Here is a 109827-nt window from a genome sequence, read left to right on the forward strand (position 1 = left end):
TGAGGTGGTATCTCAGTGTGGTTTTGATTTGTATTTCCCTGATGAGGAGGGATGCTGAGCATTGTTTCATGTGTCTGTTGGCCATCTGGATGTCCTCTTTGGAGAAGTGTCTGTTCATATCTGAAAGGAAAATCTTTTCAACAAATAGTGCTAGAATGATTGGACATTCACGTGCAAAAGAAAGAAAGAAAGAAAGAAAGAAAGAAAGAAAGAAAGAAAGAAAGAAAGAAACTTGGCCTACGCTTTGCACTATTTGCAAATACTAGTTAAAAATGAACCATAGGTAAAATCCCAAATGAAAAAACTCCTAGAGAAAACATAGGAGAAAATCTGTGACCGTAGGTTAGGCAAAGTTTTCTTAGATCCAACACCAAAAGCACAGTCCATAAAATAAAAAATTGATAAATTGAACTTCATCAAAACTGAGAACTTCTGTTCATCAAAAGATACTGTTAAGAAAACGAAAAGCAGAGGCACCTGGGTGGCTCAGTTGGCTAAGCGTCTGGCTTCGGCTCAGGTCATGATCTTGTGGTTNCTCATCAAAAGATACTGTTAAGAAAATGAAAAGCAGAGGCGCCTGGGTGGCTCAGTTGGCTAAGCGTCTGGCTTCGGCTCAGGTCATGATCTTGTGGTTTGTGGGTTTGAGCCCTGCGTCGGGCTCTGTGCTGATAGCTAACTCAGAGCCTAGAGCCTGTTTCAGATTCTGTGTCTCCCTCTCTTTCTGTCCCTCTCCTGCTCACGCTGTCTCTCTCTCTCTCAAAAATAAATAAAACATAAAAAATTAAAAAAAAAAGAAAATGAAAAGCAAGCTACAGATTGGGAAAAAATTTTCAAGATACATATTTGATAAAAGACTTAAATCCAGAATATATACGCAATATGGGTTTCCGCCACTATCTGATAGAAACTTTCCTAAGCTGAAATAGTATAAAATGAAGAAACTACTGTATGGAAAAAGATTTGAGTCTTCCCTAACCAAAAAATAAGCTCTCTTAGGCTTTTCTGATACCTTAGGACACATCTTGCTGGCAGAAGCACAAAATAAATCGAGATAAAGCACAGAGGCTTACAGACACAGTTCGAAGCTACGGCAGCTTGGTCCTGAGCATAGATCCCAGGGAAGGAGCTTGGTGGCACCACTCTCGCTGCTCAGGTGCCCCGCCTCTCTGATGGCTCCCTACCAAACAGATGCTGAACATTATTTTTGCTTTCATTGCCATTTTTTTGGTAAAACTGAATATCATCTTCAGATTTCATTCAGTTAGTGAAAACAGGCACTAATGTAGGTCTTTTTATAAAAGTGAAGCGTAAGGTGAATTTTCGAGAAGCTGGGGATATCTGTAATAAGACAACAATCCAGTTATAACGCAGGAAAATATTTGAATGGGTGCTTCACCAAAGAAGACCTATGCATGACAGATAAGAATATAAAAAGATGCTCAACATCATTGGTCACCACGGAAAGGCAAATTAAAACTACAATGAAATCACACTACACATCCTATTAGAAGGGCTAAAAGCAAACATGAAACTTTCAAGTGCTGATGAGAATACTGGGTAACTGGGACTCACCTACACTGCTGGTGGGAACATAAATGGTACAATCACTCTGGAAAACAGTTTGGCAGTTTCTTATAAGATTAAACATACACTTCTCTTATAACCCAGCAATCCCACTCTTAGTATGAGAAATGTGTACATAAAAATCTCTACACCGAGGTGTCTGGATGGTTCAATCAGTTAAGCATCTATCTCTTGATTGCATGATCTCATGGTTTGTGAGATAGAGCCCCATGTTGGGCTCTGCGCTCAGAGCCTGGAGCCTGCTTCCGATTCTGCGTCTCCCTTTCTTTCTGTCCCTACCCTATTCATGGTCTGTCTCTCTCTCTCAAAAATGAATGAACATTTAAAAAATAATAAGTAAATAAAATGTAAAAGCAACTGTTTAAAAAATATGTACACAAATATTTATAACTAAAATGTAACTGCTAACAAGTGGACATAATCCACACATTCTTCAAGCAGTGAATGGACAGATAAACCACATAAGCCGTACAATGGAATACTACTTGGCAATAAAAAGGAATGAGCTATTGGCACATTCAACAACATGGATGAATACACCAAGTGAAAGAAAGAAAACTTAAAATGCTCATATCAAAGGATTCCACTTATTTCGAAAAGACAAAACCACAGAGAAAGAACACAAATCAGAGGTTGTCCGCAGCTGAAGATGGGGGGAAGGGTTCACTACAAAGGGAACGTCTGAGGTGATGGAAATATTTTATATCTTGATATGATGGTGGTTACCTAATCATTTGCATTTGGCAAAAAATCACAGAATTGTGTATCCAAAATGGTGAATTTTACAGTATGAAAATTATGTTTCAATTTTTAAAAAAATATTTTTATTTATTTCTAGGAGAGAGAGAGAGACAACATGAGCAGGGGAGGGTCAGAGAGAGAGGGAGACACAGACTCTGAAATAGGCTCCAGGCTCTGAGCTGGCAGTCAGCACAGAGCCCGACGTGGGGCTCGAACCCACGAACCGCGAGATCATGACCTAAGCGAAAGTCGAAAGTCGAAAGTCGGACGCTTAACCGACTAAGCCACCCAGGTGCCCCTCAATTTTTTTTTAATGTTAATTTTGAGGGAGGGAGAGGGAGAGCGTCAGCAGGGGAAGGGCAGAGAGAGAGGGAGACAGAGGATCCAAAGCAGGCTCTGTGCTAACAGCAGAGAGCCCAATCAGGGTCTGGAACCCACCACTGTAGGATGATGACCTGAGCCGAAGTTGGACACTCAGCCAATTGAGTCACCCAGGCGTCCCTGTTTCAACTTTTTAAAATGCAGAGTGGGATTCAAATTTCTTCCTCCCTTGTTTTGCCTTCCCTGTCACTGGCCAACATTCTGTCCTCGAAGCTCTTATTCTCCCAAGGGGAAAGTGTCTCAATTCAGCCACCCTGAATGCGGCTTGCTTTCTGGGAACAAAAGGCCAGCCCACAAAGAATGGTCTCCGGGGGCCCATGTGTCTGTCTCTCTTCTCCCCCACCCTGTCTGGCTAAGCCTGTTCACCAAAGTCTTTCTAACCCCAGTTTCCCCTTCTTCCCTCTGCTCACCCTGACCATCTGGAGTCCTAAATCTTTACAGCCTAGGTGCTGTGTGGGCGAAAGAGTCTTCTTGGAAAGAGGGAGGCTCCTCACACTCAAGTCTCCATAGCTCTAGCCCATAAAACAGCTGTGTGTCCTGGAAACTTCTAGCCACGGAGGGATTCCACCCAGCATCCATCTCACCTCATCCCTGAGAAGGACGCCCCCATCTTTGCTGAAGGCTCTTTTGGACGGCTAGCATCTTGGTCAGAGCTGAGGTCACACCACACACAGAGCCACCTGGGCCCTCTTGAGGGAGTCATGAAAAGAAGCCTTGGGTCACAGAAAACACGAGGCAGAGTCTGGTAGATGCATGGGTTGAGCTTCACGAACAACCAGGGCAAACACATCATGGTGAGTGTGACGAGTCAGGGGAGGGGTGTGTGAACACTTGTGAGAGACCACCCCAGTAAGGTGTGCACCCCCTAATCCTACACAGAGTCATGAATGTAGATGTTTCTGAGAAATCCTGGGCGTACCATGGGGACCCCATGATGTCCACATAGAGTATAAACTCACTGCTTCAGGCAGTAAACACTACAACGTCGCTGGGTGTGAGCAAATGGACTATGAGCACACCAGGGTAAGCTTGGTGAACAGCATGGGGACAGAGAGGAAATCCCACAGTCAGTGGTGAAAACAGTGGGGCATGAACATATTGTGGTAAGCCTGGTGAACCCGAGACACACTGCTTGTGAACATAAGGTTGTGACTGGTGAATACTATGGGGACAGTGAAATGATCCTGTTTGGAGCTGGCGGAGCATTCTGTGGTGACTTGCAGTAAGCACATTATGCCAGGTGAAGTCCTCTACTGGACGTGTTCTGGGGTATCTGCTGGGCCCACAGCCCATTCTGAGGGAATCTGCTCCCATCTAAAACCTGCACAAAGTAAAACAAGGTGCTGACAGGTCTCTTTCTTTCTCTTTCTTTCTTTCTTTCTTTCTTTCTTTCTTTCTTTCTTTCTTTCTTTCTTTCTTTCTTAAGTTTATTTATTTTTGAGAGAAAGAGAGAGCAGGGGAGGGGCAGAGAGTGGGAAAGACAGAATCCCAAACAGGCTCCACACCATCAGTCAGGAGCCCGATGCGAGGCTCGAACTCTCAAACTGCGAGATCATGACCTGAGCCAAGATCAAGCGTTGGATGCTTAACTGAGTGAGCGACCCAGGTTTCTTTCCTTTTCTTCCATCTTCTAAGCTGGAGTTATTATGGTTGTTCAGTTTTGCTCAGCTCTTCTGGGGTGTGTTGCTGTGATTACCAGGTGGGGAGGAGTCGTACATGGGTAGGTTTGCAACAAAACAAATGGAGGGTAAACTCTCTAGGTTGATAGCTGTGAAAATGGTGTCTTGACATCAAGACTCAACTCCTGGGGCACATGGGTGGCTCAGTCAGTTAAACGACCAACTTCAGCTCAGGTCATGATCTCGAGGTTAGTGAGTTCAAGCCCCGCATCAGGCTCTGTGCTGGGGTTCTGTGCTGGAGCTCTGTGCTGACAGCTCGGAGCTTGGAGCCTGGAGCCTAGAACCTGGAGCCTGGAGCCCTGCTTCAGATTCTGTCTCCCTCTCTCCCTACCCCTCCCCTGCTTGTGCTCTGTCTTTCTCTGTCTCGCAAAAATGAATAAAAACATTTCAAAAAATTTAAAAAAAGTTTCAACTCCTGATATCAAAGTTAGTAGTTAGACATTTTAGGTCAATTTCTCCTAAGATAGGGGTGCTTGTGTTCATGGTTGTGTTTTTAGTAGGTACATGTCATGTTTTTCTTCCCAGCATCCATTCTTCCTACTTCCAATGATAGCACCACAATTTTCCACTGGGAAAAATCAGTCCATGTGATTCCAGTGGGGCTGATATACCCCTAGCTCCAGAAGTGGGCTTATCAGAGCTTTCCATCCCATGGTTATAAGGATTAGGTCAGGAACGGGTCAAGGAGAGCCTTTCCCAGAGCTTCTGCTAGAACAATTCAGGAAAAGACACTTTCTTTCCACGGAGATTTGAGAGGTGCTAATAGGGTGCCTGAAGCTTCTGGAAGATATGACATGGAAACAGCTTCTATTCTAGTTACTACTGTTGTGTAACAAACTACCCCAAATTTTAGGGCTTAAATGACAATTAAGGGTGAGAGACATTAAATATGTGGTCTCTCACTCTTTTTAAAAAATGTTTATTTATTTTGAGAAAGAGAAAGAGAGTGCACATGCGCTGGGTAGGGGCAGAGAGAGAGAGAGAGAGAGAGAGAGAACCCCAAGCAGGCTCCAAGCTGTCAGTGAGAAGCCCCAGTGCAGGCTTGATCTTATGAACCTGAGCCAAAACCAAGAGTTGGGCGCTCAATGGACTGAGCCACCCAGGCACCCCGTGGTCTCTCATTCTTAACGATGACCTATAGGTCAGATTTCATGTGGGACTTGAGTGGGTAATTCTGCTTTTTGTGACATCAGTTGAGGAAACTCAGTGATACTCACCTGATAGATGAGCTGGTCTGGTCTGTCCAAGATAGCTATACTCACATGTTTAGTGTCCTGATAGAACCCTGACTAGGACACCACACCAGGTCTCTTTAAGACAGTGGTATCAGGATAGTTAGACTTCTTACATGGCAGCTGACTTTCCCCAGAGTGAAAGTCCCAAGAGATCCAAGTGGAAGCTGCATGACCTTTTGTGACTGGCCTTCGAAGTCCACTTCATTTGGGGTACCTGGGTGGCTCAGTTGGTTGAGTGTCTGACTTCAGCTCAGGTCATGACCTCAAAGTTCATGAGTTCAAGTCCTACATCGGGTTTGCTGCTGTCAGTGCAGAGCCCATTTTGGATCCTCTGTTCCTCTCTTTTCTCTGCCCCTCCCTCACTCACACTCTCTCTGTCTTAAAAATAAATAAACACTTAAAAAAAAAAAAAGAAGTCGACTTCATTCTTGGTTGCAAGCAAGTCATAGACCAGCTTAGATTCAAGGGAAGGGAAATAAGATTTTATCTCTCTCTCTCTCTCTTTTAAGTTTAGTTATTTATTTTGAGAGAGAGAGAGCACGTGTGCAAGTGGGGAAGGGGCAGAGAGCAAGGGAGAGAGAGAAGCCCAAACAGGCCCTAAGCTGACAGCACAGGGTTCCATCCCAACAACTATGAGATCATGACCGGAGCTGAAATCAAGAGTCAGACTCTTAACCACTCAGGCGCCCCATGATTCTATCTCTTGATGGTAGAATAGCACAGTCACATTGTACAAGAACATGTGCAATGAAAGCTGTTGTAGCCATCTTTGGAAAGTACAGACTGCCATACCTCCTTGAGAATAAATCCATCTCAGAGGAAGGTGTTAGGATATAAAAAGAGAACAGCCCTGATGTTGTCTGAGTACCTGGATCCAATTTGCCCCAAAACGTCAGTTATGAGAGCCATCAGATTCATTTTCTGCTAAACCAACCTGAGTTGTGCTTTCGTCTCTTGCAATATAAAGAGCTTTTACTCTTAGTGTACCAGTTATCTATTGGAGTGTAACAGACCGCCCCAAAACTCAGTGGTTTATTAAAAATAATTTGTTATTTCTCATGATTCTGTGGGTTGGCTGGACCATTTCTCTGCTGGTCTTATTTGGGTTCACTCATGCAACTGCTGGGATGGAAAGTTCAAGATGGCCTCATTCACATATCTAGCTATTGGCTAGGGGCCTTAGTTCTCCTCCATGTGCTCTCTCATCCTCCCATTGGATAGACTGACTTCATTACAGGGTGATCTTAGGACACTGTTCCAAGGGAATGAAGGTAGCAAGGTCTCTTGAGGTCTAAACTCCAGAATTTGTACAGCATCACCTTTGTCATACTCCTTTGCGCAGAACAAGTGACAAAGCCAGTCCAGGTCAAGTGAATGAATAGAATCCACCTCATAATGGGGGAATTACAGAGAATTTGTTGCCATAGTGTGATAGATAGCTGGATTTTGTTAGATGGGAACACCTTTAGAATTAGTGTATGTATAGGAAGCAGGGTGTGTGTGCCAGGCAGGCAGAGTTAGACTATTCTAGGCATGTTCTCATTGAGGAGCACATTGTTGGAATGTGATTTCCATGGTGGCCCCTCTGAGCTGAGGGCCCCTCACTGGTTTCCAGGGGCAACTTTGAGTTAAGACCTACTGTGTCTGAGTGACCTCACCTCTCAGAGCCTCAGTTTTTCCTTTGTAAAATGGGTGTGATCATCACAGATCTACTGTGAGGTTGAGGATGATGACAATGAATGTCCTTCATAAATTACAGTGCTAACCACCAGTAACTGAATGTTATCCTGAGAAGAATAATCAAGGTGGGCCTGGGTGGTCATAGATGGCAGGAGGGAGGAGATTGAGATGGGACTTTGAAAGAGGGGGACGTTCACACTGGTGGGGAGGAAGGGCTGGATTTCAAGATGGGAAGCTGAGGAATAAAAGCATAAAGGCACAGAGGTAGAACAGTGACAGACTGAACACAGTACAGAGAGGAGAACAATGAGGTCAGAGAGTGAGCTCTCCCATTGCCCTGGACTCTGGGTTTCTGGGCTCCCAAGTACTGGGTCAGCAGCCCCAGGTGGTCACTCAGAGCTGAAGTCTCCTGGTCCCCAGGAATCAGCAGCAGCCTGTCCCTACCCAGGCCTGCACAGCCTCCTCAGGCCACAGGTGGGCGATAATAGGAGCATGGGAGAGGAGGTCAGAGAGAGGCAATGTTAGAGGCAGACAACCTTCTGGAGCCACTAGGATCACATCAGACACCCCTCCCCCTCAAGTGTTCCCAAGCTCCTTTCCCCTCAGCAGGGTGGGGACTGACTTAGGTCACAGGTGGCCTGGCTACACTGGGCTCCAAGCCTTGATCCCCTGGACAGGGGTGGGAGTGGTTGATGGGTTTCCAATGTGCTCCAGGCAGGGGCTTAAAGCTGCTGCAGACTAGCCTGGCCTCCAGAAGCCCCAGATGGCTACTTGTGGCTGGGGCTGACCTATCCAGGCCAGACCTTGACAGTCCAGACCTGTGGCCCCCTCCCAAGCCCTGCCTATCCTAGGGTCCTGACTGAGAACAGCCTCTTCTTCCTCAAAGGAATCCTGGGAAGGGCGGTAGGTGGAGGGAACTCACATTCCCTCTGGTCTAGCCCTGCACAGCTCACAGCTCAGTCCCACTTGGGACAGGAAAGGATCCTTTATGGGGGGTGGGTAGGAGGTGGCAAGGCAGGGAGGGAGGAGATGGGCTGAAGGAACACAAATGGCAGCGTTGTAATTGGAACTCAGAAACTCTAGCTCAGGGTCCCTCAGCCCTGTGCCAACCATGGCAACACCCACTGGCCATTTGGGGCTAGGGAAGAGGGGGTCCCAGTGTGGGCTCTGGGCCAAGCGAGAAGACACAACAGGATTCGTGGCCTAAAGGGCTCTTCTTTGCCAAACCCTCACCCCATGGAGTACCCTGCCTCCCACTACAGAAAAAGAAGAGAGGGGGGCAGTTGGGAGGCTGGGGAAGTCCCTTTCACACAGTCTTGGGTCCACAGAGTGGAAGCCTGATTATCCTGCCTTTGACCTCTGGTCCTCTGGTTTACTTCTCCCCACTTTCCTCTCCTCTATGCCTTACCCTCTTTATCCAGCCTCAGTGGTCAGTTTGCTTCTCTGGCCTCCCTCCTGATCTCTGGCCAGATTTCTTTCAGCTGTCATGCCTTCCTTTCTCTCCGCCCTACAGTGTTTATTGTCAACATCTTATCAAACTTTGCCAGCACTGCTGGGGGCATCAGAGCTTGCTCTGTCCAAATTTTTGTTGCACAGGTGGAGACACTGAGGCCTAGGGTCACCTGATCATTGCTTGTCCAAGGTCACACATCGGAATCAGCAACAAGCCAGTACTAAGGCTTTTGACTCCTAAGTTCCTATTTTTCTCCTGTCCTGTGATCTGGCTATTGTGGTTCAGTCTTTGTCTGTCCTCAGTCTAGTAGAGCTCTTATGGGCTTCACTCAGTTCAGACTTTGCCTTCAAAGTCACGCCTGAAGCTGCTTCATGGTTTGGTTCTGATAACAAATTGGACAAGACTGGGGCTGGCTACAGAATCTATAAGCCAATAGCTAGGGGCTAGGAGTGACAACAGACTCCAGGAAACAAAGCAAACCAGATCTGGGCCTTATGTCAGCTTTGGGGCCATTGCTGCTCAACATCCTTCCTCTATACACACCCTTTCCCCCAACAGTCTATGTCCAGGGTGATGATCAGAGAAGCAAAGTTCTTAAACCCCTGCTTATACACACGCGCTCGCACACACACACACACACACAAAGAGAAAGACACAGACACATACAAGCACACATACACTGCTCTCTGGATGAGGGTCTGACTGCTTACAGTGGGATTATTACCACGTAAGGCTCATTCCTCTGATTGCAGGGACATGTCTACTCCCTTATGGCCTCCCAGTGCCCAACCTAAAGCCTCTCATGAATAGGAACTTGAAGAGGGTGTATGGGAAGAGTGAGCTGACGCTGGTGTTGGAGGCCACTGAGGTCAATCCTCCATCTCTAGGCCCTGGAATGAGGCAGCCCAGGCCAGATGAGCCTGGCACACAAGGCGAGTCCTAGCAGGTCTTGCTGTGGTTCCTAGTACACCCCTGCCCATCTTCTGCCTCCAGCTGGGACTCTGATGTGGTCCATGAACCAGTAGCATCAATTATCACCTGGGAATTGTTAGAAATACAGGCTCAGGCCTTACCTCAGATGTACTGAATCAGAAACGGTATGGGAGGGGGCGCCTGGGTGGTTCAGTCGGTTGGGCGTCCAACTTCGGCTCAGGTCATGATCTTGCGGTTCGTGGGTTGGAGCCCCGCGTCGGACTCTGTGCTGACAGCTAGCTCAGAGCCTGGAGCCTGCTTCGGTTTCTATGTCTCCCTCTCTCTCTGACCCTCTCCTGCTCACACTCTCTCTCTCTCTCTCTCAGAAATAAATAAAACATTAAAAAAACAAAAAAAAGAAACTCAGTATGGGGGCTGGGGAGGGCAGCAATCAGCCCTCCAGGGAATTCTAATACATGCTAAAGCTGTAGACAGGCTGCCGGTAACAATAGGCAGATTACTGCTGGCAGGGAGGCTGCTGAAGTCCAGAAGCACAGGCAGCTGCTTACGCCACCTATGGGTAAGGCTGTTTGTATGCTGGAGCGCCCCATAACTGAAGGCAGACACATACGTGAGCGTCTGGCAAGGTCTCAGAGAGTCTACGTGCAGTGGTTCTGGGGTCCAGTGGACATAGACAGGCACCCAGGTGGAAGTAGGTAGGGGCAGGGAAGAACTGATCTCACCAGGTGACATCCTGTGAGATAGGGATAATTCCTTTGTCCCTTTCCCTTCAGGGGACCAGAGAAGCTGAGTAGTCACCCAACTCAGACCAGAAGCCCCCAGTGGAGAGGGCAGGTGATCTGTGTGCCTAAGAGAGTTTGGAGTATGTGCTAACAGCAGCAAAGTTCTTTCTCCGCACCGGCGGGCCAGGGCCAGGGGAATGTGGGGGATCAGCAAGCAAAGCTTAGGCAAGAGCACACCACCCTGAGCCGTGAAATGCTGCCCAAATGTAGAATAGCCCTTGACCCCTTCCCAGGGCTGCTCCCAGTGCCCACCTTACCTCCTCTTGCGTCTCTCTTCTCTGGCCTGCGGAGCCCCCGGCAGCTGTCCACCTGGCCCGCCCCCCCAGGCCCTGCGGCATCTCCCCCTAAGGGTCTGCAAGTGAAAATCCGGCCTCTGGGAGCTCCCTGGGGGATATGGGGAGGGGATGGGGAGGCTGAGCTTCCCCGTGCTCAGATCTGGTTTCGCTGCGCTTCCCCTGGCGCACTGCCACAGCCTGAGCCACCAGCTGTGCTATATAAGGCCTGGCGGCTGGACGCTGGAGAGACGAAGACTTGAACCCCCAGCTGAGGAGTCCTGCTCAGGACCTGGTAAGCTCCACTCCCATTTTCCTCACCCCATGCTTGCACTCCCCAGCCCCACTCGGCTCTTCCCGCCCTCCCCTGACCACCCTGCATCTCCCCGAGAGAAGATCCCCTAGTTTCTGCCTTGAAGTTCTCTCTTTTCTCCCATTGGTCCAGAGTCGTCCCCCTCCTTCACCTGAGGTCAGGGGCTCTCCAATGATCCCAGTCAGGGTCTGGGTCCCTGCTTTTTTCTTGTGGCCAGCCAGTCTGCTTTGTCCGAGAGTTCTGAGGAGCGTGGGATGAGGAGCCTAACTAACACAGCATATGCTGAGGAAACTTCTGAGGGCTGCCAGATGGGAAATGGTTTTTCCACAAGGTGCCTCAGGCCACCTTGGCCTCCCAGACAGTCCTAGAGCAGTCTTCGACTGAATGCTGAGCAGCACTCAGCTCCCTGCTCGGAGCCCAGGAGCCTGGGGTAAGACACACAATGGGGACCTTGGGGACCCCCATACCTCTGTTTCCTTGGCGGGGAAACAGGTGGGAGAGGGGGTTAGCAGGCTTAGAGCTAGAGGATCTGTAGTGTGGGATTGGTTTGTTCTTCTCCTGGGACAGCCAAGGGCTTTTGGATCTTTTGTTCTGGAAAGGAGGAATCTCCCCTTTCTCTGTCACACCCTGGACTTTGGTCATTAAAGGGAGCCACTTCTGAATCTCCAGGAACTGGTCAGATTCTGGGTTGGCCAGAGCTCTAGGGAGAGATAAAAATGAGTAGGAGGGAGCCTGGGCCACACCCCATGGATATTTGCCCTTCTTGTGGTGCCTGCTTTCCTCTCCCCGCTCCTATAGCTCCTAACCCGTCCTTAGCAGTTATTGGGGAGCCCTGGCTTCTCACAGTGTGCCCCTCTGCTCTCCTTCATTGAGCTCCTGACTGTGTAACTCTCAGCCAGGCCCCAACAAACAGGCCAGAAATGTGTTCCAGCTGCAGCCCGTGCACATCTGGGAATGTGTTCACGGAGGTTGTGTGTCTGAAGCATCTGTGCCCTTCAGCTTGCCTGTCCTGTGAGGGGTCACTGTAGTCAGGGCTGGGCTGCACAGTCTTAATATAGCCTCTTTGTGCAAGGGTGTGAGCCCCACCAAAGGATAGCAAAACATGCCCCCAAGCCCAGGTCTTGGAATTGAAGAATAAGTCACCCAGAGGCTGCTGGGAGTGAACCCGAGGCCCCTCATCATTGGCAAGGCACCTCCTCACCCCTGCTCTCTCTCATGCCCTATCTTGATATGGGGTCCTGGATCCTAGTCCCAGGATCTGAATCCAAGCTGCCCAGATTCATAACTTGGGCAAGTGTTACCTCCCACAAGACTTTTCTTTTTCTTTTTTTCTTTTTTCTTTTCTTAATGTTTTATTTATTTCTAGGAGAGAGAGAGAGAGCATGAGCAGGGGAGGGTCAGAGAGAGAGGGAGTCACAGACTGAAACAGGCTCCAGGCTCTGAGCTGGCAGTCAGCGCAGAGCCCGACGCGGGGCTCGAACCCACGAACCGCGAGATCATGACCTGAGCGAAAGTCGGACGCTTAACCGACTAAGCCACCCAGGCGCCCCCCACAAGACTTTTCTGTCTACCCTTCCACCCTTGATAGGTTAAGAGATAGTTCTGCTCAAACCGTAAGAGATGACACAGAAATGTGGAGCCTGATAAACATTTTTTTTCTTCGCAGTTCACTGGATCTTAGAAACTTCCCAGGGGACTGCGTTCCAAGGAGGACCTCACTCTGAAGCACCCTCACCCATCTCCTCACCCATGTTTCCCAGAGGGCCTGAAGGAAAGATGGTGGGGACCAAGGCCTGGGTGTTCTTCTTCCTGGTCCTAGAAGTTACCTCCGTGTTGGGTATGGGCTAAGTATCTGCTCTCTCCCAAGCATCTACCTACCATAGTGAAGTCATATCTGGTCTGGGACCCAACTGTTAATTTTCCAGAAGCCTCAGCAAGGGCCTTAAGACCTCAGGCTGGCTTATAGACTTATTAACAATTTATACACTGCTTGTTTTCCCAAAGAATTTGAGATAATTCTCAATATCAAAACTCACAGAACAGAATCTTTTAAATGAGGAGAGGGATTAGCTGTCACTCAAAGGAAGGGAAAAAGATAAGAGGGGTATCACCACTGAGTGCTAGATTTAGCTCTGAGGTTCCTGGCAGTCAAAGCAAAAGGGAATCACAAGGGATCACTGGGGTCTCAGAAGCAGGTTTGGGGGTTGGTCTGGTTTTTGTTTCATAAAAATTCTTCTGGCCTGAAGCTCAATTTCATTTAGACTTTGCAGGTAAATTTCAGACACCAGAACCCCTTCTGGTCTCCTTTTCCTCTGACCCTGCCCTCTGGTGACCCTTCTTCTTCTTCTTTTTTTTAATGTTTATTTATTTTTGAGAGGGAGACACAGAATCCGAAGCAGCCTCCAGGCTCTGAGCTGTCAGCACAGAGCCCACACGGGCCTCGAACTCATTAGAACTCATTAACCATGAGGTCATAAGCTTGGCTCAAGTTGGAGGCTTAACCCACTGAGCCACCCAGGCGCTCCGACACTGAGTTATTAAAGGGGCAGGTAGAGGCAATTTGTCTGGTGCATATAAGCATCAGGGCTCCCAGCACTGCCCTGTGTGTTCTCTCCCATCTCCCCTTCCTCTTCTGATTTCTAACCACATATTCAAGTAAGGCAAAAAAGCTCAAAGCCTTCTTGTAAGGCTGTACACACCGTGGCCTTTGTGAATACCTGTGCAGAAACAAGGGCTGCCTCGCTCTTGCTGAACCTTGTGTGTGCCCACCTCCCACCTTGCTCTTTCCCCCCTGATGGCTGCTGTTTGTGAAGATGATTAACATTTAGCCATCCTAGGGGAAATCAGATTAGTTTGATTAAAAGTGCTCCTATCACCTCAATTAAGCAGCATAGAGAATTCTGATTTGGCTCCTTCCATGAGAAGTTAATTGCCTTTTAAAGCTGGTGCTGCCCTCTGTTCTCCTCCTTCCCCTTCCGGAGACCCCACTCCAGCCTCAGATGGGGGGGAATTGGAAGTTGCTTGTGGCCTGAGAACCCTCAACCCATCATTAGGAGTTGCTAACATTTATTGGGCAAACACTGTGCTAAGCATTGTTCTAAGTGGATTTTATGAATGGGCTTATTTAATCTCCCACAATCCTCTGAGGCAAGAACTATTATTATCCTCATTTTATGATGAGGCAACAGGGGTCATATGAGTTAGGGATCTGGCTCAAGATCAAGCAGGAAGTGACAGAGCCTCTGGAGCTCTCAACCTCGGTACGGTTCAGAGATGTTTACGTGTATTACCTCATGAAATTCTCATGCCAGCTGGACCACCTCCCTCTGACGTGGGAACTAATATCTCCATTTTACAGATGAGGAAAGTAAGGCCCCATTCTGCGAAGAAGGACAGGCCCAGATCGTAACGTAGGAGCCCTGGCCCACTGGCTGCTCAACAGCATCCGATGATCCATTTCTAGAACAAGAGCAAAAAGACAGCTACCATTTGCTGAGTATGCACTACGTGCCAGGTCCCTTTGTATTCATTACCACCCTGAATATGCATCAGAGGTCTATGATATAGCAGCTGTTAATGCAGCCCTGTGTTATGGAAAACACCATTAGAAGAATAAAGCTTTCATGAGGTTGCGTAGCCAGTTCGTGGCAGGGTGGAGATTTGAACCCATGTTCAGTGCTCATGCTCCATTCACTGCATCACCTGCTTCTCTGCATCGGGAGAGGCTGGTCGCAGGGCCCTATTGGGCCTTTGTAACTAACAGTCCTGGCCTCTTCTCCTCCTTGCCCTCAGGGAGGCAGATGATGCTCACTCAGTCGGTGAGAAGAGTCAAGCCTGGGAAGAGGACCTCCAGCCTCTTTGCCAAGCCTGGTGACTCCCTGGAAAGTGAGTTGTGGCTGGAGCAGGGAGGGTCAAGAGAGGGGGTCTTTACTGAGTTTGCTGGGAAAATCTTTGAAGCCAGGGCACAAAGTCATGGTTTCCATGGAAACCCACTTTTATAAGTCATTTGGCCTACATCTATCTCTGTCCAGGCAGAGAGACCTAGCATATAGGAGGATAGCTTAGAATGTGAAGCTGCCTGACATATTCAGGAATGCTATAGAGCTTGCTGGGGCCACAGCACAAGCTGGGAGGGAGATGGAGGTGGGGGTGGGAGCAGAGATGAGGATGGAGAGATAGCCAGGGCCAGCTGACCAGCACCCTGAATGCCTGGCTAAGGGATTTAAGGCTAGGGAGTGGTGTGGTCCAAGCCACCTGGAGAAAGCTCACCCTGACTATAGTGTTGGGAAGGGGTGGGGGTGAGGGGGGACTTGGAGGTAGAAAGACCAGGCAGGGAGTTAATAACATGGTACAGCTAGGCTGCTGAGAGTGTTAATGGAGTAGCAGGTGCAGAAGGTTAAAGGACTGGAGAGATAGATAAGACAGGACCTGAGACGCATTGGGGGTGGGTGAGAGGTATTAGGAATGATTTCCAGGAGTTAAGCAGGAAAGTCGGATGGAACTCACCTGGGCCTCTGGGGCCTGGCTCTTCCCTGGCCTGCCTCTGTCTCTCTTAGGTCCTGGTGAGTGGACAACGTGGTTCAACATTGACCACCCAGGCGGGCAGGGTGACTATGAACGGCTGGATGCCATTCGCTTCTACTATGGGGACCGCGTGTGTGCTCGGCCCCTGCGGCTGGAGGCTCGGACCACAAACTGGACGCCTGCAGGCAGCACGGGCCAGGTGGTCCATGGCAGTCCCAGTGAGGGCTTTTGGTGCCTCAACAGGGAGCAGAGGCCCAGCCAGAATTGCTCCAATTATACCGTGCGCTTTCTCTGCCCCCCAGGTGAGTGAGCCTGGACAGTCCCCTATCCACGACCTCCCAGCGGTCTAGGCACAGGGAGAGGCCAGGATTGCCATCTGGCCATGGGAACTCTGGACATCACACACACGCACAGGCTTCACCTCCCTCAGAGTAACACAGTAGTGTCAAGAGGGCCATAATCTTCCCCTGAGTGTTCTGCGCTAATGGGTACTTTCCACTCAGCCCACTTAAAGTGTGTGTGGCAAGGTGGTGAAGACCACAGGCTCTGGAGTGGGGTTTCTTGGGTTAGAATCTTGGGTCTTCCATCTGAACTGTGTTCCTTAGGCAAATTTTCTGAAGCTCTCTGAGCCTCAGGTTTCTTACCAATAGAACAAGGGTAATATTAGTAATTATTAGTAAATCTTGATGTGAGTTTTTATGAGGACTATATAAGATAATGAATGTAGGGGATTTAACCCATGTGAACATTCACTGCTAGTTTCTATTATAACTCCTATGTGCCAGACACTGGGCTAGTTATCTACTAGTTACAACTGACCTGTGAGGAATCTCCATTTTGGCAAGTTATCGCAGGTTCAGAGAGGTTAGGTAACTTCTCATAATTACACAGCTAATAGATGGAAAGCTGGGATTTGAACTCATATCTGTGTTTGCAGAGTCCAAAGTTAATGCTCTATATCCTCCCTCTCCAAACAGGATAATACAGAGCCCGCCACAAGGCTGCCCACTGCTCAGATGGCCACCCTCCCTTCCTGAAGCTCTGCCAGCACACACAGCCTGACCCTGCAGGCCCAAGTGGCAATGGTGGTCATCCAGAGTGGAAGCTTAGGCTAGGCAAGGTCTCCTGGGCAAGTTCTGAGGTCCCCATTCCTGTACACAAGGCCTCAGAGCAGAAGTGACGAGGGAGCTTGATATCTGAGTCACTGAGGTCCCAGGCCCTGGCTTCTAGGGACTTCATAGGAAGCGCTTCCACAGGACCATGTGGCTGTTTCCACACTGGTGGAGAGGGAAAATGGTGCTATCCCTGTACATCCTAGGACTGCATACTCAAGTCCCAGTGCTTGGCCAACAAGTCCCTCTCAGAGCCACACCTAGTCCATAAGGTACCTTTGTGCAAATTAGAGACACAATTTTCTCAAGACTCTTGACTTCCATCTGTTGGGAAAGTCATTGCAGTAAATATAAATATCAATGACATGTATGATGCAAACAGAGACCCTGTCTCTCTGAGAAAACACAGTCTCAGGGTCAGATTTCCTAACAGAGTGCCTTGGGAGGTAAGCCAGACCGTCTGCTGATTCTGCTTTGCAGGGTCCCTGCGCAGAGACACAGAGCGCATCTGGAGTCCATGGTCTCCCTGGACCAAGTGTTCTGCTGCTTGTGGTCACACTGGAGTCCAGACCCGAACACGCACCTGCCTGGCGGAGACAGTGTCACTGTGCAATGAGGCCTCTGAGGAGGGCCGGCTCTGCATGGAGCAGGCCTGTACAGGTACTGCTTTGCTCCTGGGACTAGAAAGACATACTACTGGGGCTGAAGTACCCTAGAAGGATAGGTCAGAGGGTCAGACTGAGACATTCATCCATTCATTCATTCAAGTATTAAATGAGTATCTATAATGTACTCTGCTGGTAGATGCAGAGGATAATGTGGGAGCACAGCACAGGGTCAATAATAGCTTGGGACAATCAAGGACAGCTTCCTAGAGGAGGTGTCCTTGCCAAGTCTTGAAGGATGAGTAGGAATTAGTCACACAGGCTGATCTGGAAAGGTAACAAAGACCTAAGGAGGAGGGGAAGCGTATGTGATTCCATAGGCTGATATGTGTCTGATGGAGGGCCAGAGTCTATATAAGTCCTCCTCATGTGGACGCTTCTTTTACAGCCTGTGATATGACCTGCCTCATGGGCCAGGTGAATGCTGACTGCGACGCTTGCATGTGCCAAGACTTTGTGCTACATGGGACTGTCTCCCTGCCTGGGGGTGCCCCAGCCTCAGGGGCCACTGTCTACCTGCTGACCAAGACACCTAAGCCACTGACCAAGACAGACAGCAGTGGGAGGTTCCGAGTCCCTGGCGTATGCCCTGATGGCAAAAGCATTCTGAAGATCACAAAGGCCAAGTTTGCCCCTATCACGCTCACAATGCCCAAGACTAGCCTAAAGGCAGCCACTGTCAATGTGGAGTTCATGAGGGCAGGTACTGTTCTCGGGAAGGGCTGGATGAGAAAGCTGGACTTTTAAATAAAGGGATCATAGTGCTAAGAGCTGGCTTCCCAGCTTACAGAGTAAAATTCCAAATCCTTACCATGACCTACAAGGCTCTACATCATCTGACTCCCCCATTATTTCTCTGCTCTCTTCTTCCATTACTCTCCCTTACACCCCCACCGAGTTACTCTACTCCAGCCAGAATAGCCTCCTAGCTGTTCCTCAAATATGCAGGCACACTCCTGCCTCAGGGCCTTTGCACTTGCTATATACTCTGCTTGGAGAATTATTCCAACAGTTGTTGACATGGCTTGCTCCCTCAAATGTATAAGTTCTTCCCTGGCCACCTTATCTAAAATAGTCAATTATAATACAATGTGAGATTTGGAAGTTACGTAGAGAGAAAGAGACTAGAGGAATCCAGACATGGTGCAGAATGGCCAGAAAATTCTGCTGGAGGCAGCAGAATGGGAGTATTGCGCTATTCAAAGCAGCCAGCTCTGTCCCAAAAGCAGTGCCTGGGAAGCTCGGTTCACACAAGGTCCCCTTGGTCCTCTACTGCCCCACCTAAATGCTACTTGAAAGGTCACAGAAGCTGGTCCTAGGCCAGAGGGGTGGACTCCATTCTGGGCCAGTTCCCTTAGAGAGGAACTGGGGGGTGGGAATAGGGGTAAAATCATACAATTTTAACACATGACAAAGAACTTGAGGGAGCGAGTCTGTAGATGGTTGGCCACAAAGAAAAAAACCAAATCACCATTTCTTGTCTTCTGTCCCAGAGACACCATACATCGTTATGAACCCCGAGACGAAAGCACGGAGAGCTGGGCAGAGCGTGTCCTTATGCTGTAAGGCCGCTGGGAAGCCCAGTCCAGACAAGTATTTCTGGTGAGTGTTCTGCCAGTTACTTTGCCCAAGTTTTTGCTTGGAAACCGGATCTTTTTTGCATTGGGCCTGGACTTATTCATTGCAATAATAACCAACAGAATAAAGTTATTAGTAAGGCCATGGAACAGAGCTCATAAGTTGGCATTTGCAAGTGGGAGTCAGCAGGGTTGAGGCCTCCCGGACAACCAGCAAGCCCTGTCATCACCCTCTTGGAGCTGGGATCCCCACAGAGCAGCTCTGGCCTCAGGGTCCTCCTTGCATATCCTTGGGACGCGGAACAGGGTTCTCAAGCCCTGCCCTGCTTTCCCTGACCAAAGCACACAAGGTCAGAGTCCTCAATGGCTGTGAAGCCCTTAGCCTTCACAGACACTTTATAGCCATTGTCTTGTCTGATGCTCCTAACAGTTGTATGAAGTTAGCTAGGAATCACTGCCCCCATTTTACAGCCCCAGGAGGCTGAAGCTCTGAGAGATGAGATGAATTGTCCCAGGATCCAAAGCCAGTTGGATGAGATGAATTGTCCCAGGATCCAAAGCTCTTGGACGAGCTGAGTCAGAGGTGGTATTGGCATCTACAGGGCCCCATCCATCATCTGTCTCCCTGGCTGCTTGCTCCTAGTACTCTCCCCAGGGGTACCTGCCCTCCCACCGTCCCCTCAGCCTCTGCCTCTCTGTTCCTTGCAGGTACCACAATGACACGCTGCTGGACCCCTCCCTCTACAAGCATGAGAGCAAGCTGGTGCTGAGGAACCTGCAGCAAGCCCAGGCTGGCGAGTACTTTTGCAAGGCCCAGAGTGATGCTGGGGCTATGAAGTCCCAGGTTGCCCAGCTGACCGTCATAGGTAAGCTTGTCAGCATCCTCCTGTCTGGCATGGGGTGGGGGAGCACCCCAGTGGGCATAGCTGGGCAGTAAAAGCTTGTGCCTTTCTGCGTTGTGCACAGTGCTCTGCCCTCTAGGACACAAAGTTGTTACAGGCCTGAATCCTACCTTCATAGAGCTGCCAGTCCAAGAAGGGTGAAGAAATATAAATAAGAGACAAATTAGTACAAAGATGGAAAAATGCACTGAAACAGGAGATAAGGGGCCATGGATTCTATAGATGAGACCCAGAGATCTTCCAGTGTGAGTGATCACGGATGACTGCTTGAGAAGCCAGCTTTATGTGAGCTAAGGTTTACAGGAGAGGGTGACCTGACTAGAGCGGGCTTTAAGAAGTGATCTGGAAGGGGAGAGACTCCAGGCCAAGACCAATCGAGAACCCGTACTTGCAAAGTGGGTTTAGGCAAATCTTAATAATTTGCCTAAACAAGATTAAACAAAAGGCAGAAGAGAGAAAGTTATTGAAAGGATTCTGGAATATTTCACAGACTCCAAGAAAATTGAACAACGGACCTCAGGCAGACAGGACACGGGGCTTTTGGACCTCTGGAGAGGAAATGTGGAGCCCCGTCTGCAGTGGTCCCCAATCCGTAATATCAATGCTCCTACTTATTACAATTATTTTTATTATTTATTTATTTATTTAATTTATTTTTTAAAAAATATTTTTATTTATTTCTAGGAGAGAGAAAGAGAGACAGCGTGAGCAGGGGAGGGTCAGAGAGAGAGGGAGATACAGACTCTGAAATAGGCTCCAGGCTCTGAGCTAGCTGTGAGCACAGAGCCCGATGCGGGGCTTGAACCCACGAACCGCGAGATCATGACCTAAGCGAAAGTCGGACACTTAACCGACTAAGCCACCCAGGCGCCCCATTACAATTATTTTTAACACTGCATTACCATTCTGAAGTTAAATTGATATATAACAGCTACACGTAATTTCCAAATATATATGTACATGGGCCTAACTATAACATAAGGGAGAAACAAAACAACTTTAATACCAAACAGTATGCATTTTCACTGTATACATGTTTTGGTATAAGGACATGAGAAGGCTAACCAAGTCAGACACTTGCACTTCAATCCAGTCACCATGAATGTGACAGCTACAAATCCTGATGGATCCAGAGGTATCATTTTGGTGGTTCACATTCCTTGGCTAATGTCACTGCAGGCACATGGCTCTTCTGAACCAAGGAAAAGTTCTTGGTATTGTTCCAAGCTGAACAAGGTAGAATCTTAGCTTGATTTACATGGTAGTTACAGTCTTGAAAAATTCAACATATGGTTAAAGCCACATACAAAATTGTAGGCTCTGATAATTTTAAACAGGTTTTCTGCCTACATGAATATCTTCTGGGATATGTGAACATCATGCAGGATGCAGAAAAATTCTTTTTTTAATTTTAATTTTATTATTTTATTTTTATTTATTTATTTTTAAATACAGTTTATTGTCAAGAAAAATTCTTTTTTTAAAAATGTTTTTATTTATTTTTGAGAGAGAGAGAGTGAGTGAGCACACACGTGGGGGAGGAGCAGAGAGAGAGGAGGAGACACAGAATCTGAAGCAGGCTCCAGGCTCTGAGCTGTCATCAGAGAGTCCAACACAGGGCTCGAACTCATGAACCACGAGATCATGACCCAAGTCGAAGTCAGAGGCTTAACTGACTGAGCCACCCAGGTGCCCGTAGGATGCAGAAAAATTCTTAATGCAGACAAGTGCCAGACATTACAGGACAAAAGGCAAAAATGTGGTCTCCCCCCACTACTAAATGCCAGTAGCATTCCCAATTTTAATTGTAATTCAAAACACTCTCACAAATTTTCAAGACCCCTCCACTGAGAACCGTGACTCTGATAGTCTCAGCAACCAACTCTGTTTCCCCATATATAAAATGGGATTAATAATACCTATTCTAGGGTACCTGGGTTGCTCAGTCTGTTAAGTGTCCAAATTTGACTCAGGTCCATGAATTTGAGCCCCTTGTTGGGCTCTGCTGACAGCTCAGAGCCTGGAGCCTGCTTTGGATTCTGCGTCTCCCTCTCTCTCTGCCCCTCCTCAGTTCATGCTCTGTCTTTCTCTCTCTCTCTCTCAAAAATAAATAAACATTTAAAAAAATAATAGCTATTCTATTTCCCCCAGAAGAGTTCCGTGAGAATCGGAATCATGGATATGCAAGCCATATGGTTTGAAAACCATAAAGCACGGCAGAGAGGTGAGATAAGGGTACTCTTTGTGCAGGATATGAACTTACTTTTAATATTCATACCATTTCCCTCCATAGCCCCTTATGAGACTCCTTGCAACCCAACCCCTGAGAGCTATCTTATTCGGCTGCCCCATGATTGCTTCCAGAATGCCACCAACTCCTTCTATTATGACGTGGGCCATTGCCCTATCAAGACCTGTGCAGGGCGGCAGGATAATGGGATCAGGTGCCGGGATGCTGTACAGAACTGCTGTGGTATCTCCAAAACAGAGGAGAGGGAGATCCAGTGCAGTGGGTACACGCTGCCCACCAAGGTGGCCATGGAGTGCAGCTGCCAGCGGTGTACAGAGACTCGGAGTATTGTGCGTGGCCGTGTCAGTGCTGCTGACAATGGGGAACCCATGCGCTTTGGCCACGTGTACATGGGGAACAATCGTGTGAGCATGACTGGCTACAAGGGCACTTTTACCCTCCACGTCCCCCAGGACACTGAGAGGCTGGTGCTCACATTTGTGGACAGGTTGCAGAAGTTTGTCAACACCACTAAAGTGCTGCCCTTCAACAAGAAGGGGAGTGCGGTGTTCCATGAGATCAAGATGCTTCGGAAGAAGGAGCCCATCACCTTGGAGGCCATGGACACCAACATTATCCCCTTAGGGGAGCTGGCTGGTGAAGACCCTATGGGAGAGCTGGAAATCCCAGCCAACAGTTTCTACAGGCAGAACGGGGAGCCTTACACAGGAAAAGTAAAGGCCAGTGTGACCTTCCTGGATCCCCGGAATATTTCCACAGCCACAGCTGCCCAGAGTGACCTGAACTTCATCAATGATGAAGGAGACACCTTCCCTCTTCGCACATATGGTATGTTCTCTGTGGACTTCACGGATGAGGCTACCTCAGAGTCACTTAATGTTGGGAAGGTGAAGGTCCACCTTGACTCAACCCAGGTCAAGATGCCAGAGCATGTGCCCACAATGAAACTCTGGTCGCTCAATCCAGATACAGGGTTGTGGGAGGAAGAAGGTGACTTCAAATTTGAAAGCCAAAGGCGGAGCAAAAGGGAAGAGAGAACCTTCCTGGTGGGCAACATGGAGATCCGTGAAAGGAGACTCTTTAATCTGGATGTCCCAGAAAACAGGAGGTGCTTTATCAAGGTTAGGGCCTACCGGAGTGAGAGGTTCCTGCCCAGTGAGCAGATCCAGGGGGTTGTGGTCTCTGTGATCAACCTGGAGCCCAGGACTGGTTTCTCATCCAACCCCAGGGCTTGGGGCCGCTTTGACAGTGTCATCACAGGCCCCAATGGGGCCTGTCTGCCTGCCTTCTGTGATGACCAGTCCCCCGATGCCTATTCCGCCTATGTCTTGGCAAGCCTGGCTGGGGAAGAACTGGAAGCAGTGCAATCTTCTCCTAAATTCAATCCAAACGCTATTGGTGTCCCTCAGCCCTATCTCAATAAGCTCAAGTACCGTCGGACAGATCATGAGGACCCACGGGTTAAGAAGACAGCTTTTCAGATCAGTATGGCCAAGCCAAGGCCCAACTCAGCTGAGGAGAGCAATGGGCCCATCTATGCCTTTGAGAACCTCCAAGCCTGTGAGGAAGCACCACCCAGTGCAGCCCACTTCCGGTTCTACCAGATTGAGGGAGACCAGTATGACTACAACACTGTCCCCTTCAATGAGGATGACCCTATGAGCTGGACTGAAGACTACCTGGCATGGTGGCCCAAGCCAATGGAGTTCAGGGCCTGCTACATCAAGGTGAAGATAGTGGGGCCAGTGGAGGTGAATGTGCGCTCCCGCAACATGGGGGGCACCCACCGGCAGACGGTGGGAAAGTTGTACGGAATCCGGGATGTGAAGAGCACACGGGACAGGGACCAACCCAATGTCTCATCTGCCTGTTTGGAGTTCAAGTGCAGTGGCATGCTCTACGACCAGGACCGTGTGGACCGTACACTGGTGAAGGTCATACCCCAGGGCAGCTGCCATCGAGCCAGTGTAAACTCCATGCTTCATGAGTACCTGGTCAACCACCTACCACTAGCAGTCAACAATGACACCAGTGAGTACACAATGCTGGCGCCCCTGGATCCACTGGGCCACAACTATGGCATCTATACCGTCACTGATCAGGACCCTCGCACTGCCAAGGAGATTGCACTTGGCCGGTGCTTTGATGGCACATCTGACGGCTCCTCCAGAGTCATGAAGAGCAATGTGGGAGTGGCCCTCACCTTTAACTGTGCAGAGAAGCAGGTGGGCCGCCAGAGTGCCTTCCAGTACCTCCAAAGCACCCCTGTCCGCCCCCCTGCCACAAGCACTGTTAGAGAAAGAGTGCCCTCAAGGAGACAGCAGCGGGCAAGTAGGGGTGGCCAGCGCTGGCGTGAAGGGGCCACCTCTCTGGGATTCCTTGGGGTTGCTCAGTAGCCTATGAGCAACTCAGTCTTGTGGTACTTTTCTTCCCCCACCCCATGGAACAGCCATGTGAGACTGATGCATAAACTGTCACTTGGTTAATTTAAGCACATCTGTTCTGGTGCAGTTGGCTTGTTTCGGTTTCTTCATGCCTTTATTAACTGTCTTTATTCCATGATCCTGATTTGCACAGAGCCCCCAAGATGGCAAAATAAAGTCCTTTTGTCCTGTTCTTTAAAAGAAACACAAGAAAATGACCAGTGGTAAAGTCTGTGGCTATCAATGAAAATGTACTTCCTTTTCTTTTTGCAGGGTGTTGCTCACCTCTACAATAATGATAATCTGATATTATAGACCAACTAACCAATATAAGGCATATCTCTTAGCCTTGGTCTAGAGGATGTAAGCAAGGCCTCCATCACAGTTCATACCTATAAATGATGGTGAAATAAAGGAATAAACTACAGTATTTTTACTTGAAATATAAATAACTTATTTATTTCTTTGCTGAATTTGGAACTCTAGTGCACATTCAATGTTAAGGTATTCAATACAGGGTAATCATAGTTCCTTTACCAAGACTAGAAAGAACATCTCATATCAACAACTGCGCTACGTTGCTAATTATATTAGTGCATTTCCCTTTACATTTACTTTTGTTCTTGCTAGAAGCCCAGTGTACCCCAGAGCAAATGTCAATAAATGCACATTGTATACTTGTTTTTCAGGCCCCTGTCCTGTCTCTTAACTATTAAAGTGAGCCAGCTGCTCAGAGGGACAGAGGAGACTCTGGAAAGTGGTCAGAAGGTGCCATGAGGCATAGCCCACTCCCCATCCCCACCCCATTACAGGGTTGAGTAACTAGGCACACACTCCAGCCGTCAAGTTTGTTCTCATGTATCATATTTTCCACTTGCAGAGAGGAACAAAGATTCCTGGAGTTGTGAGTATGTTCTGGGCTCCTGAGCAAAGCTAAAAACATGTTCCATTTTCTTTCTTTCTTTCTTTCCAGTACTAGGGAGCTTATACAATGGCTTGGCCCAGGGTCTGGCAAGCTGGCCAAGTGCTCCTTTAGCAACCCCCCACAGCCTGCTGCCTTCTCCAGCTGTGCTGGCTGATCTCACTCAGAAATGATGTGCTTTTTTTTTTTTTTTTTTTTTTTTTTTAATTCTAAGCTCTTCTAAAGACGCCCAACTTTTCCAGATACCAGATCTCTGTTGTGTATAACAGCCTCTGTCCCTTGAGTAAAACAACTAGTCCAAATGGACAGGGTTTTGTTATTGGAAAAAGTATTTGGTTTAAAATAGCAAACTAGAGGCCAGTGGATGGCACCAGAGTAATCTTGAAGGTATCTAGAGTCAGGGCGGTGGAACGTGGGATTGGGTAAGATGTAGTCTGCTCCTCTCCCAAACCCTCCAGAAACTGTCAGAAAAGAGGCCCAGGGGCCTGGGAGAGGAGAGGACATCATTTAAAATCAAGATAAAAAGCTTTCTTTGATCTCCTGGAATTGCAGCTCCTCTTGGCCACCTCTGGCCTGGCCTGGACTTTACAGTCTTGGATGAGTATCTATCCTGCTCCCAAAAGTGTGCTTCATAATCAATTAGAACTTTCTCTGGCTGAGCACCTCATTCTCATGACCTCAGAAAAAGTGAGTGAATGCAGGGCTGGGGCCTAGTGGCCTTGTGATTACTCCTTGACCCGCTTCCAGACTATACTTCCCAGGGAGTGGCCATCATTGACTATTTGGGAAGCTTGACTGTCCTTGCTGAGGGGTCAGTGGTTAGTTTTCTGCAGAACAGAGGCCTCACTGCTTCAGGAGTGAGTGCATGCTGCTTCGACCTGACCACCCTGTTCCCTTCAAACTCACAAAGAGGGGGCACTAGGAAAAGTGAGCTGATTGACCTCTCACCCCATGCCCTTCCTTCTCTGTTTTCCACTGAGATGCTGAATAAATGGACTCCAACAGGCAATAACTGGTACCTGATGTTTTTCTTCACTCACCAAATATTGAGTGCCTACTCTATGCCAAGGCATGTGTGCAAGCAGAGAGGCCTTTATGTGTATAATATACTACACATAGTGGCACCAGAGTTGGAGGTCTTGTGGTCAGACTTGGTGGTCAGAGGAGGTTTCTTGGAGGGGGTGACATCTAATTTGAATGATGGTTATGAGCTGGTTTGCTGAAGATGTGGCTGTCAGGCTCAAGGGCACAAGTAGAAACAGCTTGTGCAAAACCAGGGGTAGAGGCTGAGAATGGACGGCAGAGAACTCTCCTTCAGACAAGGAAACACTATCAGGGTGAGCTCACGTTACCCAATATCTAAGCATCTTACTTCTAAAGACAGATGTGCTCCATGCTAGCAGTGTGACTTTGGTCCAATTCGTTTCCCCATTTTCCTCATCTATAAATTAGTTGGTTGTATACTTAAAATATGCTATATGTTAGTTATATCTCAAAAAAAGAATGAATGATTTTTTTTAAATGAAGGAGTTGATCTAGATTCGAATCTAAACCATCTCTAAAGTCTTTTCCATGATTTTCAGTGAGGCTGAAAGAACAGTTTCTGGGATGCCTCTGCTTCATCAAACTGCTGATGATTCATCGGGTGTTTCCTTCCCCTGTGGAGACTCTGCACACTGGGTGGACAGAACATTCATTTTAGAAAAGCTCTGGGGTTTCGGTCTCAGCCTGCTGATCAGCCAGTTACCGAGAATGAACTGTATAAGGATGCACACCAGACGGCAGGGAGAAAGGGCACAGGCAGATAGAGGGACTCATCAGCTGCTTCTGTTTCCAAGCATGGACATTTTCCAGGCAGAGTGCTCTCTAGAGTCTGGAGAGCTTTAGCAGCTGAGGTGATAGAGGAAAATATCACCAAGATGTCAGGACAAGAACAGTTTGGAAAGATTGAGAGGACTTGGGCCAAGTTGGAGGAGGTACAGGGACAGGTGAGGGTTTCAGGCAAAAAGACAGCTAGAGCTGAGGAGCAGAGGTGGGGCTGCACACTGAAGGCTTTTGTTACAAGTAATGGGGTGTCATGTCAGCAGACATCAGGAAGGATGGAACAGAGCACTGCAAAGCCATCAGAATCCAGGCCATCACTCTCTCTGGCTTTGATTCTCTTTTATTCTCTCTCAGTGGGTTTTGTTCTCTCTCAATCTCTAACTTAGTCTCGTTCTACATGCTCTTTTTTTCTCACACTTTCTTTCTTTGTTTCTGTCTCTCTGCCTTGGCTTTCCAGGTCCCTCTCTCTAGCCAGTCTATGTCTGTCTTTCCCTCTCACCGTCTCTACTCTACAGGATCCCTTAGTTTCTCTTTGCAGCTCCGGTTTCTCTGCTCTCCAGGTTCATAAGAGAGGTGGTTGACTCCTCAAGTCAAAGAGCCCTACTCTCAGCCCAGATTCCTTGAAGAGAGCAACTCATTGGCCCAGTTTGAGTCATTGCTCCACCTCTGGTCCAATCAACTGTGGCCATAGTGGGGGGTGCGGGGCCTTAAAGGGCAGTCCTATTATACAGTGATGGTTGCTGGGGAGGCGGTGGCAATTCAAGAAAGGAAATCCTGATGAGTTGTGGAGACACCCCCAAAAGTGAATACTTCAAGGGGATAGTGAGCAGATAGTGGGTTTACTGGGAGTTTAGTGTTTCACATTTCCAAACATCAAGGGATTTTAAATCCATTGAATAAGATCTGTGTGGTACCTGTTCTTTGAAATCTGTAGAATCTTTCTCCGTGACCTAGTACTTGGTCAGTTTTTGTAGTTCCTTTGTGCAGCTGGGAGAAAAGAAAGTGTATTCTCTAATCATTGGGTGCAGGGCTCTACAGAGAACCATTAATTCAAACTTGTTAATTGTTCAGTTCAGTCAATGAAGTGTGTGTTGAAATCTTCCACTAGATGGCGCATTTAATTTGTCCTCATAATTAAATTTCAGCTTTATATATTTTGAAGCTCTTTTAATGGATGCATATTAACTATTGAATCTTTGTGCTTTTTTAAAAGCTGAATCTTTTATCATTATGTAGTTATGTTCTTTGTTCCTATCGTGCGTTTTTTGTCTCAAAGCCTGTTTTGTCTAATAGTATAGCTCCCAACTTTCTTTGGGTTAGTAGTTGCTCATATCTTTTTAATCTTCTGTATCCTTTTATTTATTTCTTAGTGATTATTGAGAGAGAGAGAGAGAGACCGAGAGACAGACAGATGCAAGTGGGGGAGGGGCAGAGAGAGAGGGAGACTGAATCTGAAGTGGGTTCCAGGCTTTGAGCTGTCAGCAGAGTCAGATGCCAGGCTGGAACTCATGAGGTGCAAGATCATGAACTGAGCTGAACCGACTGAGCCACCCAGGCGCCCCTCTATCCTTTTAAAGATGTGTTTCTTGTCAGCAACATTATAGCTGGATTTTAGTTTGTTTTAGTAAATCTAAAAATCTGTATATAACTGATGAGTTTAGTAAATACATATGGGGGTTATAGTTATGTTTGGATTTGATTTTACCATCTTACTTGCTGGTTTCTTTCTAAATCACTTTTTCTTTTATTGTCAGCTTTTGGATTGAGTAATATTTTTCTTTTTTCTTTTTTTTTTAATGTTTTATTTATTTCTAGGAGAGAGAGAGAGAGAGAGAGAGACAGCATGAGCAGGGGAGGGTCAGAGAGAGAGGGAGTCACAGACTCTGAAATAAGCTACAGGCTCTGAGCTGGCAGTCAGCACAGAGCCCGACGTGGCTCGAACCCACGAACCGCGAGATCATGACCTAAGCGAAGGTCAGACGCTTAACCGACTAAGCCACCCAGGCTCCCCGAGTAATATTTTTCTTATTCTATTGTTTTCTTTATACTGATTTGGAAGTTTTACATTTTTGCTATTCTTTTAGTACTTTCTCTTGAACTTTTATTATGCATGCTGATTTTAACAAAGTCAAAGTTAGTTGTAATTTCAGTCCTTAAACTATTTTAGTTTTTTTGCTGCTCAAAATAAGCATTTATTATTATGTACAATGTTTATTTAGATTTATTTACCTGATTATCACTTCAGGCCTTGCTTTAAGCCCATTTTTCTTCTTCCTGAAGAATATCTTTTAGAAATAATTTTAGGGAAGGTCTATTGTTGGTAGAACAATCAGGTTTTTAAAATTAAAATATAATTCACATACCATAAAATTCACAGCTCAAGGGATTTTAGTGTATTCACAAAGTTGTTTTGTTTTAATGTTTATTTTGAGAGAGACAGCATGCATGAGTGGGGGAGAGGCAAAGAGAGAGGAAGAGAGAATCCCAAGCAGGTTCTGTGCTATCAGCGCAGAGCCCGACATAGTGCTCAATCTCACAAACCATGAGATCATTAGCTGAGCCGAAACCAAGAGCTGGACACTCAACAGAGCCACCCAAGTGCCCCTACTGCATTTGCAAAGTTGTAAAACCGCCATCACTTTCTAATTCCAGAATGTTTTTATCCCAGAAAGAAACCCCATACCTGTTAGCAACCACCCCCATCCCTTCTCCACTGAGCACCTGGTAAACCACTTTGTGAATTTGCTTATTCTGGACATTTCACATAAATGCAATCATACAGTATATGGTCTTTTATGTCTGGCTTCTTTCACTTTACATATTTTCTTTTTTTTTGTTTTGTTTTGTTTTTAATAGTTTATTGTCACGGTGATTTCCATGTAACACCCAGTGCTCATCCCCACAAGTGCCTTCCTCCATGCCCCTCACCCCCCTTCCTCTCTACCCCACCCCCATCAGCCCTCAGTTTGTTCTCAGCATTCAAGAGTCTCTCATGGTTTGCCTCTCTCCCTCTCCCCCACCATTTCCCCCCTTCTTCTCCCCCATGGTCCTCCGTTAAGTTCCTCCTAATCCACCTATCCGTGCAAACATATGGTATCTGTCCTTCTCTGCCTGACTCATTTCGCTCAGCATAACACCCTCAAGTTTCATCCACGTCACTTAGCATATTTTCAAGGTTCATCCATGTCCCAGCATGGATATTTTGTTACTTTTTAATGGCGGAATAGTATTTCCATTGTATGGACATACCACATTTATCAGTTGATGAACATGACTGTGTCTACATTTTGCCTATTTTAAATAATGCTGGTATGAACATTCATATAGAAATTTTTGTGTAAAAATATCTTTTCAGTTCTCATAGGTATATATCCAGGGGGGAATTGTTAGGTCATGTAGTAACTCTATGTTTAACCTCTGTCAAATTGTTTTCCGTGGCAGCTGCTTCATTTTATATTCTGACTGGCAAGGGCATTCTCATTTCTCCACATCCCTGCTAGCGTTTGGTATTTTCTGCTCTTTTAATTGTTTTACTTTGTTAATTCTTATTTATTTTTGAGAGAGAGAGAGAGAGAGGGAGAGAGAGAGAGAATACAAGCAGGGGAGGGCAGAGACAGGGAGACACAGAATCTGAACCAGGCTCCAGGCTCTGAGCTGTTCACACAGAACCCGATGCGGGCTTGAATGAGATCATGAACTGAGCTGAAGCTGGACACTTACCTGACTGAGCCACCCAGGCACCCCTTGAGTAGAAATCTTTATAAGAAAGCACATAGTCTATCTTTTTAGAAACAGAAATAACACAATGGAATCTTTCCTGATGTATCAGGATGTAATTATGAATACCAACTATTATGGTAGTATAATAAAATGGCAACCAGGGCTGATATGACATATGAGAAATTTGACCAATACCAAATAATTTCAGCCTATATACTCTTTTGAGTTGTTGCTTCCATTTTTCTGTTTCCTCCTTTTTTGTCAGGCTCTTAGAAAACTCTTTGGTTGTGATTAATTCACTTGATTCAAGTGCCTCCCCCCTTTCTAATGTACTCACTTGTGGGATGGGGATCCATAAGACCAAGTCAATATTTAAAATGAGTAAACAGACTCAGAGTGAAATTCTGAAGGCCTAGGTATGAGCAAAGTACATGAACTTTGATATGCCAGCTTTGCAACATCTATTTTGGTGACTCAAAGCTTTTTTTCCTCGTTTCCTCATTAGTGACAAATTTACCAGTTACTAATTTAATGTTTTACACACAGAGCCTAGTAGTTGCCTTTGTATAAATAAATACTGCTTGAAAGTAATAAAGTATTACAATTGTTACTGAAGTAAATATCACTATTATTATCTAATATTATGGTTAAATGCAAGTTAATTGCAAATTGAAAAGGACTTATAAACCAAGGGTCCATTTCCTCTCTCTTTCACCATTCTCTTTCGGTTTTTCCTTGCCCCNGTCTTTCAGTTTTTCATTTGAAATCAAGCAAGATCCCTACAATGTTAAGGTATAACGGAGTAGGGTGAGGCCATCACTAAACCAGCTAAGAAATGCAACTAAAAGTTTTTTTACAGGTGTAAAAGGAAAGCCCTAAATTACAGCATTGCACAGTAAAAAAGATCTTTATTATTTATTAAGTACTTACTGTGTATTACAGGTCAAGAATCACTTATTCCTCACATTTACCCCAGGAGGTCAAGAGCATCCAATTTATAGTTGAAAAAACAGGCTCAGTAACTTGCCCGAAGTCACACAACTGGTAAGTAACCCAGCTGGAATCACCAGCCCTTCTCCCTCTGACAGCTTTGCCCTTTAGAAAACACTAAAACAAGGATTTCTTAGCATGGTCTTCAAGATTTGGTACACCAAAAGTTCTAAGAGATTATTAGCTTTAAGAACATTCCCCACTCTCACCCCTCTCTACCCTATAGATTCAAAGAGGGAAACTTTGGTGAGTTAGTGCCACCTGCTGACCATCTTCCTGAACATCAGGATAAAGGGCTGTCCTCTAATCAAGGGCGAAGGGGACCTTGTGCTATCTGAAGTCACCACCAGCCCCCAGGGGCAGGCCCAGGAGAATGGTGTGCACCTTCCTATAGACCCTTTGGTCTCCCTACAATACCACGCCTGGGCAGCAGCTCTCTGGGGGAAAAATGGTGGCAAGTGGAGGGAACCTAAAAAATAGACTGTAAGAAATAAAGACACAAGTTTCTACCACCACAGTGCAAGTGTACTTTATTCATTTCTGCAAATAAACCTTAGCATCTCATGATTCTAGCAATAAAAATAGATTCCTGTGGGGTGCCTGAGTGGCTCAGTCATTTAAGCGTCCAGCTTCAGTTTAGGTCATGATCTCACCATTCGTGAGTTCAAGCCCCGTGTTGGGGTCTCTGCTGTCAGCATGGAGCCCTCTTTGGATCCTCTGTCCTCACTCTCTCTGCCCTTCCTGCATTCAATTTCTCTCAAAATAAATAAACTTAAAAAAATAAATGTTAGATTCCTGAGCCCCACTACAGACTATTTTATCAAAACCTTTAGGGAAACAGCCTACATATATTTTAACAAATATCCACGTCATTCTTAAGAGAAGGAAGGATGGGGGATCACTGCCTTCATGGAATGGCAGCTTATTATTCCCCGATATGAGATATTTCTGGGTAGGGAGTGGAAATTCTGCAGACCCCTCAAATCTTATCAGATTTTGTAGGAGGATATAGGCAAGTAATGGAAGCATTCATAGAGATTAGGATGTGAATCCTGGTTCTGCTGTGACCTTTGATAAGTGTTCTTAAACCCTCAATGTCTTAATTTTCTTAGCTGCCAAGACCAGAATGCAGATAATAACAATATCTTACTGTGTGGCTATGAAAATCAGACGGGGCGCCTGGGTGGTTCAGTTAAGCGTCTGACTTCAGGGCAGGTCATGATCTCATGGCTCATGAGTTCAAGCCCCGTGTCAGGCTATGTGCTGACAGCTCAGAGCCTGGAGACTGCTTCGCGTTCTTTGTCTGCCTCTCTCTCTCTCTCTCTCTCAAAAATAAATAAGAAAAAATTTTTTTAAAAAAGAAAGAAAGTCAGACGAGAAAGCGGATGGAAAGTAAATTTATAGAGTTCTGCACAGTGTTGTTATTATTATTTTGAGTCTCGGACTACCTACAAGCATAAGCCACATTTTTTGTCCTTATTTTTTTTATTTAAAAATTTTTAAATGTTTTATTTATTTCTGAGAGAGAGAGAGAGAGAGGCAGTGTGAGCAGGGGAGGGTCAGAGAGAGAGGGAGACACAGAATCAAAGCAGACTCCAGGTTCTGAGCTGTCAGCACAGAACCCGACACGGGGCTCGAACCCATGAACCATGAGATCACGACCTTAGCTGAAGTCGGATGCTCAACCGACTGAGCCACCCAGGTGCCACTGTCCTTATTTTTTAAAATATAATTGTTGAGTTTTTGTTACCTGCCTGGTAGGATCAATGTCTGTTAATCTGAAGGATCAGTGTCTGTCTATGTAAAAGAAATATCTTTATTCAGGGGAACCTTGGTGGCTCAGTTGGTTAAGCATCCAACTTTGATTCAGGTCATGATCTCAGAGTTGATGAGTTCAAGCCCCATGTCGGGCCCTCTGCTGACAGCCTGGAGCCTGCTTCAGATTCAGGGAGACAGTGTCTCCCTGTCTCTGTGTCCCTCCCCTGTTCGTGCTCTCTCTCTCTAAAATAAATGAACATTTAAAAAAATTAAAAAGAAATGTCTTTATTCAGAAGATACAATGATTCCCAAAAGAATCATGGCTCTCTGAGAGGCTGTACCAGAATCTCTGGTGGAGAAGGTGAGATATTGATGTTTATCATAAAGATTCTTTGGTTTAAGAAGCAATGACTGAGGAACACAGTTTTAAAATCAGAGATTGGGGGCACCTGGGTGGCTCGGTTGGTTAGGTAACTCTGGATTTTGGTTCAGGTCACAGTTCACAGGATCAAGCCCTGCATCAGGCTTGGGTTCAGTGCTGACAGCGCTTAGCCTGCTTGGGAGTTCCTCTCTCCCCTTCTCTCTCTGCCCCTCCCCCCACACATGCTTGCTCACTCTCTCTCTCTCTCTCTTTCTCAAATAAATAAACTTAAAAATGAAATCAAGAGACTTGGACTCTATTTCTCTCTCTGTTTAGGACTCATTATGTGACATTGGTTGAATACCTGACTTTTCATAGGCCTGTTTCCTCATCTGAAAAATCCAGTGCTAAATTAGATGACTCGTTGACTCTAACCTATAAAAATCTTTTTCAGTTAGGAACTCAGAATGTTCACAGTCCTGGCAGGTAGAATCAAATATAAAAGGGAAAAGAAGAGTTTTATATAAAATGCAGACATACAAAGGTATGTGCTTTCAGCTGTGTAGGTCATAAAAGGTAAATAACCCAGGATAAGGAGTCAGCTTCTTTAGTGAAACTATTTGAGCTGGAAGATTGCATTTTCTTTTTTAAGTATCATTAACCTGTCAGAAAAGAGTTGAAAGTAAATGTGATGTGGAAGTATTCTGTTCCAAAAAGCTGATAAGATGGGACTGTACAAGGATATCACATTCCTGACTGAGGATCCATTTTGTCACATGGAAAATCTCACTCTGTGGTCCCTAATCCAGAATGTGGAGGAATGGCCTGAGAGCAGCCCAAGCAGAGGTTGTCCAGGCAGTGCCAAGTGAGAGAGGCAGTCTTAGCATGCCTCTGGAGCCTCATTGCTCTTTGCCCAGACAGCTATGTCTGCTCCATCTTTTAGCTACCTGGCCACACCTTGGAGCAAGAACACTGTCCCAACGTGTGAATTTCAGGTCAGGGAATGTATGCTTGTAAAATGGAATATGCTCCTTTGTCAAACAGAAAAGTAGTCCCTAAAGAATGATCCTTTACATTTGAACCCTTTCCCAAACAGATGTTATCTTATTTAAACGTGACAACCTTCTGTGCTCCAATACCAAATGGGAAGTTTTGGTATAGCCCCATGGTACAAGTTCCTTAATTTGAACACTGCTGTAAGACTTATGCCATTAAAGAGCCTGGCACAGTTAGTGTCCCAATCCATGCTTGTTGGGTGCTGATCCTTAATAATCCAGGTATGTTCTGTCCCACTGAGCATAGTTTTGGGATGATGCACCAAAACTACCAAATTAACTCATGCTGCCTGTGTGATGAAACTGTCACCAGTCTGATGCCAAAGCCATATGACCCTTGTTCACATTGCTGAGAAAAAGTTAAACTGAGTTGGGTACAGCGCTCTTTGTTTTGCACTTTCTAGGGCAAAGTCTACGTGCTGCTAATCAGGCATCTCCAGGGAATTCCTTCTGGGACACTCATCAGCTGTATTAACCATTGTATAAATTTGCATTTGTATCCATTAACACCTCTTTGTGAACTACATATAATTTGGTCTGATTATACGTAGCATTTTCTAAAGACATCACCCCAGGTTTCTGCCAAGCAAAAGCATTGTTGGAAGATGAGTATTTGGTCAAATACTTACTGATTTTCTACTGTGTATTTAGCCCAAGTATATAATGAAATACCTGCCTTCAAAGAGCTCAAAGTCCAGTTGGGAATACAGGCTAAACACAAAACATCAATCCATAAATAAAATTAAATGCTTCATCATCCTGGGAATAATATAAGGATATATTACATAATAACGTAAGGATATTCCTGTCATCATACCAGTAGCATATGTTTTTGTTTATTTGTTTACTGTCTTATCTTCCCCCCTAGAATGGAAGCTCCATGCGAGAAACATTTTTTTTTTGATTCAGTGCTATTTCCTCAGTGCCTGACATGTAACTGGTGTTCAATAAATATTTGTTGACTGAATGAGAATTCAAATTCCTTGAGAGTCAGAGAAGGGAAAGCCTTCAGGTGAACCTGAACTATGCTTTTATTCAGTTTGCAATCTATAGGTTTTAATTTTCTTTTTTAATTTGAGAGAGAGAGAGCATGAGTAGGTGACAGGGGCAGAGGAAGAGAGAGAATCTTAAGCAGGCACCATGTTCAGCATGGAGCCTAAAGCGGGTCTTGATCCCACAACCCTGGAATCATGACCCGAGCCAAAATCAAGAGTAGGATGCTCAAGTGACCCACTCAGGTGCCCCTTGCAATCTATAGGTTTTATTATTTACTAAAAGTTATTTATTTTAAGAAAGAGCATGTGCAAGTGGAGGAGGGGCAGAGAGAGAGAAAGAGAGAATCCCAAGCAGGCTCTGCAATGCCAGTGTGGAGCCTGATGCAGGGCTTGAGCTCATAAACCGGGAGTTCATGACCTGAGCTGAAAGATGCTTAACCAACTGAGCCACCTGCGTACCGATGGGTTTTAAAACCTATGGGTTTTAGAAATAATTTCTTTTTATAAGAAGAAGGAAATTGCACAGAATTGAAATAGAAGGTTGGGGGGCGCCTGGGTGGCTTAGTTGGTTAAGCGTCCGACTTTCACTTAGGTCATGATCTCGCGGTTAATGGGTTCGAGCCCCGCGTCAGGCTCGGTGCTGACTGCCAGTTCAGAGCCTGGAGCCTGTTTCAGTCTGTGACTCCCTCTCTCTCTGACCCTTCCCTGCTCACGCTCTCTCTCTCCTAGAAATAAATAAAACATTAAAAAAAAAAAAGAAATAAAAGGTGGGGTGGGATGAAAGGAATTTAAATAGGCTGTTAGGGTCCATGTGACCTTGTTAGCTCATTGCTAAAAGAGTTTTGTACTAGAATCAATGGTTTTGGACACTGTTTTAAAGCAGAATAATTCTGGAGGCACTTGAGTGGCTCAGTCAGTTCAGCCTCTGACTTCGGCTCAGGTCATGAGCTCATGGTTGGTGGGTTTGAGCCCCACAATGGGCTCTGTGCTGATAGCTTGGAGCCTGGAGACTCTTTCGGGTTCTGTGTGTGTCTCTCTCTGCCCCTCCCTTGTTCACACTCTGTCTCTCTGTCTCTCAATGAATAAACATTAAAAAAAATTAAAAAAAAGAAAAGCAGAATAATTCTGTTTTCAAACAAAACCCCAATAAATGAAATAGATAAAAGCAGAGCTGCTCTGATTGATGTAAGGGTGGCATGGAGAAGGAGAGAAGAAAGGTCCACCTTCTCAAAAGCTCCTCACCCTCACCACAAAGCTATGGCTTCTGAGGGATTTTAGGAACACAGTTTGAAAACACTGAATTGAGGAAAGTTTAGAGTCTCTCCTCTCTAGAAATTCTGTTAATAGAGGCAGCTAAGGAATACCTAGGCTCCCTTCTGGTCTCTACCACTTTAAGTTTTAAAGGTAGCAGGAGCCAACTCCCTGGAAGATAAAAACACAGAACACATGTGGCCTGGGGCAAGGCCAATGATCCTTTTCATGTCTAGACCCAGGGAACTATATACTACGTTTCTCTGATCCAAGAATGAGGGCTAGGTAACTTGGGTGGCTGGGCTTGTCCCTCTTCTCCCTATCCCCCCCCCCGCCAAGCTCATAACTAAAGGCATCAAAGCGCACCTGGCAATTTCCCTGGGCTTTGGAGTTGATAAAAATCTTACGAAGTAAATAGTCTGGTGCCAACCGAGATAGAAAGAGTCAGATTCATTTGTCACCATCCTCCACCTTGTAGAGCCTGTCGACCTGCTTTTGCTGTCCAGAGAGGAATCAGTCCTGCAGACGCTGGAGTAACAGAAGAGAACTATTTACCAGGGTGTGATCAGCTTAAGCCCTTAAGAGAACCGATGAAGGATCATAAAGCATCCAGCGACTAATAACAGCTGGAAGAGTTATCACTTGGCTTGAAAGAACAAGAGCTGTCATCGAACAGCTCTTGCTCCGGAACTAGGTAAAAATACCTCTACTATGTTGCAGGTGAGGAAACTAAAGGGAAGATAAGGTACATAAGATGTGGAATCCCCAGTGGAAGAAACTTATTCAATTTGAAGCGTCCCGCAGCAGCCAAAGGATTTTATTTATTTTTCTTTAAAAAATTTTTTATTTCATGTTTTATTTATTTCTGAGAGAGAGACAGGGTGAGCAGGAGAGGGTCAGAGAGAGAAGGGAACACAGAATCTGAAGCCGGCTCCAGGCTCTGAGCGAGCTGTCAGCACTGAGCCCGACATGGGGCTTGAACCCACAAACCGTGAGATCATGGCCTGAGCCGAAATCGGACGCTTAACCGACTGAGCCACCCAGGCGCCCCTAGCCAAAGGATTTTAAAGAGTCCTGCGGCCAAATAAGCCACCAACCAGCCTCACTATGACCGTCTTCGGCACCAACCGAAAATAGCCAGGAATTACTGTGACCAGTTGGAACTACAACTCCCGGCATGCATCTCTCCGCGTCTGTGGCACTTTTCTACGGTAGGATAAGGAGCTTCCGGAAGAATTGCATGTCGGGAATTGTAGTTGTCCCAATTGGGGTCGGCCATACGCCGTAGCGTGTTCCTTGGCGCCCAGGTTACCGCCCCCTTTCCCTCTCTGCTCTTCGGTGTATCACGCACGCACACGCAACGCGCGCCCACGCCCCCTCCCTAGGCCTAGGACGCAGGCGCGCGCACGCTCCCCGGGCTCGGTAGGCGGAGGGNGGTTAAGTGTCCACAGAGTAGACGGCAGTCGGGCACGAAGAGCGCGAAGGCCTGGCTGCCAGGCGGTGAGCTGTGCACTGAGCCTAGGAGCCAGCGGGAGGGTCAGGAGCCAAGCCAGCGCGCTCTGTGAATACGAGTCGGGCGGCTGAGACCGGAGGGCAGCAGGGGGCAAAGCCCCAGCCTAGGCCCAGCGGAGATGTCCGGCTGCGGCGCTTGTACTTGCGGCACGGTCGCCGCGCGGCTCATCACCTCCTCGCTCGCCTCCGCGCAGAGAGGTAATGAAGTAGTTCCTCACGTGAACCAATGGCCCAGGAGTGTACCGGCCGGGGGTGGGGATCCCGGGGAGGGCAGGAGGTCTACCCTACCTCAAGGGTGTGAGGGGATGCGCGGCGTTTCTCCTGCCCCCCCTTCCACTTTGGGATGGGGTTCTGCCAACCCTTGGGACAGCTGTTTCTCAAATTTGAAGTAGACCCCTTTTGCTCGCCAGCCCGCGCATTCAGGCCTCTTGAGTTAGGGGCCGGAATGTGGCCAATTAGCAAGGAAGCCTGGAAGAGGCACAAAATACTCCTTTCGTTAAAAAGTGCCCCACACCCTACCCAGGCCTGCCGGGCACTGCCGCCTTCCATGGCTTTAGCTCCTCCGGAACCCGGCCGGGTTCCCTTCCCTGCCTGGCGGGGGCTCCCGGAAGGGCCCAGGGGAGGGGTTGCCACTTTTGAGGCCCCACCCCCACCCCCCCAGGGCGCCGAGCCGGCTGTCCCGGACGCAGGCCGCGCGAGACCCACGGTGTCACTGTCATTGTGCGGCCGCTTCCACCGGGACATAAGCGGGGCTCGCGGCCCGCAGGGAAGCTGCCGGGGTGGAGAAATTCCCGCAGAAGTTGTTTTTGAAGTACTCAGATGTCTCGGTTAGTCGTTTGCCGGTTTTCCCAACTTGACGGTCCGAGATAGTTTTAAGGATGGCGCTTGTTTACCTTTAGTTTATCAGGAGCTGTGGGTGTCATCCCAGCCAAGAGATTCCGGAACAGAAACCATTTTCCTCTTCCCCAACTCATGAATATCAAGACTACAGGCTAGATCCTGTTATTTTATTTTGGCTTGTCAACTAACTAAATTTTAAAAAGCCCTCTTTTCCTGTATTTTAAGTTAATTATAAAAGCTCCTACCGTATACTTTAAGGTACGTCTTTCGACAGTTTATTTCAGAAGGAGGGATGAAATGAAATAATGTGGGCAGAAGCATTTGTAAAGCGATACATAAATGTAAAGGAGTGAATTTAGTCCCAAGGCCTTGTTAAACCTAAACTAGTAGATGTCCATACTCCAGGAATTTGAGTAGGAAACACGTGAAAGTGACATTGAAATTCACCTATTTGACATCTTTTTTTGAGGGCCTAATGTGTGCTGGGCCCTGTTTTGGTGCTGGAGATAGAGTGGTGAACAACTCCTCATCTGCAAGTTTAAATCTCCTGGAGCAGACAAAGAATAGTATCATTTGTAGGAGTTGGGTAAAGGGTGTGTGTTCTCTGGGCAGAGAAGGCTTCTTTGACCAAGTTCTTCATCAGTTCCAATCAGTTGTCCGGTAAAACTATGAATCATGAGAGGTGTGTGGTAATTTTTTTTTCTTTTCAGAACAACCACTGTTTTAAAATTTTAAAGAATCATTAGGTGAATCAACACAAATTAATGTCTCATTTTAGATATTATCTCTTTGTTAATGCAAGTTTGCCATAAGTTTTCAGAAGTGATCAAACCATTATTTTCACTGTACAGGAGTAAATTAAGCTTAAAATATGGGACGTAAACTCATGTCATTATAGAAGATAATATTTTTACATAACAGTGAAACAGCATGATTTTCACATCGATTTAAGACTCTCTTAAAGCTTTGTTACACAAAATGCTTATTTTCCGTAGTAGAAACTCTAAGGTTATACACTAGTCTTCAATATAGAAATATTTTCTTTAAGGACTTAAAAAACTCCTGGAAGGTTATTTTTATTTAGGGTTTTTGAAAAGAAGGAAAGGGGCAAAAGAGAAAAATCAGAATTGAACTTTAGCTAGCTTATTATTCTTATAAATTTAAGAGTTTCAAAAATATAGGTAAACAAAAAAAATAATCAAAATAGTCTCAAGAAATTATACAATGAAGTAAGAATAAAAAGATTTCAGAGCTCTCTTGGAGTATTGTCCCATTCTCTATTTCTATTTGTCATGTTAGACTTTAAAAGTTTTAAATGGATGGCACCTGAGTGGCTCAGTCCCTTAAGCGTCCAGCTCTTGATTTCGGTTCAGATCATGATTGTGAGTGAGATGGAACCCTGAGTCGGGTTCTTTGCTGAAGCCCTAACAGCTTGGAGCCTGCTTGGGATTCTCTCTTTCCCTCTCTCTCTCTCTGCCCCTTCCCTGCTTGCTCATGTGCACTCTCTCTCAAAAATAAACATTTCTTAAAATATAAATTATTTATTTTTTCTTTTTTTAAATGCAGAATGTATATATTTTTTTAATGTTTATTTATTTTGAGAAAGAGAGCACAAGCACACGCAAGGGAGGGGTACAGAGGGAGGGAGACAGGATCCTAAGTGGGCTCTACGCTGGCTGCAGAGGGCCTGATGCGGGGCTTGAACTCAGGAACCATGAGAGATTGACCTGAGCCAAAGTCAGACACTTAACTGACTGAACCACCTAGGCCCCCATAAATAAAAATTTTAAATCGTAGTTTGAAAAATTACTTGGTTAATTGTCATACTAGATCCTGGATCTGTTTTCCTGTTGGCTATATGTATCCTATATAATGTGTTTCTTCACACTATTCTCTTTGAGTGAAACTTGTAGTAAAGGAGAAATTTTAAATTTTATTTCTACTCAAATTGCTGGAATTTTCAATTTTTATCTATTTTTGTACATTTGTGTAAATATGTGTATATTTTTAAATGTGCTTTGCATACAGAATAATTAGCATTCTAAATATGTGCATTCAGGAACGCTTGATTCCATTACCAAACTCTGAATGACAGTACTCGGTCTGAATTTGGCTGTGAGAATTGTGGAATCACCTGTAACTCCCTTGATTTTTGGCTACTTTCAGTCTGTGTCCAGTGAAAGGGTGTCATCTTATGAGGGTGTAAATGTGAAGATACTCAAAAATGTTAGCGTCTATAATTTTCATGATAGTTGTGTGATGTGCCTACCTTAACAGCTTTGGCTAGATTTTAAGTCTCTGTCTTTTGTTATTTAAATACAATACAAATTAAATAAGGCAAAGTGAATAAATGATAGAGAATCTTAATTTCTGGAATTGCAAACTATTTCTTGATAAACATTTCTCTTTTCTTGGCATATTCCTCTTCAGACCAGCAGACTAGCCTTAGTGAAAACCCATTCAACATTTTTAAACTTGAGGAAAACTATTATGGGAGTGATGATATTTTTCTTTATTAAGAAGTATTCAGAATTCAGGAAACAATAACTTGGGCATGAAATGAATTTTTAGGACTAAAAAAAGCAATAAATATCTACCTAGTTGCTGGCATTGTTTGTTTTTGTTGAATTTTTTTTCAATTTTTGTTAGTGGTTAAGCAAGCATTTAACTTGATTTGACATTTCATCAATTGTTATACACTTAAATGTTGTCACTTCAGAGAGATAAAGTTTTTCATTAGTTCTGTTTCTAAAATTTAAAGATTAGTGTATGTTTTAAATTGAATCACATATATTTTCAGAGAAAGCTTGGTTTAAGATTGACTATAGGAAAAATGAATAAACGTTAAACATTTTTTTTAAAAGCTGTGGATTAAAGATTGAATATAGGAAGTCAAATATTTAGAAGTTGAATAAATTATTCTGCTAGTTCTTAGTAGCCCTAAAATCAATGTACTTTATTTTTTTTAAAAAAACTTCTCTAAAACTCAAAGTTTTATCTGTATGACAAAAGTTTTGTAAATGGATTAGCTTTTAACCGTCTTCTCTTATTGCTGCCAAGTATTCTTTCGAAATAAACTTTTCAGAAATACTTCCCTTTTTGGCTTTTATAGGGCTTCTTCACCTGACATTCACAGGCCTCCAGAGTGTCCAGAGATAGAATTCAGAAGTTCTGTAATTTTATTTTCACTAATCACTAACTGAAATAAAGCATTTCCTTCAATTATGAATGTAGGCAACAACCCACAGTAATATTAGCAATATCTGTGAATTTGTCACCAATCAGAATCACAAATATTTTTGTATCACATTACAGTTGTTCATATATTAAAATATCATTTATAGGGCGCCTGGGTGGCTTAGTCGGTTAAGCGTCCGACTTTCACTTAGGTCATGATCTCGCGGTTCGTGGGTTCGAGCCCCGCGTCGGGCTCTGTGCTGACTGCCAGCTCAGAGCCTGGAGCCTGTTTCAGAGTCTCTGACTCCCTGTCTCTCTGACCCTCCCCTGCTCATGCTGTCTCTCTCTCTCACTCTCCTAGAAATCAATAAAACATTAAAAAATTTAAAAAATAATAAAATAAAATAAAAAATAAAATATCATTTATACTTTTTACTACTTTGAAATGGTAGTTGTTTAAAAAGCTGTTAAGTCTTATTTAATTTTGTTAGTAAAAAAGCATATTTAATTTTATTTTAAAATTTATTATTTTTTCCACTATCAGTGTACTCTTTAATCCCCAACACCTATTTCACCCATCCCCTCACCCACCTCCCCTCTGGTAACCATCAGTTTGTTCTCCATAGTTAAGAATCTGTTTCTTTGTTTTTCTCTTTCTCTCTTTTTCCTTTGCTCATTTGTTTTGTTTCTTAAATTCCACGTATGAGTGAAATCATTTGGTGTTTTCTGACTGACTTATTTTGCTTAGGTTAANAAATTTTATTTTTTTATGGCTGAATAGTTTATATATGTATATATATTTTATATTTATATACAGATATCACCTCTTTATCCATTCATCTATCAATAAACCTTTGGGCTGCTTCCATAGTTTGGCTATTGTAAATAATACTGCAGTAAACATAGGGGTGTATCCTTTTGAATTAGTGATTTTGTATTATTTGGGCAAATACCCCATAATACTGGGTACTGGATCATAGGGTAGTTCTATTTTTAAATTTTTGAGGAAAGTCCATACTGTTTTCCATAGTAGCTGCACCAGCTTGCATTCCAANAGCGTGAGCAGGTGGGGAAAGGGCAAGGAGAGAGAAATCCAAGCAAGCTCTGTGCTGTTAGTGCAGAGCTCAATACAGGGCTCAAGCCCTGAGATCNTTTAAATTTTTGAGGAAAGTCCATACTGTTTTCCATAGTAGCTGCACCAGCTTGCATTCCAACAAACAGTGCAATAGGGTTCCTTTTTCTCCACATCCTTACCAATGCTTATTGTTTCTTATGTTGTTGATTTTAGCTATTCTGACAGGTGTGAGTTGATATCTCATTGTAGTTTTGATTTGCATTTTCCTGATGATGACTGATGTTGAGCATCTTCGCATGTGTCTGTTGGTCATCTGGATGTCTTCTTTGGAGAAATGTCTGTTCATGTCTTCTGTCCATTTTTTAATTGGATTATTTGTTTTTTGGGTGTTGAGTTGTATCAGTTCTTTATATATTTTGGATACTAACTCTTTATTGGTTATATCATTTGCAAATATTGTCTCCCATTCAGTGGGTTGCCTTTGACTGTTTCCTTTGCTGTGCGGAAAGTTTTCATTTGTTTATTTTGTGTTTATTTTGTTTATTTTGTTGTAGACCCAATAGCTTATTTTTGCTTTTGTTTCCCTTGCCTCAGGAGACCTATCTAGTCTGATGTCTGAGAAATTACTGTTTGTGCTGTCTTCAAGGATTTTTATGATTTCAGGTCTCACATTTAGGTCTTTAATCCATTTTGAGTTTATTTTTGTGTGTGGTGAAAGAAAGTGGTCCAGTTTCATTCTTCTCATATGACTGTCCAGTTTTCCCAACACACTTTGAGATGTTGACAGTTGAAGAGACTGTCTTTTTCCTATGTATTCATTCCTGCTTTCTTGAAGATTAACCGACCATATAATTTTGGGTTTATTTCTGGATTTTTCTTTCAGTTTTATTGATCTGTATGTCTCTTTTTATGCCCGTACCATACTGTTTTAATTACTGCAGCTTTGTAATATAACTTGAAGTCTGCAATTGTGATTTCTCCAGTTTTTTTTTTTTTTAAAGATTGCTTTAGGTATTTTAGGTTTTTTGTGGTTCCATACAAATTTTAGGATTGTTTATGTCTAGTTCTGTGAAAAATGCTATTGGTATATTGATAGGGGTTGGATTAAATCTGTAGATTGCTTTGGGTAGTATGGATATTTTAACAATATTTGTCTTCCAGTCCATGAGTATGGACTGTCTTTCCATTTCCTTGCATCATCTTGAATTTCTTTCATCAGCATTTCATAGTTTTCAGAGTACAGGTCTTTCACTTCTTTAGTTAAGTTTATTCCTAGATATTTTATTGTTTATGGTGCAGTTGTAAATGGGGTTGTTTCCTTAATTTCTCTTTCTGGTGTTTCATTTTTTAGTGTATATGGAATGCAACACATTTCTGTACATTGCTTTTGTGTCCTATGACTTTACTGAATTTGTTTATCAGTTCTGGTAGTTTTACGGTGGAGTCTTTAGGGTTTTCTACATACAGTATATGCCATCTACAAATAGAGTTTTACTTCTTTTTTACCAATTTGGATGCCTTTTATTTCTTTATTTTGTCTAATTGCTGTGGCTAGGACTTCCAGTACCGTGTTAAATAAAAGTGATGAGAGAGGACATCCTTGTCTTCCTCCTGACCTTAGAGGAAAGGTTCTGTTTTTCACCAGTTGAGTATGATGTTGGCAAGAAGCATATTTTAAAAATATTTTGACAACTACTTCAATATAGTTGGCTTTCTTTGTTATGTATTTTACTCTATACATTTATAAACATTCTGAGAAGGAGTCCCATCTACCCTTCACCAGACTCCCAAAGGGGTACATGGCATAAAAAGGATTTAAAACTCTTGATTAGGTTGCTATGGCATAAAAAGGATTTAAAACTCTTGATTAGATTGCTACAGTGATTTCTGTGAAGATATTTTAGGATTGGTGAGTGACTAATCATTTAAACTGTTCAGTACAGTGGTTTAAAAAGTGTGGTCCCCAGATCAACATCATCAGTATAACCTGGTATTTTGTTAGAAATGCATTCTTGTGGGGGGGTCACCTGGTGGCTCGGTCAATGAGCTTCCGACTCTTGGTTTTGGCTCAGGTCATGATTCAGGGTCGTGGGATTAAGCCCCGTGTCAGGCTCTTCACTGAGCATGGAGCCTGTTTAAGATTCTCTCTCTCTCTCTCTCTCTCTCTCTCTCTGTCTTTTTCTGTTTCTTTCCCCCTTCCTTCCTTCCTCCCTCTCCCTTTGCCTCTCTCCCCCACCAAAAGAAAATAATTTATCCTGCTTTAAAAAAAAAGAAAAGAAATGCATTTGGGGAGGTCAGTAACCTGGGTGACTCAGTTAAGTCCAGCTTTGGCTTAGTTCATGCTCTCACGGTTTGTGAGTTTGAGCGTGGCATTAAGCTTTCTGCTTAGAGCTCAGAACCTGGACCCTACTTTGGATTCTGTGTCTCCCTCCCTCTCCCTCTCCCACTCCCTCACCCTCTCCCTCACTCTCAAACATTCACTCAAACATTAAAAAAAAAAAGAAAGAAATGCATTCTTGGATCCCACCTGCAACCTTCGGAGTCAGAACCAGGGAATACCCGCTGTGGTCTGTGCTTTGTTTTAACAAGCTCTCCAGGTAATTGTGGGGCATGCTCAAGTTTGAGAACTACTTACTGATTTAGTATTTATGGCATCTTGTTAGGGCTCATAGACTGGAGAAAGTTAAAACTGCATCAGAGCTAGCAATGAAATTCTCAAATTTAGAAGTTTAAATGACATGAACCTGTTTTTCAGATAGTATTTTTTATGGTAATTGTATGATTGTATTGGTTTCATATGTTACTTGGTAAGTTATTTAAGTGAAGGACTTATTTTTCTTTCTATTCAGAATAAGTAGACTTTGAAAGGATCCTGTTTATAATTTTTGTTTCTCTTAAAGTCCTGAAGATAATTTATTTTCAGCTTATTTTCTAATACTATTAGATATGATAAATTGTTAAACATAATTTTTAAAGCTGTAGTTTATTGTAAATGGGAATTAATACACTGTATGTGATACTTTAGGGTTAAGTTTTATTCTTTTAAAAAAATTTTTTTTAACGTTTATTGTTATTGAGACAGAGAGAAACACAGCATGAGTGGGGGAGGGGCAGAGAGAGAGGGAGACACAGAATCCGAAACAGGCTCCAGGCTCTGAGCTGTCAGCACAGAGCCCGATGCAGGGCTTGAACCCACGAACTGTGAGATCATGACCCGAGCCAAAGTCTGGCGCTCAACCGACTGAGCCACCCAGGTGCCCCGGGTTAAGTTTTATTCTAAACATCCAAGTACAAATAGTCTGACATAAAGCTTGCTGTAATTGTAGTTTTCTTTGTGAATATACTGTAATGGTTCAATTAAACAATTATACTTGTTACATAGATTATAATTGTTTTATTGTGCTACCATTCATATTTATGGATGTTTTCAGACACACAAAATAGAACAAGGGACACCCAAATACTCATCACCCAGCTTTAACACCCATTAAGTTTCTGTATTCTTTATTTATTTTGCGAGAGACAGAAACAGTATGAGTGGGAGATGGGCAGAGAGAGGGGGAGACAGAGAATCTCACAAACTGTGGGATCATGACCAAAGAGTTGGACACTTAACTGACTGAGGCCACCCAGGTGCCCCAAGTTTCTGTATTCTTCATCTATCCCTTTCCATGGTTACTTTTCTAGATTTGCTTTTTAGATTGACATATGGAACCATATTATGCTTAACCATATTATGTCCTTTGAAAATCATTAATGTTTGACTTAAAATTCATGAACTACTTTAAATCTCACTCTAATGAGAGTAATGGCTAACATTTACTGCAGAAAAATGGCGGTGTTACGCTTTAGATAAAGTTTGAAATGAGGGGCGCCGGGGTGGCTCAGTCGCTTAAGCATCCGACTTCGGCTCAGGTCATGATCTCACAATTTGTGGTTTCGAGCCCCGAGTCGGGCTCTTTGCTGACAGCTAACTCAGAGGCTGGAGCCTGTTTCAGATTCTGTGTCTCCCTCTCTCTCTGACCCTCCCTTGCTCAGGCTCTCTCTCTCTCTCTCTCTCTCTCAGAAGTAAGAAAAAAAAATTAAAAAAAAAAGAAAGTTTGAAATGTCTTTTGAAAACATCACTTAGGGAGCGCTTGGGTGGCTCAGTTGGTTAAGCATCTGACTTTGGGTCAGGTCATGATCTTGCGGTTTGTGAGTTCGAGCCCCACCTCTGCCTCTCTCTCTCAAAAATAAATAAAACATTAAAAAAATTTTTTAAATGAAAACATCACTTAGAAGAAAAACATCAAATGTATTTTAACATTAATATCCATTAAAATTAAACATTAATTAGCATGATTAGCACTAAACAACATTTTACAGACTATGGATTAGGGACTAGAGTGTTATAAATCTTATTCCTTTTTTAGTGTTTGTGAATTTGTGTAGAGATGAGAAAATTTATATCATTCTGTTAAGTTTGATGGCTTAATTTTAGTTAGAAACTAGTTCTGTGTACACAAATGTTTTAGAAAACTGGGGTTAATGAAATCAGTTATATAAACAATTGCTTTTGAATTGTTGGAAAGATGTAATTTTAAACCAATTTTTGTGTTCGGATACAATACATATATATGTGCATGATCTCTTAAAAGCCCTAACAGGTAGAGAAATAATAATTTAAAGCCTGAGGTGAGAATTTTGCAAGGAACAGAATGAGGGAGATAAAATCAGTTTCTCAAATTTATTTAAGTATTAACTTTATCCCCTTCCCCCTTTTTGTTATCACCTCCTAATGGCTGTGATAAACTGCTGGGAAACTTCCTTCTTAGGTGATTCAGTATGATTCACTAATGTATGTTAACTTATGCAGGGTTCTGAGAAGCCCTATAGTATTCAGTACTGAAATCTGTGGAGTTTTGTTTGATCTAAGACCATATGATTTTCTTGTAGAGAACACTCTTTTAAAGACCAACTTGGGAAATGCTGACTTACATTATGGCTCTTTTGCCATTGACTATAGTTTATTTAGGGGTTTATTTTGTATTTATATGAGTAAAACCAGGGTTCAGCCAACAGTGATCCTTTGATGGACCAAGTCTGGCCACACCCATTTGTTTACATATTGTTTGTTTTCATGTTACAGACTGAGTAGTTGGAACTGAGACTAGATGACCCAGAAAGCTGAAAATATTTACCATACTGGTCTTTACAGAAAAAGTTTGCCACATAAGTCAGGGATTAACCTATACCCTTTTTAATAATTTTAACTTCAAATATGGTAAGGGGCGCCTGCATGGCTCATTCAGTTGAGCATCCAACTTGATTTCAGTTCAGGTCATAATCTCACACTTTGTGAGTTTGAACCCATCCCCATATCCAGCTTTGTGCTGACAGTGTGGAGCCTGCTTGGGATTCTTTCTCTCTGCCCCTCCCCTGTTCACGCACTTTCTCCCTCAAAATAAATAAATAAACATTAAAAATTTTTAAAAAATATGGCAAAAGGTTAAAATGTTTGAAAGCAAGATAGTGGTTACAGTGTTTACTAAATTTTTTTATAGGCAGGGCACCTGGGTGGCTCAGTTGGTTGAGCATCTGACTTCGGCTCAAGTCATGATCTCACAGTTTGTGGGTTCGAGGCCCGCATCGGGTTCGGTGCTGACAGCTAGCTCAGAGCCTGGAGCCTCCTTCAGATTCTGTCTCTCTCTCTCTCTGACCCTCCCCTGCTCATGCTGTCTCTCTCTCTCTCTCAGAAATAAATAAAACATTTTTAAATAAATAAATAAAAATAGGTTTTTTATAGGATTGAAATGGTTCATTAAAACACATGTTTTTATGTCAATTGCTTCTTCTCATTGATAGAAATAATGAAGAATAAGAATATAGGGTGTAAATGGCCTTTTTCCCCTACAAGCGAGGCAGATGTTGAACTGCTCATCTCTCACACTTTCAAAGAGCCACTCTTTGCAGTAACCTCAGTAGTCTTTACTCACTTCGAAAGGACAGGCCCAGAAAGAAACATCCTTACCTGGAATCTGTTGGAAGCCCAGGCCTGACCTATTTTTAAGGGAGCTTTGCCTCTGGTGGTGTCACTGTTTACCGTTTTGTTACTACCACTGTGAAAAACTATAGTTTTTCCCAACCTCTTTTATACTTAGGAATTTTTGTTTTCAGGGGATTTACTGAAGCCATGTTAATGTTTGATGTGTAGACTAATAAATTTCATTATATTTCTAGGTATATCTTGTGGTCGCATTCATATACCTGTTGTAGGAAGGCTTGGGACCTTTGAAACTCAGATTCTACGAAGAGCTCCCTTTAGAACTTTTACAGAAACACCAGCATACTTTGCATCAAAAGATGGGATAAGTAAAGATGGCTCTGGAGATGGAAATAAGGTATCTTATCTTTATTGGAATGTGTATATATAAATATATATATTTGAGTTCCTTCCTTCAAACAATTAAATGTAATAATAGTTTTCTCTATTCCGTTGGTTTATATGTTATCTGTAGGAAATGTGAAATGTATAAAATCAGCTGAAGAATTTTATGTAATTTTATTTTGTGTTTTAGTTTCAACCGTAAAATAATTGTATAAGTATTACAGTTAGCATTAACTAAAATTTCTAACACTTCAAAGTAATAAAGAAGGTTTATTAAATCTGTGCAGTCTGTAGGATTAAATTAGGAATAGTTGTCATTTCACACAAATCTTAACAATTCATGATAGTGTAAATCTCACTTAATTCTGTACCTAAACATTTTGGTTATCTCTACAACTTAATGTTGGGCTACTATATAGCTAGCAAATAGATGCTCAGTGAATTATTACCAATTTTTTTCATTATGTGAATTTCACTAACACTTGAGATAATGTTATACGTAAGACAAAATGCTAGGTACTTTCATATCCACACTTAATTCTAACAATGACTTCTAAAATAGGTAAAATTATCCCCATTTTGGACATAAGAAAAGTTAGATTGAAGAAAGCTATGAGTCACTGCTTGTCATGATAGTAGCTCCTGATTCAGTTTCACTGAAATGTACCTTACCTGTAGTAACTTTTTTTCCTAGTGTTAACACTCAGTAAACATCGAGTCATGGAAAGAAAGCTATTTGTTATACCTGCTGTCTCATACCATGTGAAGAAGGACTACAGATAAATATATGTGTTTACTAGAACTTATTTTATTTTTGTGGTAAATGGATCTTTTGATACCAGTAATAGTAGAGATATAAATAATACTAATAATTCTCTAAAAATTATAAAAATTATAAGATTAATTACAAGCTAACTTGCTTATATTTAAGTTACATATAAAATGGTTGGCTGAACTGACACTCTTTTTTCCCCCTGTACAAACATTAGAAATCAGCAAGTGAGGGAAGCAGTAAAAAATCAGGCTCTGGGAGTTCAGGGAAAGGTGGAAACCAGCTGCGGTGTCCTAAATGTGGTGACTTGTGCACTCATGTAGAGACCTTTGTGTGTAAGTATTACTTCCTCTGTTCTTCTTCTCTACCTTTTCTATGAATCATAAACTGCTTAGAAACATATAAATTATGTAAACCAGAGTTATTTTCTTCCTGAACTTAACATGATTCTCTGTTATGTTCACCAGATACTAAAACTCCCCAGAACTGGTAATACTTTGCAATTACCAGTAAGAAAACTATTTGCTTCTTTATTTTACATATGTATGTTTATTTCAAATTATGATTTTGTTAGTGTTCATCTATGTGACAGTTAAGGTATAGGAGATCCAAGGCATATTTACTCTGTTTTTACTCTATTCTTCAAATACTTGTGAGCATTTCATAGAGCTGGAGAGGTCAGTCATTCACATTTTAAGGTGTTTTTCCCTCGCTGAGTAACCAGAAGAACTAAGCCCTCAATTCTATAAAGTGTGTGATAATTATTAATGATTTAGACACTGAGAAGGAAGAACTCAACAGTCCCACTTTTGCTGTTAGTGTCAGTAACTCTCTCTGAAATAAATACAAAGATGCTGCTACAGATCTTTTGTTTCATGAATCAAATAACTCATTTCCTACATGATTAGAGTTAATGGTAATTCAAGAGTAAATTACATTACACTATCATGTCAGCCTTCCTATATAGTCAAACTGTGAAAAGGTCATTGGTGCGGTTTGGCAGAAGTTTCAATTTCTGATGATTAGCTGGAGAGGATTCTCTATATTCTAACCCAAATACTGAGATCTCAGTTACAGTTTCACCTTTATCATTAATATTAATTGGCCACTGTATGAAAAAGTACTGTATGTAGCATGTTTTTACAATTTTTGGAAAGACTTTTAAAGTCCTTCCATTCAATAGATGGAATGTTTCTATGGTTTTACCTCATAAGAGATCAAAGAGGGGGCGCCTGGGTGGCTCAGTCGGTTAAGCGGCCGACTTCAGCTCAGGTCATGATCTCACGGTTCGTGGGTTTGAGCCCAGTATCGGGCTCTGTGCTGACACCTAGCTCAGAGCCTGGAGCCTATTTCAGAGTCTGTGTCTCCCTCTCTCTCAGACCCTCCCCTGCTCATGCTATCTCTATCTCTCTCTCAAAAATAAATAAAACATTAAAAAAAATAGAGAGAAATCAAAGAGAAGAATCAGTCTAAATGAATACTAATTTGGTTGTGATATAAAATGAAAGTTGTTGGGGCACCTGGGTGGCTCAGTTGGTTAAGCATCCGACTTCGGCTCAAGTTGTGATCTTACGGTTTGTGGGTTCAAACCCCATGTCAGGCTGTGTGCTGACAGCTAGCTCAGAGCCTGGAGCCTATTTCAGAGTCTGTGTCTCCCTCTCTCTCTGACCCTCCCCTGCTCACGCGGTCTCTCTCTCTTTCTCAGAAATAAATAAAACATTAAAAAAAATTAAAATGAAAGTGGTAGAACTAGATGATAAAACTTCTAAATAACATTTGCTGTTAACAAATCTGGTGTGAAGTAATAAAACTCTAAAAGGCCTGAGAATTGCTCAATTCATAATAGCAGTGTCCTATTAACATACGTTTTAATCAAGATTTTTCTTTTTCCAGAGAAAGATTTCAATCTTTGTAGACTTGGAGAATAATTCCTCAGAGTAGAAAAGGAAAGAAACTAATATTTAATAAATGCCAGTATATATAATTTCGTTCTCATAATCTTATTTTTGTGAGGAGAGAGCATAGCCTTATTTTCATAAGTGAAGCTAAGATTTATAACAAGTTGAAGTAACTCATCCATGGTCACAGAGAAGTGAAGATTTACTATTCAGAAGTTCCTATTCCATACATTTTTACCAGCTGGAATTCTCTAGGAATAAACTAGCCCCTGTTGAGATGAAATTTATTTCTTTTACATAGGGTTTTCAAAACTTGCCAGGTTGAGTGCTCGCTTCGGCAGCACATATACTAAAACTTGCCGGGTTGTGTTAATCATTGAGGGTGGTTGGTTGTGGGGTTTTTTTTGTTTTTTTTGTTTTTTGTTTTTTTTTTTTTTGAGAGAGAGAGAGAGAATCCCAAGCAAGCTCTTCGCTTTCAGGATCCAATGTGGGGTTTAATCTCACAAACCTGAGATCATGATTGGAGTCGAAATGAAGAGTCTGATGTTTAGCTTTTTTTTCTTTTTTTCTTTTTTTAAGGTAGGATAACTTCTTTTTCATTTACTTATTTTTCAGAGACAGAGACAGAACACAAGTAGGGGTGGGTCAGAGAGAGAATGACACACAGAATCTGAAGCAGGCCCCAGGCTCAGAGCTGTCAGCACAAAGCCTGACACGGGGCTCAAACCCACAAAATGAGATCATGATCTGAGCTGAAGTTGGATGCTTAACCAACTGTGCCACCCAGGCACCCCGTCGGATGCTTAGCTTAACTGAGCCAGCTGGGCACTGAACCACCCAGGCACCCCGGGTGGTTTTTAAACATACAGATTCTCTCCTTCCCTGGAGATAAGATTCTGTAGATGTTGGGTGGTATCCTAGAATATGTATGTTTAACAATGAGACCAAGTGTGGAAAACAATATTTCTAATGTTGTTTAATCAAGTAGAGTTGAGGTGGTTTCCTTTTGGGAATTCTAACTGGGGAGAGGGATGTGGGAATAGAGAATAGGGAAGAAAAGAGTAAAAGAAGAGCAGATGCTTATAAATAATTTAGTAAGCAAATATCTGTTGAGACTGATACTACCAGGCTCAGAAAATAAACAGAGATGAACATAACACTGTCTTGTCCTCTGGAGCTTTACTGCATAGGAGTGATAGGCCCCTCACACTGAGATGATGCCCTCCTCTCTCGGTTTTGCTCACCCATAGTACATGTCTCTTCAGGATGCATCTCTTTTGGATGCTGAGGATCTTCTGTGTCTACTCGCTGAAAATTGGAGAGTTTTGTTGAATCTTGGGCTATACATTTTGTTTGAAACTGCATTTATTTAGTTATTCGTTCATAAACATCTTTTTATGTGCTTTTTGATCACTTGTAGTTCTTTGGTGAATGGCCTGTTTAGATAATTGTCCACTTTTTTGGTCATTTTTAATTATTTTTAATTACCTGAGGAATGTGTGTGTATATTCTCCTTTATAAAAAAGGTAGAACTTTGTAGGTAAAAGTTATAAGATATATTTCTGTAATATATTTTCACCGAACATATAACTTTTAAAAAGCATAAAAGGTATCAAATTGTTCATGTATTTACAATTTTTTTTTTCACCTCAGCAATTTTTTGAGAGAGGTGTATGCTAATACATACAGGTCTAGTCCTTTCGTTTTAAGGTGTACATTTCAGGGGTTTTGGTATATTCATCAAGTGTTATAGCCATCACCGCTATCTAAATCCAGAACATTTTTGTCACCCCAAAGAGAAGCAACGTCCCCCTTAAGTAGTCACTTTCTACTCCTTTCTCTCCCCTCCCTTGCAACCATAAACCCATTTGCTGTCTTTATGGATTTGTCTATCCCAGGTATTTCATATAAATAGAATTATACAGTATGTGACATTTTATGTCTTCTTTCATCTTCATCTTTCTGATGTTTTCAAGGTTTATCTGTGTTCTATTACCAGTTTTTCATTGCTTTTATGGCTGATAGATAGTATTCCTTGTTTATCCACTCATCATTGAAGGACATTTGAGTTGTTTATGCTTGTTGATTACTATAAATAATGCTACTGTGAACATTTGTGTACCAGTTTTTGTGTGTACATGTTTTTACTTTTCTTGGGTATATGCTTAGAAATAGAATTGCTGAGTGAAATGGTAACTCTGTGTTTAGTTTTTTAAGAAACTACCAAACTTTACCACAGAGGCTGTCCGTTTGACAACCTGACTAGCAATGTATAAGTGTTCTAATTTCTCAACATGTTCTTTAACACTTCTCTGCCTTTTTATTGTAACCACCATAGAGATGTGAAGGGCATCTCATTTTGGTGTCGATTTACATTTCTCTGATAACTAAAGACATTAAGCATTTTTTTCATGGGCTGATTGGCCATTTATGTATCTTCTTGTAGAAAAGACTATTTAAATCCTTTGTCCATTTTTAAATTGGGTTTTCTTTTTTGTTGTTGAGCTATAAAGAGTTCTTTATATATTCTGAATACTAGACCTTTGTCCACATGTGTGATTTGCAAATATATTCTTTCATTCTATGGGTAGTTCTTTTCTTTTAAATACCGAATAGCAGGAGTCTTTTCTTTTAAATACCGAATAGCTTTTATATTTTTAAATATAAAAGCAGGAGGCCTTTTATTATGAAAGGCCAAATAGTAAATATTTTAGGCTTTGTGGGCCCTGTAGTCAGTGTTGCAGCTCTTCTCCTGTACTGTTATGGTGAGACAGCAATCAGAGACCATGTAAACGAATGAGGATCACTGTGTTGCTATAAAACTTTGTATAAAGACACTGAAATTTGAATTTCATATAACTTTTATTGTCATTTTTTCCCAAAGTGTAAGAACTATTAGTTTATGGACCTTTCTGTATATATTCCACCTCACAAGTATATTTATAGTGATTTTTATATTCTTTTACTGTGGCATCATTCTTGTTTGACTTTGTGGAAATAAAATACCATTTTTATAGATAGCATTATGAATGCGTAGAAACTCATCAGAAATTGAAATAAGAATAATATCTTAAGAAATTTTTTATTACAAGGACTAATGTATACTGTTCTTCGATTTTCTTTTCCCTGTTTAATAACTTGTCAAACATGAATAGTCTCCCCACTTTTATTTATGGTAGAACCTTTAGTTGTTTTTATTTTTATGTATATAATACTTTTTGAAGGCTTACTACTTACATGTCTTAATACAGTAGGAATTAAACTTTTCTGTTTGGTTTGGAGATTTAATGTTGGGCCCTGAAACTTGTTTGAAATCACAAAGAACTTTCATTTAAACAAATATAAGAGAGTTTTTACTGAGGTAGTCTATCGGCATGTTGTATAGGCATGTTTACTGGGATTAGTATTCTGTATATAAAAGAATATAGTATACTTGTAGTAATCATTTAAAGGAAAGTAGCTTATTTATCCCCCGATAGTTAGAAAACAAAATTAGATTTTGCCACTTTTCTGTATGAGTAAAAAATAAGCATTACAGTGCTTGTATTTTTTTTCCTGAAATAGCATTTTAATAAGTAAAATTGAACTTGGATATACATTGAATATGTTCCACTGTCAAATTGATACTGTGATATTCAAGTAGAATGTAAATAACTCTTCTATAGTAAGCAAAGAAGAATGCGATTTGTTGGTGTTTAGTCTCTTTCCCTTTGACCTAATTTCTTTAGAGAAATATTTTGTTCTTATGTTCTCAGGCCAGATTTTCCTGTCACACAGCGTGACCTAGATCAGAGGATTCTCTGCCCTTTAATCCTTGCCCTGTTTACCATTAGTAACAATTGTAAGATGAAGCTTCATTTTAAAATAAAGGCATTGACTATCTTTCCCATTGGTGGGGAATGGTGATAATGTATTGGGGCTTGTGTAAATCAAAGGTACTTGGAATAGTTTGGTCTTTTTCTTTAGGTAAGCATTTATAGGTGATTAATACATAGAAAACATGGATGATCTCTTTACTAGTTTAAAATTTGCTGCTAGAGTTTATCCAGATGTATTTTTTTTGATTGGCCTTGTGTTTAAGAATAGACACATAAGCATTACATTGATTGAATGAATAGATTTATTTTTGAAGTGTGGAATTGTCTATTTTTTAAGATTTAGAGTATTTTGTGAAGATTTATGTGTGCTTACCAGTACAGTTTTTCTTGTAATCTATGAATAGGTAGTTATAATATTCCCATAAGAGAGATTCTCATAGTTTTAAATATTCTTCTTTGTAGTTTTTCTAGTTAGATTAACAAAGGTTAACACAAAAATGTTATTACCCAGACCTACCAACATAAAACTAATTCCTGTGTAGCTTTTGTTCAGTATCTGTTGGTAATCTGGGTGAGAGTCTCTTCTGTGCTGCTTTCCAGTGTACCTGGTTACCATTAGTAGGGGTAGAGTTAGAGATGATTAAGAGTATATGTCCATAAAAAAAAAAAAAAAAAAAAAGAGTATATGTCCATATACCTATATCCTATAGCTATGTTTTAAAAGGAGAGAGAAAAAAAAAGAAATCCACTTTGGTTTAACACAGGTTATTCTATAGCTGATGCATTGGAATTGAGACAACTCTTTTAGCCTCACTTTTAATTGTTCTTGTGGTGTTTTCAAAAGTTGTATGATTATAAGTCAATATGAGTGAGAATGTTATTTTGTTAGTTTCTTAGTAGTTTTTAAGTCAAAGAAATAGGAATTAGTGGAGTCCTTAAAGATGAAAATAAGGAAGGCATAAAATAATTTTATATATTTACCAAATCACAGTTTTAAAAATGCTCATAGGTTTAAAAAAACCTAAGGAGGGGCGCCTGGGTGGCTTAGTCGGTTGGGCGTCCGACTTTCGCTTAGGTCATGATCTCGCGGTTCGTGGGTTCGGGCCCCGCGTCGGGCTCTGTGCTGACTGCCAGCTCAGAGCCTGGAGCCTGTTTCAGTCTGTGACTCCCTCTCTCTCTGACCCTCCCCTGCTCACGCTCTCTCTCTCTCTGCTAAAAAAAAAAAAAAAACAAAAAAAAAAACCTAAAGAATATACTTTTTCCCCCTTTTTCTGTGGGATTGAAATTGATTTCTTTTATTTATTTTTTTTTTAATTTTTATTTATGAGAGAGCGCACAAGGGGGTGGGCAAAGAGAGAGAGGGAGACAGAATCCAAAGCAGGCTTCAGGCTCTGAGCTGTCAGCACAGAGCCTGACATGGGGCTTGATCATGAAATTGACCATGACTTGAGCCGAAGTCAGACACTTAGCTTACTGAGCCACCCAAGCACCCTGATTTCTCTCTTTTAACCTCTTGTATATTTGAAATTTTTCCTAAGAAAATGTTAGAAAAATAGAATAATTTACCTGGGCTTTTTTTTCCACAGTTTTTTCATTCAAGTATTTCAATAAAAGAAGTGATTAATATTTTTATAGTGGTTGTTTTTAAAATCAAATTTAATGAATGGGAAGTTGAAGAAAGTCAACCAGTCTTTTCAGATATACTCTGAATGAAGTATATCACAAAATGAAAGAACCTAGTGGAAATGAACAAAATGTGGTTTACTGAACTCATTTGTCCATACCATCTATCTTAGATGTAAACTAATTAGGTTGTTGTGGCTAGTGGAGTGAACTGCAAACCTACTTTTTGTCAAGTACATAGCTTTTATTTATAGTGAGTCTTTAAGGTTAAATGCTACTTGAATTATTTATTTTTCTCTGCTGACCTTTCTTTCCTTTTACAGCATCCACCCGTTTTGTGAAGTGTGAAAAATGTCATCATTTTTTTGTTGTGCTATCTGAAGCAGACTCAAAGAAGAGCATAATTAAAGAACCTGAATCAGCAGCAGAAGCTGTAAAATTGGCATTCCAACAGAAACCACCTCCTCCCCCCAAAAAGGTATAGGTCTTAGTTCAGTCCTATGAGCACTTGGTCTTGAAAACATTCATTGCTCCCCTCTCCCAATTTACATTGGATCTTAGTACTAGTATCTAAACAAGTATTAAGTTCTTAATATAGACTATATCTGGCTAAATTCTTATTGATATTTTGTACTTGAATTTAGGTATGGAGTCCCATTGCTATTTCCCATGTCATGATTACTGCATTCAGTAGCAATGAAATATCGTTGGATGATTGTTAAAATGGTGTTCATACTAAATCTAAAATGATACCCAGGGGCGCCTGGATGGCTCAGTTGATTAAGTGTCCAACTCTAGATCTCAGCTCGAGTCTTGAGCCAGGATCATGAGTTCAAGCTCTGCATTGGGCTTGGCACTGGGCATGAAGCCTACTTAAAAAAATAAAACATAATATCCATAAAATTGAGCAGCAATAGCTTTCTTATTTTTTTTTTTACTTTGGGTCCCTTAATAACACCAGCCTGCAATTTCTTCTCCTCATAAATTAGTCTATTTTATGGTAAAACAGCCTCTGTCTTACAGTGGAAGCAAGTAATTTTTTTAGTCAGTGTGTCAGGGCTGTCCTGTATAGCACTCTGGCTTTTGCGATGTGGGCTTCTTCCAGGAGTCTCAGACAGATTGTGATCTGGCCATATGAAACATGGCAGAGTGTATTACCAGCCCCATTGGGTACTTGGTCTGTTCGTTCTGAGGACAGGGAGCCCTGCCCTGGGGCTTTGTGCCCTCTGTTCTGCATGTCTCAAATGTGTGCACACTTAGATTATTTCTCATCCCCTGATTCAGTGTAGCTTTCTTTTGCTGTGTTACGACACCAGTGCATTTACCTCTATTGTGCTATGGCAGATTTAGTAATTCATGGATATAATTTTTGAGGAATCTAGAAGATTTTTTTTAAGTTTATTTATTTTGAGAGAGAGAAAGAGAGACAGGGAAGAGCAGAGAGCGGGAAAGAGAATCCCAAGCAGGCTCTGTGCTAACAGCGCAGCATGGGGCTTGAACTCTTGAACAGCAAGATCATGACCTGAGCTGAAACCAAGAGTCAGATGCTTAACCGACTGAACCACCCAGGAGGCCCAGAAATCAAGATTTTAAAAAGCCATAATAAAAAGTATATGGTCAACAACTAAAGAATTTATCATGCAAAAATAGTGTAATGGTAAATATAGCTATTAACCTTTATATACTCCACTAGGTTGTCTAGACTTTAGACACAGAGTTAAAGTTCTAGAAAATAGGTAATTTAACTATTTTCAGGAGTTAGTGAATATTAACAGTTAATTTTTTTTAAATTTTCTTTTAAGTTTATTTTTTGAGAGAAAGAGCAAGCAGAGGAAGGGCAAAGGGAGACTGAAGATCTGAAGTGGGCTCCATGCTGACAGCAAAGAGGCTGATGCGGGGCTTGAACTCATGAACATGAGATCATGACCTGAGCAGAAGTTGGACACTTAACCAACTGAGCCAACCAGGCACGCTAACAGTTAATTTCTATTTACTAAAAGCTGAAGGAATTTACTCCAGGTTCCATGCTGTTAGCAATATCCAAGTATCAAACAGAGCTTTAGTTTCTAAGAATAACGTTTTTTAGATTACTGTTTAGATACATGAGTAGCTTTAAAGTTAATGTCTGAGAAAAACCTAAATATTTGTTTGTGAATATTCAAACATATAGATGTGGGTAATGGCTTTGATTATATAATGGCTATTTTTTAAGAGAGTAGTTTTATAATATATTTCTGAAGAATGTTACTCATGTGATTGAGAGAGGTATAGAAAGGGTTTATTTTGGGGCACCTGAGTGGCTCAGCCGGTTAAGCATCTGGCTCTTGATTTTGGCTCAGGTCATGATCTCATGGGTTCATGGGATTGAGCTCCACCTTGGGCTCTGCGCTGATAGTGTGGATCCTGCTTGGGATTCTCTCTCTCCCTCTCTCTCTGCCCCTCCCCTGCTCGCACACACTCTTTCTCTTTCAAAATAAGTAATGATAATAAAAAAGGATTTATTTTTAAGATTTACATTAATGATGATATCTTTAAACCCATGGTGGCATATGTAGGTATTCTAAGTGACTTTAATAATTAACTTTTAAAAATTAGGATTAATGGCATTATTTATAGAACAGAAACCAGCAGAGCATTATATGAATACAGTGGTACTTTGTTAAGCTAAAGAACAAATGAATTGTGTTTTTGTCCACATAGGTTTGGGGCTTCTGAATCGTTGCCTCATAAGTGTCATACCCTTGGCATTTTGTTTTTATTGGGCCTTTGTTCAAATTTAAAACTCTGAGCAAATATGCTCAGTGTGTAACTTCTTAACATGTATGTTATTTTATGATAATTCATAGTAATAAATTATTCATAACCAATCATTTTTCAGATTTATAACTACCTCGACAAGTATGTTGTTGGCCAATCATTTGCTAAGAAGGTGCTTTCGGTTGCTGTGTACAATCATTATAAGAGAATATATAACAATATCCCAGCTACTCTGAGACAGCAAGCAGAGGTTGAGAAGCAGACATCATTGACACCTAGAGGTTAGTGTTTTGATAACTGACCAAAATAGAGATTACATGCTTAGAGGTAATCTTTATTTGCAACCCGTTGCTTTTGTTCTAGAATGCTTTTAGTGTAGTACAGCATTTTTCGAAGTACAGGCCTGTTCCCATTAGTGGATCGTGAAATCATTTTGTTAGGTTGCCAACAGCATTTTTTAAGAAAAGTTAATAGGTGTGAATAGAAAATACCAGAGTACATTAACTTGTAGTTACATATAAAACTGTTGTTTCTGGTTATATGCGCATGGGTTCTGAGTCACAGAGTGAAATGTATTTCTTATCAAGGGTCTCAGTGAAAAATGTTTGAAAAGTCACTGGAGTAGAGACTGAGACATAATCTTTGAATTATAGACTTCACCACAACTGATTCCCTAGGACCAGATCATGTGCCTCGGTCAAAGATGTGTGAAGATAGATGATAACTGTCACACAGCATATCCAGCATTCTTTCCTATTTAGGCCCCAGATGCAGAGTATATGTAAGGTTAAGGGAAAATCTGTATAATTCCTATTAATGATAGATTCTAATATACTGATATACTATATAATCTCGATTTACTGTAGACAATAATGTGTTATATTAATAGGCTGATCTTGTTTTAAAAACTATGAATAGAGTAAAATGCAAATTTTTAAAGTTTTTTTTTGTTTTTAATTGGCCAAGGAGCCCTGATTTCTTACTTAGGCCTATAGTCTACCGTTTTAATTCTTTTAGTCATCATTTTACAATTTGAGAGAGTTCTACTAAATACTTATATTTAAAAAACTATAATATATTTTGATTACTTTTGGTAGCTATTAAATACATAACTTATTGGCTCAGTGACGATAACTTGTTCACTTGTTGAACTTACTGTAAATAAAATAGTTATGTGGTAGTATCAGTTACTTTATTTTTAGAAAGTATAAGTCATAGTAACTAATGGAAGACCTGGAACCTTCATTTTTATAAAGTCATATAGCACTGTCTAGTCATGAAGATTTTTCCGAGGCAAAATGATTTTTCGGGTTCTTTCAGTAGCAAATCAATAGTTAAGCTGTTCTAGGTACAAGGAAAACAAATGGTTATATGGTAATTATGGTATGAGAGGTTTAAACTTTTGTTGAAGATTTTAATTATTACTTCTCTTTTCTTAAGTACCAACTTAGTATTTGACAAATGTGGATGTTAGCAACTGTACAGCCATCATTAATATGTTTGGGTTTTTAATGTTTTTAATATAGACAGGATGTAACATTTAGATTTTTTCATAATGTGAAAAGCTATAAAACATTAATGAACACATTCTTTATATTTGGAAGAAGGAAATAGCCCTCATTTGTTCCTACAGACTAAACAAATATAATTTTCATGTTGTCATCTTATCCTCTTTCTATAGAGTTAGAAATAAGAAGACGGGAGGATGAGTACAGATTTACAAGTAAGTGACGTTTCCTCAGGTCCTCTTCTGTAATCATTCTTCCTTTTGAGATTTACCTCAGTGAAGGATATCAGCAGTAGTAATGGTAGATATGTATTAGCTTGTGTATTGCCAAGAAAGAGAGATTGTATGTTATCTAAACATGTTTATCATACATAATATATATAACTTTGAAACAGTTTCTCATAGCTAATTTGTGTAGTTTAAATATGTTAGGTTACTTCAGATATTTGATTTTTATCTTTTGTGATATTTTTTAAAGCATAATGTAGAGAATAAAAAATATTATATTTTTTCTCTATAAATATATACCTATATGCATATTAACAGGAGTTGTATTTTAAAATCTATAGCTTGCTATTTTATATCTTTTCCCCCCATACAAGTAGAGTTGGCCTGCTTATGTGTGACAGAAATTTGGGAGGAGGCAGATTATCCTCCAGCTTCCCTTTGCCAGAAACCGCACATTATTTTTTGATGTTTCTGCAACTTGGTATATAGCCTTGCAAATTCCGAGTAAGCCGCAACTCAGTGTTTTCAGCCCTGGATTGTCCCTATAAGCATCAGATGGTCTCATGGAGGGTTTGGAAGGACCTGATATTCTAAGGATAGTGGCCATTCTCTTGTTTTGCCCTCTTTTTTTTTTTTTTTTTTTAAAGTGGGTATGTAGTGCTGCGTGGATGGTAAAGGTTCATAAAAAGAGAGGTGCTTGACTGGCTCAGTTGGAAGAGCATGCGATTCTTGGTCTCAGGCCATGAGTTCAAGCCCCATATTGTATGGAGAGATTGCTTAAGTGAATAAGTTTTTTAAAAATTCACATTGCATTTTGTTTCAGTAATTAAAATAACAAAATAAAGTAATGGATAAGCCACTATGAACACATTTTACCTATAAGTTTGTTACTTTTATATTTGCCTTTGAATCAAGGTATATTATGTATCTACTTTTTGAAGTATATTATATATACTGGATAGGCCATAAGAATATAACTAGTTTACCAACTCAAGCATGAGATCTCTTGGGTGTAATAAAATTGTACTATTTCTAGTTATTTTTAAATTGTATGGAAATAACAAGTATATCATGCATGGTAAGATTAAACACAATGTAGTAGAATTAGATTATATATAAGAATGTAAGGTCTAAATAATAAACTTTAAGCCTATGTATAATTTATATTTTCTAAACCCAAAATATAATCAAATATGCTTTCAGCACTATATTCATAAATTTGGACAGATAACTAGTAAAGCTAGTATGAATTAGTAAAGAAAAGTCTATAATGAATATTTTGAAAAAATATGTGTAGTGATTTAATGAAATTTAAATGTTAACAAGTAACACTAAGAACTTAGGTAAAAGAATTTGTAATTATAGTGACTTGGATTATAGTCTTGGAAATAGTACTTGGAAAGTACTATTTTGAAAGCTTACATAGAATTTATTTTCATGTAAAGTTTTCACTTGTCCTGTGTGGGGTTTTAGATTCTAAAGTTAGGGCATTAGACCTAAAACGATACATAATCAAAATATTCTTTAGAGTTTCTTTTGGAAATCACATGTCATATTTACTATCAATAAGACTTTTGGATTTTTTTTTTCCATCATTGGAATATTGTTTTTCTTAAGTAGAGCACCAGATGAAACAGTTGGATTGCACTAAGGACTATGTTATACAAATAACTTAAACACTAGAAAAATAGCAAAACTGATAGCAAATTCTTTTATGACACTTATAAAACTCTGCCAGACACAGTTCTAAGTGTTTTACATATTTTAACTGATTAAATCTTCCTAAAACCTATGAGACAGAAACTATTATTTTCACCCCCATTTTACAGATAAGAAAACCGAAGTGCAGAAATTTTAAGGAATTTGTCCAGGCCACATGGCTGATGAACTCCATGCAACAAACCATACACTAGTCTACTCACTCATTGTAGAGAGCTGCTCATGCATTGAGAGAGATGCAGAAACAGACTAAATGAAAGGAAAGGAGAGTTATTTCAAGTTTACTCTGGAGCATAATTTCATGAAATGGAATGACAAACATCACGTACTGTTTAAATTATTCCTCTCTTTTAAATTTAATTATTGTATAAGTTAAATACATTTATCCTGGAGTGTCTGGGTGACTTGATTTCAGCTCAGGTCATGATTTCACAGTTTCGTGGGTTCGAGCCCCACATCAGGCAATGCGCACTGACCGCGCGTAACCTGCTTGGGATTCTCTCTCTTTCCCTCTCTCTCTGTCCCTCTCCTGCTCCCACTGTCCCTGTCTCTCTCAAAATAAATAATTTTTATAAACTTAAAAAATACATTTATTCTGTGACTCTACTGCAGTTAATATTCTACTTGCAATTTTATTCAAATTATTCACCTAAATAATTTTTCCCCCATTGGGCCAGCTGCACTTGAGCAAAAGCCTCTTCCTATATTGTCACAATTCCTAACTAAATTTTGCTGAAACAAAAAAAGAAATTTTTGGGGTGCCTGGGTGGCTCAGTAGGTTGGGTGTCCTACTTTATTTAGCTCAGGTCATGATCTCACTGTCCGGAGCTTGAGCCCCATGTCAGGCTCTGTGCTGAGAGCTCAGAGCCTGGAGAATGCTTCGGATTCTGTGTCTCCCTCTCTCTGCCCGTCCTCCAATTCACACTCTGTCTCTATCTCTCAAAAATGAATAAATGTTTAAAAACTTAAAAAAAAGACATTTTCTTTTAACGGGGACAACTAGCTAACTAACTAAACTCATGTAGGAGACAGCAATTTTTTCTTGATATGGATTATAACGAGGCACAGCATTATGAATTATTCACTAATAATTAACCATCAAATGTAGCACAATTTAAATTAAAATGTTTATTTTTTTTAAACTTTATTTATTTTGAGAAAGACACAGAGAGCAAATGGGGCAGGGCAGAGAAAGAAGGAGACAGAATCCCAAGCAGGCTCCATGCTGTTAGTGCACAGCCAGGTTCAGGACTTGAACTCAAGAACCATGATGTCATGACTTGAGCTGAAATCAAGAATCAGATGCGAAACTGACTGAGCCACCCAGGTGCTCCTTAAATGCCTATTTTTGATGATTAGAATAAGTGTTTACTTTTTTTTAAATGTTTAGTTATTTTTGAGAGAAGGCTAGCATGAGTGGGGAAGGGGCAAAGAGAGAGGGAGACCAAGGATCTCAAGCAATCTGCCTGTGCTGACAGAGTCCAGTGTGGGGCTCAAACTCATGAACTGTGAGATCATGACCTGAGGCAAAGTCAGATGCTTAACTGACTGAGCCACCCAGGTGCCCCAAAATAACCATTTACTTTTAAGTGTGACCCTAAGATAATTTGAAAGTGCCAGCCAGATGGAATAGGACAGGACCATAATAATAGTTATGTCTGCTGAACATCTATTGGTTTAATTAAAATAATAATGCATTGGAAAGTACTGATATTCTTAATCCATTTATTAGAAGCAACCTAAAAACAAATCCAGAAAATATAAACAAGTAGGATATGAGCACAGATCCCTCAAATGCTGATGATGAGGAGCAATATGGATATTTACAAATCTGGATAACTGAAAAGACTATTGGAATTCTTTCCTTCAGCCAAGAGAGTAAGAACAAAGTTGTTTTGTTTTTAGGCACCCAGTTGATAAACTGATAGTTCACCAGCAATATCATTCCCATGTAGTTAAGCATTGTGTCTCCAATAAAGAGACTGGAAAGATCCATTTGAGATCCTATAAAATCAAAATTCAGATAGAACCAGGGATAGTGAGTCTTAACTATATTTGGTTTCTCTAGTAGACTCACAGAATCATTTTTTAGATGTAAAAGAGACTATAGAGGTCATATGTCTTGATGTTTTCATTTAATAGGTAAGGAAAATTAAGTGATTTGCCATGGTCCTACAGCCACACAGCAATAGAAAAAGACAGGAACCCAGGTTCCCTATTTCTCTGTTTAAGTCTTGGTTCTGTTACTGTGTTCACTGTGTTGAGTGTTTCTTGCTTTTTCTACAGTCCTTCATTTGTAATGAAAAAATCTGTATATATTTGTTGGCCTTTTAAAGTGCCTCCAAATGAATTGCATTTTATTCTTATACCTTCCAACCATGTGTTTGAAATTGATAGGACAGGTATTATTGTCATTTTGTAGGTTAGGAAACAGAAACACAAAGTTTATATGACTTGCCCAGGATCACAGAGCTATTTAGACACAACGAAAAGACCAAAGTTAAAGCTTTACGGCTGCTAGCACTGTTCTCCTTCCCTTATATTGCCTTCCCTTAAGTGAAAGGGATTTACATAAATAAGGAGGGTAAAAAGAATCCATTTATTTTACTTAAGGTTCCCTGAATAATTGTATGTTGTACATTTGTGGCTAGAGAATTTGAAGTTTTCTTCCTTTTTAGGTAAGACATTTAGGTAGTATTAAGTTTTTCTAAATATGTGATTGGTCTTAGATTTAGGGTTTTATAATGGGCATCATTTCAAGTAAAATCAAATGAAGCTCTAATAATTTCTTTGGCGTCTTTCAGAATTGCTTCAGATTGCTGGAATCAGTCCACATGGTAATGCTTTAGGAGCATCAATGCAACAACAGGTAAATCAACAAATACCTCAGGAAAAACGAGGAGGTGAAGTATTGGATTCTTCCCATGATGACATAAAACTTGAAAAGAGTAATATTTTGCTGCTTGGACCAACTGGGTCAGGTAAATAACTTCCTGAAAAAATTATTCATTAAAAAAAATAGAATATAAATGATTCTATAACCTGTGTCTTGTGATTGGGGGATTCTGGCTCTTAAGAAGAACTCTAAGGCCAGTCTTATGGGTACGTTATCAGTATTTGTGCATAGACTTCAAGCTGAATTTGAGGAATTGGCAATGCCCTTTAGGCTAATCCCTAACATCTTAATAGGAATAATAAAAATAACATACCATTAAATCTAAACAATAGTAGAGAAGAGATGTATAAGTAATTTTTTATTATATACTATTTAGATTTAATACATTTTACATTTTTGTAGAGAAATTATATATATCAACATATTTTTAGTAAACTTTTAGTTGCTATTTCTATTTGTAGGTAAAACTCTGCTGGCACAAACTCTAGCTAAATGCCTTGATGTCCCTTTTGCTATCTGTGACTGTACAACTTTGACTCAGGCCGGATATGTAGGTGAAGACATTGAATCTGTGATTGCCAAATTGCTCCAAGATGCCAATTATAATGTAGAAAAAGCACAGCAAGGTATGTTTTTAGTATAGTTTATCTATCCCCAGATGTAGACTATTGGGGAAGCATTAAGAGATACTATAATTCTTGTTTTGAGTCGAAGAATAAAACTCTGTAATTGTATAAAGGTAGTAGCTGCGTTAAACATTTTCTAGCATATTGACTAAGGGCCACAAACTTTGCTTTTGCCTTATTGTCATAAGATGGCTACTAGGGTGAAAACAGGCCAGATTACTATTCCATTTGATCCTTAATGCCATCATTATTTTTCCTGTTGAGTCCCCTCTAGACTCCTAGTCCTGGGGTGAGTTAAGAGAGGGGGCAAGGACAAAGGCAGGAGAGTGCAGGATGAATCTAGAAACAGATTAGCCTGTTGACCTACAGGATATCCTAGATGCTGCATTTCTCCTTTCCCCATCTATCATCTCTCCTTATTTACTTGAAAAGCTTGACAGCTTCTTGCCCAAATTCCCTTAAGACAAGAATATGGGTGGGAAAGAGTAAAAGATTATGCTACTACCAGCACTACATATACCTCCTGCTTCCACACTATATATTTATCTCAGCTTCCTAGAATAAAGAACCTGAAAACAATAGTGAGGTAGATAACTAATGTCAGAATTGTTATCTTACCCAAGTGATGCTCTATAAAATAAATTGTAAAACATTTACACAATGATGATTGGGAGTCTAGCAATGTATTTTTATAAAATTAGGCTTTGTATATATTTGCTCTCTAGCTACTTAGTCTTAAAACTGAGGTTATCTTGTGTATATCATTTTCATATTATAAATAGAATCCTCCTTAAATTATAGGAATTGTCTTTCTGGATGAAGTAGATAAGATTGGCAGTGTGCCAGGCATTCATCAGTTACGGGATGTAGGTGGAGAAGGCGTTCAGCAAGTAAGCAGTTGAATATTTTGTTCAAGCCCACTAAAAGGAAGGGAATACATCAACCTCCCAAATATTGTACGTTTGGTTTTGCATTCAATTAGATTCTGTTTTTATTTCTTTCACCCCTAACTCCACATACCATTTTAAAGTAGTTCAGAAAGCTGTTGGTGATTTTAAGTACAAAATTGCCTTTCTTAGGAGATTAAAATTATTTTAAAGAATAGAAAAAAATTTTGATTTTTGTTGGTTTTATTCTTTAGAGGCCCAGTTAAACATTTCTAGAAGACTCTTGAGAGTTCTGGTTCTAACTAGACATAAATGAAGTATGTACATGTATCTTACTCTTTTCACTTGACAATAGGGTAAGATAGATAAAATAGTGTTTCATTCCATGTAGAGTTATAATTGAAGTCTTAAAGATCTATTTGCAACTTGACTTTTTATTGGTAACTAATTATGACATAAACTATAGAGTAAGGAAAATTGATTTCCTTTTTGTTTTGACCAAGACAGAGAGGTCACACTTATGAAATGTTCTAGATAATTTTTTTATAAAAGCATCCCAAAATATAGGTAGTCTCAAAGTTTAATACTAGTAATAGAAAAGAAATTTAATTTCTATGAAAGACAAATTAACTATTTTCAAATATTGTATGTTCCCACCATGGTTGTCTACCATCTTACAAATTCATAATTCTCTCTTTAGATCAGAATTATATCTTTACCATCAAAAGCAGCCTTTTAAGTTGACTATTTATTTCGAGTGTATCAGAAATCTATAACTATTCCAAATTATGAATTGTTAGTGTGATAGTGCATTAGATTTTTATTTTAGTTGTAGAAATGTGGGAGTTTTCTTTAATTACGCTCATTGACCATAACCACATATTATTTTCCCCTTTGAATCTCATTATCTGATGTACAATAAATAATACTTATACAATGATGTTATAAATCAGTCATTCTTTATTTAGGGGTTATTAAAACTACTAGAAGGCACCATAGTTAATGTTCCAGAAAAGAATTCCCGCAAGTTACGTGGTGAAACAGTACAAGTTGATACAACAAATATCCTGTTTGTTGCATCTGGTGCTTTCAATGGCTTAGACAGAATCATCAGCAGGAGGAAAAATGAAAAGGTAAGTTTTTCTGAAGGGTTACTGGATGGAGCACAACTTCTTCATATTTGTACCTATTTGTTGATTGATTACAGTAAAATATAATGTCAACATAGTGTCAAGATGCCCAAAACACACCAGTATTTTTCCATGTTTTTGTGTTTTACATAATCAGTAACCACAAATGATTTTTCTGTAACATAATATTCTACCTAAATGAATATATATAGATCAGCTGTGCTACATCGCTTGCTTTAAGTCTCCTTGGCTTTGCACCCACTAGTTGAAGTAGTAGTTTACTAGTGGTAAAAAATGAATAAATAAATAATGCTGCTAATGGGTTAGTTGCCTATGGAAGTTCTTTGGACAGCCTAGATTAAAAAAAAAACCTCATGTACAGATACTAACTGAACCATGTAATGCTGTTACTCCTCCGTATCAGGCCTTACTCAGCATGGATAAGGTTAGAGTTTAATTTTTTATATTAGTTAATTTGCTTTTGCTTTTGAAATTCTTTATAAAGTAGCCTGACAAATTAAAATTAGAAATTACTTCTTTGTATGTACATGAGAGAGAAAGAGGGAGGGATATAACTTTATATTCAAAATTCTGGCAGTGCCTGTCTGGCTCAGTCACTGGAGCATGAGACTCTTGATCTTGGGGTCGTGAGTTTGTGCTCCATGTTGGGTGTAGAGTTTATTTTTAAAAACACAAAGACTATGTCTGATACTTAATTATAATTAGTGCTTCCAAAAAGAATTTGAAGCTAGAAACATGTAGAAAAGAACAGGTAAAAGTAATGTCCAGAAAGAGATCAGAAACATGTAGAAGGAAAGTTTAGGTCATAGGTCATTTTAACTTCTTAACAAAAAGTAGGGAGACATCCTGGGCTCTTGTTCTTACTACCTGAAAGAGGAAGCGTATGAGGTCTTCAGGAGAGACCGATTTAAAAAACTAATTTTTCAGGATCGCGAGTGGCTCACTCAGTTATGTGTCCAATTCTTGATCTCAGCTCAGGTGTTGAGCTCGGGGTTGTGGGGTGGGGAGGGAAGTTTGTCACATAGATCTTTATGAAAGAGAGAGAGATGTAAGACTGTTATCGGTAGTGATTTTAATAGAGGATTAAGTACATCCATGTGGCTATTTTTATCAACACTTGTTGAAAGCCAGGGGTACAATATTAAATAATGCACCTATAGTCCAACATAACAGACTGCTTGCATTCCTAACTTTTATTCCTCTTGCCTTTGTTCATGCCTTCCCGTGCCTCAATCCAGTTGGCAAATATATGTTCATCTTTTACGACTCAGTCTGTTAACTGATTCGGCAATTCTTCTGTGAACGCCTTCTTGATCACCTTCTACCCTCCCTCCCCACTCCCCACTCTTCCTTCTCACTGCTACAGTTTCCTGTACAGTTGTCCTTCATTGCACCTGTGATACTTTAATGCCTTCATATGTTCTCACTCTGAATAAGCCCCTTTAGGGTAATGGCTGCCTTCAGGTTTGTATTTCCAGTGTTTTATAATGCTTTGTAAATGCTTATATATTACATAAAATAAACGTTTGTATATGTATTTTTATATATACTTCTATATAATAAATACTTATATAAATTATATAAAATATTGAATGTAAGGTATTTTTCTTTCTGATACACTAACTGTCCATGTAGAGAGTCAGAAGAATTGATTTTTTTTTTAAGTTTATTAATTTTGAAAGAACGAGTGACTGAAGGAAGGGCAGAAAGCGGGAATGAGAGAGAATCCCAAGCAGGCTCCTCACTGCCAGTGTAGAGCCCAACGCATGGGCTTGAACTCGAACCATGAGATCATGATCTGAGCTGAAACGAAGAGTCAGACGCTTAACCAACTGAGCCACCCAGGAGCCCCAAGGAATGGATTTTTAACTTAGACTATTTTCTCACATACCATGTGCTTCTCTTATACTTTTGACAAAAGCTGTATGAAATACCAGAATGTCAAAACATTCTGACAATTGCCTGGAGTATAATTCTTTTATGTTGACTAAAGTAAGATCCATGCACCTTAGATACTTAGAATTTTTTTTTTTTTTTTAACAATGGGTGTTTCTTGTTTTTGTTTTTAGATTTTATTTTTTTAAGTAATCTCCATAGCCAGTGTGGGGTTTGAACTCATAACCTGAGATTAAGTTACATTCTCTACCAACTGAGCCAGCCAGGTACCTCGATACCCAGCTTTTTGCAGCAAAGTAGTCTTCTTGTTTGATGTCATTCTTATGTGTTTTTTTTATAAAATCAGAATTATTCTTACAGGTTGATGTATGCTGCAACCTCAAATCATGATTTTAAAAGAATGCTTAGCAGTGACTAAGACACTTGTGCATAATTTCCTCATAAGGCTGCTTGTTCCTTAGGCACTACTACTATTGACAATATTACAAAATTAATTTTGGTTACAAAGTAATTACTATCTTCCATTTTTATGGTTTTTACAAATTTTATTATTTTTTAATTTGTAATATTTTTATTAAATTTTTTTACATTTTTTCGTTTTTGAGAGACAGAGACAGAGCATCAGCAGAGGAGGGTAGAGAGAGAGGGAGACAGAGAATCTGAATCAGGCTCCAGGCTCTGAGCTGCCAGTAGACAGCCCGACACAGGACTCAAACTCCCGAATCATGAGATCATGACCTGAGCCAAAGTTGGACACTTAACTGACTAAGCCACCCATGTGCCTCATAATTTATTTTTCAGAGGGAAAGAAAATTTTAAGGGGCCCAATCCCATGACCCTAGGATCATGACCTGAGCTGAAATTAAGAGTTTTTGGATGCTCAACCAACTGAGCTACCCAGGCTCCCCTAGTTCTTATACATTTTAGAAACCACGCTAGTCTAGAGATCTCAGAAAAACCCTACAACATCCTTATCTGAGTTTGAAGGGACCTCCCTTCATAATTTTTACCTGTCTACTTTTACTACAATTCATTCTTTTTAAAAATTTTTTTATAGTTTGTTTATTTTTGAGACAGAGAGGGAACATGAGTGGGGAAGGGGGGAGGGAGACACAGAATCTGAAACAGGCTTCAGGCTCTGAGCTGTCAGCACAGAGCCTGACGCAGGGCTTGAACCAGTGAACCGCGAGATCATGACCTGAGCCGAAGTCGAACACTTAACTGACTGAGCCACCCAGGCACCCCTACAATTCATTCTTTGAGACTTGGTTATTAAATGGTGGTTTAGTTTTCATTTCTGAAGACAGATAGGGCTGAGTTCAAATCCTGGCTTTACCACTTAACAGCAAGAAGAGCTTGATCAAGGCACTGAACCTCTCTAAGCTCATTTTCTTCACTTGTAAAATGTGAATATAATAGAACTTTCTTTTATTGTAAAGGTCATGTGAGATATATATGCAGAGTACTTAGTACAATGCAACTTCATTCTACTATTTATAATCCCTGTCTTTTCTTGGCAGTATCTTGGATTTGGAACACCATCTAATTTGGGAAAAGGCAGAAGGGCTGCAGCTGCTGCAGACCTTGCCAATCGAAGTGGAGAATCAAATACTCAGCAAGACATTGAAGAGAAAGATCGATTATTACGTCATGTGGAAGCCAGAGATCTCATTGAATTTGGCATGATTCCTGAGTTTGTGGGACGGTTGCCTGTGGTTGTTCCTTTGCATAGCTTAGACGAGAAAACACTTGTACAAATACTAACTGAGCCACGTAATGCTGTTATTCCTCAGTACCAGGCCTTATTTAGCATGGATAAGGTTAGATTTTTATTTTTCATAGTTAATTTATGGGCTTTTGTTATTGAAACTCTAAATAAATTAGCTTAACAAAAAGCAAAAGCAGTCCTTCTCATCCAGAATACCAGCCTATACCTCATTAAATATGGATCAAAGTGTCAAGGAAGGCAGTGTGTTATTTTAGACATTTAGGAGTTGGCTTTATTTTCTTCTTAATTAAAATCATTATTGCAGCTTAAAGCCCAAGGATATATACATGGAGAGAATTTGTGCCAGCTACCTACCCCCAGCCCCTCAAGCCAGACACACAGGATTGTCCTTTCAGCCTTAAAATTCTAAACACTTTTGTTACAACATACTGTGTATACTTTTATATACTTTTTTGTCTGAAGTTCTATCACCTCCCATATCTACTTCTCTGTAGCCAGACATCTGATCTTACATCCCCACAGATCTGATCACATAGCTTATGTTTTGGGCTTTATGAACTTAGTGTCTTTAAATATCAGTTTCTTTCTCTTCATTCCACTGCCACTACCTTATGTCGTTTCTTTATCATTCTCTATGCATTTGGCTCCTAATTGGCCTCCCTGTCTCAAGTCTGTTTCTGACCACCACCACCAAAATACCATTATCTTCCCTTTTTTACTTCCAGAATGGACTTTTTTTATATTATTGAATATAGTGCCCAGCAAATAGATACTAAGTTCTTAATAAATATCTAGTGAATGAATAAATACAAAGCTAGTTATTTTACTTCTCTCCTTAAATCCTTCAGTGGTCCCCTTGCCTCGTTTAATGCTAAGGGAGCACCATGTGCATATGCTGTGCTATAAATGCTAGTTTGCTTATTTGTCACCACCCAATAGACTTAAGTTCCTGGATGGCAAAATGGTAATTCATCATTCAGTCTCTAATATGTAAACACATAGGAGTTCAGTAAATGTTGAATAAAGTCCTAAGAAGTTCATGTTAATTGGGGCGCCTGGGTGGCTTAGTTGGTTAAGCATCCAACTTTGGCTCAGGTCACGATCTCATGGTTCGTGGGTTCGAGCCCCGCGTTAGGCTCTGTGCTGATAGCTAGCTCAGAGCCTGGAGCCTGTTTCAGATTCTGTGTTTGTCTCTCTCTGGTCCTCCCCTGCTCATGCTGTCTCTCTCTCTCTCAGAAATAAATAAAACATAAAAAAAATAAAAATAAAAAGTCCATGTTAATCTAGAAAACATCTTCAAAGACTAATGACAAACTTGTGATTCAGAATACTATTGCCTTCTCATAGGTTAATTGATAGAAACAAGTGCTTGAAGGTGATGTTCTCAAGCACCAGGAGCGAGAATTACCTTGCTTACATTTTATGTTTTTTGGAAGTAGAAATTAGTAACTGAAATTTGTTTAATACCAAGATTTTGTGAAATCTGATGTTCCAAAAGTATTTTGATGTTTCTTGGGTATGTTAATGAATTTAGTATCAATAATTTGAACTCTGTGGTAATTTAGAGACTTGTCTAAAGTTTTCCCTTCGTGTTCTATAGGATGAGAGTGATGAGTAACACTCTATAAAGTGAATGCTGAAGTAGAGTGTTTTCTAAGAAGAAAGTGATAGTCAAAAAATGCTTTAGTCTGAAAGGGGATAGGGTCAACTTTTATCTGTAAAGTTAGGGCACTGGTCCCTCTTTGTTCTATAAAGACTAGGAATAATGGTAGGTAGTAACAGTTAATAGATCAAATGCTGTATGGTTATCTTAGGAAAATATCAAGTATTATCTAAAGTTCATTTCTTTTTATATATTTGTAGTGTGAACTGAATGTTACTGAGGATGCTCTGAAAGCTATCGCCAGATTGGCACTAGAACGAAAAACAGGAGCACGAGGCCTTCGGTCCATAATGGTAAGTTGGCATTATTATACAAAATGACATTATTTCTTGGTCAGAGTTTTGCCAGTATTAAGCCTCCATGTTGTTTCATTGGAAGTATTTCCAGAGAATTAGCCTGATATTGTTTCTTATGGTTTTTTTTTGGGGGGGGGAGTCTCAGATTATATTTTTGTTTTAAAAAAAAGCACTTTAAAATGTTTGCAACAAAGGACACACACATAATACCATTAATGAAATAGAGAAAAAATCTGGGAAGGAGAATTTAGAAAATTTTACTTGGGCCTTTTGACTAAGTTCCCCAGAGTACCTTCTCAGATCCCTTGAAATCCTCATTTTTTTCTGTTTATTTGTTTGAAATTAAATTGCAGATATCATGATATGTTACCCCTAAATTCTTTGATATGATATGAACTCACTGTGTTTTGTTTTGTTTTGTTTTGTTACAAATTCTAGTGACCCAGCCTATTTTCTGCCATCACCCACTTTATTATTCTAAGGATTTCACTGCTAATTAATCCTTCTGTCATCTCAGTAGGACTTTTTGATTGGAACTACACATTTATCACAGACAGTTTGAGATTATACTCTCTAATGAAGGCCTAGACTGTTTCTGATTAAGGACAGATTTATAAACATGCAAACTAGAGCAGTAGGTGATATAGTTAACATTTTTAAAGAAATTTTATGGGGACACCTGGGTGGATTAGTATGTTAAGCATCTGACTTCGGCTCAGGTCATCATCTCATGGTTTGTGGGTTTGAGCCATGCATCAGGCTCTGCAGTTACAATGCGGAGCCTGCTTGGGATTCCCTCTCTCTGCCCCTGCTTGCTCTCACTCTCTCTCTCTCTCAAAAAAAAAAAAAAGAAAAAAGAAAGAAAGAAAGAAACTTCATGTACTTTTTCTTAAGATCTATATTTTCCTTAAGATCTACTGTAGCCCTTGAAACAAATGCTTATTTGAAGTCATAGTTCAAAATTTAGGAGTTTGGTACAGGTGGTTTAGGATTAAATCATTTTCAAAGTAAGGATTACCAGTTGACCTCTTTGGTAACAGAATATGCCAGGAATGCTGAGGAACATCTGAATTCAGAAGTATAGTCTTTTTATATGCGCATGATGAGTTAAGTAGACAGAACTACAAATAAATAGCTTTCCCTTATAGAATGAATTCTCTCTGAATTTAGTTAGCAGCTGTTTTAATATGAAGAATATAAGAGATTTTTACATTGATTTTTTTTCAACTTTCAGTTCCCGGTCCATAACAGGGATTCAGTAATGTTTTGAGATAATGAATTTGATTGGTCTGTGGAATATAAGTATTTTCTGTGTAACTTCAGTTTTCCATGTAATTTATCACTTTTTATCTCTTTAGGAAAAGCTGTTACTAGAGCCAATGTTCGAAGTTCCTAATTCTGATATTGTATGTGTGGAGGTTGACAAAGAAGTAGTAGAAGGGAAAAAGGAGCCAGGATATATCCGGTAAAGTATATTGTCAAGCTAGACCAAATCTGAAAGTTAAAATCAGCTCTTTATTGCTATGGTTTATTGGTCTGTCACAAAAATTGCATAACATACTTATATTTATAAGGGAAGCGATCATCTCAAATTTTCTATAGAAAGAAAAGTTCTAATTTTGGTTTATAAAATAATAGTATTTTGTGAATCTGAAAATTGATCTTCAGAATTAGCTTGCACTTTTTTCCTCTAAGGAAGAAGTATATAAAAGAGACATAAAAGTCATCCAAATGAAGAGGTTTAAATGCTGCTAATTCTGTCACTTATGAGTAACTTGTTTCATGTCTTTTACAAATTTTTCTGTTGTAGCATATCAGTTGACAGATTTGACACATTTTTCACTGCTTCATTTATTTATCTCAGGGGTCAGCAGAGTTTCTTGTAGAGGGCTAGATGAATACCTTAGGGCCGTACAGTCTGTATTGCAGCTCCTCACCACTGCTTTCACAGCATAATGGGAAATGAATGAACACTGTTAGGGAGAATATTGGGAAAATTACTTGCAGCTCTTGGCTGTGTGGTCTAAATGTTACCTATATTTCACCACTAAGCAATCTGAATATTAAAAGTGCACTTACTATTTTCCTTTTTTTTTTGCATGTTTTTTATTATAGGGCTCCAACAAAAGAATCCTCTGAAGAAGAGTATGACTCTGGAGTTGAAGAAGAAGGATGGCCTCGCCAAGCAGATGCAGCAAACAGCTAAACTGTCAGACTTCCGTCCTGTATATAAAACTTTTCCTTCTTTTGTTTAGGATTGTAACTGTCTCTACAGTCTGACATTAAAAGCATTGGATCTATCCTGGATATCATACATGGTCAGAAGTCTTTAGGATAAAAATGAGATCATGTATATTATGTAACATCACATTGATTTACTACAGAGAACATTGTGTGGACTTTAATGATACAATGTTCAGAGATAAAATGTACATTATTTTGGTTCAGTTTTTTAAAAATATGCTTTAACAAAATTCTTAGGAGTCCCTTTAAGCAATGCAGGTGTTGCAATAACTGTGGATTTTACAATAATGTTACTCTACAAATGGGAAAATAAATTCTTTAAAATTGAAGATTGGGATACCATTTTTTAGTTTATCCTTTTTCTACCTATATTTGTTTCCTGAAAATATTGGAATTTTATTCATCTTAAAATTGGAACAGGCAGTTTCCAAGTAGTTAAAAATTTCATGGAAAAAGTACTCTAAAGAACTGTATTTTGCTGATTTGTTCTTGGTCTTATCTGCTAATGCATGATACCAACTTCCCAATTGGTACTATTAAAAGGGCCATTCCCTTGCTGACTTGTCTGATTTATTTGCCATCTTTGATCCATTTTAGTACTATGAGTGTGCATATAGAATTAAAGTCTGCCTTAAATCTTCAGGAAAAGACCATCTAATTCTAAAAGTAGCATGCAGCATCAGTCATAGTAACAGCAAATCTGCTAAACTAAATACCCTAATATTGTGAATTTACCAAAGCACTCAGCTAATTTTGTTTTGTTTTGCTCTTTGATCCTGGATATCTGTCTAATTCCTTGTCTTCATAGAACATAAAGATAATTGATGCTTTGCTATCAGCAGAAATAAATGTGTTCACACTAAATATAAGTTATTAACCTTCATTATATAACAAAACTAAACAGTGGGGGAAATTTGGAGGGGCTTAACAGTGGAAGTTACTTCATTTGATTCTATAAATATTAAAATACTTGAGTATCTTTTAAGCTTAATGATGATACAAGTTTCTCTACTATTCATTCAGTTCAGCCTCGTTTGAAATTGTTTAAATCAGAGTACATTTAAGTAACTTGTTTTCATTATTTGGTTTATAGATGCTTGAGTTTTCCTCTTACCCTCTTTTTGTTAGGAAAAGAACCTCAAGCTATTAGCAAATTGTAAATCCTGTTGATGAAAAGTTGGGCTTTCTATGATGTAATAAGAGATGTGAGATGTTTATTTATGGCTGGGTAGGACCAGAAATGCACTTTTGCAGAGTGTTTAAGCCTGTTTGCTATAATATGGAACAGAAACAGGTATCCTTCTTAGTCTCTCTAGCAATGGTTAAAGTTTTTCTCAGGAAGTCTTTCATATTATAACTGTTCACTATCTTTTTCTTATAGCATCATCACTTCCCTTTTTGTAGAGTGAAAATTGGAGTAGCTACTAAATATATTAAGGGTAATCCTCCAGAAATGGACTGGGAGACATTTTAGTCACAACAATTTACTTTTGGTTTTGGAAGTTGTTAACAAAGCATAATCGATGTTTTTAAATCAAACAAACTGAGTATAACTACAATTTGTACTTGAAACTTATGTTTTGGCATTTGAATAAAACAAAAGTACTAAATGAAAGCGAGTGTGGTGGTATGTCCATATGTAATCCATTTTTATTATTATTTTTATAGTTTATTTGAGAGAGAGAGTGTGTGAGCACAAGCAGGGGAGGGGCAGAGAGAGGGAGAGAGAGAATCCCAAGAGGCCACGCTTTCAGCACAGCCCAATGTGCGTCTCTAACCATGAGGTCATGACCTGATCCAAAATCAAGAGTTAGATGCTTACCCAACTGAGCCACCCAGGTGCCCTGTAGTGCCATTTTAATTTTTTTTTAATGTTTTATTTATTTCTGAGAGAGAGAGAGAGAGACAGTATGAACAGGGGAGGGTCAGAGAGAGAGGGAGATACAGAATCTGAAACAGGCTCCAGGCTCTGAGCTAGCTGTCAGCACAGAGCCCGACGTGGAGCTCAAACCCACGAACGATGAGATCATGACCTGAGCCGAAGTCGGACGCTTAACTGACTGAGCCACCCAGGGTCCCCTTGCAGTGCCATTTTATTTTATTTTATGTTATTTTATTTATTTTATTATTTTATTTTACTTTATTTTTTTCCTGAGAGAGAGAGAGAGAGACAGTATGAACAGGGGAGGGTCAGAGAGAGAGGGAGATACAGAATCTGAAACAGGCTCCAGGCTCTGAGCTAGCTGTTCGCACAGAGCCTGACGTGGGGCTCAAACCCACGAACCGTGAGATCATGACCTGAGCTGAAGACAGATGCTTAACCAACTGAGCCACCCAGGCGCCCCCTGTAGTACCATTTTGAAAGGACACAGATATGAGCTGCTTTATTCTAGTGATTGGTTTATCGTTAGCACTTCCATATCCCTCTAATAAATTCTACAAAGTCTGTTATTAAAGTTTACATTAAACATTTATTGAAAATCCTCACTTGAATGTCCTACATGGGCCCCATATTAGACTAGACCAAGTTTTTCAAGATTACTAGTCTATTAGGGGATGCAAACACAAACATCAGGGCATCATAACAGAAGTGAGGTAGGTCCGGGCATGCTGACACAAAAGGTGGTGGTGGCCTAGATGGATCTGGATGATCAAGTAGGAATTTGCCAGGAAGAATGAAAATTAAATCAAAATATCGACAAATGTGAAACAACTAGGGAGCTCTAGGAGTTGAGAAATCCCAAGCTTATTTTTCACATGTCTTTCTATGCATACCATTAAGTTCCACTAGGGTGAAGACTGCATATTTTGTTAACTATAATCAGCACCAACCACAATGTCTCATATATTTGGTGCTCCATACACTTTAAAACAAGAGTATCTTGTATGCCAGGTTAAGTTGTAATTTTATGCAGAAAGTAGTAGGGCATTATTAGAAGAGTATTAATCAGGAGAGTTAGGCATCATTAGATGTGTTTTATAGACTGTTGGGAAGGGAAGGCTCTGAGGAGAATGGAGGGAAACTGGACCAGAGGCCTAGTGTGGACATTCCTCCAGCACTTGCCCCTCTGTTTCCAACCTCATCACTTTGCTCCTTTTTCACTTTGCGCTTTGTCAGATCAGTTCTCGTCATAACAAACAACTCTGAATTCACACCCGGCCCACAGTAAACCAAAGCCTTTGAGGCTTTGGTTCTGGGTGAGATGAGCAGCTTTTGCACAGAGAAATGCCATAACCTGACTTAAAATTTAAAAGGTCACTCAGGTTGCAGTGTAAGTGAACAGACTATAGAGAGGAACAAGGATGAAATCAGACACAGGCCTATTTAAAGATAACAGGTTGAACTAAGGTGATAGCAGTGGAAATGGGAGAGCAAATGGGTAGGTGTTTGCAAATCTGTCTGATCAAGAGTAGAAATCCCATGTTCTTTAATGGGGGAACAGTATTATAATGATGTCTATTAAGCCTATGTTAATTTATAAATTTAATACTGCAATAAGTTACCAAGAAATTTTTAAATTGAAAGTAGTCAAGTAGATTCTAAAATTTCTATGAAAAAGTAAACAAGAATGATAAGCAAAATGACAGTGTACACTCATACAGTGCTTACTCTGTGTCACTTTGTGTTCATTTAATGCAACAACTTGATGAGGTAGATGCTATTATCGCCCTTCTTATAAACTGAAGCCAGAGTGGTTAAGTAGCTTTCCCAAGGTAACATAACTAGTAAGTAACAGCCTGGATTTAACCCCAGGTAGTTCCAGAACCTCTCCATTTAGCTACAGTGAAAGAAGAATGAAGAGGGGCTGCCTCTTCTAATAAAAAAAATAGAAGGTCATGATCTCACTGTTCGTTGGGTTCAAGTCCCGTGTCAGGCTCTGTGTCTCCCTCTCTCTCTGTCCCTCTCCCACTCATGCTGTTTTTCTCTGTCTCAGTAATAAATAAACATTAAGAATTAAAAAAAAAACTTGTGTGTACCAGTGCATGAATGAATGGACCAATGGAAAAGAAAAACCAGAAATATATATGAGAATTTAGTATTCGAAAAGAATGAAGCCAAATACATATGGTAATTTAGTACTGGAAAAGGTGATACTTCAAATTAGAAAGAATAATTAGTAAATGGTATTGACAACTGAGTATCTAGAAAATGTTACACCTTACCTAATAAATTTTAAGATAAAAATAGGAGTCTTTAGGGGCTCCTGGGTGGCTCAGTTGGTTAAGCATCCGATTCTTTTTTAATTTTAATTTTTTGACATTTATTCATTTTTGAGAGACACAGACAGAGCATGAGCAGGGAGGGGTGTACAGAGAGGGAGACACAGAATCTGAAGCAGGCTCCAGGCTCTGAGCTGTCAGCACAGAGCCTGATGTGGAGCTTGAACTCAGGGACCTGAAATCATGACCTAAGCCGAAGGTGGAAGGCATCTGACTGTTGATCTCAGGTCTTGGCCTCAGGGTCGTGTGTTCAAGCCCCATGTTGGGCTCTGCACTAGGTGTGAAGCCCACTTAAAAAAAAATTGAAGCCTTTAAATATTTTGTACAGTATCACAAAAAATGATACAAGTAAAATATACAACATTATAAAAAATCTCTGAGAAATACTAGAGGTCTCTTGGAAGATGGGGTCAGGCATTGATCTGTTCTCATGGTACAGACCTGGACTCTTACCCAAGGGGTCATCCATTATTGTTTGGAAAAGTGAAGATCTAAACATGTGATGCTGGGGCAATTAGACATCCAAAGGGGGGGGTGGTTGGGTGGAGAACTTCAACCTAAGTTTCACACTTTATATAAAAATTAACTCAGGGGGTGCCTATGTGGCTCAATCAGTTGAGCATCTGACTCCTGATTTCAGCTCAGGTCATGATCGCAGGGTTATGGGATTGAGCCTTGCATCCACACTCAGTGGAGCCTGCTTAAGCTTCTCTCTCTCTCTCCCTCTGCTCATCTCCTCAACTCACGTGCATGCTCTCTCTCTCTCAAAAAAATACACTCTATAAATTATATATATATAAATCATATGTATTTTTTATTAACTCAACATGGATCACAGACAAATATAAACCTCTAAAACTTTTAGAAAAAGTACAGGAGGAAATTTTCAGAATGTAGAACAAAGAGTTCTTTATCTGACTCCAAAAGAATGATCCATAAAAGGAAAAACTGGTAAGTTGAACTTCATTAAAATTAAGGACTTCTGTTCTATTAAAACAACAACAACAACAACAACAACAACAAACCCTGTTAGGATTAAAAGACAAGCTGTTAAAAATATTTGTAAGCCACATATCAAAGGACGTGTATCTAGAATACATAAAGAACTCTTAATATCAACAGTAAGAAAAACAATCCAGTTAGAAAATGGACAAAAGATATGATCAGACATTCCAATGAAGAGGATATACAGACAGCAAATAAGTGTATGAAAAGATGTCCAAAACTAGCCATTATGGGAGGGCAAATAAAATAAGAAATAGTAACAAATGATAGTGAGAATGCAAAGAAACTGGATCTCCCATATTGCTGGTGGGGCTGTAAAATGGTGCAGCCACTCTGGAAATAACTTGGCAATTTCTTTAAAACAAAACATGCAACTGGGGCACCTGGATGGCTCAGTCAGTTAAGCATCTGACTCTTGATTTCAGCTCAGGTCATTATCTCACTGTTCATGAGATCGAGCTCCAAGTTGGGCTCTGCACAGACTGCACAGACCTGATTGGGATTCTCTCTCTCCCTCTCTCTCTCTCTTTGGCCCTCCCCTGGCTCACACACACACACTCTCTGTCTCTCAAAATAAATAAACATTTAAAACAATAGTAATAAAAAACTGAACATGCAACTGCCATATGACCCTACAGTTGCACTCTTGGGCATTTATCCCAAAGGTTTTTATTTAATATAAAAACCTGTATGCAAATGTTTATAGCAACTTTATTCATGGTAACCCCAAAGTAGAAACAACCCAAATATCCTTCAATAGGTGAATGATTTTAAAAAATGGTTTCATTTTAGGGGCGCCTGGCAGGCTCAGTTGGAGGAGCTTGTGACACTTGATCTTGGGGTCGTGAGTTCTAACCCCACGTTAGGCACAGACATTACTTAAACAAATAAAAACTTTTAAAAAAGTGATTTCATTTTATTCACACCTTTTTTGTACACTTTTTTAAAACAGGAACACCATTGATACAATACCCTGAGTCTCCAGAAAATTGTGCTGTGTGAAAGCAGAGAATTCCAAAAGGTTGTGTAATGCATGATTCCATTTACATAACATTCTTGAAATGACAAAGTTATATAAAGAACGGTTTAGTGGTTGCCAGGGGGTGTGACTATAAAAGGGGAAACGAGGGATCCTGGAAGCTATGGAAAGGAAATGTTCTGTATCTTGACGTTATCAATGTCAATATCCGGGTTGTAATATTGTACTACAGTTTTGCAAGGTATTACCATTGGTAGAAACTGGGATGAAGAGTGCACATGATCTTTGTCTATTATTTCTTTTATAGTTTATTTTTGAGACACAGAGAGAGCATGAGCAGGGGAGGGACACAGAGAGAGACAAAGAATCCAAAACAGGTTCCAGCCTGAGCTGCCAGCACAGAACCCAATGTGGGGCTCGAACCCACGAACCATGAGATCATGACCTGAGCCGAAGTTGGACACTTAACCAACTGAGCCATCCAGGTGCCCCTCTATTATTTCTTACAACTGCACATGAATCTACAATTATCTCAAAATAGTTTGATTTTAAGTGTCTAATTGATTGGGTTTGGGGTGATGATGGGGTTCCAAGCCGACAGCCAAGAAGGAATTCTTGAAGACATCTTTGGTGCAAAAAGGTGATTTTATTAAGCATGGGACAGGACCCATGGGCAGAAAGGGCTCCACAGGGATTGTGACGGGTAACTGATTATATACCCTCAGCATGGGAGGGGGGTTAGGGACACATTAAGTCTCTAAGGAATTTTGGAAGCAAGGTTTCCAGGACCTTGAGGGCTAGCTGTTAGGAAAATGCTACTTATTACCGTTTAGTAAAACCTCTGTTAAGAGACCCTTCTGATGTATATCAGGGGGGCCACAAGCTTTGATTATGATTGCCAGCATATACCTTGGGGAAGTTGAGATAAAGGAAATTTCCAAAGGTAAGGAAATTTTTCATTTGCCTTAGTTTCCCCCATCATCACGGCAAGCACTTAAACCCCTTTCCACCTTGGTTCCCATTGTTCTTAAGATGCGAGATCCTAGAATGCTATCATCTGTCCTCCTCCCAGGATTGCCAGCTCCCTTCAGGCTTTCTGTGCTCCATACGAGGGGGAGAACAAAGGCAAAAGGAAATGTAGAGAAAATTAAATTTCCTTACAACTTGCAGCCTGTTGACACGCAGATTATGACATTCCTCCAGGAACTCCCAACTGTCTTAATACTTCACTACAGGCAAAAAGCAACCTTAGCTTGATAATAACCAGACCTCCAGGATACAGCAAATCCTCATTAACATATGAAAGTCCTTTTGGAGGGGCACCTGGGTGTCTCGGTTTGTTGAACTACGACTTCTGCTCAGGCCACGATCTTGTGGTTTGCGAGCTCCAGTCCTGAATTGGGCTCACTGCTGTCAGGGCAGAGCCCACTTCTGAAGGGCTTTCTCTTCCCCACTCCTCAACTTAAAAGTATATAACTAATCGCTCTTCACAATCCCAGTATAGCTCTTTGAGCTCACGGGTCCTGTCCCGTGCTTTAATGAAACCACCTTTTTTACACGAAAAAACAAGAATTCTTTCTTGACTGTTCATTCCAGGACCCCAACATCACATCCATACTGGCATTCTTTCACCTCCCTGGCTTGGCCTACTAGGGAGTTTTTTGCAAATGCTGCTCCTGATGGGGTTTGGAGTGACGGTGGGGTCTGGAGCCCACAGACAAGAATTCTTGAGACGTCTTTCGTGCAAAAAGGTGATTTTATTAAAGCACGGGGACAGGACCCATGGTCAGAAGGAGCCGCCTGGACCGTGAGGCGAGACTGGTTATATACTTGGGAGTTGGGGGAGGTAAGTTTCCCTCAAGGTCAAGAGGAAGTTTCCAAAGGAATTTTCATATACTGAGAAAGACTCACAGGGTCCTGGAAGCCTAGTTATTGTCCAGCTAAGGCTGTTTTCCCTCTAGCAGAGCATTTATCAGACAGTTGGGAGTTCCTGGAGAAATGTTACACTCTGCCTGCCTCGACTATTTGCCAATGGGCTGCAGGTTAGAAGGAAATTTAATTTTATCTACCATTTCCTTCTGCCTTTACTTCCCACGTCAAGATGAAGACTCAAAACCTAGGACAGCTCGCTTAACTTCTTTGACTAAATCAAAATCTCCTTTATGCTCTTCTTACCCAGTGTTTTCCTCTTCGGTTGTACTTCCTCTTACTGCTGCACTTTTGCATTTGTTTGCACGATTACTTGATTAATATGTTTTCTTTACAAGGCAGGTGTTCTAGGAGGAGGAGAACCCTATCCGTTAAACTGTTCTCAAGTCAGCTAGCTCCGCAAGAAGAATGCTCAGGAATCGTCAGGAATTGACGAACTGAAGGAATGCCGACCTACTAGGGAGGTTCTCTGGGCCGGAAGCGTTCTATAGGAGTCGCGCGCGTAGTACGTCACTTCCCTCCACCCCTCTCTAGAGGAACCACTCAAATTCCTGTCACTTCTCTGACTCCCTCGGTCGTGGACATGGCTCTGCCGCCCTTTTTCGCCCCGGGTCGCCCAGGCCCGCCGCCCCCGCAGCCGCCGCGTCCCGCTCCCTTCGGCTGTCCACCACCGCCCCTGCCCTCCCCGGCTTTCCCGCCGCCTCTTCCCCAGCGGCCCGGCCCCTTTCCGGGGGCCTCCGCCCCCTTCTTCCAGCCCCCGCTGGCTCTGCAGCCCCAGGCCACCGGGGAGNGGAGGCCGCGCGAGCAGCGGAGCGCGAGCAGGAGATTGACCTCTGGAGGGTCAAGTGCGTGCAAGAGGTGGAGGAGAAGAAGCGGGTAAGAGCAGCAGAGGCGCAGACGCTGGGGGTAGTTCAAGTCTGGAGCCTGAAGGGCCGTGATGCTTTGCGCTGTCGTTTCCTAGAGCTAAGCCTTTTTCCTCAACCGCAAATTAAAAAGATAGCCAGCATTTACGACATCATATACCTACATTGATTGCGTGTTAATAATGTATAATACAAAAGACGAATGCTCTAGGTGCACTACGAGGCCTGTAAACACAAAAGTGTAGGATTACATTGGCGTTGCGGGATGACAGACGCCCTGCCTCCTCCTACAGCGTCTGTCTGCTTACTAACATTCAGGCAAAGCCAACAAGAACCTGCGTCCTTGATTCTTACACTGGTCTGGCTGATTTTTTTAAAAAATATTTTTATTTATTTCTAGGAGAGAGAGAGAGAGACAGCGTGAGCAGGGGAGGGTCAGAGAGAGAGGGAGTCACAGACTGAAACAGGCTCCAGGCTCTGAGCTGGCAGTCAGCACAGAGCCCGACGCGGGGCTTGAACCCACGAACCGCGAGATCATGACCTAAGCGAAAGTCGGACGCTTAACCGACTAAGCCGCCCAGGCGCCCCTGGTCTGGCTGATTTTAAGAATTCAAAATCTAGAACGCCGTGGGGCCGTGATGCAAGGAACGTATACTCTAATTGGCTGATGGAGCAATAGTGACTTCTCCAGGATTCCTTTGTTTCGGAGTTTTAAACCAGATATCCCCCGGTTGAACAGTGGTGTTTTTGAGTACTTGCCAAATACTAGGTACTACTCTAAATTCCTACATATACCAGATCTTTAATCCTTGTAACAACCTTGAGAAGTAAGTCATTTTACAGATTAGGAAATTGAGGCATAGAGAAGTTAATTTGCCAACAATCACACAACCGGTTCCTAGCCGTTTTACTCCTGATTTGAGCCCAAGTTGCCTGATTGCAAAGCCTCTTGATCTTAAACTCTTAAGTAGGGGCCGGGGTGAAACTGGAAATTGATTAGATAGTTGTTTAAGGCATTCTCATTACTTCTGAGTGGCTCTTGGTGCTTCCCCTGTTCCTTCACTCTCCAGCTAGTGTTTCCTCCTTCTCATACTCTGTGTCTGTTACTGCCTAGATTCCAGCATAACTCCCTCCAGAAATGTAGTGATGGCAGGCTTTGTTTCACACCTCCAGGAATGTCAATGCTTTTAGGGAAAATACTTGGAGGCAACACTGTAATCTAAGGGAGTCTGTATCAGTTTCACAGACATTTAATAAGAACCCATTATGTGCCAGACCCCCTGCTGGGTGCTGGCGATAGGGATGATTAGAATATAGCTCTTGTCCTTGAGGGGCTTAGAGCCTCATGGGGACCATGTCTATACAGCATGTTTGTGTTAGGGTTTCAACTGTAAGTGCTATTGGAACCTAGAAAATGAATATCTAATCCATTGGAAAATGGGGTAAGGGAAGGCGTTATGGATGAGCTAGGTACATCTGACCTTGAAGGAAATGTCAAAGCCAGGTGAAAGCAACAGGTGCAGTTCCAGGCAGAGAGTAGTTCAAGCAGAAAAAGGAAACTATATGGTGTGGTAACGGTGAAATCACAGGTACTTATTTGATAGACGGGTAGAGAGCTTTAGGCAAAAGGATCTTCCTTACCACCCACAGTGAGGGGATTGGAGACAGGGTCCTGTGAGTGGTGGTTTGAAGAAACAATTATTTCCTCTACATGTGAACCAACATAAGTATAGGATAGGGTCTTCAGTGTTTGAAAGGCCATCATGTCACAAGATCGTTGGCACCTGAGAACACTCAAGTACAAGCTATATGTGTTGTGGGTCACTGACAGAATTGTAGAGTCCTGGGCCTTTCCAACCCTATTCCTTATCTACCCTTCTAGTCTGAATCTTTGGGTCCTGGGGTCTCCACTTGTAACAAGAGACCTCCAACTTAAAGTAAGTTGCATGGGGATGTTCCTTGGACTACACTTTAAGAAACTCTGAGGAAGAAATGAAGATGAGCACCCACATGGAAGCTGCAGAGAGGACAATCCCTTGGCTGGACCAGTGTGGAGAGCAGTTGTGTACAGCGCAGGAAATTAGGATGTAGATGCTGTAGAAACTTAGCCCTGGCACTAATCATCTGAAATCTCACTGGGGCAGCTGTTCTCTGCTGTGAGGTTGTTCCTTATACTAGGTTTCATAATCTCTCTTTCTTTTCCAGGAGCAGGAACTTAAAGCTGCTGCTGATGGTGTCTTATCTGAAGTGAGGAAGAAACAAGCAGACACCAAAAGAATGGTGGACATTCTTCGGGCCTTGGAGAAATTGAGGAAACTCAGGAAAGAGGCAGCAGCAAGGAAGGGTAACCATGGCTTTGCATTTCTTCTTGCATTTATTCCTCTGATACCCCACTCCTTCCCTTTCTTTACCCTAATACCCTCCCTCCCCCAAATTTTTGAAGGAAAAATGTTTGGTGATTATTTTCACCCAATAAGGTAACAAAATTTTGTCAGCAGTACTTCAGACCTTTGAAGCAGGAACCCTCAGAAGTTGTTCATATCTTGATTGACAAGGTTGAAAAGAGGCAGGTGTGGGAACCCACTGTACTGCCTTTCCCTTGATTCATCATTCCCCTCTCCCACCCAGGCATTCCTGGCCACTTTTCTGAGTGAGGTTGGCATGGCTAGTCACCTTTGCCCATGTGCCAAGGCAGAAGCTAGGTCTTCTAGAAGTCTTTACTAGGTGCTTCAGAAGGTGTTGAAAACTTGGCATGCTCCTTTAGATACATTTCAAACCTGAAACATTGATATTTTTGAAGGCATGACTGGTTGGACAGGGCAGGGAGCACCTTGCAGACTGCATGGATATTCTCAGCTTACATGGGTGTCACTTTTGGATCAGAAAATCTCAGTGGTCTCCTCTTGCATCTAGAGAGCACTGGTTTTCTAGAAGTTCCCTAGTTGTGCTTTGAACATTTGCCTGTCTTGATCTTTGCTTTTGCTGTTCTATTTGTGTGGAGGGCCTTTAGTCCCATCTTTGCCATTTTAAGCTCTCACTGTTCTTCAAAACTAAATACAGCTGCAGCGTCCTCCATCCTTACCCCATCTGGACTGAGCTGATCTCCTGTTCCTTCTCACTTGTACCTAGTTTGGACCACATACTGCTTTATTTATTAGGCTATAGGCCATTGATATTCACCAGGGACACCTGAAAGTACACACATTAGCAAGTACCATGGTAGCAAATTATTCCCTTGTGTGGCTTAAAATATAAATGAAAACTGTGAATCAGACCCTTAATAATTAAGTTTTATTGGGTTGTGATCATTGTGTATTCAGCCAAGCTCATTTACTAGCTAAGTGATTAGTTTTTGCATGCCAGCGTTCAGAGTGATTGATTCAGAGTCAGGCCTCCGATGACCCCCATAGCATATTCATGAGTCAAAGAGGAGTTTGCATCTACTGTGTCTACTACCCTTACCTCTTTTTTGCAAGAATGAAAACCTGAGGGCTACTATTTAATATTCCCCTACTGTATGTTCTCAGTCAGGGGAGTGCTCAGTAAACATTTACCAACTGAATTTACTAGCATAATTTCTCACTATTAGTCTTCCTCACTTTGGTCCAAAAGAAGGAAGAAATTTTGGAGGAATTGTGATCCATAAAAATAATCAGCTTCTGTGGAGTTAACAGGGTTAGATGTAAAATGATTTGGTAATTAGCAGCTAGTTGTGGTATATACTTAATACTTCTCCCGCAAGGTGTGTGTACCTCTAAACAAGTGCTGAGAGAATGAGGCTGGATATGTAAGCAGGGCCACGTTGCAAAGTGTCTTATCGGCCAGGCTAGACTTCTCACCTATGCTTGAAGCTGAAGGGAACCACTGAAAGATTTTAAGTAGAAAGTGAAATGACAACAGTGATTGGTGATGGGAGTGCAGAGAAAAGTTTGCAGCATCTAGGAGGGATTGAGAAAAGGAGAGAGACTAAGAAACCTGTTACAGTCTGGGCGCAGGTAATATGGGAGTGTGAACTAAGGGTCAGATGGTGACTTAGAGAAAAGTAAATGGATTTAAGAAAGGAATAAAGGAGAGAGGGAGTGTGTGTGTGTATAAATAAGTAACTTGGGGAACTCAGCAATAGGAGGAGGAACAGACTTGGTGTTGACGAGTTCAGTCTGGGACCTGGTGAGTGTGAGGTTCATCAGCATGTAGCCATAAGTAGGGATGACCTTAAGGAAGTTGTATGGTGTGAGATGAGGGCCAAAAAGACAAAATCCTAGGTAATGTAAAAATCAAGATGGATAAACAGGTGGCTACAAGAGAGGTCAGAGAGATAGGAGGAAAAGGTAGGTCCCCTACTTCCTTCTGGAAAGTGGCAAATGCTTAGAGAGATTGTGTGATCTCCAGCAGGTTACTTAAACTTCTCTTTGCCTTGATTTCATCATCTGTAAGAAGAGAATAATGATAGTACCTAAAGATTAAGAAACACCCATGGGAATTACTACTCAATAGATCATCAGTAACTTATGCTAGGTACATTTTTTTCAGTGAAATGGTATGGTTAGAAGCCAGGTTAGACTTAGATTAAAGAGGGAGTAAGAGATAAGAAAAGCAAACAGTGAATTCAGTTTATTAAAAGTTTGCCTGTGGGAGCACCTGGTTCAGTCGGTTCAGCATCCTACTCGTGATTTTGGCTCAGGTCATGATTCCAGGGTCGCCAGATCAAGCCCCGAGTCGGGCTCTGCTCTGAATGTGGAGCCTGCTTAAGATTCTCTCTCTCTTCCCCCTCTGCTGCTCTCCCCTGCTTGCATTCTCTTTAAAAAAAAAAAAAAAAAGGCTTGCCTGTGAAGAAAGGAGTGAGCGGTTGCCTGGGTNTTCTGCTGCTCTCCCCTGCTTGCATTCTCTTTAAAAAAAAAAAAAGGCTTGCCTGTGAAGAAAGGAGTGAGCGGTTGCCTGGGTGGCCCAGTTGGTTAAGCATCTGACTTTGGCTTAGGTCATGATCACACAGTTAGTGAGCCTGAGACCCGCTTTGGATGAGCCCTACTTCTGTCTCCCCCCTTTCCCCTTCTCCCTTTCTGTCCCTCATGGGATTCTTTCTCTCTCTGCCCTTGCTCATTTGCACTCTCTCAATTTAAAAAAAAGGAGTGAGCAAGACCAGTGTCTGGTAGTGTGGAGGGGTGGAGTGGTACTGTTAGGGTTGTGGGGAAAATTTGAACATGTATAATTGATGAGCGAAGGAGTGAGTAGATGGAGAGGGTCAGAGAGACGCAGGAAGGATATAGTTGATGGCTCAAAGTCCTGCAGAAGGTAGGAAGACTGATCCCAGGTGAAGGGATTAACTTAAGTGTAGAAGGATCTGTCTTCCACTGGAATGAAAATGAAGGAGACGAGGAGGGGTAGTAATGCAGATGAGTGAAATCGGGGGCCGGAAGTTAAGAGATTTCCAGCCTGCTAGCCTGTGTTCTCTAAGATAGGCTGGATGGTTTGCTGAGAGGCAGTAGAGAAGGAAGGCTTTAGGAGAGCAGTGAAGGTTTGAAATAACTGCTGTGAAGAATGAGTTGGAGCCAACTAGAGACCCCTGGGAGTGTGGTTGTAGGCAGGTGCTGTGGGCCCAGCTGATGTAGTTCTGTACTGGCACGAGGCTACAATATCAGTACTTCAGGAGTACTCTGCAGCTGGTAGGTGAGCACAGAGCACAGGGCTATTAGGGTTTTGCTTTATGGGTGAACACAAGTTTTGATGAAGACCAGTAGAAAAGCGAGTAGATTTGGATACATTCAATTGGAACTTTTAGTGAGGTTGACATCGTCTCTGGGGAGAAGGAGATAAGACTACCCAGAAGGCAGAAAGTCTTAGTTGGGGAAGAAAAGAATCGTGCTTAAGACTTTAGAGGTAGCAGGGTTTTGTTGATCGTTCCAAGGCTCAGAGACTGGACAAAGCCCTAAGATTGTGGGTGGCTAAAGGGGAAGAAAGGAGAAGGTACTGGTATATAGGACCTGCAGGAACTGGATGGGTGAGTGGTGGAGGTGGGGGGAACCTCGACTATGTCAGGCAGTACATGGGGTCAAGGGGACGACTGGGCGAGGATTGCCATTTCTGAGGGAATGTGTCATGGCGATCAGAAGTGACCGATGAAAGGCTGAGGGAGGTGTGGGTTCATGGTGCAGGCCCAGCAGCCTGAGATGGGAAAAGGCCACTGCTACTCATGCGGTCTGGAGGCACTTTGGGGCTCATGCAGTGTCTATTTGCACCATACTGGCAGATTTTAGTACTGTCTGGCCCTTTACAGAAAAGGTTTGCCAGTTGCTGGTCTAGGTAAAGAAATTAAACAAAATCATGAAATTATTATGAAGCAACATAGTGACAGCTTCAACTCAGTGCATACGAATTTTGTATGTACTCGGAAAATATTTGGCAGCTTAGCAGAAGATGGATTTGAGTTGTAGAGTTTCCATAGTTGGGAATGAGTGATTGGAAACCTGTTCAAACAAAGCAGTCATGAGAAAATGATCTGGAGAAATGTTAGCCTTGGAGGTGAGGCTAGGAAAGTGAATTCTGTAACCACTTAGTGGCAGTGGTTGAAGGAGAGAAGAAGCAGACCTCCACAGGCCTTGATTAGCTCTTTTAGGAAGCAGTTTATTACCACATCTAGGCAATCTTGAAAGTACTCATGAACTTATCATATAGAAATAATTGGTAGAAGGAAAAAAATAAGATGCCCAAGAGTATTGATTATAGCAGTATATGCTAACAGGACATTTGAAACAGCCCAAGTGTCCAGAAGTAGGGTGTTTGTTAAGTAAATTATGGTGCATTGAATTGATGAAACAGGATAGAGCCATTAAATAAATAATTACAAAGATTGGAAAAGAGTGTAGAGAATTAACCTGGAGCTATAGAAGTTACACATACTGTGTTGAACCATGCAAAGTTCGTAATGTATGGACAAAAATGACTTTCAGGACCAACAGGGGAAAATAAAAATGGTTGATTATGTTAGTGGGATTTGAATTTTTTCTTCCTTGTATCTGGTATTGTTAAAATGTTCCCATAATAAGTACATTTGCAAAGACTAACAGGATGGACTGCATCCATATCACTCTAGGATGAATCACCTAGCAGCTCCAGCAGCTTTTATATCATAGAGCCATGTGGGTATTGAGTGCACAACTGCAATCCACCCAAGTATTCATTAAATTTTAAAATACTCTCCTTAAGGGGCATCTGGGTGGCTCAGTCAGTTAAGTGTTTGACTTCGGCTCAGGTCATGATCTCAAAGTTCGTGGGTTCAAGCCCCGCATCCAACTCTGCACTGACAGCTCAGATCCTGGATCCTGCTTCAGATTGTGTATCTTCCTCTCTCTCTCTGCCCCTCCCCTGCTCGCACTCTCTCTGTCTCTCAAAAATAAACATTAAAAAAAAATTTTTTAATACTCTCCTTAAAAAATAAATATAAAGAAAAAAATACAACATTTTTCTTTATGGAATTTTATGAAAAATTTCACATGTGCACAAAAATAGAACACCCAAAATACCCATAATCAGCTGTGATGCCACTGTCACACGTACCAAAATTAGTAATTCTTTGGTATCACCTAATAACTAGCCTGTAATCAAATTTTCACATTGTGGCTCTAGCTGTGTTGACCATCCTATTAGCTGACCTCGCAGTTAAATCAGGGTGACTAACCATCCCAGGTTTCCCAGGACGCTGAGCTTTCGGTACTAAAACTGGGAAAACTGAAATATTTGGTCATCCTACACTGAGCAGCAGACTGTGAGGTCAGTGTGTTTGATTTCGTGTATTTCTTCCTCATTATCCAAGTGTCATCTTCTCCCAGAACTTCAGACTTAGTCAGTGGGAAAATAGTTCATTACTTGGGTCTGGGAGACTGTACTGGGGGAATATCATAATGAAGAAGTATAAGATAGTTCCTCTCTTTAATGAGCTCGCTGTCTAACCCAAGGATCAAAACCATTAGAAATAAACAAAATCAAAGGTTAAGTGGTATGATCCAGAAAGAGGACTTCGAGAAAGTCAGGGTGAGGTCAGATTAATTGTAGACTCAAGATCAAATTGAGCCTTGAAGACTGGTTAGAATTTATAAACTAAGCAAATTCATAATGTAATTTAGACTTTGTGTCTGCTCAGTAGAACACATGTTTGGGGATAAAACGTTGTATCTAAAATGCTGTTTGGATCTCTGCCTAGGGGTCTGTCCTCCAGCCTCAGCAGATGAGACTTTTGAGCATCATCTTCAGCGACTAAGAAAACTCATTAAAAAACGCTCTGAATTATATGAAGCTGAAGAGAGAGCCCTCAGAGTTATGTTGGAAGGAGAACAAGAGGAAGAGAGGAAAAGAGAATTTGAAAAGAAACAGAGGAAAGAAAAAGAGAAAATTTTACTTCAGAAGCGTGAAATTGAGTCCAAGTTATTTGGGGATCCAGGTAAGTTCTTTTGTAACCAGTGGAGAAAAGGAAGATACTAGATTGGCAGTTCTTTCCCTCATGGATGATCTCAACCTAAACTAAGATGGTAGGCAGCAAATAACACCTTCAAGATTTAAAATTCTAAACTGTGTACTGTGGACAAAGATGAAACATTTGATCATATTGTTGTTCTGTCGTAGTCAGCTTGCCTCTAGATACGAGATATGATGATGTGATAATGTGCCTTTTCTTTTTCAGATGAGTTCCCACTTGCACACCTCTTGCAACCCTTCCGACAGTATTACCTCCAAGCCGAGCACTCCCTGCCAGCACTCATCCAGATAAGGTCAGAGGGGTGCTCTCCATGCCGCCTTCCCCTTAGCTAACCAGAAACACTTAACAGTGTTTATTTTGTTGAGGTCTATTGCTTTTTCTTTTTAAAAGTTCCTTAGAGGTTTGTATAAAGTTTTTAAGATCTAAGGATGCCACATACATCTTCTTTAGTCCTCAATCCTTGAGAAATAGATGTCTCTTTTAACAGGTGAAGAAACTGAAACTCAGGTTGTGATTTGCCCTTTGTATTACCTCATGCTATAGCTGTTATGTTGGTTTAAAGCATTGGCTTCCTTTTCCTAGTTCTCTGCTGCTGCTGCTAAATAGACCAAGGAAGAGAAGCCCTCCTTGTCTACTTGCTGTGGAGACTGATTAAGTCCCATACTGACGTGTGAGTTCTTACGGGTCAGAGCCAAGAGAGCTAGGAACGGGGAGTCTCATCTTAATCTGCAGTTATTAATGAGCTGTGTAAAGTTCTCAACTCTCTGGGTCTCACTTTCCTCACCTGTAAAATGAAAATGGTGGACTAGAATGTGGCAGTAGTGCTCTTCCCAAAGGCAGTCTTGAGAAATCCATTTCTAAAACAGTTTGAATAAATGGGTTCTGTAGCCATAGTCAGTTTAAGTCTGTTATTGTCTGGAAGCACTTTGTTTCTAGATTCCCCAGAACATCTACTTGGGGCCTAGTGTTCTTCAAAGCCTAGTTTGACAATCACTGAACTAAGTAATCTATCAGGTTCCTTCCAAAACTCTAATGATGCTTTTTAGCATACCAAGTTTATATTCTGGGAAAAGTATATTTCTGGTTAGTATAGAAGTTTTAGCTTTTATTTATTTATTTATCAAAAATTTTTTTTCTGAGAGAGAGTGGGGGAGGGGCAGAGAGGGGGGAGAGAGAGAATCCCAAGCAGGCTCTGCACTGTCAGTCCAGAGACCAACGCGGAGCTCTATCCCACAAACTGTGAGATCATGACCTGAGCTGATACTCAAGAGTCAGATGCTTAACCGACTGAGCCACCTAGGCACTCCCAAGTTTTAGCTTTTAAGTCCCAAGTACAGTTGATTCTCATTATTCATGGTAGCTATGTTCTATAAAGCTGCAGTGTTGAACTAGAGAATGCTGAACTGCTGCTTCTAAAGGAAATACAGGGTTAAGTTCCTGTGAGCCTCGGGCCACAACATTTTCATCAATCAATTAATACATAACATTGTTTTATATGTGTTTCTTTTAAAAAACAGTTTAATGTATATTGTTGATTCATTAACACTGAACTCATAGTTCATTATATAGCATTATAACTCCTGCCTCAACTTAGCTTTTCTAACGTACATGTACTCACTAGAAGGCATATCCCAGCCTTCTCGTTCTAGCTAGCACTGCAGCAGTATACTTGGGGGCCATCTTAAATAGCAAAATCATAAATAAAAACACAAATATGTGAAAAATGCAGTACTAAATAGACTGCAAAGAGGACACTTTACAATATGAGGCTGAAAACAAGACAGTGTCACTGTATTTGACTTCAGTTGGGAATGTACCTGTCAGTGACTTAGATTTTTCACCACTCTGTGCATGTTGCTAATTGACCATGAAAACACCATCAGTAATGGTAATGAGGTTACACATAAATTTTAGTGAATAGGTAAATTTGCAAATAGGGAACCTGCAAATACTGAGGATCAACTGTATATTCATTATTTGGTTATCCGTAAGATCATAAGTTCTTTGCAGTTTTTTACCACTTTATATGTACATTTAAGAAAGACTGTCTTTTGCATATTGCCCAGAAATCAAGTTCTTCAGAGGACTGGTACATCAGTCCTTTGAAAGCTAAGTCCTGAAATAGAATATTTAGTTACTCAACATCTTGCTTGGAATAAAACAAATAAACAGTTTTTCTACAATGTTCTTATTAAGGCACGATTGGGATCAGTACCTGGTGCCATCTGATCATCCCAAAGGCAACTCCGTTCCCCAAGGATGGGTCCTTCCCCCGCTCCCCAGCAACGACATCTGGGCAACAGCCATTAAGCTGCATTAATAAAGATGCTCCAGGAGTATGGTCCGGCCAAGGCTCTTTCCAGCTCTAAATACTAGTGATGCCACCATCTTCTTGTGCTGTAGACTAAACCACAACCTCTAAACTCCATGTGGCATTGCCCTACGCAGAAGTTACGTTTTCCCTGCATGCTCTGTCCTGGCCAGAGTTGCCTCTTGAAACAGGAGTTTAATATCGTTCTTCAGGAAAAGGACCTAGGTGAACTGGGGTTATTACCACAGGAAGTGACCTTGGTTTACCGAATTTGCCTCTGTTTTGAAGGGGCTTGATTCAGAGTGACTTGTTAATTTACTCTTAACCTCCTTGTGTCGTGATGGGTAAGTACACTCCATACACTCAACACAAGTGTGCACGGGGTAGACTTAGCAGCCCTTACCCCAGTACTGAGTATGAAGGCAAGCTTTGATACAAAACTTCTTTACCCTCCCTACCCAAAGAACCCGCTAACTTCTAGGAGGAAAGGTCAGAAATGCTTTATCTTTGGTTTTATGAAACCTACTTTTGGTGCAGCTTGAGAGGCTGCAGACTGGGCTGCCAGAAAAGCTCACAGCCTAGTCTGGTAGTCATGTGGAGAACTTGGAAAACCTGTACCCATATTGGATTGTGTTTTAATGGATAATGACTGCATTTTCCCATGTTAGAAGGATCCTAAGAAAAACACCTGTTATTTAAGCTCCTGAAGATCTAGTTGTTCAGAATCCCCAATGACAGAAATTTATTTCCCTATGGGAGTGGGATCTTAATCTCCCTCAGTCACATTTTAGGGGCCGGTATAGCTGTGGAAATTTCTTAGGAACTCAAACTTTCAAAAACACCTCTATAGTTAAAGCTGGGAGGAAAGCAGATAAAAATAATAAAATTTATTTTTTTATGTTCATTAATAAATGCTGTTGTGCGTGGAAATGGTCAATCATAACATGTCAGGGTTTTTGTTTTGTTTTGCTCTTTGTCATTTATTGTGTTATTTATATTTCCGAAAAAATAAATATCCTTTTTACTTTTTAGTTTGAGCCTTTGCCCCTAAATTTGTTGCCTGCCAGATCACTACACACACTTTCACATTGATGAAACACGTTTTCACTCCAAAATACAAATTTGTCAAATAGACATTTGCTAGAAGAAGGTGAATCTACAACACCAAACTTTGTGGAATCCAACTCTGGATAAGCAGGAAAGGACAACTTTGAAAATGATTTCATGTAGTTGGAAGCTCTGGGCTGCAAGTTGCTAACACCTATGTTCTTTTTCTGTTTAATCTGCGTTGTTAAATTTATGTATTATGCATTTCAGAGTTAACAGATAGGATATGAGGGCCAGCACTCCAAAGTGTGTGTCTAAGCTCATAAACCTTAAAATCTGATGTGATTAGCCTCACATAACCCCATAGGACTGTGTGCCCTTTTGTTATAAATCTCCACCATTTGCTCTCTAATGAGATGCAGGAAGAGTAGAAATAAAAGATGAATTGTACAGTGTGTTCGGTGTCCAGGCAACCTTGTCACTAAGACACCTGCATTGATAGCACGAGCGTGAAGCAGGGATTCAGGGAACAAGGCAGCAGAACCCAAGAGGAAGGCATTTAACCTCAGATGGAAAAAACCATTCGCTTTTTCATTCAGCTTCTGCAAAGTTTTAATAAAGTGAACATTTTCATCATTTGTTTGGCTGTTTTGTAAGTTTTTCCTGGTTTATTGCCTTGCATGGTGGTGGTGGCAGTAGCCACTAGTACTTGTACTGTTGAGAATATGGACAGTGTCATTGTAATCTTTTCCCACAGTCTTCTTTTTTTTTTATGTGGAAATGTTCAAGCATCCAAAAATAGAATAGTATAATGTTTTTCTGTATACCCATCATCTGGCTTCAGATAATTGTTAACTTATGGCCAATCTTGTTTCATCTGCAAGCCCACTACTCTGTAGACTATTTTGAAGCAAATCCCAGAAATCATATTACTTTATTAAGTATTTCAGTATGTAGGGCTCCAGACTGGGCATAGAATCTACTTAATAATAAAATTTTTTTTCAGTATGAAGCTCTAAAGGATATTTTAAAAACATAACCATGGTGCCATTATTTCACTGAAAGAAATGAATGGCTCCTTGATATCATCAGATACCCAGTGTTCAGATTTCCTTAGCTCATGTGTGTTTTACACTTTGCTCAAATTAAGATCTAGATGCAGTCTATACACTGTTGCTGGTTGATAGGTCTGTTAAGTCTCTGATAATCCATAAGTCTTTCTTGCTTCCTCCTGTGTATTCTTGTACTCTCTCTCCCTTGAGATTTATTACTTGAAGAAATTTTTCCTGAAGTTTCCAGTCTTAATTTTGCTAATTGTGACCTTGTGATAGCATGTTCCTCTGTTTCCATATTTCCTATGATTTAGTGGTTAGAACTGTATTGCCCAGTATGATAGTTATGTATGGCTATTAGGCACTTGAAATGAGAGTTTAAAATGATGTTTGAATTGAGGTAACTATGACATATGTGGATCACGTTTTTGTTGGACAGCACTGATCAAGAATGCACACATTTTTTGACCACATATAGATTGGAGTTTTCTTAGAAGAATATTTCATACACCTGGTGAGTACTCCCTTCAGGAGGACTAATGTCTAGTTGTCTCTTTTTGTGATCATAGCAGCCATTGATAATCAAGACCTACATGCATTCATTGGGAGTTGGAAAATAGTGATAATTTAATTCTGCCATTCTTTCTTTAGTTACTAGCTGGAATACTTCTAAAAAGAGAAACATCCCCTCATCAACCATTTGGTTACCAGAGGGTACAATTTGTACAGAAAGGCAAACACATTTTTTCTTTATTTACTAGTTTTCAAAGTAATGAGCTGGTTCCCTAGAATTCCTCCAGAGGTAACCAGTGAGTTGTATTTTGAACTATCATTGTGAACTCAGATCTAACCATAATTGTCTTTCAACCCATTGTTATTATTTATCGATTGCCTCATCTTTGACCACTGGGAGCCTCTTTAACTCGGTTCCTGAATTCCCATTCAATTCCATTATTTTTGTTCCAAATTTGTTGTACATATTTCCTATCCCAAACCTGGAAATAGTCATGTATCTAATGACCCCTGGTTCCTCTTTAGTGGAAAAGGTAGTCATAGGCCACAATCTGCATGATAGGGGTGGTCATTGTTATTGCTGGTTCTTGTTAGTTGGTTTTTATGCTTTTCAGTCAGAACTAGGAATTACAGTTCTGTTGAGCCATCAGCCTTTTTCTAAATCATCCCTTTTTTATACCTATATTCCTTTTTTTAATGTTTGCTTATTTTTGAGAGAGAGAGAATCCTACACAGTCTCCAAGCTGCTAATTTAGAGCCCAATGCAGGGCTTGAAACCACGAACCATGAGATCATGACATAGGCCGAAACCAAGAGTCGATGCTTAACCCACTGTGCCACCCAGATGCCCCTGTACCTATGTTCTTTTTATATTGAACATAAATTAATGAAAATAGAGAAATAAACTCAAAGATGAACCAGAAATGTGTTGATTCATCACAACCTGTATATACAGGAATATGGTATATCTTTTTTCCCAATAGAGGAGACCCTGGGTCGGGAGATACTCTAACAAAAAGCATTTATTTTTAAGAAATTAGGTAAATACAAGAAAAATTAGAAAATGAAATAAAGAGATTAGTTACATGTTAAATGCTAAGAGTGTTCAGCCTAAGTGGTTGAGTTTATGATGTCAAAGAATTTGCTACAAGCCAACGAACTTAATCACTAAACCCATTCATGTTCCTGTGTCCATGTGACCTGTGCAGGAGTGTATCAAGAAGCTTAGCTGGGATTATACCATCTGTTGTAGCAATTCACTTCTACATGTTTTGTCCACAGGGAAGCTATCCTGGGAATCACAAGGTAAGTACAAAGTATTTCTTGTTCCATTCAAATAATATAGAATATATAGAAGGAATGTGAGTGCTGTGAAGTATTAGCAGTGATTACTTTAGGGACTAGTGATTTCATGAGGTGTTTCTGTTTTTTCTTTTAATGCTATAACCAATAAACTGTTCCTGTATAATTAACTGTTAACTTTTTTTTTAAGTTGTTTGAGTTATCACTACACCCAACATGGGGCTCAAACTCTCGACCCCAAGATCAAGAGTCGTGTGCTGTTCTGGCTGAGCCAGACAGGTGTCCCGGACTGTTAACTTTTGGGTGTACCCCATACAGTAGTTCCTGACTTAGCACATCTGGCTATCTATGAAGAATTTGTTTCCAATGCAGGTTCTGTTTGCCTTTCGAATAAATTGAGTTTCTCATAGTTTCTGAAGCAAGGATTAAAGTCTTTGAGGCAGTTGGCGCTAGAGTACACAACTCTGAAGAGCAGTAGGCACCTCTCAACTTCATTAACTCATGCTTGCCATAATAGGGATACTAGGACTTAAACTGTGTTTTTGGGTAATGGTTTTTACCATTTGCCAGGAATGATATTAAGTTCTGGAGACATGAAAGGGAACAAAAAGACAGGATTCTTGCCCTCTTGGAATTAGAATTTAGAGCAGAAAAGCTTAAGTGTACAGATAATTAGTTGTGAAATGTGCTACAAAGAAAAAGTGGTTAGTCATTTATATTTTCCATTGTTAAAGTATTTATTAAATGTCTGTTGAAGCTCAGATTAATTTGCTAACTACGAGGGCTATGATGGTGAGGAGGATAGATTAATATCCAGTTAATTGATCCAGCAATCATAAAAAAATGTACTGAATGCTTTGAAGGAAAGATATGGTTCTATACGATTAGACCCTTTTTTCTTTTTTAATGTTTCTTTATTTGAGAGAGAGTGCAAGTGGGAGAGGGGCAGAGAGACTGGGAGTCGATCCAAAGGAGACTCCAGGCTCCCAAGTTGTCAGCGCAGAACCTGATGCAGGGCTCAGATCCACAAACCGCAAGATCATGACCTGAGCCAAAGTTGAATGCTTAACCAACTGAGCCACCCAGGTGCCGATAGGCCCTTTGAAGTCTTAAAAGCCACTGTACTGGGTAGATCTATCCAAGTTTGGGAGGGCAGATCAGGAAAAGCTTTTTTTTTTTTTAAATTTAAATTTTAATTAGTTAACATACTGGCTTCAGGAGTAGAATTCAGTGATTAATCACATCACCCAGTGTTCATCACAAGTGCCCTCCTTAGTACCCATCACCCATCTAGCCCATCTCCCACCCACCTCTCTCCATCAACCCAGAGTTTGTTCCCTATCATTAAGAGTGTCTTGTGGTTTGTTTCCCTCTCGTTTCTTTTTCCTCCCCTTCCCATATGTTCGTTTGTTTTGTTTGTTAAATTCCATATATGAGTGAAATCATATTGTATTTGTCTTTCTCTGATTGACTTATTTAGCTTAACATAATAACATTCTATCCTCATCCACATCATTGCAAATGGCAAGATTTCATTCTTTTTGATGGCCGAGTAATATTCCATTGTGAGTGTGTGTGTGTGTGTGCGCGCGCCACTTCTTTTGTATCCATTCATCAATCAATGGACATTTGAGCTCTCTCCATAGTTTGGCTATTGTTGATGATGCTACTATAAGCATCAGGGTACCTTTACCCCTTCAAATCAGTATTTTTGTATCCTTTGGGTAAATAGTAGTGCAATTGCTGAATTGTAGTGTACTATTTTTAGTTTTTGGAGGAACTTCATGCTCTTCTCCAGAGTAGCTGCACCAGTTTGCATTCTCACCAACAGTGCAAGACGGTTCCCCTTTTCCCACATCCTTGCCAACAACTGTTGTTTCTTGTATTGTTAATTTTAGCCATTCTGACAGGTGTGAGGGTGGTATCTTACTGTGGTTTTGATTTGTATTTCCCTGATGATGAGTGATGTTGAGCATCTTTTCATGTTTCTTTTAGCCATCTGGATGGCCTCTTGGAAAGGTATCGATTCATGTCTTCTAACCATTTCTTAACTCGGTTATTTGTTTTTTTAGGTGTTGAGTTTGATAAATTCTTTATAGATTTTGGATACTAACTCTTTATCAGATTTATCATTTGCAAATATCTTCTCCCATTCGATAGGCTACCTTTTAGTTTTGTTGATTGTTTCATTCGCTCTGCAGAAGTTTTCATCTTGGTGAAGTCCCAGTAGTTCATGTTTACTTTTGTCTCCCTTCACCGACAAGGTAAGGGAGATAAAACTTTTAGTAAGAAGTTGCTCTGGCTGAGGTCAAAGAGATTGCTGCCTGTGTTCTTTTCTAGGATTTTGATGGTTTCCTGTCTCACATTTAAGTCTTTCATCCATTTTGAATTTATTTTCATGTGTGGTGTAAGAAAGTGGCCCAGTTTCATTCTTCTGCATGTAGATGTCCAGTTTTCACAACACCGTTTGTTGAAGAGACTAGGGAAAGCTTTTTTGAGGAGATGATGTTTCAGCTAAGCTATGAAGAATAAACAGCTATTCACTAGTGCAGAAGAGATAAGGAAGAAGAATGGAGCAAGAATTTGGAATAGCATATCCAAAGGCCCTGTGTTGGGCTAAGAGACCAAGGCAATTGAAGACTAGCATGGCTAGAGTGAAACAAGAGGGGAGGGTGTAGGGGCCAGACACTACAAGGCTTTGGAAGCCCTTGTCAGGAGTTTGATTTTTATTCTGAGAGGAGCAGGGAATCATGTGAGGCTTTTAAGCAGGGGACTGACTTAGTTTGCTGTTTTGAAATGATCACTTTTGTCCCAGTGTGTGAAACGGATTTACAATGATAGGGCTTAAGAAGATAGATTGGACACCATTTGTCCAAGTGAGAAATAATGGGGGCTGGGACTCCCATGTTGGCAGTGGAGGTAGCGTGAAATGGCTGAATTTCAGAGATTTAAGAGAGAAAACTTGGCAGGGATATGAGATGAGTGGTCATGAAGGAGAAGAGAGTGTCAGACATGAGTCCTCAATTTGTGTATCTTAGGCATTCCTTCAGACAGGAATCCTGGAGGAGGAGGAAAAGTTTGGGGGAGGGGAAAATCAGAAGTTTACTTCAGATATATAGAGTTTGAGGCACCCTTGAGACATCTTGGAGTGGATGCCTTGTAGGCAGTGGTGTTTATGAGTTTGATCTCAAAGAAGAACTGGAGAATTTAATATGAGTCATTGACACATAGATTATTGATACTCTGGACAAGGATGAAGTCATTTACAGTATAGTGGAGACCTTTAAAAAAATACTGATGTTAGTGCCTGGGCTCCCGGTAGACCAATTACTACAACCCCCATTCGCCCTGCCTCACGCCTCTAGGTTCAGATGCAGCCCAACAGGCACAGACACATGGAAAGGTCCTGGATTATACAGCCTGCTAAAGCATGCACAGAAATGGCCTTCCTAATATCCCCACCCTTTCAGACCCCATTCACTCTCTCCAGACTGTCTCCACTGCCTACTGAATAGTCATTCAGTTTTCAGGGCCCTCCTCAGCTCTACTCCAATCTAACCCTTCAATCTTACTGCAGGCTGCTTCCCAGCACAAACTGAGTCATGTGCTTTGTCTACCCCTCACTCTGCCTGCCTCTGCTCTCTGGCTCCTGCTGTTCCCTCCCTGAAGTTATGCTCTTCATTCTACCTTTAACTGGCTCACAGGCTGTTCTGTACTCTTCAGGATCTAGATCAGGGTCCCATCCTTCCTGAAGCTTCCCCAACCCCCATAAGGACTAGAATACTTTATTTCCTTTGAAGAATATCATCACTTAATAATCTGTACCACTTATTTTATTCTTAGCAGAAGTGATTGTCATTTTAGAGTATATTCTAACTAAATCATGTCTTACATTGTAGCCCTTCCTATTCTTAAGAGATGTGTTTCCAGAATCCTCAAATTCTTTAAATTATTCCAGAAACAAGTGTAGAGCTGTGTAGAGAATATCCAGCATATGCTGAATCAGAAGTAGAGAGGAGGAGGGTGGCCCTGTACCTGCTCAGTGGACAGGCGGTTCACACGTGAGTCTCAACGAAACTGTGGCCTTTTCCCAGAGCTCAGAATTCTAATGATAGCTGAAAATGCGAACGATAAATCAGAGAATGCCAAAACTTGCTTTCTTATGTCCCCTACAAGTCCTTATGCCTCAGAGGTCCCCTGCTGGAACAGGCTGATAAGGCAGATAACTTACTTATCACAATGGGACTTGTCCGATCCTGTAGCAAAAAGAGCTGCTCCCAGTGTGCGGGGAGACTGTTTCCTGGCCTGGGGTGGAGAAGCCTTTGGAGTCTTAGATACAGTAAGACACAGACAAGAGTGAGCAGGCAGTGGAGATGCGGGAATTAAAGGATTTGCCCATCTGGCATCATTTGACCTCTCTGCACTCAGATTACTTACTCTGCCTCTTCACATGATCTCCTGTGGGCCTGGGGATGACCCCAGTGACCCGGGGTTTGCAACATCCTAGTAGAGATGACATTGTATTAAGCCAGAGAAACTCCCAGTGCAGACTCCCTGGTAAGCCCTGATTGTTTGCAAAATGCCAGACTGTGGTCAGGAGTCTAGATTTAAGTATATATTACAGGCAGTCAAGAGCTTGAATTCTTTGTGAGTTTTGTTTTGTTAAGACAACAGAATCTTCAATCTATTTAAAATTCATAACAAGTAAAATCCCTGGCTGTTGTGAATATTATTAAACTAACAGATACTATAGTTGATCTCAGCCAAAAGTCCCAGAAGCTATGTATGAATTAATTTTTAATTCTTAGATTTCAGGTTTAGTAGTAGATACTGTTGACTAATACTAATCGATTTTCTCAACAGTGCTTAAGAGTTCATTCTCATCAACACTTAATATTTTCAGACTTTTATAATTTTAGCCATTTGTGTGTGTGTGTGTGTGTGTGTGTGTGTGTGTGTGTTGGTATCTCATTGTTTTGTTTTGCATTTTCCCAATGGCTCATGAGGTTAAATGACTTTGATATTGATTTGGATATCCTCTTTTGTGAAATGCCTGTACTATCTCTTTCCTATTTTTGTAGTGGTCTTTTTCTTACTGCTTTGTAGTTCTTTGTACATATCAGATATGAGTCTTTGGTCAGATATGTGTACTGCAAATATCTTCTCCCACTCTGATTTGTGTTTTTTGTTACTTGTTTGTGTGTTTGTTTTTGCTTTGTTGTTGTTTTACTCTCTTAATGGTATCTTCCAATGAGTGGAAGTTCTTTACTTCAGTGTATCCCAGTTTGTCAGTGTTTTCCTTTATGGTTGGTCTTTTTTGCAGCCTGCCTAAGAAATGTTTACCTATTCTAAAGCTATGAATATTCTCTTATTTTATCCTCAAGCTTTATTTTACCTTTCTTGTTTAGATTTCGAGTCTACCTGGAATTGATTTGTGTGTATAATGTGAGGTAGAGGCCAGGATTTTTTTTCTAGGTGGATATCCAACTGATTCAGACCATTTACTGAAAAGACCTTTATTTTCCTTATGCTCTGCAGGGCCAATTTTGCCATAAGTTAAGGATATGTGTATACACACACACACACACACACACACACACACACACACANAATGGTATCTTCCAATGAGTGGAAGTTCTTTACTTCAGTGTATCCCAGTTTGTCAGTGTTTTCCTTTATGGTTGGTCTTTTTTGCAGCCTGCCTAAGAAATGTTTACCTATTCTAAAGCTATGAATATTCTCTTATTTTATCCTCAAGCTTTATTTTACCTTTCTTGTTTAGATTTCGAGTCTACCTGGAATTGATTTGTGTGTATAATGTGAGGTAGAGGCCAGGATTTTTTTTCTAGGTGGATATCCAACTGATTCAGACCATTTACTGAAAAGACCTTTATTTTCCTTATGCTCTGCAGGGCCAATTTTGCCATAAGTTAAGGATATGTGTATATACACACACACACACACACACACACACACACACACACACATGTATGTATCTGTTTCTGGACTTTGTATTCTGTTTTATTGGCCTCTTTGCAAGTCCTCATGTTAGTTCCACACAGTCTTAATTCCTGTAACTTTAAAGTAAGTGTTGATGTCTTATAGTATAAATCTTCTAACTGTGTTGCTTCTTCTTCAAGATTGTCTTGGCTTTTCTTGGTCTTTTGCCTTTCATTTAAATTTTAGAGTTAGTTTGCCAGTTTACCCCCGAGAAACATGCCAGACTTTGACATGTGGGATTGACAAATCATTTCAGGGAGAATTTTAATATCTTTATGATATTGAGTCTTAACCCATGAACATGGTGTGTTCCTCCAATAAATATCATATTTTATAGTTTTTCATGTAGAGGTCTTATATATCTTGTGTTGGGTTGAGTCCTAGGTGGTTGGTTGACAATATTAAATGGTATCTTATTTAAAATCTCATTCTCTAATGACATTTTTAAATGACATTTACATGGTTTGTTGTTTGTATAGAGAGATGTAGTTGATTTTCACATATTGACTTTGTATCCAATGACCTTGCTAAATTAACTTACTAATTCTAAGAGTTTTATTCATAGATTGTTTTGGATTTTCTACATGTAGTTATATCTAGAAATAATGTAGTTTAATTTCTTTCTTTTCAATCCTTATACTTTATTTATTTATTTATTTATTTTTATTTTATTTTATTTTCTCTTCTCTTTTTACACAGGTTAGTACCTCCAGTGCAGTGTTGAACAGAAGATGATGGGGACATCCTTGTCTCAGTTCCAATCTTGGGGATCTCTTTCAGTATTTCACTGTTAAGTGGCATGTTTGCTTTAGATGTTTTAGTGATATTCTTGATTAGGCTGAGGAAATTCCTTTCTATTCCTAAGTTATTAACTGGGCTTGTTTGTTTTTTCCTAAAATCATGAGCAGGCATTGATTTTATCAAGTGCTTTTCTGCATCTACAGATATAATCATGTAACTTTTCATTTTTATTCTCTTGACATTTATTTTTATTCCCAGTGATTGATTTTTGGAATGTTAAGCCAATCTCATTCCTGAAATAAACTCAATCCAGCAATGCTATATTTTTCAATACATAATTATTTTTATTGAGATTTTTGCAGTTATGTTCATGAGAGATTGACCTTAATTTTGTCAGATTTGGTATCAGGGTGGTGCTGAAATAAAAATGAGTCAGGAAGTATTTCTCTCCTGGAAGAGTTTGTAATTTGACATTTTCCTTAAATGTTTGGATGAAAACTCTTTTGATGACATGCTTCAGCACTAGTGTCGTGGGTCACATTTTGGGAAACAATGGTCAGGGCAAGACTTAAACATGAAGTAGTCAATTCTTGTCCGTTTGAATGCTCTTGTTTTTATTCACTTCCTCCCTATGCAGCACCAGCCACTTTACCTTTTTCTTCCCAGCTGTGTGGGGCTCAGCTAAGTCACCACACAGAAGAGTAGTAAAGCCATTTGAGACCAAGCCTGGTCCTCAGGACGGCATTCTCTCCCTGCCGCCAGGCAGCCTGCTCCAGTCCTGCTCAGCCATCTCTACACTCCCTCTAACAGAATGAATGCCCTTGATGGTGTCCCCTTCAAGGTGCCCAATGGCTTTGTGATAGGCACAGAGCCCCTGCCTGGGCCAGAGCTCAGCGTCCCAGCTTGCAGGGAGCTTCTGCTGGGGTCTATGGTAAGTACCTCTCTCTGTCCATCTATCTCCTTGTCTCTGGGTCTAGAGATCTGATGCTGAGACTCAGGAGTTTGTTTCCTTGATTTTATTTTATTTTAATTTTTTTAAGAAAGCCACAAAGCCTTTTTTAAAAAAAATGTTTATTTTTGAGAGAGAGAGAGAGAAAGTTTAAGTGGGGTAGGGGCAGAGTGAGAGGGAGACAGAATCTGAAGCAGGCTTCTGTCTCTGAGCTGTCAGCACAGGGCCTGATGTGGGGCTCAAACTCATGAACTGTGAGACCATGACCTGAGCTGAAATCAGAGGTCGAACACTTAACCGACTGAGCCACCCAGGCGCCCCCAAAGCCTTTTTAAAAAAATATTTATTTTTTAAATAATAAAAATTATTATTTTTAATATTAAA

General features: G+C 41.0%; 4 protein-coding genes across 4 annotated transcripts in view; all 4 read left to right on the plus strand.

The window, feature by feature from the left end:
* The first annotated feature begins 10872 nt into the window (after window positions 1-10872).
* On the plus strand, window positions 10873-24924 carry CILP (cartilage intermediate layer protein). Its single transcript, XM_077745287.1, has 9 exons — window positions 10873-11035; window positions 12720-12890; window positions 14846-14938; window positions 15610-15879; window positions 17170-17349; window positions 17743-18057; window positions 18848-18956; window positions 19640-19797; window positions 22127-24924. Exons 1-9 carry the CDS (start codon window positions 10873-10875, stop codon window positions 24478-24480), a joined length of 3813 nt encoding a protein of 1270 aa, XP_077601413.1. The 3' UTR covers window positions 24481-24924.
* A 13905-nt stretch (window positions 24925-38829) lies between these two features.
* Window positions 38830-79679, plus strand: CLPX (caseinolytic mitochondrial matrix peptidase chaperone subunit X). Its single transcript, XM_077747078.1, has 14 exons — window positions 38830-39093; window positions 50207-50367; window positions 51344-51461; window positions 58789-58943; window positions 61344-61503; window positions 62904-62945; window positions 67481-67657; window positions 68034-68198; window positions 69000-69088; window positions 70054-70218; window positions 73653-73952; window positions 75725-75817; window positions 77179-77285; window positions 77936-79679. The coding sequence occupies exons 1-14, from the start codon at window positions 39015-39017 to the stop codon at window positions 78024-78026; spliced, it is 1902 nt and encodes a 633-aa protein (XP_077603204.1). The 5' UTR covers window positions 38830-39014; the 3' UTR covers window positions 78027-79679.
* Window positions 79680-86751: 7072 nt separating this feature from the next.
* PDCD7 (programmed cell death 7) lies at window positions 86752-99522 on the plus strand. The gene is given in 6 exon segments (XM_077747092.1): window positions 86752-86984; window positions 86987-87074; window positions 89267-89405; window positions 95256-95492; window positions 95733-95820; window positions 97725-99522. Coding segments are annotated over 6 exon segments (879 nt in total). The 5' UTR covers window positions 86752-86781; the 3' UTR covers window positions 97849-99522.
* A 9768-nt stretch (window positions 99523-109290) lies between these two features.
* UBAP1L (ubiquitin associated protein 1 like) overlaps window positions 109291-109827 on the plus strand; it is an 11878-nt gene continuing 11341 nt past the window's right edge. Inside the window, exon 1 of the mRNA XM_077748677.1 lies at window positions 109291-109425. Coding sequence (XP_077604803.1) covers window positions 109306-109425 — 120 coding nt within the window. The 5' untranslated portion in view covers window positions 109291-109305. The remainder of the gene's footprint in view (window positions 109426-109827) is intronic.

This window comes from Crocuta crocuta, unplaced genomic scaffold (genome assembly GCF_008692635.1).
Source record: "Crocuta crocuta isolate KB4526 unplaced genomic scaffold, BGI_CrCroc_1.0 scaffold130, whole genome shotgun sequence".
Lineage (NCBI taxonomy): Eukaryota > Metazoa > Chordata > Mammalia > Carnivora > Hyaenidae > Crocuta > Crocuta crocuta.

Excerpts from the sequence above, each read along its gene's own strand:
- CILP (XM_077745287.1), top strand. The coding sequence starts at position 10,873 with ATGGGGAGGCTGAGCTTCCCCGTGCTCAGATCTGGTTTCGCTGCGCTT. Across the intron at positions 15,880-17,169 it reads GCGCTTTCTCTGCCCCCCAG|GGTCCCTGCGCAGAGACACA; the intron begins GTGAGTGAGCCT and ends TCTGCTTTGCAG. Across the intron at positions 18,957-19,639 it reads AGTCCAGACAAGTATTTCTG|GTACCACAATGACACGCTGC; the intron begins GTGAGTGTTCTG and ends TGTTCCTTGCAG.
- CLPX (XM_077747078.1), top strand. The coding sequence starts at position 39,015 with ATGTCCGGCTGCGGCGCTTGTACTTGCGGCACGGTCGCCGCGCGGCTC. Across the intron at positions 61,504-62,903 it reads GACATCATTGACACCTAGAG|AGTTAGAAATAAGAAGACGG; the intron begins GTTAGTGTTTTG and ends CTCTTTCTATAG. Across the intron at positions 75,818-77,178 it reads GAGGCCTTCGGTCCATAATG|GAAAAGCTGTTACTAGAGCC; the intron begins GTAAGTTGGCAT and ends TTATCTCTTTAG.